The sequence below is a fragment of the Candoia aspera genome, chromosome 3 (assembly GCF_035149785.1).
Source record: "Candoia aspera isolate rCanAsp1 chromosome 3, rCanAsp1.hap2, whole genome shotgun sequence".
Classification (NCBI taxonomy): domain Eukaryota; kingdom Metazoa; phylum Chordata; class Lepidosauria; order Squamata; family Boidae; genus Candoia; species Candoia aspera.
The window spans coordinates 60,351,524-60,477,198 of record NC_086155.1 but is presented as its reverse complement, the minus strand read 5'-3'; the positions used below and the strand labels follow the sequence as shown (position 1 = coordinate 60,477,198).

General features: G+C 40.1%; 4 protein-coding genes across 5 annotated transcripts; 2 read left to right on the top strand and 2 right to left on the bottom strand.

Moving 5' to 3' along the window:
- Window positions 1-13,397: 13,397 nt before the first annotated feature.
- FOXE3 (forkhead box E3) lies at window positions 13,398-15,032 on the bottom strand. The gene is made up of 2 exons (XM_063299846.1): window positions 14,850-15,032; window positions 13,398-14,657 (listed from the first exon to the last, which is right to left on the bottom strand). Exons 1-2 carry the CDS (start codon window positions 15,030-15,032, stop codon window positions 13,398-13,400), a joined length of 1,443 nt encoding a protein of 480 aa, XP_063155916.1.
- Window positions 15,033-44,500: 29,468 nt separating this feature from the next.
- On the bottom strand, window positions 44,501-55,674 carry CMPK1 (cytidine/uridine monophosphate kinase 1). The gene is made up of 6 exons (XM_063297898.1): window positions 55,363-55,674; window positions 50,947-51,093; window positions 48,850-49,002; window positions 47,781-47,857; window positions 47,593-47,689; window positions 44,501-45,780 (listed from the first exon to the last, which is right to left on the bottom strand). Exons 1-6 carry the CDS (start codon window positions 55,546-55,548, stop codon window positions 45,739-45,741), a joined length of 702 nt encoding a protein of 233 aa, XP_063153968.1. The 5' UTR covers window positions 55,549-55,674; the 3' UTR covers window positions 44,501-45,738.
- Window positions 55,675-57,760: 2,086 nt separating this feature from the next.
- STIL (STIL centriolar assembly protein) lies at window positions 57,761-81,777 on the top strand. Its single transcript, XM_063297897.1, has 17 exons — window positions 57,761-57,861; window positions 62,978-63,045; window positions 63,855-63,959; window positions 64,558-64,673; window positions 65,209-65,396; window positions 65,782-66,029; window positions 68,390-68,473; window positions 68,668-68,754; window positions 69,859-70,006; window positions 71,195-71,304; window positions 71,985-72,096; window positions 72,926-73,981; window positions 74,414-74,576; window positions 75,190-75,412; window positions 76,767-76,959; window positions 77,412-77,662; window positions 80,374-81,777. The coding sequence occupies exons 2-17, from the start codon at window positions 63,011-63,013 to the stop codon at window positions 81,176-81,178; spliced, it is 3,924 nt and encodes a 1,307-aa protein (XP_063153967.1). The 5' UTR covers window positions 57,761-57,861; window positions 62,978-63,010; the 3' UTR covers window positions 81,179-81,777.
- Window positions 81,778-87,595: 5,818 nt separating this feature from the next.
- Window positions 87,596-113,216, top strand: TAL1 (TAL bHLH transcription factor 1, erythroid differentiation factor). 2 transcript variants are annotated; one of them, XM_063300123.1, is made up of 4 exons: window positions 87,596-87,674; window positions 94,513-95,106; window positions 96,808-96,899; window positions 112,276-113,216. In XM_063300123.1, exons 2-4 carry the CDS (start codon window positions 94,514-94,516, stop codon window positions 112,692-112,694), a joined length of 1,104 nt encoding a protein of 367 aa, XP_063156193.1. In that variant the 5' UTR covers window positions 87,596-87,674; window position 94,513; the 3' UTR covers window positions 112,695-113,216. The 2 variants fall into 2 exon arrangements, with proteins under 2 accessions (XP_063156193.1, XP_063156192.1); XM_063300122.1 differs by lacking the exon at window positions 87,596-87,674 and having other exon boundaries at window positions 94,402-95,106.
- The last annotated feature ends 12,459 nt before the right edge of the window (window positions 113,217-125,675 follow it).

Here is a 125,675-nt window from a genome sequence, read left to right as displayed (position 1 = left end):
GACATTCTGTGGGGTAAAAAAATAGGTGAGATGAATGGGAATGTTTGAGCACAATGTATGGCACCACAGTTCTTCAGAATAAAGTGCCTAGAACAGCATTTTTCAGTTTGTCTAAAAAAAATTTTAAAATGTTTATTAAAATTGGCACGTTCCCCCAAATAACTCAAAAAGCATGACTTGATTATTGGTTAGGGACTCATAAAGAATATGTGATCACAATTTATTCTATCTCTGTCTCACGACAGTTTTTGATTCAGTCTGCAGAATATTTATATATGTGTGGAATGACTCTCTTACATTTATCAACCGCATCAACAAAAGTAACTTCCAACATAATATACATCCCCCCTCAAACATTTGTGTTCATCTGCCATCTAAAGCGTGTTATGTTTACTGTTAATGAAAAACATGAAATACTAAGGCTGAAAATCAAAAACTGTATTTGTATTAAAAACACAGTGAAACTGAGTAACTCTGGCCACTGTTACTCAAAATTATGATTTACGCAGACAGTGTCATACTTAGTTTCAGTTCTCTGTGCCTATGTGATGCCAAAAACATTCAGAACTACTTTTTTCAAGACTCATTTCTGATTGGGTCTTCTCTATAAAAAATAATATGGATTTCATGCACTGCATTCCTATATATGTTAAGCACCTATATAATTACAAATTTATGCAATGGAGACAGCCATTTGGCTGCCTTTCTGCTTAGTCAATTTCATTCAGATGATTAATTTCATAATCATTTGCATAGCTATTCTCCCCCTTCTCCCCTCAGCCACCACCTCCCCCCCTACCCCCGCATTTTTGGTGCCTACCAAATGATAACAATGCCATCTAGAGGTCTTTGTCTTAAATGCCAATGAAAGCCTTCAAAAATTCAAGCAGAAAATCAAATGCGTGAAAAAAAATAACATGTATGCTCATCCTAAGATGCACATACATGTACATTCTTATCTAGAAGCAATGGAATCCTCAACTAGACTATTGCATAACCATTTGGGGAAGATTTCATATTTACATATTCACTAGGGACAGAACGTATTGATAAGATTAGAATGGCGTAAAATAGGTGTTTATGTAATGATAAACAGAACTAGTAAATGCAAGTAAATTAGCAGCCGTGGGGAGGGTTAAGTGGCAGGATGTATTCTTGAAAAATCAAGGGGAAATGTAGCAATCTGTTTATATACTGATATAGGCTTACTGGGTGTCTTTGCTGCTCCAAGAACAGGGGCAGCCATTGAAAAGGCCTGCCTTCATGGACCCTGGTGATGGCAGCACCAGGAGAAGGAGCTCTGAATCTTCATTGCTGCTGAAGTAACCCTGGGATATAGAACTGTTTCTTAACATCCATCTCCAAAGCAGGATCAAGAGTACAGAAGACATATACTGTTCCTTGATTCCAGGCCTGTGGTCAGTCTAAGAACAAGGACAGGAGAAACAGAAGCAGGCAGAAACAATGCCAGGACTTAATAACACAACAACAACAACAAAACAACAGGAGAAAGGAAAATCATCCATTTTTGGCAACAGGTCCCAGCTGACATCTTACACTGTCTGACAGCTTGCACAAGAACAAGGACTATTCCTTCCCATTGCCCTGATAATTTTGCTGAGAATATAGTAAAGCAGAGTTTTTCTACCTAATCTTTTTCCCAGGGTGGATGTCATCTAAAAGTTGAGCTTGTTTCCCTTTCAAGTAAACACAGCAAAGCAGAAAAATACACCCAGAAAGATTTACACAGAAAATGACCAGAAATAAGATTTTGTCACGCTAATACAGGAAAAGTCAAATAGTGCCATTTTACACATGTTTTCTTAGAAGCAACTCTGACAAGGATTAGTGCTTCGAAACCTTACAAGACTTGCCTGGAAATCCCACTACACTTAACAGAGGAAAAAAGCATAGAGCTTGTATGATGAGTAAACACCGGTGAATGTATTAGTACTGAATTGTGCCTAACCACAAGTAGTCATAGAATGGTTCTATAACTGTTGAACCATGTATTAGTCTAACTAGGACTTAGAAAGATCTTTAAGAAATCTTAGTCATCATGACAAGCATTTTCTGACTTTCTCCCAGATGGGCATTAAAAATCCCGTCAATTGATCCTTTTTATAAATGTTGAATGAGATTACAAACCTGGATGAACTCCAGGAGTTCTCTCTGTGTGTTGATTCTTGCAAATCATAATATTGAAAGGAAGGGGGGGAAAAGAGGACCAGGAGTCTGCCTGGTAGATTAAACACAACAGATGTCTCATGAAAACCTTCACTGATAATTTTCAACACTATATATGAAAAGGCTATTTGAAACCAACTCACAAAGAGATAATCTATTTTGAAAAGTTTGAGACACACTGACATAGGGGAGCGAAGGCAGCGGTCTCCTTGCTTTGTGGGACTCATGGCAGTCTAGCCCACTGGCTCCCAAAGGCAGTCCTGTGCCCTTTCTTGACACTATTCCATAGGTGGAATAATTGTTAAACAAAGTTGAAAACTCCTTGAAAGAACAAACCCTCACATCAAGCTAAAGAAACAGTGGGATGATTAATCTGGATGGTCTCTACATGTGGAAGCCATTTATCATTCATATTTGCTCAGAACCCCAAACTGTTATGGCAGTGCATTTACTCCAGAGTTACCTAGTTCCTAAACTGGTCCTATGTACTTTATATATGGGGGTGGAAGCTTCAAATACATTTCAAAGTGAAGCAAAATACTAAATTGGTTTTTCTTAAGGCACGTGGTTAATTTCACTACAATTGATTTGATGTGGAAATTAACAGAAGGACAATTAGATAAAAAAAGATTTTGTGTGAAAATAGGGGCGTGTCTTAGACAATCTGTTTAGAAATTAGTGCACACACAATGTATGGCTCCGTTCTGCAGTTATATTGGAATGAAAACTCCAACCATGCTGAGTGGGAATTCTGGCAATATGATGCCCGCACATCTGGAATAACTAAACTGCTGGTGTATCAGTGTGGAGTATTGATTGAGGCACTGGAATAAGACTGGGAGATCCAAATTCCACATCAGCTATGGAAGCTTGAGCTTCTACATTCCGTCATAGAACTTGCAGGCTGATTATTTGGGCTTAAAACTGGAAGAGGAATATCATGTATATCACCTTGGATTTCTGGAGGAAATATGGGATATAATTATTTAATGATTGTCCCTTGATGTCTACAGATGGCAGTTCTAGGGAGTAAATGCGATACTTAATATTAATCCACATACCTTAGATGTATGTGTGTAGCTAACACAGAGTCAATGCCATGGCTGTTCCACTAGGTTTCACTTCTGGCCACCAGTGAACAAAACAAGAAACTTTCAGATATATTGAACACCACTTGGCAAAAGATACTATGAGGTTGGAGTCACAGGTAAACTCAGCTGGTTCACTTCAATAATCACTGAATGTCAGGAGTTAAAGACAGATAACTTATGTGAGAGTCTAAGCATCCAAGCATGGGAGGAAATTGGCAGCAGAATAAAAAGTTAACTTAAAATTGATTCAGAAGTATAGGGGAGATTACACCATGGAGATATGCATTGTTAGGCTACCACCTAGTGGTGATGTGGATCAGGTGTTAATTAGATGGAAGAACATAATTACCAGCTTGAATCAATTGCAGCTGACAATATCAACAAAAGGACAATCCCTATAGATGCATTTTAATAATCTAATGGAAAAACACTAGACATTTGCATGAGGTAAACATGTTATAGTCAATTAGTTAAAACATTTCTTGCACAGATGAACTCTGGGTTAAATAAACAGGCCTGTAATCTCCTGACGTGAGTGCAAAAGAAGGGTGAACAGAAAGTGGAAAGTGAGCAAGGAACTCTTCCAGAGAGAACCCTTCCAAAGGGTGATGTAACACAACATCAGGATGCTTTGGTACTACAGCTGTTATAGAGCATAGTCAAAATGCTGTAATCATGTACTAAATGGTGTCCCCTAATTTTCCATACCACAGAAAGCCAATGGTATGTAGGGTAGGTGGGACTGAATTTGATGGTCTCACCTTCCCATGAGTTTCCCAACCCTTTCCCTGATTCCTTGAAGGTTGGATGACATGATTAACTGGGTCAATGGCTGACTAAGGGTATCACATGGGAAATCAGCTGCAGTCAGTTTTAATGCAAAACAGCTGTGGAGTTGTTTGGGGCAAGCTTGCCCTCCCCTGTCACCTGTATTGTGCACACCTGGAGGAGAGGGTTATTGTGAAGTTAACCTTCTCTCAGTTGCCTGACCCAGAGATGAGAGCCTCAAATGGTCTCACAAAAATTGGTTTTCTTGGTCCTCCATCTCTGTTGCTTTGCTGCTGCTGCTTTCCCTTTTCACCACTTCCTGCTTCTTATTCTTAAAAAATCAGATTGAATAACCCAAAGGAAAAACAAAAACAGGATCAGTGAGTACAAGGGAGCCTGGAGATTGTCCACCGCACTGGCTTTGACTTTGCCTTACTATCTACTGCAGGATTACAAGGTTGGGAGTTTCTTGGGTGCAGCAACACTCTCAGCTACAGTGTGTCGTAGGAGTACAGGCTCTGCGCTGGTGGGACATGCATTTGATTCCAGAGCTTCCAGCCCAAGGTCTTGGAGCTGATTTGGTTCATTTCAATCAGCATATTTTGGAACTACTACACCTGTCAGTTGTCCTGGGTTTGAGTCTGAGATTCTAGATTTGATGGCAACCTAATTCAATTCTGTCTGATTTGAGATTAAAGATTGGATTTTTAAAAATATTTGTCCATAGGCTATAACAGGGACACTTCAAAACATATGAAATGCCTTGATTGATTGATTGATTGGTTGATTTGCAGAATGGAATGAAAACAACAGGGATGGTACACCCTTTGGAAGACATTAACCCACATTTCATCCAAATACTTCTAAGGGTTTCACTTCCTACACAAAATATTGAAAGATTCATCTCTCCCATACATTTCTTCAGGGAAAAGAGCAGAGCTGAGGATAGGATAAGACAAGTCTCCAAACTGACAAAAGTAGCTATAAACCCATACCCTGACCTACTCCAATTTAAAAATGCAAACTTTCCCAAAGTGCTTTAAAATCTAAACTTTCAATGCTGTTTTTTAAAAAAAAACAAAAAACTTTTCACTTGCATTTCTGGAGTGGCCTGAGCTTCTGATCGTGGCTTCTGACTTCGGTGTTTTCTAGGAATCCAGGGGGCTTGGCAAGTTGGCCTTTCCTAAGAAGATTACCTTCAATCACTGTCAAGATTTGGTTGCATCTTGCAGGCAATATAATGCAGAAATAGCAGTAGCAAGCCAGCAAACAAAGAGGCTGGCAGAGAATAACTACCATTCCATTAGCCCATGTTAAATTCTGGCTTGCTAGAACAAGGAAGCTGGGCACTTACACAAAAAGACACAAATACAGCACGTATTTCTCTCTCACCACCACCACCACCACCACCCGCATACACAGATACACCGACACAAAACCTTTCACAAATATAGAAGCAAACTATATATCTCAAACTGCTCCTCAATGTTTTCCCCAACCAACCCCCAACACTGGCCTTCTGTTGGTTTTCAGTCACTTCAGTCCCTTTCTAGATCACCTTATTGAGTCCTCAATGCCCCCATCACTTTCTACTGCTTGTTCAATCCAAGAGACTAATGAAGTTGTAGTATTAGTGAAGCTCCTTTTCCTTTCTCTGCCAGATGGAAATATGACAGAAAAAAACATAGCCTGCAGAATGCCACTCTCTTCATTTCCTAAGAATACCACGTGGAAGTGAAAAGCAATTGCAGCTATCCAGAAGAAAACTATTATTTAAAAAGGGCAGTATGCTTCCAGGGAGGGTACTCTAGTGTCCTGGGGTGCATCTTGTACTAATGCATTGCTCAATCTGATGCTGTCTGCAGACCCTCAACACTCTGCCTCCGTTTGATGAAAGCCAGTCCCAGCTTCAAGTCCATATTCATCCACAACGCTCACTGGATGATTTGGGGCTAAGTGTTCTCTTTTAGCCCGACCTGTATGGCAAGGTTTATATTATGGAGCTAACATTATGGGAGATCCTTGTGCAAGTTGTTTTGAACTCCCAAAGGAAAGGACAGAACTAAATGCAATAAATACCAGTTCAGTTAAGCTCACCTTAAAGCAGGAGCGTGTAACTTCTCAGCTGCAGGACTATAGTATAAGAAAGCCATAATAAAAAATGGCCCTTCCCATTTTTTTATTTTTATTTTTTAAAATAGTTTATTTTCTCCAATATGCCTACAAACAGACCCCGAACATCTCCTTAAAGCCTATAAGTAAACCTGTGAGTAAATGATTTGGGGTAAAGGGGAAGATCATCCTAAGATACAGTACTGGAGAAAATATCATATTAGCATCTCTTTTACAGAAGTCTATTCACATGAAAGTTGAGAAATAATTTGGATTTCTCTTCCATATTCTGGCAAACAGGTGAATTAAAGCAAAGCTGCATTCAGTTGCTATTCCACTTTACAACACTAGAGGTTGTACTCGAGCTAAGCTGTCTCAATTACCATTTTTAGCAGTTAACATATTCTTTTTTCTGGTTTTCTTAAGAGTGGAAAGGGAGAAATTGGGGTGAAAGCGGGGCAGAGGTTTCCTGCAGATCTTTCACTTTCAGAAAGCAAACAGCATTCCCTCATCATTGGCAGGTGATGAATTCAGGAATATATATGGTCTACATATATTGCACCGGATCCAAATCTGACTCAGACTTAGTATAAACCCACAGAAATCACTGGATTCCATATTATTATCATTATCACCATCACCAAGTCTCTTTGATTTCAGTGGACCTAAGTATCTGGATCCAGCACATTAGTAGAAAATCAAGAGCCATGCACACTAAGAAATGACTACTGTATAAAATTATTGAACTGCAAATGATTGTACCACGAACAAGTAAATTACAGAGTAACATCTTAGTAATAAGTTGATGAAAGTAAAGGACACGATTTTGGCTCACATAATTAGTTAGCCACAGAATCTTGAATATCTTAGACACTTAAACAATTAATTACTTCAATAATGCAGCTTTCTTAAAGAGGAGAATGTTTTCCATTCTTCATCATAAGCCACTGAACATTTCCTTTCCATATCTATTCCTGAAACTTCAGCCCTTCCCTGCAAAAAACAAAATTTTGAGAATTTCTAAAACATCTTTAACTAAGCTGCAAGCTTTCTCTGGTAATCTCGGGTGACACATGTTTTTGCTCAAGATTATGACTAGTGAAAGAACTGAGAAAAACAAAACAAAACAAAAACCCTCATAGTGGCATGCTTGGAGAATGAACTACCCAAATACAGACAAGTTTTGCGCAGAAGAAACCTGCTGAAAAACCTACACATGCATCCTCCAGTACAAAATCACAATCCATATTCACTGATATTCTGGTCAATCCATGTTCTAAAGGAGCAAACTGATTTTCAAAAAATCATTATGAACAAAAGCAAGGCAAAAAATCCAGCCCAACTGGGAATAGGGGTAGGTTGGCAATGTATACAAAAAGCTGGGATGTATAAATTAACTGTAGGTTTGTAACCACCCTTTCTGCGTCTTCATTCAGAGGAAGATCACTTGTTTGCTTGAAGAGATTGCCAATTCAATAGGGTAAAAACCACTCATTACTTTTGATAAGATAATTCTTCCAAAATTAGAGTTGAGTTATAAACTGTTAGAGATGGCATCAGACGCAACTCTGCCTCCCTTTCTGTTTTTATACCTTTCATTCCTCTAAGTCACATTTAACATCTATATTTCCACAAATTAAAAGGGTTGCTAGGGCAACTAGTAACAATGCAGTTCCCCATAATTATTAAATTAATTTAAATAAACTGTATTGTCCACATACGATTAAGGAAGGAGAAACTGTTTATAATTTGTTATTCTTTTTTAGTAAGAATTATTTCTGTTGGAGTTTCACCTATCTAAAACAGCAGAGTTTTATGCCATCAGCAGGGCACTCATAAACTTTTTTGTCTCAACCTAAATCCGTCTTGGCCCTGCTAGGCTTATGCCCTTCATGACACTTTAATCCAACTCATTTGCTTGATTCATCCCTGCTATAAACAAGCTTTTGAAATGAAAGCTTAAAAGGTTAGTTGTGATACATTAAGATAATCAGGATGGCACTCCTTATATTTGTTTAAAAGCCACCCATTGCCATTTTGTTTATTTTCTAAGTTAAGGAAAAATTATAAATTTATCACCTACAGCTTTTACCTGAGTAACCTGATCCCAAAGTTCATCCAAAGTCAGCAAGATATATATTTATTCATGTTAACTAATGGGGATAAACTTTATTTCAGGTGGACATGCAGGTATCTTTCTAAAAGATCCCAAAATGTGAACATGTACATATGAAGGACATCTCATATATTCAAGGCCCAGATTCCAAGCTTGATTATGATCAAGCTGAATGTCAAAGGTGAGAGTCCTCAGTGACAAAACACTTAACTTTAGAGCAGAATAATTCCATTAATTAAATACAAACATGATGCTTTCAGTGCTTTGTGTACTTCAGTCATAGGCTATTGATCTCTTGGGAAAGTAGCAAGTTTTTAAAAAGTTTGTTAAAACAACATAATATGTCCTGTTTAAAACACACTCACACACAAAACACTAAAATGAATGGGCTAGATGTAGCGTCAGAAAATAAATACTGCAACAGTCCATATTGGGCTAAGTTGGAAAAAGTTGAGAGTCTACAAGACAACTTCAAGGGTACAAAAATGGAGTCAGGTAAAAGACGTAAGAGCAGTAATGCAGCTCTTCAGACAATTAGAGCCCAGCTGGCTCCAGCCATACTTCAGAGACTAAAAGCCAAAGCCTGCTAAGATCTTCAAGAGCTTTCGGAGAAGCTTCCCAGACAGATTCAGCTTTCAAACTTCCTTCTGGTTTGCACAAAGGTGAGATTGGCTTTTAATAACTCAACTGCCATTAATCAAAGACAAGTCAACCAAATTTAAGAATTTTTTCTGACAAGAACCATGCCAAGGACATCTCTGCCCTACATAGATATTGAGTTGGAGGTGGTATACATGTATTATTCAGCTGGAGGGATATGTGAAAGGATGGTTTGTTCCTTCAGACAACTGTTGTTTTATGGATGTTCGTTATTCTTTTAATGGAATTACTTTCTTTTAATTTTGTAAAGCTGCCCAGTATCGTTTGGAGGTGGGCAGCCTAGAGATTAAATAAATAAATATTTTTAAATGTTTATTTGAACCCAACGTGACCCACCTAAAAACTGAATCCATATTTACTAATGGACGTCACCTTTAGAACTTTATCCTCAGGTGAAGCATTTCTCTCACCTGCTCAAAATTATATTTAGATACAAAAAAAAAAAACATTTCTCTGCCTTGTTTCCTTCTCATAATGCTTAGGCAACATAACGGTGGTGCAGACCTACTTGTGATACCTTGGATTGGTTATCCACAAAAGTTTGTACATTACAAGCTCTTTACTTCACTGGAATGAATGGCTATTAATGGCTGCCTTTTTTCCTTTTTGACCTTCATTCATGCTTTCAGCAATATCCAGAAAAGACGAAGCAATAAAAATATATCTGACCAAGATGTACCGTCTGGATCTGTATCCAGAAAAACAGTCACACTAAGCCTGGTTCTAAAAAGAGAATCGCCTTCAAAAGGGTCACAGACTCACACGTACCCACAGAATGGCTTCAAGATCACAGAAAGTTTCAACTTTTTCTTCTTTTGCTCTTTCTTTAGCTCTCATCTGGCCATTTCTTTGACCATTCTTCAATGTGTAGAATGGACAGATTGTCACATTCTAAATCCACCCTGTCCTGCTATCAGGTCATGCAATCTGCAATCTAATAGCGTTATACTTGTACTTCAGAATTTTGTTCCACTAGCACTGACAGAGGTAAAACTTTTCTCAGACGGCTCTATGTTCATTGACGCTACATTTGCCTAGAAGTAAGTTCAGCCACACTCAAAGGAACTTATTTCTCAGTATGGCGCAAGACCAAACAGCATTCCGTTCTGTTATACATAGGCTCACCATGAGTCGTAAATGACTCGGCGGCAACTAACGACAACTAACAACATGTATAAAATTATCACGTCATTTATTTACAGTTTCCACCAAAACATTTTAATGAATTTCTGTATAGAACATTAAGTGACAAAATCAAATTAAGGAAAAATATATGATGGTCTTCTGAACTGGGCAAATAAAGTAAACCTTCTTTAATGCAGGTTTTTGTCAGGAGTATGTTTGGTTAGATTTAGTTGTAAATTGTCACTGCTCACTTACTAGAGGCCATCTTACTGAATACATGAAAGGCTGATTGCCAAATTAAAACTCTCTCTAAAACAGAGCCCAGGGTTGAATGTAGAGACGGGGCTCTCGCTGCCAAGCCTCTTATATTTCATGGATGAATCTCAAACATAATGTCAGAACAACATTCCTGTTTCGTAATTGTACACTGCTGGACGTAGCTGCCTTTAGAAACCTCCACACTGGAAAACAGTCAACCCTGTTTAACCATTCTGGATAGGATAAAGCCCTAAGAAGACAAAACACCTCTACACCCACATTTAAGGATCAACGAGTCAAAATTTGAGAAGCTGTGTTTGGATCAAACAAATTATGTGCCACAAAGAACATTTAAATAAGGGTATTTCTTCACTTGTTTTATATGTTCCATTTTAATGATAAAGTACTATATATTCACATTTTAATAATAAAGTATACATTCAAGGTATATATTCAATAGGAAAAACAGAAACAGCACACTGAAGCCTGTCCCAAAGGAACATTTCGTTTTCCTGTTTGTTTTTTTAAATCTCAGTTAAGCAAAAATGCATTCTTACAGTACTAAGTAAGGCTTGTTCTTGTAGAAGTAATAAACCTGTGTTTAAACTCACTAAATACTGAAGGTGGGATTCGTATGATTAAATGTTCCCGCAAGCACACAGATAAATTAATAAGAACAGTCATAATAATAATCACCCCAATGAGGAAAGGAGAGTTCTACCCTGGTCTTAGCCCTAGCAGGCTAGCACTGTATATGCAGAGATTTTATTTATTGTATTTTTAGTAATCCTGACAAAGTGCAGTTCAGATATAGGCTCGCTACTCCAATCAGAACTAGGTTTGAAGCAGATTAAATATTAATACTGAAAATTCTGGTACTCCTTATTTTCTAACTATCATTGACTAATCCATAATCAATTAACATAAAGTATTTAGCTTTAAGAAAGCAAAAACTCTGATCCCAAAACTCTGTCTAATGTTTTGCCTGAAAAAAAAATTGAATCCTACTGTTGTAGATTAAAACTGGTGTTGAGGCAAGGCTCAGGACTGCCACTAAATCATTTAAATCAAAGAACTTTGGTTTAACAAAGGAGTGGACTGAGATTTTATTTGGTTACAGGTTTTCAGTCCAATAAAGAATTCTAAGATATTTACATGCACTATATATATAAAGTACTAATGTGCATTATTTAGAAGGCACTACTGTTCAAAATACAATATGTACAATTAACTATTCTGGTACCATATATGCCATAAGTACTATATGCACTGTAAAATTCAGATGTAATTCTGCTGTTACATCCAGCAATCCAGTAAATAAAACTGTCCAATACAGGTATACTGAAGCTTGATCATGGTGCATCGTGGAAAGCAAATCATTTCCATACCTTAACTTTGTGTGTATGACACAGTAAATAATGTGGTAGATCCAAAATGGTCACACAGTGGGAGTTTTCAAGAGCTGTATACTGCACAAAACAAATCTGTGGTTGACCCAATCAAATACAATATATAAAAGTTGCCAGCACTGAAAAGTTAGTGTGCTCTTCCCCAAGCATACAACTCTAGAACCAAAATGAAGATGTCATAGAACAAATGTGACATGCCCATGTGTTATCACTGGTGTTCCAGACACCTTCCAAAGAATATGTTTTGTAGAAGATAACGTTTTGGACTTGGCTCAGGAACAGTGTAATTACATTCCTACAAAGCCATTAAGTTAACTGAGTGGCATTCTGACAGTCACCGTCTCTTAGCCTAACCTGCCTAACAAGAATGTTGTGAGGATAAAAAGACATAATCCCACCTAAGCTTTGCCAAATCTATAAGCTGTGCTTAGCCACAAAACCAGCTTGCCTGGAGATCTTGGATCAGTTGCTATTTCTCAGTCTAACCAATGATAGTGAGAAATCATGTCGATAAGGGTCTGTTGTCCCCACCTCCTTGGAGCAAAGGCAAGACTGAAATGAAAATGCATTCAAAGTCAAAACAAGTCTGGTAAGTTTCACTGGCTTTCAGCCTAGAAAGGTTTCCCCAGCTTGGCCTGGCGCCTTCCAGATATGATGATCCAAGCAACCCCTGTGATCCTCCAGCCATGTTGATGATCAAAACTGTAGTTCAACACCTCTGCAGCCCAACTGGGAGGTTGCTGTAGACAGGGTAGACCCCACCTTTGCGAGACCTTTATTGTTTCCTTCTAGCAGTTTTTCATGGGTGCAGCGTCTGCCTCTCGGATTAACTGACTGTTGATCCATTTGTGGGACTTAATGGCTTTTTAAAATAGTTGGGTGTCTGCCTGCCCCTTGTAGCATTTTCATTCATTCGGATCAGCCTGCTGCAAAGATACCACTCAGGATCTTGAGAGAAGCCCTACTCAGGAATCAACCTCTTTTCTTCTAGAGCAGCTTTCCTGACCTCTGCAAGCAGCAGCGCATTCAAGCTGATCAGAGCCTGATACTCAGAGGAGTGCTTTTACAAAGACAGCCACTTTCATTCCAGTACTTCTCCCTGAAAAACTTTCAGGAAGAAGATTGGAGCCTAAATTACCCCTTCTCTGAATTAGCTAGCTTGTCTTTCTCTTCCTTCCCACTCTGGTTGCAACAGGTTGAATTTATGCTCAAGTCACCAATGGCACTGATTTCCAAATATTGCTGTATCTAAATGGAACTTGAGACAAGGCTTTAAGCCTGCTTTGACCTTAGCTGCCATCCCCAAAACTTGTTCCACCCACACAAAAAGACCTACTTTTAAAACAACTCCTTGGGCCAATTGAACATATGGAAAGGTTGTGCATCACATAAATGACAAGATTCTGCTCTTTAAAGCCCCAAGCCCAGGGTTTAAACTATGGCCCACTGCCCAGCACACAAGACAAATGTACCATAGGGACAGTGGTTGAAGGCACAGAAGATAGAATACTGCCACAGAAGTGGCAATCCTAAGTATCCAAGATGCTACCTTACACATACAGAAAAAGTTATCTTTCTTTGCATCCTATTATGGAATGATTGCTATTCATGTAATTAAGAAAAGCGTTCCAATAGATGTTGGGCCTATTTTTGGCTTTGGCTTCCTCCTCTTTACAAATATTTCTCCAGGCCGGAGGAGAAATTTGACTGCCTCAGGTAGGAACTGCCGGCGCCGGCTCCAAACTGGCCGAGCCCATTGAGCTGAGAGGCTGCGAGGCCCACCAGATGTTCCGCGTGTTCGGTGCAGGAAGAGGCAGGGCGCCCGGGTTGCACAGCCAACCTGCTGGGGGCTCCGTACAGCTGCGAGTGGGGAGGGGAATAGGCGCCGGGCGGCACCGCTAGGTGGCCTGATGGAGAGGCGGCATAGGGGTAGGTCGTGGCTGGGGGCTGCCGACCCATTAAGCCGGGACTCACTTGCTGCGCCTGGAAATAGGCCTCCGCCGGGTTGCCCACAGGGCAACTGCCCAGATCGCCGACGCCGTTCAGGCCCAAGGAATAAGGCCCCAGGTCCATCCCCATCGCAGAGGAGGCCTGCAGAGCAGCTGCCTGGTGCTGCTGCTGCTGCTGCTGCTGCTGCTGCTTGGAACTGATCAGGCTGTCGATGCTGAACATTCGCGACGGCAGCGCAGGAGGCGCCCCCGGGTACTGGGGAAGGGCGGAGAGCTGCGGGCTGTAGGCGCGGACGGGCGAATAGACGGGGTCGCCGCTGCCCGGATAAGCTAAGGCTCCGGAGCCACTGCAAGGGCCGGGCCGCGCTACCGAGGCCGCGTTGGGCGTAAACGCGCTGGCGCTGGGCATGTAGCCTGGGTAGGTGGTGAGGTCGGTGCGCTTGAAGCGCTTCCTGCGGCGCAAGAAGCTGCCGTTGTCGAACATGTCCTCGGCGGCCGGGTCCAGGGTCCAGTAGTTGCCCTTGCCCGGGTGGCCCGGTTCGCGGGGGATCTTGACGAAGCAGTCGTTGAGCGTCAAGTTGTGGCGGATGGAGTTCTGCCATTTCTTGGGGTTCTCGCGGTAGAAGGGGAAGCGCTCGGTGATGAATTTGTAGATGCCGCCCAGCGTCAGCCTGCGCTCTGGCGCGTTGGCGATGGCCATGGCGATCAGCGCGATGTAGGAATACGGGGGCTTGCCCCGCTGCACCGGCCGCTTCCTCCGACGGCCGCCGCCGCCGCCGCCTGCACTGGCCGCGGCGCCGGGACAAGGCGGCTGTTCGTCCGCGGGCTGCTCGGCTCGTCTCTCCGCCGGGCTCCCTCTGGGCTCTGACTTGATTAAGAGCGGCTCTACTTTGCAGCCCGATGGGGAGGCCCGATGCAGAGTGGGGGAATCCGGGCTTGTCCCCTGGCTGGGCGAGTGGAAGGCGTCGGCTGTCATGGTGCACTTACCCGAAAAGAAGGAAAAACCGGCTAGATTCATATACAAAAAAGCCCGGGATGGAAGGGAGCAACGGGGCGAATGAAATGGAGCAGCTCCCGCGGGGACCAGGTTTGAGGTCGGCAGGCCGCTTTATATAGCTCAGCCCTGGCGCCATCCTGGGGCTACCCCCGAACGGGGCGGTTGCTGCCCACCCACCTGCGCGATCCCCGCTCCCGCGCCCCTTGTGCATTCGCCCGGACGGACAAAGCGAGAGGCTTTCAGAGCCAGGCAGGCGGCTGGCGTTTCTGTGCAGCGCGCGAAAACCCGAGGCAGGTGCCTTTCGCTACCTGCGCCAGGTGGAGGGGCAGCTTTCGTTGCCAGTTGCAAGAGCAGCCCCATCTTCAAGCGGGTTTCTCGACAACCCGTCCCAGGCCTTTCAGTGGCGCTTACGGCAAGCCAGTGTTCGTAGGATCGCTTGGCTCCCACTTTTTTTGCAATAAATCGTTAATAAATGCCTCTTGAGAACAGTCGGGGGCTTCTCCAGAGCGTTAACCGGCTGCTAAGCGGCTTTCTTTTTCAGGAGAGACTTCTTTGGCTTTGAAATAGGCCGCTGAGGGCACTGCTTCAAAGCCAAACTGCTTTGGGGGTTTGGAAAGACCGAATGGCACAATTTGCCGGGAGAGGCGGTTCGCCTGGAAGGGCGGTTCCGTGAGAGCAGGATTAGTGGGGTTGTGCAGGAGGCCATCCCATTGTGTAGAAATTTGCCGCGGATGAAATTTGGTTGAAAGGCACCGAAATCGTTAAGGCGTAGAAAGAATGCCTTGCAGTGACTGCAAGAAAGACGGGAGGATTGTTGGAAGGAACGTAAACGTTTCCCGAGTGAATTGGCCAATTGCAGAGACAACTTGATCACGTGCTCCCAAATCACTTAGCAATATCAAAGGGTGTTTCTTTTTCCTCCCAAGAATTTTAAAGCATGTCCTCCACACATCTTAGTTCCTGTTTTCCCCATTGGATGGAAATGCCATTCCCACTGCATTTCTCTTGTGTCCACGCAAAATAACGCCACCCTAAACTTTTCTCTTCCCATTGCCGAGCCTTCTCCTATCTTTGTGGGCTCTCTACTGGTTCTGTCCTAAACCATTGCTGGATGGCTTCCCCCTGATTGGTGTGAAACAAGGATTGGTTTCCCTTCTGGCTTTCTGGCTTTTCCCTTTTTCACCACCTTAGCAATGGGTGGGAAAACATCCCCCAATAAGGGGGCTGCAGCAGGAGGAAGATGGGTCTCACTTCGGATTTTGCCTCCCCGCCTTCTCTAGATTGGATTGTGTAACTCGGTGTTTCCTAATCTTGGCAACTTTAAGATGTGCGGGCTTCAGCTCCCAGAATTCCCCAGCCTATGTCTCAGCTTTAAAAAATGAGAAACAAAGAAGTGGGAAAATACCAGGGTAGAAATAGCCTTAGAGAGAAAGAAGGCAGTCCCTGTCGTAAATGCACAACTAACTAGATACTTTAGAGCAGTGTTTCTCGACCTTGGCAACTTTAGGCTGTGTGGACTTCAACTTCCAGAATTCTGGGAGTTGAAGTCCACACAGCTTAAAGTTGCCAAGGTTGAGAAACACCACTTTAAAACCCACAGACTGAAACTGCTGTAGGACAGTTACCCTGATTTCAGGAGGCTGTGGAGAAAATGATTGAAACTGACAAATGCAGGGAAACTGGCAAGAGAGCCACAAAAGTCCATGTCAGCATCCCTCATTATTTTCTGAATAGGGCAACAGGGGAAGTAGGGATGCTGCATCTTAAAGATATACAGTATTTCAGAATACTGCTAAAATGAAATAATGAAAAACACCCCTGTTTTTTCCCCAATAAAATAGTGGTGTTCTCCTCTCTTCTATCCTGTTGGTATCTTGGAAAGAAATTGGTTTTGAAAAATGAGGTAGGAAGCTGAGGGGTGTGAAAAGAACTCAGGACATAATGTGCTAATGGAGAAGGAAAATGCTAGGAAAGAAGAAAAGAAAGAAAAAAGGGAGGGAGGGAGGGAGGGAAGGGAAGGGAGAGAGAGACAAAGGGAAAAACTGGTGTTGTGGTTAAGTGCAAGGGGGGACAGGAGAATTGGTGATGCAGACCATCCCCAGTGAATGGGCAGGCTCAAAAACAGCAGGGTCTTGCTGCATTTTCAACAGGAGAGTTTTTACAATGTGAACTTACACACATACACACACACACACACTATACTGAATTGATAACAAACCCCAAACAAGTTGCACTCATGTAAATGTGTATAGGATTGCAGCCTGCTGCCACAAAGCTATTCACACTTAGGAATGTCCCATTGAACATAGTGCAATTTACTTTTGACAAGGTTGGCACAAACATTTGTTTTTTATCCTTTGCAACTCAATGAATTGTACAGAAGACATTATGCAGGATAAATCTCCCAAAGCTGAACAGAACAGAACCAGATTTGATGTGGGAGAAGCTTTTCCACAGCAGAGACAGCCTCTCATTATGTTGATAACTATTCCATTCTAAGCCCCTCCTCCCCTCTGTCTTGGTCATGTGACCAAGAGTAGAGGGACTGGAAAGCATTTTCAAATCCATGTTCCATATGCTTTCCCTATCTTGTTTTTATTGAAAGCTTTCATGAAGTAGAGATTGGGTTATCTGATGCATCAAGCCTTTCTACAGCTGGCATTTATTATTATTTGGGTATAAAGAATTCAGTGCCTATTACAGAGTTGCTGCAAGAGGTGACTATGTATGTTTCCGATGGAGACTGGCAATAGGAAATAGTTGTACTTTTACCTCCCAAAACTGGGCCTTCTTGATTATGTATGTATTCAGTTTATACACTTTTCCATCCATCAGGATATTCTAGGAAGAACAGAAATAAACAGTTAAGCATAATTAAAATACAGCACGCACATATGCTTATATTAAAATGCATTTCTATATCACGGCAGATTGGGAGAGCAAAAAGCACTCCAAATGGACTGTTCACTCCTCCCTGGTGAATACTATCCTGTCTGCTGAAGAGATCTGCAGTTTTCAAAAGCCAGCTAACTCCTTTGTGGCACTTTTAACTACTCTGAAGAAGGAGCATAAGACAAATATTGATAATGTACAACTTTGGTGTTGGAGAGGACTCCTAAGAATACTATGGATAGCCAAGGAAACAAAAGACATGGATAATAGAACAAATCAATCCAGAGTTCCCACTTGAGACACAAATGACCAGACTCAAATTATCATATTTTGGACACAAAGGCCATGTTCCCTTGAGAACTCCATAGTGCTGGGAAAAATGGAACAGAAAGAGAAGAGGAGGATGACCAGCAGCCAGGTGAATCAACTCAATTATAGCAGCGATGGGTGCACTGTTGGGAGACCTGAAGGCCAGGCTGGGGACCGATCCTCCTGGAGATGCCCTATGTGGCTGCTAGAAGTCAACACCAACCTGATGGCATATTATTTATTTATTTTATATATTTATTTTTCAAATTTCTATCGGCGCCCATCTCTCCCAAAAAGGGGACTCTGGGCGGTTATTATCAATCAGAATTACAGAAATTACATTATTGAAGATCTTTCCCTCCCCCATAGTCCAACAAACATTCCTACAGAGATTTGTTCTTCATCATTTTTGACTGCAGATTGATTCTAATTTTGGTTTTATAGCTTGGTAAACATTACCTAGTTCCAAACTGAATCACACAAAACTAACTTAGTTTTGGAGCTTAACTCATCCCAGTTTGTACCTTTGATAAGAACAACATATCCAAAGGCTCTTTCAAAACTCTCTTCCACCTGCAGTGTGAATCAGTATCGTTATATCATTATATCAAGCAGTCTTGATCACCCAGTGTTGGCCTTACCACTTCCTAGCTTCAAATGTAGGTAGTCTTCTGTTGCTGTTTCATGTTTCAGTTTGAAATTGTTTCCTGGTTAAACCAATAAGGATACAACACAACAAAAAGATGTATAAAATCTATGCTCCTTCACAACCCTTTTTCAGAGCAATTACATCTGATGTCCTTCCTCTGGGGGTTTCCATAAATGTGAGCCTTTTCAGAGGTATGGTGGCACCCATGTCTCTGCAAGCTATCTACACCTGAGCAGATCCCACTGATTTCAAGGATGGGTGGCCTCAAAAGACTGCAATTCTATGGACAGCGACTTAGGAGAAAATCTCTGGATGTTAGGATGAACTCTGTATGGTACTTCTGTTGTGTACATACTTAGGCTCAGAATACATGAGATTGGTGAATTGCAGTTATAATCCTGGGAAGAAGGACAAGCCATCAAACTGGCAGATAATGGGGATGTTGTTTATAACAAGATGCTGAACAAAAGCCCTGCAATTTACAGGGTTTCAGTAAAGTCACCTGAAGATGCTGCGCACATGATCAATAACATTAGATTATGGCCAGACACTGGCAGGGCTGGAACCTGCCATCTTTTAAAGGTTTTTCCACTGGATCCAATGCACCAAATAAATGAAACCCACATTAAATGATTGTATGAATTTTAGTAGATTAATCATAGATAAAACTGTCTGTGAACCTTTCCTTTACTTTTCTAGAGCTTGTACTAAGCCATTAGACTTAGTCATTGTTTACTTAAGCATGGGTCCTTCCTGCACACTCCCAGCTTTGCTCTTCCAGTGCTTGGGGTTCCTCTTGTAAGACAGGCACCCAATGATTGTTGCAGTAAACATGGTTCTTCTCAGTGTTGTGCTCTATACTTCTGAATTTTCCATGACACATGGTTTAGTGAATATGCTACATGTAGGGCTCATCTATACTGCTGCTTTTACCATGATTTCCTCCTGTCCTGGAGCTGGGACTTCCGTCACCCTAAATCTAGCTGCTTCTCCCCTTCCTGCACATCCAAAATGAGAAGATGTCCTAGAAAACTGATTGTGTGTGGCAAGTCCTCCTTCCATCAGCTGTAATTATATGCTCGCTTGCCTGTGGGCCTTTTTTTTGGGGTACATCTAACTGCAGCACAAAGATTCTCCAGCATTTGCCATCTTTTTCTGCTGGGTCCTCATGACACCACCATCATCGTCTTAAGCTGTCTTCAGTAGAAGTTCCCTCCTGCTTTACCCATGCCTGTAACCTGTGGGTTGGACCAAGAGGTGGGTGGTGAAGGAGGACAGAACAATCAAGAACAAACAAGCTCTGTCCTTGACTGGTGCTGCAACAGCATGGTAGTGCTGGCAGTGTGTAGCCACTGGAAATAGTTCCAGGACCTCTTTTGCACCTACACCCCCAATAAAAAAGTCTTAAAATGTATGCCAGGTAAAGCCATGCAGAAGCAACTGAAAATCTATAATGCATTCACTGGTGACAAAAGCAGCAGCGCACAGAATCCAGCTCTTTTTGCCAGTTAAAACTGACTTTCTTGCAGCACAAAACTAGAGACTTTCAAGAGAGGGCTAATCCTGCCCCAGCAAAACACCCTAAGTAGATCTAGTGCTCTTTCAAAGCACTAAGCCTGTGTATATGAGGAGCTTATGTAACACCTGACAAGTGTCCCAGACTGCATCAGCAAGAACACTGTTGGTGAAGCATGCTAGACTGTAACTACAACAAGAATTGTGTTTGGAGAAAAGGAAAAATGCTAATACTGGAAAAGCTAAGGATGACTTTAAGTTGACTTTGGGCTGGGGATATGATGAAGGCAATATCATAAAGTCACGTCATATTAAAACAGCTAACATGACATCCTTGTTCCACTGTTGAGGAGACCTGAGGATGAATATCTACCATCTGTCATTGCAGTGGACCATTTGGAAAGGGCTGATCTCTGATGTTAGGAAATGTGAGGTTAACAGATTTGGAGAACTGAGGGATCATGCAACCACCAAATCGTACCAAGATAGGATTTATCCGGTTGGTAGCAGTAAGTAGTATCTTTAGGAAAAATAAATCCTACAGTCTGAGTACCTAGTCTCTTCTTCCTACTGCTTCCTACTGCCCACATTTTGTCCCCATTTATAAATTGAATGGAGTTAGGATGGTGTCTCCAGATGCTATGATGCTATTTTTACATATGTAATTCCTCCAAAGAAACTAAGTAGGAAATTATATATTCAAAGGAGGATATATTACAACAATAACCTTGCAGAATAGATCACTCACTGTGTTTTACATATGGAAAACTGGGGCTGGGTGATATCGATTATCACAAGAAAAAGCCATAATTGCATGCAAAATCTTCCAATATCAGTCCTTGTCATTTCCAAGTAGGACCCAAAAGATTACTGTCAGAAATTGCACAGATCTGATCCTCTCCAATGGATCTAAACTGTATAAAGTTTTCATGTGGAAAAAAACTTCCAAGTGTGGCAATATCAGGTATGAAACTCAGGTTTCTGATAACTGCCTTGGTTGACCTCCATTTCTACTGGCCCAATTGATGACCAGTAACCTATCTATGCCAGTGTTACAGTTTCTGGGCTGCACATCACAATGTCTTCCGTTGTAGTTTTGCACCTGCCTGTTTCATTTCTCCATCTAATTTTCTTGACAGTAGCAAGAGAGTTCATTTGTAACAAGATGGGCTCTTCCTGCCCTCAAGGCTTCAAAAATCTGTGTGTCAGGGTGCATTTCCTTCCTTGTCTCAAAGTTTGCATGTTCTAAGCCTGCAGCTCTATTTTGAGGCTCTTAAAAAATTGCTCAATGGCTTAGAAACCAAGATCCCAAAGCCTCCCTATCTCACTCAATGTCTCTGTTGCTGTGTTTCCAACTGTAGACAAGACTGATAGAAAATTCATCTCCTTTAAATAAAATGGCAAAAAAAAAAAAGATTTAGATTTGCTTTGTACTTCATAGTAGATGAAGGAGTATGCTAAAATAATCTTGAGATGATAGTATGACTCCAAATTTAGTGATTGCTCTCCAAAACTAAGATTGCTCTCATGGAGTTTGGCAGGTCATAATATAGAACTTCATAGATTTTTATTGAGCTATCTGGGAAAATGCCTTTCAGAAGTTGGATGAAATTTCAGACAGAATCAAAATCTGATGAAGTTCAACATTTCAATTTTGTTTTGATCCCCAATTTTGAACTCAACATTTAATGTGTGAATTTTGGAATTAAGTTTTGGCATCAAAGCCCACTCTGACCAGTTAAATTTACTAAATTATAAACCAGTCATATATTGTATTGGGTGTTGTCAAATATTGATGGGTTAGAGTTGTCAGCTGTTAACACTGACTGCTAGCTTCCTAATCTGATAAAGTCCAGTATTCACTGTTACAAGTCACAAATAGGTTGTCAGATACTGTAAAATATTGGCTGCTACCTTCTAGACATTGTCTAATACTGACTACTGCTGCGTATTACCTTCAAATCTTATTGACTATTCTTTAGTACCTATGAGATAGGGCTGGTGTTTAAATATTTACCCACATGTGTTAATGGAACATATGTGGGCATAACATTGTGCCTTAGAATTATGGCTCTTGCACCTGACACAGTTATCAGCCACCCTTCCATTGGCTGCGTATTTAGCAGGAAAGGGTCTCAGTGGCTTTTCTGCTTCTGTGAGGAGATCTCCATTTACATATCCACCTCACTACAGGGCCTTTCATGTGTCTAGTAATGTGCAGCCTGGGAGCACGATTCTGATCCCTTGACTCATGTTTATTAAGCATGAGAAGCAGGGGAGAGAAGGTTGCCTGAAGATGGCTACAGAATGACAAATGTCAAATGTGAGTCAACTGCTTAGAGTCTGAAAATATTTGAGGAATGCCTATACCCAGAATTTAAATGCAGATTACTTATAATACTCATGAAAACAAGCAATAGTTTTGAACAGGCATGATTCCCAAGTGCTGCAAACTAAATGTTAAGGAATCAAGCAGGGTGTGATGGTATGTGGGAAAGACCTTGGGAGACTGGGCTAAGAGACACTGCCAAGGGAATGGTCAGAGAAGAGACAGCATAGCCCACAACTGGATAGTGGGCGGGGCAAGAGGCTCAGAAGGGACCTTCCCTAGTTTCTTGGGCTGTAAAGGAGACAGGGGGGAGGATTGTACTTTCAGACTTGCAAGATTGATGTCGGCCTTACAGAGTAAACCATATCAGAATCACAACCAGATGAACTAATTCTTTTTTATTGTAAAGCTACATTGACAGAATCTTGCAAGTCTGAAAGTACAATCCTCCCCCCACCCCACCTCCTTTACCGCCACTATCCAGTTGCGGGCTGTGCTGTCTCTTTTCTGACCGTTCCCTTGGCAGCGTCCTTTGGCCCAGTCTCCCAAGGTCTTTCCCACACACCATCACACAGGGAGAGATTCTGTCTGTGTTTTCATGACACACTGAATCCACCAACAATCCGTATTGGCTGGGTTTGCCCAATGCATTAGACTAAAATGTGTTGAGAAGTTTGTGGCTCTCCCTCGTTTCCCCCTACCCGTGGCTTGAACATGCCCCAGTAACTGCTTTTTCCTGCCCTCATGACATTGCCTTTCTTTCATCCCCAGCCTATAGCTGAGCTAGTTTAAAGTTAGCTTAGCTCTCCTAACTGTAAGATGCTTCCTGGATGGTGTGATTAATGAAGCAATTTGGGGCTGAGATCTGCCCAGCTCCTATTGGCTGTCTCCCTCCAATTACTGTGTGCTGCTCTCCACAGCCATTTTGGCTTGGGCTGTAGGTATCTGCCTGTGTAATTTCTCTCTGGAGTTTTCCTTAAAGCTTGTAATGTGGGCTTCTTATAATCATAGGCATGGCACTCTTTTGAGATTAACCACAGGTCACTTCAAATTGGAAAAGAGAGCTATGTCTTTCTTGTTTTGTCACCACCTGTGATTGGCTGTGAGAATAACCTTAAGGAACTGGAGGAAGAGCTGCAACAAGACAGCAGTCAGATAAAAGAAATCTGAGTCCAAAGCAGAAATGTAATTTGAGAAATCATCTCAGATTGGACCCTCCCTAGTTCTCTTGTAGATAAAAGGAGGATGCAGGGAGGCGCTTTCAGGCTTGCAAGATTCTGTTACTGTAACCCTATAATAAAAAGGGTTTACTATTCATAACTTTGGTTTCCAAGTCTGGTCTACCTTGAAGGGCTGACACCATCATGTATACTACCGGTAGTCCTTGTTTAGCAACCATTTTGCAGTTACAACAGTGATGAAAAAGTAACTTTAAGACCAATCCTCACACTTATGACCTTCGCAGGTCTGTAAAGCAAAGGAGAGCTGAAGTGAGATCATACGCACAGTTGCAGTTTCACCTAGCGACCGCCTTGCTCAATGACCAAGGTGCTGGTCCCAATTGTGGTCACTAAATAAAGACTACCTGTATAGCTTTTCCACTGCTTCTGCTGACATGCTTTGGCATGTTTTTTTTTAGCCATGAAAACCATTTCACGGTCTTAACTCTGAACTGTTGAGTTGGTTGAGTTTCATTCCTCGAACAAGATGAATCCATCAGTTAAGGGTGTTCTGTTAGGACTGAAGTCTAATGAAATAGACTGTTTTTAGAGAGAACCTGGCTTCTTGAGTGGTGGTGGGCTTGTATGGGTCAAGTGACAACAGAAATGGGGAGAAAAAGAAAAGGTCTGATTAAAAATGGGGAAAGGTTTACTATATTAACAGTGAAGGAGGAGAAATGAGGCAGTAGGTATCTCTCGCTAAAGCCAGGAGGCTGTGAGTGCTAGTCCCGCCTGAGGGACGAAAGCCGGCTGGGGGACCTTGGGCCAGTCACCTTCTCTCAGCCCAACTCCCCTCGCAGGGTGGTTGTGGGGAAAAACAGGAGGAGGGAGGAGTATTAGGCATGTTCGCTGCCTTGAGTTATTTGTAAAAAAAATAAAAAGGCGAGATAGATAGATAGATAGATAGATAGATAGATAGATAGATAGATAGATAGATAGATAGATAGATGGATAGATGAGAAACAGGGCTTTGCCATTCTGGATTTGCTGCCTGGGACAAGCCCTTCCCTTTTCTTAAAGGAATAATGCTACTCAAAAAGAACTTTTCAATGGGTTTTTAGAAATGAAAGGAAGAGAAAAATGAGGGGAAAAAATAAAGTTGGAAACTGTCTCTGTGATGTCTTGTTTAGGTGCAGGATAAGTCAAAGCTCAATAGAAGGAGAATCTTCTTCCAAAAACCTTCTCCTGAACAATGAAGAAAAAACACATAAGATTTTTAGATAGGTAGAGGTAGAGGTAGAGGCAGAGATGATAGAGATAGATGATAGATGTCACTAATTTTGACATAAGAAAAAAAGTGAAGACGTCATTATTGCTAAAGCTCTCCTACATGTCTGTAATGAAAGTGCAGTCTTTCCCTGGACCCCTGGCACAAGCATGCCCCGGCAACTTCTTTTTTTGGCCATGTCCCCATAACATTGTTTTCATCTGATCCCCAGCCCATGAGTGAAACAGGCTTAAGTCCTCTTTAATTGCCCTGATGTTCAAAGTAGTATTTTCTTCCTTATTCCAGTATTATCCAAAAGGGCAACCTAATGGTGAATAACTTCAGTTAGGCTTTGTCAGCCAATAATGTGGAGGGAATTAGGTGAGTGCAGTGATTTTAAACAAAGGCAATAGAGGCAGGACAGGGATTGGCTATGGGGACAGCAAAATTCCTACCAGTATAGTTTTCTGCCTGCTCCAGAATGGGTGGAAAGACTTCAACTCAGCAGTGGGGAAAAGCCCTAAAAATCTATAATTGGCAAAGGATTGGCATTCTATGGCACAGAATGCTGAAACAGCTTTAAAATTCTGTTCCATTCTCTCTTTCATTTCTTTCCTTAAACAACTTTAAGAACTAGAAATATAATCTTATTTTAAATGGGAGATAATTTATATGATTCCTTGTAAGCAGCCTATTCTCTAGGTGAAGCTGCTTGCACTCTCTCTCTCTCTCACACACACACACACTCACACACTCACACACACACAAAATTGGCATTCTATTCCAGTTTAGAAATGAGAAGAGAGATATACCAGGCCATAGGAAATAATATATAGAAATTTAAGGGAAGCCAAGAATATTATCTGCCCAAGATAATGGCAGGTAGATGAGAAAAGAATGAGCTGGCAAGACAGAGAGCTGTTGCTAAGGAAAAACCTGGATGCTAGGACTGCAGTGAAGCTTGCTGTGGATGGCTTGCACTGCTCCAGAAAGAGCAGGTTAATGGTTTGGGAGTACTCATGGACCCCCTGCTTTCACCAGCTGTGGTATAAAGTGCTTTTGCACGGTCACAGCTAGTGCAGCAACTGCAAGCCTTTCTGAACATTTGGATGTAGCAACAGTTATCCCCCCTTTGGCTGCAACACAATACAGTTAATATGGGGTTATCTGTCAAAACTGTTCAGAAGTTGCAGCTACTGGAAAAAATGTGGCAGCAAAGCTGCTGAAACTTACCAAGAGACAACTATTATTTCTCTCTCTACCTGCTCCTTTTTTGCTATTAATTTGGCTTTAATTGTTCTAATAAACATTTTGGGAAGCATTGTTTAAGCAGTGATGGGTCTTTTTCAGTGATGCCTGTACTGTAGATCTGCACTGGCTATCAATTGCCTACCAGGCACAATTTAAGGTGCTGTTTTTGATCTTTAGGGCCATAAATAATTTAGGGTCAGGTTATCTGCAGGTCTGTTGCTTCCACTATGAACGTGCCCAGTTACTTAGATCAGTAGGAGAAGCCCTTCTGAAGATGACCCTGTTGCCAGAAGCTGTGTGGCTCCCAGGCTATAGAATGTGTCGCCTAAGGAGCCGTGCTTGTTTCCAGCATATAGGAAAATGGTAAAAACATGTCTTTTGCTGAGTTGTTAATTCATTTAATTGCTAAGTTTAGTTTTTATTTTGATATTGATTTTTATTGTATTAATTTTGTTTTACTTCATACCCTGTAGACCTTGAATGTGGGAATAAACCAAGAAGCGGGGTATCAATTCATTAACAAATATAAGTGAGATTTCCCAACTTTATTCCGAATTTTATGGGTTATTGACTGACTCAGCTGTTCATGGTACACCAACCTTTCCACGCCTCTGCAAAATAATGCCGTTGATTAAGCTGCCTCTGCCAAGAGAAAATCATAAAGGGGGCAGTGAATATGACTGGCTGACCTTCAAGTCAGATGTTAACAGCTTTAGACAAGTGTGGGAGTTTTACACCCCTATCTGCAGAAAAATCTGATGTTTAGTGCCCTAACTGTGAACAGGTCATCCTTAAAGCTCTGAACATCCTAGGCAGAAAGGCAAAAAAGCAAAAAAAAAAAAAAAAAAAAGGTGGGGGGGAGGAGGGCCTGGGGGAATTGTACAGGTCTTAATCCTTCTGCCATTCTGCATATTCATGGAACATTGTCATAACACATCAGGCAGTTCAGTGGGACAAAAGATCTGTCGGCACCCCCCTCCCCATTCCTCTGATGAGCCACGAGACAAATGCTGAGTAAACACTTGGAAACCATTCACTGAGCCATTCTCATCTGGATGAGAAAGACCTGGGTCTTTCTTGCAGACCCAGAGCTGCTCAACTTAATAAAGTACGGCCCATGGCTTGTGAAAAGAGTGGCCTATGAATGATGAAAACATGGATTATCTCGTTGCACTCTCCTTGTAGCCAGCAGGGCTTGCATTTGAAGTGCACTTGGTCTGACATGCAATTACACACACACACACACACAAAGGAGGGGCGGCTGGCTGGGACGGTAGTAGTGACAGGGTGGGACGGCATTTGGAGAATGTAGCAATTGTGCCTGCAGTTTCTCCCCTGAAACTTAGCCACTCCTTTGTGGCAGAAAATTGCTATAATGGTTATAGTAAATGTTTTGGGAAGCATTGATCAAACACATCTTTCTCAGTAAGTAAGGAACAACAAATGGTAGTACTACTAGCTAACAATAAGTTGCAGGGTGTCTTACAATGTTTTACTGAGTTTTACTCCTAATTTACAAAGGAGAAACCAAAGATGAATGGTAGTGTCCCCAAGCTACTTAGCACATTTTCAGCATTTAAACCCAGGTCATTTCAATCCAAACCAAATTCTCTTATTATTACCCTGAATGTGCCTACACTTCAGATATAGTTCTCCTTTGCATTTCTTTCTTCCGATAAGTCTTTGGAGCAAAATGTGCAAGCACATTATACTCAAGTATATAATTAGGTCTACCTATGCTCTGTGTTTGTGGGTATGTGGGTGCTTGCTTCCTAAAATGCAGCTTAAGGAGAGCAAAGAATTCATATGAAACATCTTGCTGCTCTTCTGAAACCATTTTTCATTATAAAGAACTCCATCACTGGATTTGTATATGAAATAAGGCCAGCTATTTAAAAGCCACTTGGCCAGGATCAAAAAGGATACTTTGCACATGCCCGACAGCAGTAATATTTTTTGTCTCCCTTTCATAAAGCATCTTCTTGCCATATCAGAAAAAAAGCAGGTCAGGAAATAAGCAAAACCTATTCAGGCTTTGTAAAATACTAAAATTGCAGCTCCCAGTTATCAGAGCTATCAGTTGTATTGGCAGCCATTGTTGTTTGCTCAAGAGAACCAAAGTTTTCTTAAATTCAATTGTTTGACAGTGAAGGAAAATAACATTCAAGTGGAGGAAGCAGCATTAAATACACAGTTCTTAGATCATGCTGTATTCTCTAAGACTACCCTGAGCTGACAGAATAATATTTATTTTACTTAAATAAATATTGAAGTGGTGCACTTCTTAATTAACTGGCATGATAAAAGACAAAGAAAGCAATGATCTGCTAGAGAAAGAAGAGGTAGCTCAAATATACAGAAGAACTGTATAAAAAAAGTTTCCCCAAATCAGTGATACGTATGAAGGTTTGATTATGGAACTAGAGCTAGACGTTCAGGGAAATAGTTAAACGGGCCCTAAAAAATATGGTTTACAACTATGTTGCAGGAGTTGATGAAATACCAGTTAAATTGTTCAAAATTTATTTTAAAGCCTGGAGCTATGGCTGGCTCCCTTTATCGGATGCAGTCTCAGCGGCTGTGATCACAATGGCCATCACTGTTGCTTGACCTATCCGGAGTACATCTGGGTCTTAAGATGAAGCCTGTCCCATCCAACGCTTGCTGCTAAGACTTGGTATCTCTTGCAATCCTCCCTGGCACTCTGCTCATGGGACAGTTATAGCCTTGCTCTTGGTGAGTAGGTTCCAAATTGGTCCTTCTTCATCCCACTGCTGACAACAGTGTGGTAGGGGAGAGGCATGGAGCAATCAACAGTTGCAAGCATAGGAAGGCAAACAAAGGACCCCCAACGCAGTAGAGAGGAAGATGAATTTCTTTACACCTCTCTCTTTAAACTTTCAGAGGCAGAGCTTCAAAACAAATACAGCCTCCAGCGGAAGCTTCAGATTGTGAAACTACACATCAAGCTATAATTTCAGCTAAAAAGGTAGACTGTCTGCAGCAATCAAACACAATGTGTTTCTGGTCTCCTCCTCCGCTACAGTCAAGTCTCAATGCCCACCTCAGCTAAGGAGGTTTAGGCAGCCCTTTTACCTTCCAGCTGACATTCTTTTGAAGGAATGGCACAGAGCCTAGTTGGGGGATGAATTCTTCCAAGACCAGGGCTCCTTGAAGGCTTGGAGGAGTTTTACAGGCCTGAGCAGAAAGTCCAGTAGCAGAATTACTCTGACATTTGGCTCCCTCCCTTTATCTTCTTACTCTCACTCATATCTTCCCTCTCTGCCAGAAAACCTCCCTTCCTCTCAGGGCTTTTAAACTTTTCGGCATTCTTAAAACTTTTTGCTCACCTAAACTCTGAGCTTGTCATTTGCAAGGTATGCAGCCCTCTCTACCTGTAAGTCCCCAGAATTGCCTTCTAGAATTGGCTATTCACGTAAGAATGGACTCCCTGCCAGTGCCGGATTTAGGCATAAGCTAAACAAGCTACAGCTTAGGGCCTCACAAAATTTCAGATTTTTTTTTTGGCTTTTAGAATTTTGTGTGGCTTTTTATGTGTACTGTAATCTATGAGAGAAATTATAATCTATGAGAGAGATCAAGACAGCCAAATGATAAATCTGTAATCAGTAAATGCATTCATTTGAAAATAATTTGTATTTTTCACTTTAAATACCTTGCTATTAAATAATTAAAAGGCATGTATACATTCTCATTTTTTTTGTGACAACCCAAGGTCCTGTTTTTGTATGCACCTTTGTGAAATCTTCTGGTGTAACTTTTTTAACAAGGGGCCTCCAAGCTTTATATAACTTAGGGCCCCGCCAAGTCTAAATCCAGCACTGCCTGCACCACAGTGCCTTTAACTGCTGCTGGAGCCAACCTATGCAGAAGTACAGTGCGGGTGGTGATTTGAAAAGATACTGAGAGTTGAAGAAATCAAATTTGTTCTCCTTCAGATATTGCTGGTTATAGCTTCCAGCACCTTTTGCCATTGGCTTATGAGAATCAATAGGATCACACTCCTCTGCCTCAACAATGCTGTGAGGGTTTCTTCATTTTATCCGATGGGCTCGAGTGCAAAAATCTCTGAACTGCACAGAGAAGATTTCTGGATGCTACTGTGAGGACTATCGAACAGTGGCACTCATTTCACATGCCAGTAAGGTAATGCTCAAGATCCTGCAAGGTAGACTTCAGCAGTTCATGGAGCGAGAATTGCCAGATGTACAAGCTGGGTTTAGAAAAGGGAGAGGAACTAGAGACCAAATTGCCAATATCCGCTGGATAATGGAAAAAGCCAGGGAGTTTCAGAAAAACATCTATTTCTGTTTTATTGACTATTCTAAAGCCTTTGACTGTGTGGACCATAACAAATTGTGGCAAGTTCTTAGTGGTATGGGGATACCAAGTCATTTTGTATGCCTCCTGAGAAATCTGTATAACGACCAAGTAGCAACAGTAAGAACAGACCACGGAACAACAGACTGGTTTAAGATTGGGAAAGGAGTACGGCAGGGCTGTATCCTCTCACCCTACCTATTCAACTTGTACGCAGAACACATCATGCGACAAGCTGGCCTTGAGGAATCCAAGGCTGGAGTTAAAATCTCTGGAAGAAACATTAACAATCTCAGATATGCAGATGATACCACTTTGATGGCTGAAAGCGAAGAGGAACTGAGGAGCCTTATGATGAAGGTGAAAGAAGAAAGTGCAAAAGCTGGTTTGCAGCTAAACCTCAAAAAAACCAAGATTATGGCAACCAGCTTGATTGATAACTGGCAAATAGAGGGAGAAAATGTAGAAGCAGTGAAAGACTTTGTATTCCTAGGTGCGAAGATTACTGCAGATGCTGACTGCAGTCAGGAAATCAGAAGACGCTTAATCCTTGGAAGAAGAGCAATGACAAATCTCGATAAAATAGTTAAGAGCAGAGACATCACACTGACAACAAAGGTCCGCATAGTTAAAGCAATGGTGTTCCCCGTAGTAACATATGGTTGCGAGAGCTGGACCATAAGGAAGGCTGAGCGAAGGAAGATCGATGCTTTTGAACTGTGGTGTTGGAGGAAAATTCTGAGAGTGCCTTGGACTGCAAGAAGATCAAACCAGTCCATCCTCCAGGAAATAAAGCCAGACTGCTCACTTGAGGGAATGATATTAAAGGCCAAACTGAAATACTTTGGCCACATAATGAGAAGACAGGACACCCTGGAGAAGATGCTGATGCTAGGGAGAGTGGAGGGCAAAAGGAAGAGGGGCCGACCAAGGGCAAGATGGATGGATGATATTCTAGAGGTGACGGACTCGTCCTTGGGGGAGCTGGGGGTGTTGACGACCGACAGGAAGCTCTGGCGTGGGCTGTTCCATGAAGTCACGAAGAGTCGGAAGCGACTAAACGAATAAACAACAACAACAACTGTGAGGACACAGTGTTAGCAGAAAGTAATTGCTTCCCGGCTGATATCTCAGCTGATGAGTAAGCTCTATCATAAATAAGTTCTGAATAACATCCAATATATGCACAGTTAGTCCTCCATGTGCACTTTAGTCATCTTCTTATGGCCTTCAGCATAAGAACTTGTGATCAAGTTGCTAGCTAGTTGTATTTTAGAGTGGCCAAAGCATTGGTTGCTGAAATCTAGCCATACTAACTCTAATAGGGAATTCAAAGATTTGTTGAAAACCTGTGAATTCCAGGATGGTTTCTTTTAAATGGTCCCCCATTCAAGAACAGGGGAATATCTACTGTGAGTTTAAATGTCAGTAGGAATTCTTGTAAAAGTAGTATTTGCAGTTCCTCAACAGTTAATCTGAAAACAGCTCAGGCAGGATAATATGTTTCAAAATCTCTGTTAATATTTTTCAACCAAAGTGTAATTGGAATTAACTTCATCAATTTAGTACTGCTACTTTTAATGCCCCATTAGTCTGTGGCAGCTGTGAGTCAATCTGAGCAATGTTCTCAAGGACCCATAACTGAGACCCAATGGATATTATTATCCCTCAACTCAACGTGGATTCTGATACCTCAGTAAACATTTGCAGCATGAGATTTAATAGCCATAGGCATGCCTGCTGTTTCTCAGGTGGCTCTTAGATAAACAAGGTCAGCTAATCTCAAACGCTGAAATTTAAAAACTGTCAGTCAACCCAGGAGGTCTTATTACAGGGTCAACTATGTTCTAAAAACTTTCAAGGTTGAGTTTGACATGTCAGTCTTTTGACATACAACAAAGCATTGTTTTTCATGTCAGTGTCAGATATCTAACATTAGGGATTAGTAGCCAGAAACCATAATATGTTTGTTTTTTTGTTATTCTTTACATTTTAGCATAAAATAAATAAGAAGACATGATATAATTCATCTTATTATTACATAGTAATGCAAAGGGTTATAACTTTGGTTATAAATTCTGTTCAGCAATGTATAAACAAATTCTAGCTAGAAGCAAATGTGTACAGGACAATTCTATAAAATTCTACACAAACATAACTCTTACTGAATTCAGCAGTATTTATTTGTTCATAATAGAAGTGTATCTTCAGCAAAGGATCGTTACCTTGTCGTGGTGCTGGAGCTTGAGCACCTCAATGATGCCATGAGCTAAACCATGAAGGGCCACCCAAGACGGGAAGGTCATGACAGAGAGGTCAGACTAAATGTGATCCCTGGGGAAGGTAATGGCAACCCACCCCAGTATTCTTGCCATGAAAACTAAATGGATCAGTACAACCAGAGATATGTCGGTATACCATCGGAAGATGAGACCCCCAGGTCGGAAGATGGTCAAAATGCTACTGGGGAAGAACAGAGGATGAGCTCAACTAGCCCCAGATGTGATGACGCAGCTAGCTCAAAGCCGAAAGGACGGCTAGCGGCCGACGGTGCTGGTGGTGAACGGCGAATCCGATGTTCTAAGGATCAACACACCATTGGAACCTGGAATGTAAGATCTATGAGCCAGGGCAAATTGGATGTGGTTATTGGTGAGATGTCAAGATTAAAGATAGACATTTTGGGCATCAGCGAACTGAAATGGACTGGAATGGGCCACTTCACATCAAATGACCACCAGATCTACTACTGTGGACAAGAGGACCACAGAAGAAATGGAGTAGCCTTCATAATTAATAGTCAAGTGGCTAAAGCAGTGCTTGGATATAATCCAAAAAACGATAGAATGATCTCAATTCGAATTCAGGGCAAGCCATCTAACATCACAGTGATCCAAATATACACCCCAACCACAGATGCTGAAGAAGCTGAAGTAGAGCAGTTCTATGAGGATCTGCAGCACCTACTGGACAACACGCCTAAAAGAGATGTTATTTTCATCACGGGAGACTGGAATGCTAAGGTGGGCAGTCAAATGACACCTGGAATTACAGGTAAGCATGGCCTGGGAGAACAAAATGAAGCAGGACATAGGCTGATAGAATTTTGCCAAGACAACTCACTCTGCATAACGAACACTCTCTTCCAACAACCTAAGAGACAGCTTTATACATGGACTTCACCAGATGGACAACACCGAAATCAGATTGACTACATCCTTTGCAGCCAAAGGTGGCGGTCATCTATACAGTCGGTAAAAACAAGACCTGGAGCTGACTGTAGTTCTGATCACGAACCTCTTCTTGCACAATTGAGGATCAGACTAAAGAGATTAGGGAAGACCCACAGATCAGCTAGATATGAGCTCACTAATATCCCTCAGGAATATGCAGTGGAGGTGAAGAATAGATGGAAGGGACTGGACTTAGTAGATAGGGTCCCGGAAGAACTCTGGACAGAGGTTCGCAACATTGTTCAGGAGGCGGCAACAAAATACATCCCAAAGAAAGAGAAAACCAAGAAGGCAAAGTGGCTGTCTGCTGAGACACTAGAAGTAGCCCAAGAAAGAAGGAAAGCAAAAGGCAACAGTGATAGGGGGAGATATGCCCAATTAAATGCAAAATTCCAGAGGTTACCAGAAGAGATAAGGAATTATTTTTAAACAAGCAATGCGCGGAAGTGGAAGAAGACAATAGAATAGGAAGGACAAGAGACCTCTTCCAGAAAATTAGAAACATTGGAGGTAAATTCCAGGCCAAAATGGGTATGATCAAAAACAAAGATGGCAAGGACCTAACAGAAGAAGAAGGGATCAAGAAAAGGTGGCAAGAATATACGGAAGATCTGTATAGGAAGGATAACAATATCGGGGATAGCTTTGACGGTGTGGTCAGTGAGCTACAGCCAGACATCCTGAAGAGTGAGGTTGAATGGGCCTTAAGAAGCATTGCTAATAACAAGGCAGCAGGAGATGACAGCATCCCAGCTGAACTGTTCAAAATCTTGCGAGATGATGCTGTCAAGGTAATGCATGCTATATGCCAGCAAATTTGGAAAACACAGGAATGGCCATCAGATTGGAAAAAATCAACTTATATCCCCATACCAAAAAAGGGAAACACTAAAGAATGTTCAAACTATCGAACAGTGGCACTCATTTCACATGCCAGTAAGGTAATGCTCAAGGTCCTGCAAGGTAGACTTCAGCAATTCATGGAGCGAGAATTGCCAGATGTACAAGCTGGGTTTAGAAAAGGCAGAGGAACTAGGGACCAAATTGCCAATATCCGCTGGATAATGGAAAAAGCCAGGGAGTTTCAGAAAAACATCTATTTCTGTTTTATTGACTATTCTAAAGCCTTTGACTGTGTGGACCATAACAAATTGTGGCAAGTTCTTAGCGGTATGGGGATACCAAGTCATCTTGTCTGCCTCCTGAAGAATCTGTATAACGACCAAGTAGCAACAGTAAGAACAGACCACGGAACAACGGACTGGTTTAAGATTGGGAAAGGAGTACGGCAGGGCTGTATACTCTCACCCTACCTATTCAACTTGTACGCAAAACACATCATGCGACATGCTGGGCTTGAGGAATCCAAGGCTGGAGTTAAAATCGCTGGAAGAAACATTAACAATCTCAGATATGCAGATGATACCACTTTGATGGCTGAAAGCGAAGAGGAACTGAGGAGCCTTATGATGAAGGTGAAAGAAGGAAGTGCAAAAGCTGGCTTGCAACTAAACCTCAAAAAAACCAAGATTATGGCAACCAGCTTGATCGATAACTGGCAAATAGAGGGAGAAAATGTAGAAGCAGTGAAAGACTTTGTATTTCTAGGTGCATAGATTACTGCAGATGCTGACTGCAGTCAGGAAATCAGAAGACGCTTAATCCTTGGGAGAAGAGCAATGACAAATCTCGATAAAATAGTTAAGAGCAGAGACATCACACTGACAACAAAGGTCCGCATTGTTAAAGCAATGGTGTTCCCCGTAGTAACATATGGCTGCGAGAGCTGGACCATAAGGAAGGCTGAGAGAAGGAAGATCGATGCTTTTGAACTGTGGTGTTGGAGGAAAATTCTGAGAGTGCCTTGGACTGCCAGAAGATCAAACCAGTCCATCCTCCAGGAAATAAAGCCAGACTGCTCACTTGAGGGAATGATATTCAAGGCAAAACTGAAATACTTTGGCCACACAATGAGAAGACAGGACACCCTGGAGAAGATGCTGATGCTAGGAAGAGTGGAGGGCAAAAGGAAGAGGGGCCGACCAAGGGCAAGGTGGATGGATGATATTCTAGAGGTGACGGACTCGTCCCTGGGGGAGCTGGGGGTGTTGACGACCGACAGGAAGCTCTGGCGTGGGCTGGTCCATGAAGTCACGAAGAGTTGGAGGTGACTGAACGAATAAACAACAACAAAAAAGAAGTGTATAGAATTGGAATCTTAATATTCTTGACTCCTCTCTCTCTTAATTATAGGCATTTTGGGGCCGTCTGAAGATTCAAAAGGGGTTGATTTGAAGGCAATTTAATCGAAACACCTCTTTCAACTGAATCTTCAGATTTATTTAATGTGTCAAATTGAAACAGAGGGCTCAATGGCAATTTGCAATCTCATTTTTAATTTTTTTTCAGAGTCTCACATATTGCTGCATCTTTGTTTCCATATATAGACAGGGTTGGGGGTGGTGTGGTTCAATTATGTGATATTCTGACAATTTAAATGAGTACCTGGCCAATTCATCCAAAAAACCTATTAGAGGTTTTGGAGGAGTGCTGCTCTGCTATTTGTGCCTCACTCTTCTACTAAAATTTGTTTAGGCAGGTTCAAAGAGGAACACATACCCACACAGTGAAGGAGATTCCATTGTTGCTCTTTTCTTGTGTGATCCTCTGGTGACCCCAAATCCATATAATCTTTTGCCCTTATATACTTCCTTAGCTATTTATCTGACCTATAGTATAGTCCCTGTTAATCTTTGTGTCCAGTCTGTCTGCAGTTCAGCTCTTCCAAAATTTCCTTTCATTCTCCCCATTCCTACAGATCTTACCTTACTATTATTCTTCTGGTGATACTGAGTGCATCCGAAATTTTAATGGCAGTTTATGGGAAAGAGTATAACTTGTAATATTTAAAAACTGGTAAATCTCTGGACATGTGTAAGTAATTTGCATTACTAGCATTGTTTCTCCAATAGGAATATGGAAGGCTTATCCTCTTTCCCATGTATATGCCAAATTCATGCAGTACATGAAGTACATGGAGGCAGACTCCAACAGTCCATTTCCATCAATGGAATGTTTTCCATCACAAAACTGGAAAATGAGAAAAGGAGTAATTCTGCCTCCAGTCATCCATGCACCCTCAAAATCTGCTCTGGAAATGTTCCAGAGCAGCTGCCTAGGTAGACAGTGAGGATGAGTATTGCCAAGATAAAGTATTTCTACTTGTTAAATGAAAGACAACCAATGGTCCTACCTTTGTCCCCTAATTCCTGTGAAAATGTACTTGCCATTTTAAAATTCCCTACATTTTGCTCTTTAAAATCAGAAATAGTTTTTTGCAAATATTTTAAATTATTTTAAAATGGCTTCTAAAATAATTAAATCATTCCTTTAATTTTGTGTCCAGTACATTGAAAATTTTCTGAAGGGCTAGCTTTCTAATATACCATAATTATTATTCTAAATATCCTAAAAACACTTACCCCAAATGACATGGTCCATCTGTATCAGGGTTTCCCAAGCTGTGAGGTGCACCTCCCTTGGGAGGTGCAGGCAGAGCCCAGGGGGAGGTGTTTTGTTGTTGTTTATTCGTTTAGTCGCTTCCGACTCTTCGTGACTTCATGGACCAGCCCACGCCAGAGCTTCCTGTCGGTCGTCAACACCCCCAGCTCCCCCAGGGACGAGTCCGTCACCTCTAGAATATCATCCATCCATCTTGCCCTTGGTCGGCCCCTCTTCCTTTTGCCTTCCACTCTCCCTAGCATCAGCATCTTCTCCAGGGTGTCCTGTCTTCTCATTATGTGGCCAAAGTATTTCAGTTTTGCCTTTAATATCATTCCCTCAAGTGAGCAGTCTGGCTTTATTTCCTGGAGGATGGACTGGTTCGATCTTCTTGCAGTCCAAGGCACTCTCAGAATTTTCCTCCAACACCACAGTTCAAAAGCATCGATCTTCCTTCGCTCAGCCTTCCTTATGGTCCAGCTCTCGCAGCCATATGTTACTACAGGGAACACCATTGCTTTAACTATGCGGGCCTTTGTTGTCAGTGTGATGTCTCTGCTCTTAACTATTTTATCGAGATTTGTCATTGCTCTTCTTCCAAGGATTAAGCATCTTCTGATTTCCTGACTGCAGTCAGCATCTGCAGTAATCTTTGCACCTAGGAATACAAAGTCTTTCACTGCTTCTACATTTTCTCCCTCTATTTGCCAGTTATCAATCAAGCTGGTTGCCATAATCTTGGTTTTTTTGAGGTTTAGCTGCAAACCAGCTTTTGCACTTTCTTCTTTCACCTTCATCATAAGGCTCCTCAGTTCCTCTTCACTTTCAGCCATCAAAGTGGTATCATCTGCATATCTGAGATTGTTAATGTTTCTTCCAGAGATTTTAACTCCAGCCTTGGATTCTTCAAGGCCAGCTTGTCGCATGATGTGTTCTGCATACAAGTTGAATAGGTAGGGTGAGAGTATACAGCCCTGCCGTACTCCTTTCCCAATCTTAAACCAGTCTGTTGTTCCGTGGTCTGTTCTTACTGTTGCTACTTGGTCGTTATACAGATTCTTCAGGAGGCATACAAGATGACTTGGTATCCCCATACCACTAAGAACTTGCCACAATTTGTTATGGTCCACACAGTCAAAGGCTTTAGAATAGTCAATAAAACAGAAATAGATGTTTTTCTGAAACTCCCTGCCTTTTTCCATTATCCAGCGGATATTGGCAATTTGGTCTCTAGTTCCTCTGCCTTTTCTAAACCCAGCTTGTACGTCTGGCAATTCTCGCTCCATGAACTGCTGAAGTCTACCTTGCAGGATCTTGAGCATTACCTTACTGGCATGTGAAATGAGTGCCACTGTTCGATAGTTTGAACATTCTTTAGTGTTTCCCTTTTTTGGTATGGGGATATAAGTTGATTTTTTCCAGTCTGATGGCCATTCTTGTGTTTTCCAAATTTGCTGGCATATAGCATGCATTACCTTGACAGCATCATCTTGCAAGATTTTGAACAGTTCAGCTGGGATGCCGTCGTCTCCTGTTGCCTTGTTATTAGCAATGCTTCTTAAGGCCCACTCAACCTCACTCTTCAGGATGTCTGGCTCTAGCTCACCGACCACACTGTCAAAGCTATCCCCGATATTGTTATCCTTCCTATACAGGTTTTCTGTATATTCTTGCCACCTTTTCTTGATCTCTTCTTCTTCTGTTAGGTCCTTGCCATCTTTGTTTTTGATCATACCCATTTTTGCCTGGAATTTACCTCCAATGTTTCTAATTTTCTGGAAGAGGTCTCTTGTCCTTCCTATTCTATTGTCTTCTTCCACTTCCGCGCATTGCTTGTTTAAAAATAATTCCTTATCTCTTCTGGCTAACCTCTGGAATTTTGCATTTAATTGGGCATATCTCCCCCTATCACTGTTGCCTTTTGCTTTCCTTCTTTCTTGGGCTACTTCTAGTGTCTCAGCAGACAGCCATTTTGCCTTCTTGGTTTTCTCTTTCTTTGGGATGTATTTTGTTGCCGCCTCCTGAACAATGCTGCCAACTTCTGTCCAGAGTTCTTCCGGGACCCTATCTACTAAGTCCAGTCCCTTAAATCTATTCTTCACCTCCACTGCATATTCCTTAGGAATATTAGTGAGCTCATATCTAGCTGATCTGTGGGTCTTCCCTAATCTCTTTAGTCTGATCCTAAATTGTGCAAGAAGAAGTTCGTGATCTGAACTACAGTCAGCTCCAGGCCTTGTTTTTACCGACTGTACAGATGTCCGCCACCTTTGGCTGCAAAGGATGTAATCAATCTGATTTCGGTGTTGTCCATCTGGTGAAGTCCATGTATAAAGCCGTCTCTTAGGTTGTTGGAAGAGAGTGTTTGTTATGCAGAGTGAATTGTCTTGGCAAAATTCTATCAGCCTGTGTCCTGCTTCGTTTTGTTCTCCCAGGCCATACTTACCTGTAATTCGAGGTGTCATTTGACTGCCCACCTTAGCATTCCAGTCTCCTGTGATGAAAATAACATCTCTTTTAGGCGTGTTGTCCAGTAGGTGCTGCAGATCCTCATAGAACTGCTCTACTTCAGCTTCTTCAGCATTTGTGGTTGGGGCGTATATTTGGATCACTGTGATGTTAGATGGCTTGCCCTGAATTCGAATTGAGATCATTCTATCATTTTTTGGGTTGTATCCAAGCACTGCTTTAGCCACTTTACTATTAATTATGAAGGCTACTCCATTTCTTCTGTGGTCCTCTTGTCCGCAGTAGTAGATCTGGTGGTCATTTGATGTGAAGTGGCCCATTCCAGTCCATTTCAGTTCACTGACGCCCAGAATGTCTATCTTTAATCTTGACATCTCACCAATAACCACATCCAATTTGCCCTGGCTCATAGATCTTACATTCCAGGTTCCGATGGTGTGTTGATCCTTAGAACATCGGATTCGCCGTTCACCACCAGCACCGTCGGCCGCTAGCCGTCCTTTCGGCTTTGAGCTAGCTGCGTCATCACGTCTGGGGCTAGTTGAGCTCATCCTCTGTTCCTCCCCAGTAGCATTTTGACCATCTTCCGACCTGGGGGTCTCATCTTCCGATGGTATACCGACATATCTCTGGTTGTACTGATCCATTTAGTTTTCACGGCAAGAATACTGAGGTGGGTTGCCATTACCTTCCCCAGGGATCGCATTTAGTCTGACCTCTCTGTCATGACCTTCCCGTCTTGGGTGGCCCTTCACGGTTTAGCTCATGGCATCATTGAGGTGCTCAAGCTCCAGCACCACGACAAGGTAATGATCCTTTGCTGAAGGGGGGAGGTGTAAAGAACCTTTTAGTTACATCATTACAATAAATCCACATTTCCCAAAGTTTCATTGTATTGTTTTCATTGTTCATTTGTGTTCATTTTAGTTTTTGGATTTTTAGGGGAGGTGTGTACATTAGGCAGGTGTGATGGCAAAAAGTTTAGGAACCCCTGACCTACATGGAATAATGCAATGTACTGTACTTAGACACCAACAGTGCAGCTGGAATGCAAACCACTGGGTATTCCCCAGATGATATATCTGCAGATGAGGAATATTCACAGAGATATACAGTACATACATAACACTTTAAATGACTTCTGTGGAACTCAGTTTGATCTCCACATCACATTTTGAATACCCCATTTCCACTGAAGATGAGAAACAGCAGTCACGAACTTATGTGCCCTTCTACAATTGAACAATGGGCCTGTTAATTCATTATTGGCTCTGGTATTAGAGCTTTTTAAAAGGAGCAGGGTCATGCACATACAAACTATGATTTAAATGGATTGGGACCGCCCAATTTCCACCATTTTCACAGCTGAACAGAACTTTGTTGAGGCTCCACTCCAAGAGTACCCAAGGCTCAAAAACAGCAGCTGGTGTCTTTAAAAAGTTTGTTCTTAACCCCCTCAATTAAAAATGCAAAAATAGGCTGAAATGATTGGCTTCAGCCTTAGGGTGGGTACTGGAAGTTGCAAAAAGAATGTCAGCAGGCTATATGTGGCTTCCAGGCCATACTTTTTGCACCCCTAAATTAGATTTTATCCATCCTATCCTCAAGGCCCAGAGAACTATATAGGATTATATGGCTAAGTTGAAGACAGATGATTCTGAAGAGAATCTATATGGCCACTGAGAGTTGACACCAATTTGATGGCACTCAATCAATCAGAACCCAATAGAACAGAACTAGGCTCTGTCTACATATGAAACAGATCTTTTCTCAGATTTGGTTAAACAAAGAGGACAGCAAAAACAAAACAAAATACATCCATACTGAGAGATTCTTCCAATGGCTCCAATTTAAACAGTGCTGGAGTCCTGGCCTCTATTAAATTCAGCTTCAGGTTTCACATTTTGAACATTAGACATTGAATAGATTATCTAAGTTCAGCCTATTTATATACTGTACCAAATTGTTACATAATGTTGAAATAACCTGATCCTTTGGTGGTATGTTCTAAACAAAATTTGCAAATGTTCAGTTTTATAGACTTGTATCATGAGCAATAAATTACCAGATTAAACTTTCTGGGTGGTGTGGAAGTACCATAGCATTTTTCCCCAAGTAGTCATGGGTTATGGTTATAAGAAATTGCAAGTTTTAACTATATGAAATTTAATAATAGGATATTGCTAGGAGAGACTAAAAATTAAAGATATATATCTCCCATTGTGTAACCTCCTCAGATAACCTGAGATAAGGTGGGGTTGGAAAGAATATGTCCTTCTTTGTAGAAGATAGGTTCTTATTGACGTGCTATCAAAGGACAGACTTTACCTGGAAAGTATCCATGTTCTGAAGAGCTATGCAATGCAACTTTGGCTTCAAGGTAACTACAGAATGAGAGAGTAGGAATCTTCCTGTGGCTCACCTGTTGTTAGTACCAGGTTTGTACACCTACAAAGGTGAGAGGTCAACTGGTTACAATCTTTCCTCTCCTGTTACATACTGCATTTTTATTTAGATTATAGCAATGCCTCTAAAACCTGTGCTTACACATAAATTAACAGAGATATATTTTATGCAAATCCATGTTCTCTTTTTTTCTTTTCATTCTTTTGGATGTGTGTGATGCATTCTCTCCCTTTTGGTGAAATTTCAATAACTAACTTATTTACTTTCTTTTCTTACTTGCCATTTGCCATCCCCCTCCCCCCAAAATTCAAGTTTCTGATTTTCAAAGCATAGACTAATGGGTTAAGTGAAATAAAATGTCTTTATTAAGGACAATAGAATGTTCAGTTACTCCTCTTCCATCTACTATTTTGTAACTACTGTGGCAAAATATACTATAATATATAGTACATACATTACATTAAGCTACTACTACTGTAAAAGACTATAATATATAACCAAATATATGAAAATACTGTAACAGAAGATATTTTATAGCACAGAAATGTATCTCCTGTATGGTATCTTCTGTTATTGTGTGCATTTTTGCTACAGGGGGCAGTCTATCACTTGCTAAATTGATGTACTGTCTTCGGAGATCTCCTTTCAATGCAGGCTTACAATATGATTTTAGTATAAAGCTGAACAATATCAGAGGAGGTTAAAATTAAAAATTAAAGCAGAAATACGTAAAGCAGAAAAGCAAATAAAATAGTCCCAGCAAATCCACGGAAAGACTCACACAGATACAGCTTCATTATCTAACCTATTCTGAAACACAGGAGGCTCACTTTGTTTTGTTCTGCTTTGTCTCTCCTCAAAGAAGCTTTTCTTCAGAAATTTGGTTTGACGCACTCATAGCAAGCAGCAGTCCTGGGCTAACAGTGAAAGAACAAGAAATCCGGCAGAGAATGATGACCTAATGCACAGACTCGTCCCCCTCAGCCGTCTTTTACTAAGCAAGAGAGACAACAAGAATTGAGGCAGACTTAAAAGATTCTGGGATGTGATGACAGCTTTCATTCTGGAGAAGAAAGAAGCAAGGTGATGGGATTTGGGCCCAGACTAAATCTTTAGGGCAGATAAGTCTTCAGTATGTACTGAAAGGCCAGAAGCAGAGAGTAGCTGATTTTAGAATAATAAAAAGCTTTTGACTTTATTAGGCTTTGATGGCATCTTTCTTCCCAGAGACCTGACGAGAGCGCTTGGATTTCTTCTTTTATGGAGTTTGGCTTGCAGCAGCTTGTGACACCACACTTGAGACACAGCATCAGTTCTGCACACTAAGGACACATTTTTGGTTCTGCACTGTCCACCTGGCCACACCCAAACTTTAAACATGCACTCTTTAAATCACTCCAAGGTAGAGCACTGCTTTACTCCTAGTCCAGTGTTTCTCAACCTCAGCAGCTTTAAGATGTGTGGACTTCAACTCCCAGAATTCCCCAGCCAGCCATTAAAATGTATTGATTATAAGTACCATTAGGTTCAGCCAACAGGGCCATAATCGGGAGATTACAACTATTACAATTCATCACATCCGGATGCAGCCAAGTTGGGGAAAGCTGTTCTGCAATTTACATTAAAGCATCTCATTTTATCATAGAAGCATCCAATCATGGAAGCATAACATATTTCTTGCTACTGCCATTCATGTTTTAAATTACATTACTTCTATGGTATAGAGAACACTAAAATGTTATTTCCATGGGACATGAATACTGAGAACATAAGGTTTTTCTCTTGCCAGCTCAGTCCGTTCAATACAACCCAATTACTCCTCCTTGTGGCCAACTGCAGCAAGTGCAGAGCACATATGCCTCATTTCGGTCAAGTTCAAGTTTGCAATATTCATGTGTTTTAATGTGTTTTAAATCAGAGCATGCTGCTCTACAAACTAATATTCTTCTGCTATATGGCTACCATACAGGAAAAGGGGTGATTTCTCTCCCTGGAAACTATTTTAGTGTATTTTACAGGGCCATGAGTTTTTATTTTTAGGTTTTCTAGGTAAACAAAGCAATGGATCACTGAACAACTCAACCCACAGTTTTTGCTCAAGGCACGAATGACCAGATTCAAATTATCCTACTTCAGACACATTATGCAAAGACCCAGCTCTCTGGAGAAGGCTCTAATGCTGGGAAAGGTGGAAGGAAAGAGAAGAAGAGGACGACCAGCAGCAAGGTGGGTGGACTCAGTTATGTGGCAATGAATGCACCATTGGGAGACCTGAAAAAACAAATTAGGGATAGATGGAGAAAGTCTATTAATGTGGTCACTAGCAGTTGAAAACAACTTGATGGTCCATAATCAATCAGTCAGTCAATCAATCAATTTCTAGGTATTACTCAATGGACATTTTAAGGAAAAAAATGTCCCCCCAAAATATTTAGTTCTGTGTCTTATGCACAAATGTTAAACTTTAAAGATATAATCACAACAAATGTGGAAACAGAAAAAAACGTATGTTTTATATCCAATTATTTATTTAAAATGTATTTCTCCTACTAATATGGCATTAAATTTAAACACATATATTGAATTAAAAAATAAAAGGTATCATTTACATTGGTCAAATTATATCAAAAGTATAATTGAACAAAATCTTCAAGTTATGCAGAATTATCAGGATAAACAGTCATAAGAATATTTCCCCCAGCCAATCCCAAACACTTCAATTTACAGAATAAATAAGCAATTTTGTTACAAAATTTCTCATCATTTACCATGCAACGAAATAAGTGACAGAAGAATGTTGATGTAATAGCTGCCCCCAAAAGTCAGACTGCAAAATTCTACTTTGTCTTTGAGTATCACAAATACTCAATGCCTATATAACTGGTAAACACACATGCAAATAAATGGCACCTACATAATCTGAAAATTGTCCTAAACACACCTAAACACACTGGTTTGCAGTAGCCCATCTCAGACAGTCACATGCACACCCCACTGAAATAATAAGATTTCAAATACCTGTGTCTCACTGTGATCTGTATGAACAGTTTGCATCAAACCCAACCCAAGTGTTGGGTTTGGGGCTATTTATTAGTCCCTATGATCCTCATATTGCAGCACCCCAATCTGTTCGGCAAATGAGTCACTCCCCAAACACATAGGCAGTTCCCATTCTGTGGGTTGAATGACCCCTTTTCAGAGGTCTTAAGCTACTTCGTAATTCTTTTTCTTTTCCTAGCAATCATTGAAGCAAAAAGTTTGAAATCAGAAAGCTATGTTTCAACTGAAACTACCTTATTGAAAACAGCAAGTATGTATTTTTTAAGCAGTACAAAATAAAACTTCCTCATACAACTTCCTATATTTGGTACAAAACTGTCAAGAAACTAAATGGGCCCTCTCATTCATATTTACAATTTCAGTTTGTGGGACTCTAAAAAACAACATGGCTTTTGGCAATAAGGAAAAAAGCATGCTTTCCAGAAATAATATGTTTACTATTTGATTAGTAGTTTTGTTCTAAAATTAAGATACTTTCCTAACTTCAAGTCAGTTTCAATGTCGACCTTTTAACAAGCCACTTCCAAGTCTTATTTTAAATGCTGTTTGAAATAATTTTTAAAACTATTTTAAACACACAAATGTTTTAAAAGGCATATTTCATTACTATTATAAAACAGACTATAGTAGCAGCTCTTAAAGCAAGATATTCAAGCATTTTTAAAAGAGTGTTCAAGGAAAGAACTAGCCTTCTTTTTCAAAGATGTTCACCACTTTTCCAAAAACCTGAAAGAGATATTACAAAACAGTATTTGTATATAATACCAGTAAGATCACGCAATACATTCTGAAAAATGAGAAGCATACAGCGAGTTTAGAAGTGATTCTGGAATTCAATTCTTAGATTCTTCTAATCACTCTGGACATTAGACTTTGTCTTCTTTTATGCAGTGGACTGGCAGAACACCCAGCATAAGATAACTGGGGACAACTTTCAGAGCAAACTTTAGAGCAATGTTGGGTTCAGTCTGGAAGTCCCATCCCAACTTGTTCAAATAAGGAGAAATTGACTGTGGATGTTATACTTTATTTATTTATTTACTATCCCTTTAGTTTTTTTTATAAACGACTCAAGGCAGCGAACATACCTAATACTCCTTCCTCCTCCTCCTATTTTCCCCCCAACATCAACCCTGTGAGGTGGTTTGGGCTGAGAGAGAAAGCGACTGGCCCAAGGTCACCCAGCTGGCTTGCAGGCCTAAGGTGGGACTAAAACTCTCAGTATATTGTACAATGGCTGAAGAAATGCATTTTATGAGGTGTTTATTAAAATAAATTAATGGCATTTTATTGGCACCTCTGATGTCAACAAAACAACTGGCACACAACTTCCAGAGCAGTTTTGTATTTTTTTTAAAAAGCCTTTTCTTTTAAAAAAAAAACATCATTAGGGTGAAGGATAGACATCTTATAGAAGTGTGTTTTTCATTTACCATGTTTTTGTAAGTCAGTAACAGAAACTCTCTGGTCAGATTACAAAAATACATATACATTGCAATGTTTCTAAAACATGTTAAAAACTAGAAAAGCAGACAACAGCAGCAGACAAACACCACTAGTGTGCTTAAGATAGCCAGTTGGGTGTAGTGGTTAAAGGAATCCGGAGACCATGAATTCTAGTCCTGCCTTAGACACAAAGCCAGCTGGGCGGCCTTGAGCGAGTCACTCTCTCTCCACCCTAGAAAGCAGGCAGCGGAAAACCACTTCTGAAAATGTTGCCAAGAAAACTGCATGGACTTGATCAAGACTGACTCAAAAACATACAAAAATGTGCGCTTTAACATTTTCAAAAAGATCTAAACATGGGTGAAACAAAACTTACTGGTAAATTAGCCCTTTATTCACCAGTATAGGTATCTATCAATCACTTAGAGACAGACTCTGTCTTCACCCTTATTGTCTTCTCTACTAATAATTTGTTGACAATTCTGGATTTGCTGTTGTAAAAAGCTGTGAGTTTGGAATCAGACTGTGTGAATGATTTCTGACTGATAGTTACTGAGTAGCATACCAAAGTTCTTTGATTAGGTATCAGGAGCAATGTGTCCTTTTCCTGTATAGCACCCTTTATAGTGAGCCCAGCATTTTCAGTAGTGGTGGTGAATTCCACACATCTGGGGGCTACCCGGGTTGGGGAACATACTATACATACTATTACTCTTTTGCCATATTTGTGTGCTTAATGAGGATTTCAACACCTGTGTTTTATATCAAAACACACTTTCTGCTGCTTTGATGAAAAAATGATGGTTCCCACTAAGAATAAATTATCCTGAGCATGTATGAAAGCCTCAAGAAATAATTCTTTGCTTTATTGTACAATATAACATACTGAATTTTCAATGTTATGCCATTTTAAATCAATGATCTTGAAACAGAATATATTATTTGACTAATATCTTTTTAAGACTGACACAAAATTAACTGGATTTTCCTTCGAATACAAGAGAAGCAGATATTTGAAATATACGAAACTTCAGGAGCAATTATATGTAAAACATTAAGCAATTTAATCCCAAGCGTTTCTTTGCAACTTACTTCATCAACAGATTTGGAGGCATCCACTTTCCTAACTTTGCCCATTTTCTCATAGAGGTCTATTATGGGCTTAGTAGACTCTAGATACGTATGAATTCTAAGGTTAAAAACAAATAAAATAAGAAGAAATAATTTAATTGAAAAACATCAGAAAACCAAAACAGTAAAATTCTGTATGCACATTGTACCTTTTCTCCAAACTGTCCCTGTTGTCATCACTTCTGCCACTGCTCTTTCCTCTTTCAAGACAACGATTAATACATACCTTTTTAAAAAATGAAAAATAGAAATTAAAAGTTCTACATTAAACATTTTACATGCAGAAACTTAAATCTGATGTATATAAGTATATATGACTCATTGCCTAATGGTTTAGACAGACTATTTATCCTATCTGTCTCCTTTAAAAACTTTCACTGAGATAAAAACTGAGGCATTATCTGTTTTTTTTTAAGTGATGTGTATTTACTTTGGACAAAGCCAAACCAAACCTGTTTGGAGCTTCAAACCTTCACTGAAACAGTATGAGCTGAGTTATCTCCTCTCAAAGCTTTCGTGTATTTTGAATGATATAGTCAGATAGTTTGCAGTAAATAAATATGGACATACTCATCATAAATAGAAATGCCAATTGGAAAGAAGGAGAAAGACAAAATGCATACACAAATAACGAATCTTGTTTTGTGATTTAAGCTTGTCTGAGAGAGATGAACTGGGTATCTTGGTTTGTGAACCACATATCAAACTGCCTCTGGTTTGTTTATTAATTCTTCCAGGGAGAAGAGTAAAAATGAGCAAATTGTCTGCATATACCAGCTGGAAGCTCATTTACAGACAGCCAGGAGTGAATTATGTGCAAGTGTGGTCATTATACATATGTAAGATTCAGACAAAGAATAAAGGAAATTGCAAAGAATGAAATGAAGCAATCAAAGCAAAAGGTGAAATGGAATGTTACTACAAACATTGATTTCTTTTTGCCTGAACACCACAGTATTTCAAATCTAGCAAAGACTTCTTTAAACTATTGTTTGATGCAAAAAGACAGTATCTCCCAGCTTTTACAACTCAGATCTGGTACAGTAATTACTCCAGGACAAAGTATTTTCCAGCTTGCCAAGCAATTACATAGACATCCTGGGGGAAAATATCAAGACATTTAAATATTAACTAACTTAAATCCTGATATACAAAATGTAGGAGAGAAACCTAATAGTCTTTATTTGTTCTGTATAAGAGGAAATGTATTAGTATTACCTCATTATCACAGTCAAAAAAGAGAACAAAAGATACATCCACTTTTCCATCCATTGTTTTATTCCAGCCCTGAAGATTATCTTCATTTCTGGGAAATCCATCAATTAGGAATTTATTCCTCTGTGAGTTAACTGCCATAGTTTCATCCATAGCCTACACAGCAACAGCTCAGATTAAAACATGACAGGAGACAATCATGTATGCAATCAATAAAACCATTATAATTAAAAACCTTATGTTGTTTTTGACACAGCTATATAAAATACAATGTTCTTGCAGTTATAATGTTTTCATATCATCTGAACATCTATATATATACTGGAACCTGTGAAAAAAAACTGTACACATTTCTATTATTTAACCACAGTCAAAAGAATCGGAAGAGTCTGTTCATAAACTATCACACCGAGGTGAAATACCCCACTTGGCACTGCACCCAGTGTCACATGAACAGACTTCTTCTCAGATAACAGATCGTGTGTTCATTCAGTTCCGTTCATCCATGCCCCTGTGTAGGTCCTAACTCTTCTCAAGAGGGTTTGGGAAGTGCATGGGAGGAAGGGAGAATCCATTTCACTGTGGACAATGTGACATCAACAGACTGTCATATTTGGATTCAGTCTTTTCTATTTCATTATTACTATAACAAATGGAGAGAGGTAGAAATAGAAAAAAGTTTAGAACCAGTTTTAGTGTTTTAAAAGGAGGCAACTTGAGTTCAGAACCAATGATCTGCAGCAGGTAGTTACTAACATTAGCCTTCTGTTCATATTTAAATTAATTCTTTTTCATCAGAGGGTCAAGGAGGACTTTTGATCAAATTGGTTTAATTTCCTTCAAGTGTTTTGTTAACTATATACACTTCCAAGCATTTTTTCCCTTTTCAAAATTGTATACTGTGTACACTGTATTTGTTAATTTAAGCTATTTGCTTTGACTATACTTGAACAATATAAAATCCAAATTATCATCGTCATCATCATCTGGGATGGGTTTTTTAAGTAGTGATATTAATTTAAAAAACAGTTCAGCGCCTCTGACTAATATTATATTTTAGTTCAATTCCATGGTGCAGCTTCAATTCATACAGTTTTTCAAAGATCTGGAGGTCTCTGATTCACCCTGACAGGGAAATGAACAAATGGCTACAAGTTGTGTGGGTTTGGGGCTTGTTCTGGTCAAACTGAATGTGGATAGGTAATTAGCTACTTCTGGGGCAGCTGAATCATATTGGCCAAGTTTCCAAAGATTTAGAAAATGTTGTGGGGTGAGGTCAAATATGGTTTCCAAATCTGGGTGGCAAAAACCTGGACAACCAATATAGGGCAATAAAGGGATAACACTGTGATGCATTTGTGGCTGTCCATACTTTCTAAGTCCAGATCTGGTAGTCCTAGACTTAAAAAGATGCCATTCTCTGCCACTCTCTGAGGAACTTTGTTGACTATGATGAACAGTACAGAAATGTATCTTTGCATATTCCCAGAAAAAAAATCAGTCAAGAAGTACAGGGATTAAGGAGCTATGTTGAATTGCAAACAAAATTTTGAATATATTTTTTTATGCTCAGTTACCACCAAAGCCGTTGAAGTACAAAACCTATTCAACAGTTTCTGACATATTACTTTACTATCTCTCTCAAACGTATTGTTGATTATGTCTTTATTTGGTTAGAAGATAAACCTGTCCCTGACAAAACTACAGCCTCCTCTGCCTCCTCTATGGTTTGGCATTTTCTTTATTTGAAGAACTTGGGAAGATTCAAAGGAACATCAACTGAGTTTACAAAACTTAGCAGGCTTCAGGTCCACTTTAGGTCAAATTATATCAGAGAAGGTGCACATGTCACTGAAGTAGACTGCTTCAACCCAAAATTTTGTCTTTATCATAAAAACAGATGTAGCACATACCTAATGAAATTATTTTGAATTATCTGTTCATGGCTCTATCTATGCTCATAAAAAGAAAAGCATGATTTCATGAAAAGTGTAATCCATCTGCCATATATGTTACTTTACTAATAAAAATCAAATTAAAGTACATAAAATACCTTAATATTTTGTTCAAGATTTATATGGGAAATTGGATGAAACTTACTCTCTTTAACAAACTGATTGTTATCTCAACAGGTACTATCTTGCCATCCTTAATATAATTTTCAATAAGTTCTCCATACTGAGAGCCTGGTCTTTTTCTCTCATCTCGAAGGAGGTCACCTGCAGAAAGGTGGGTGTAACCATATTTCTAAAGGAAAGAAACAAAATTTAAGTTAAATCCACATAAAGTGTTGATTAAGTAAGTGTAACTCTAACTACCTTTACCTGATATTAAAAATGTCCTGGCTGTTCCCTCAGATATTTGGGCCAGAAAGCTAAGTGAGCTCTGCTGATTGGTTTTATTACTGTTCTTCTCAGTTACAGGTTGGGAATGATTTCTTTGACCTCAGACATCTGTTATCTGGATAGCTGATTTAATTTTACTGCTTGGTTTTAACTTTTGTATGCCACCCAGATTCATTTCTATGAGATGGGTGGCCATATAAATTATATGAATAAATCAATCACTGTGAACAACCAACAGCATGTCAGTGTTTTTGTTCATGCTTCATATCAATGTTACAATGTTCGTACTAGTACTGTCATTGCCAGGTTGCTCACATCTGATGTTTAAACCTCTTCCATTTTCTTCTTAACTTATATGTAATAATAATAGTAATAGTAATAGTAATAATATATTAAACTTGTATGCCGCCCAACTCTCAATGACTCTGGGTGCCTCGCAACAATCAAAGAAATTACAATAAGATCAATAAAACATACAAGATAAAAAGATGGCAAGCATGATGTTTGCCATTTTTTCAACTCTTTCAAATAATAAAAAAAACATTTTGAAGAACATTATCAGAGGTACAGGAACAGAAGAAACACAGTCCAGAGTTAACACCATGAGAGTTCAGGTGTTTTTAATTTATATATTTTAAGTGAGAAAAGAATAGAAGTAGACTGGGTTTATAACATAGCTTTCCAGTGATTAGCAGGTCAGGCAGACATCCCTCCTCTCTCAATCATTTTTAAAATAACAAAATGTTTTCTCCTATCAAAACAGGATGCTGAAACTGAGCAAAGTAGATCTGGAAAAACAGTTGTAGATTTGTGAGAGAAAGAAAGCAAGGTCTGTTTCAGTACTAAAAAGAAACTCCAGAATAGAGTAGATTAAGTCATTTCTTTGCTCAGTTTTATCCCACATTCCATAATCATTATTTTGTGCCTGGCCCTGATCGATGGATCAAAAAACCATGCAAAAAAAAACAAAACTAAGGTTTGTTCTAACAAAAAAAGCACGCAGGACAATTGTTTATTTATAATATTACAGTAGGAAATCCATAAATGGTCAAATACTTTAAAAATATAATGTAAATTAATAAAACATCATTGGACAACTGAATCACTGGGGAAAAAACCTAAATTACTCCAAAACAAATCCAGCTCCAGAATTATCTGAATGGCTAATGAGAGAGAGAGAGACAGAGAGAGAGAAAGATTGCAATTCTATGAACATGCATATAAAGTAACTTTGAATGTATTGACACTCTTCTTCCAAATACCATGTATAAGATTATGCTATTATTTTACTTATGTATTTGTTTAATTAGATTTAGGCACTTCCTGACTCCAAAATGACTCTGGGCAGCTCACAATATGAAATAAACAAGATTAAAAAAATACATTATAAATAAATAAGATGACCTCCTTCCAATCAATACATGGTTTATACTCACTTATTTGTATAACTATTATCTTTTACTCTCAAACTGGAATTTTAGAGCTTGACTAGCACAAAGACTGAATATTTTACCAACAAACGAGATAATGAATAATTCGGTTATATTTCTATTCCACTGAAAGTGAATTTAAAACAAGCTTATGCCAATATAGGAAAATATATTCTCCTAAATGATTAGAAAACGTATGCAGCTTGATAACTGCAAGATTTTGCAATGATTTTGTTAAGATAATAGACAAAAATAATCCTTGCTGAATGTTCACAGCCTTATCATATTTTATGTTTAACATTTAAGTACAAATGTTACTTACAGAGGATATAAAATAAATCCAAAGCTTTCATAAACTATTCTGAGAATACTTACACTAGCATGCAGTATTTCAACCTTCAGCTGAAGATTATGTTTGAAAACATTTTGGGTAGAACATAATTTTTTTTTAAAAGGGGGGGGTATGTCATTGCCATAACTTACTCTTTTTAAAACAATCATATTAAAATAAATAATTCTGAACTTTTGCTTTGTAATTAAAGCAAAGAACTTACATATTTAATATATATGTGTGTGTACATGTATATATATCGTCATAAGCTATTTTATCTCAAATGAATGATTTATTAGCTATGTGGCAGCACCTAGCTAATCCAACATCAAGGCAGTGCTAAAGCACACCTATTCTGCTACCAAGACAATTGCACAAGCATGTCCATGATGTCACTGAATGCTGCGCTCAAATTGGAGACTTTAACTTAATTATTGCTAGTGCTTTCTTTGAGGAAAAGTAAAGCAGTGCAAATGATATTGCTGTGTTAAGCGCAAAATAAGTCTATCATTGGCCCTGAATGGCAAAGTCCTGCCTGGGAGAATACTTTGGAGAAAGCTGAATTATATTCTCGTCTTTATAAAACAAGCCTTTCCTACTCCCTCCATCCATACTCATTGTGAAAAAATATTCAATTCAATATGTTTTATTACAGCCAGTGACTTAACTTTTGTACAGCTTCATAACCAAAGTTTCAAGATTCAAAGAAAAATAGGAAAAAAAAATAAGAGAAGGAAATAAACTAAAATCCAATACAAGTGCAAATACTAAAAGGCTAAGACAACAAAAACAACCCTGAAAGGCTTAAAGCTGAATTACTAAATTACCAGATGAGTAAAATCCTAGAAAACTAAAATATGAATGTACTAAAATGCTACTCTACCAAAATACTATAACAGTACATAATGTTAGACCAGTGTCAGAGATCCATGATATTGCTTCAGATAATGGAAGAAACCAATATAAAGTTAAATAAAAGGGAGGACCACAGATTTTTAAAATCTTCCTACACTTTGTAAGAAGGCACCATATTAATAGGATATGGCACCATGTTCTTTTTTACCATGGTGCCATAATCTGCCAAGAAATATTAAAACGGAGAGCTACAGCTATTGTGATATGACTCATTTTTATTTCCCAGATTTTATCTTAATATGTTGCACTCATAACTATATGTCTGATAATGCTATAAACACATTTTACTTTTCTAGTCAGGTTTTTTATAATATAAATGATGCAGTCTATTGTTTAACTTTTATAAAGCAAAGCAATGTAAAACATAAGAAACTGTTTAAAAACCCTGAAAGCCAGCCCAGAATGGTTCCTGGCTCCACCCATTTTAAAAGAATGGTGTTGATATGCTACACAAAGCCTACTGCAACCCTCAAGATGATGGAAGACATATACTCCTGGTCTAGGTACATCAAGGCTTTGAAGCTAATCTTGCATTTTGCATCATACTATGCTTTTTATTATTTAACAATTTGTAGAAAAATCTCAATTGGCTGCATTTACGTCACAAAGCCAAAAGCCATTCCATTATTTGATTTATATGTTGTGCTTCCTCTAACTCAAGGCAGCATGCATAGAAGTCCCTCCTCCAATTTTTTTCCACAACGAGCTTCAGAGGTAGGTTCAGCTGAGAGTAATTGGCCCAAAATCACCCACTAAGTTCCTCTAATGGAAGGTGGACTTTATGGCTTAAAGCAATGTGTGAATGAATCCAGCCTTGCTATATCTCTTGCAGCAATCATCAAAGACCTTTTCCCAAGCTTCTTTCAAATTATGTAGATGATACAAAGCATTGGGCCTTTCCTGAAGCTATGCCACCTTCATACCTCCAACAGTCCAGGAAATATTTCTTTCCCTTTTAGTTGAAATGTATTCAGTTATTTATTTACAAAATAACATTTGTTGACTACCTCAATCCCAAAGGATCTTACCCTATGTACGAATTAAAGGCTATTTTCATGTGCCTTAGAAAACATTCAGATTTTCTTAGCTATTTGTCTATAATCTTCGGGTTTCAAACTTTAATCTAGGTAAAACTATCAGTCCAAATTTCCCCAAAAGCGGAGTCTTCTCTGTGTGTTGGATTATATTTCCTGTGTAATCACCAAGCCATAACGGGCATTGACTGATCTCCTGTGAATTGTAGTCTAACAGGTCTGGAACACCCGGTTGTAGCAGCGTAGCTGAACCCGCCAGATCCGGCACCAAATCAGTTGGAATACTCTGAGAATCTTCCAGACCGCAAGCCATTAAGAACTTCAGTCCCCATCATTCTTTGCGCTCCGCCTATGCAACTCGCCGGCACCCTTAAGGTACACCGCTTGCTAGAAACTGTAGTTCCGTCCCGGCAGCAAGGAACAGAAATGCAGGAAAAGCGAAATGCTGTCACGTCCCTTACCTCCACAATGCGGGCACACTGGGTTCCCTTTCCGGCACCAGGGCCGCCGAGAACGAATACAACCACCGGCTTCATGAGGAGCAGCAAGCGAGGTGAAAGGGATGAAGCAGCCGCAAAAGTGTGGAGGCGAAAAATCGGAGCGGTTACACGACCAGCAGTTGCCCAGAAGAGGCAGTGACAAAACATACGCCGCAGAAAAGAGAAAGGGAAATGAGGAAAAGAATCCGGCCACGACTAGTTAGCCGCCGACTCCTCCGGCTGAGGTGGCTTGTGAAGTGTCACCAGGAAGCGAAAGCGCTTCCGGGTTCCCGCCCTCCCCGTCGCGGCTCTCGTTAATGCGGGAGGGAGAGAGGGCAGGAGAAAGGCCTGGCGGGGGTGGACCCGGATTGGCGGTCGGAAGGCAGGCGGTGGGCGGGTTGCTTTGGAAGAAGAGCTTCAATTCACTCGATGAAATCTAAAGGTTGTTGGCTAGTCTCGGTTTCATTAAGAAACCATGTGTTGTAATAATTTTAATAAGTAGTGTGTTCATTAAAAACCTAAACGGTACATTTCTGCATGCTGCAATTTGGCCTCCCCCCCCCCCAATTTTAGTTCTGCTTATTTATTGGCAAAACAGCCCAATCCTATCTACTGTATGGTGATTACGAAGAAAATGCTTCTCACTTTAATGGAATTAATGGTTTAATTCTATTTGGCTTACTTGAGGGGAAGCAAAGTATATCCATAACACCACATGTAAATAGCCGACTGATCATTTAGCTGGTATCTGGTACTATTCTAGAAAACTCATTTATTAATTGGGGTTCTATCTTCAAAATGCTGAAATTTAAAACTATCATGGAGAGGTGAGTTGATTTCAGAGAAGTTACTAAATTGAGAGATGTAGATCTGTATAGCTCATAAATCTTGGGAAATATTCTAGTGCTGAATTCTTAAAGGTATTTGTTTATTTTAAAAGATGAAACAATAAGCCAGATAAAGAAAATTGTAGTTGACAAAACTTACATATCAGCTAAGGTGCCACAAGGCTCTTCATAGCCTAAGACTAGTAGCTAGTAATTATCTAAGAATTTCTTTGCCCAGCATGGAGAGAAAATTCTTTTTCTCAAAGTCAAAGCAATGACTATTTTTAGTTTCACAATGTGTTTTGTAAAAGGACATCATAATTGCCTATTCAAGCTAAAGATATCTTTTGCCATTCATAGCAATAGATTGTGGGGAAAATAATTTCCTCCCTGCCTTGCCTGTGAAAACCTATTGGGGACGCTGCAAGCTGTAGAATTAGAGCAGTCTTCCTCAACTTGATGTTCTTCAGATGTATGGTACTTTCACATGATCCCCTGAAATGGTTTTGGTTGCATTGGCTGAGATAATTTTGGAACCTAGTCTAATGCCTCTGGATAACAAGAAAGGCAGGTTAGAGTCTCTTTGCTGTTTTCTAGTGGTAACCCATTGGTTTGTAACCCAAATATAATAAGCTTTAGAGCAGTGTTTCTCAACCTCAGCAACTTTAAGAGGTGTGGACTTCAGCTCCCATGCTGGCTGTGTGAATTCTGGGAGCTGAAGTCCACACCTCTTAAAGTTGCTGAGGTTGAGAAACACTGCTTCAGAGAGAAGGAAAATCTTAAAATGTCAGCAGTGACATCGCCTGACTGATTCTCAGTTTTGGGTAGTGTTTCAATCAGGCACCTCATTCTCCCACTGCTGCACAGTGTTACAAACCACATATTCCTTCTGCCCTTAGTTATCTGACGTAGATGCAGAGAAAGTATCATTTGAGCACCTGAACAGCAGATCATCTATTATCAAATTACTTCCTGTTGGTATTTACGGTACTGGTTTTGCAGCAACAGAGAGGCCGCAATTCTATACTCACTTACCTGGATTAAGCCCCATTGAACTCGAAGGGCTTGAGTATGATGCTCCTAAGCCGGTGAATGTACGTGAGCTTTACTTCTGAGTCAATATCTAGAATTGGGCTGTAAGATCATTAACAGTCTTATGTTTGCTCAAAGGTGTTTGTGATTATAGCCGCTGTCTTCGCTGGGAGCTTTAGCAGCGATTACTATGGCAACAAAAAGAACCACACCCCTTACCCGTTTGTTAACCTCGACGCTTGCGCAGTAGCTCTGTTTCTGAGGCCGTTTAAAAGAATCCCATTGTTTTTAAAATCCCACCCATAAAAGATATACGCGCGCGGAAGCTTGAAAGGCGGTTTTATTTCACCAGAAGCTTGGTCATTGGTACCACAAACCGTTAGGCGGGCGCTATGGTCTTGATTGACGCTAAATGAACGATTCAAAAAGGGTGGTAGGCGGACGAAAGCGCTTGTTAGGAGCTTTGATTGGCTAGATCGAGTTGCCCTAGGGGGCTTCGGATTGGCTGATTGTGCCGCCATTGGAGCCGCCAGAACAGGAGGGGAGTAAGAATTCGGTTACTTTGGTAGATAGTTCTGTTCGGCTCTGGGAATAAAAACGGAGTCTGAATGAGAGTTGCGAGGTAAGCGAGGCGATATTGCTCTTGATGCGGGTATTTTTTTTGTACAGCGGATTCTCTTCATCTATGTCGTTTCGATTCTTATGTACGTTTAAGGAGTTTCTCCCTCCCCTTTTGTAATGATTCTAAGTCTCCCTTTTTATACAAGCCTGGGTTGAGGCTGGTATAGTAGCGTTCATTCGCGTTAAGAAGTGCCCGGGAAAACCGTACTCATTCCTTACTCTGCGTGGACCTCGTTGTGGGATTGCCTTGGGAAAGGCCTTGGCTGCTCTTTTTCTTCTTGCTGGTTAGTCGGTGTTGCCGTGCTGGCAGAGAAATAAATGAGAGACTAATTATTGCTGTCAGCAGTGGTTTGTATCCGTCTTCCCAAAGTAATTCTCCAGCGTGTCGGTTGTTCGTATCTCAGCTGTGTAAATTGAACACGAACTATTTTGTTAATGATCAGCTTTTCCCCAACAAATAGTTCGGGTAAAAACACACGGAGCTATGAATGAGGTTATGTAAATGAAGGTGTTCAGAGTATGCTTCAGAGATAATTCGAAATAATTGCAGTAATAAAGTTCTGGGGTTTGGGGACATGAATTTTCATCGACATTTCTTATTTGGTTAGATGTCATCCTTTACAGCCTCTTAACTTGTCACTTAGCAGGTACTCTGCGACTTGTGGGTAACTGGGAAGCTTCTTTGTTGTCATTTCAGTGTGTGGCATTTATGTCACTGAATCCAATCCCTTGCTCAGTGTAGGAATCTGAACGAAAGCACTGTTGATAGATGGATGTCCAATCTCCATCTGAACCTATCCAAGGGAGAGCTTGCTGCTTTTCTAAAAATTGCTTTCACTATCCAGTTGCTCCTTCTGCTGAAGAATTTTTTCCCTAAACAGTGAACCAAAAGATGGCTTCCTGTAATTTAAGCTTCTTGTTCTATAACCTGCTTCTGGGAAGACAGATAATAGAACTTTACCTGTGAGACAACTTAAAGCTCTTGAAAAATGCTATTGAAATCCTCCTGCTCCTTTTTCTCAAGTTCTCCAGGTCTCTCCTCATATAACTTAATTGGTCCTCTGTGCATTAGTGATGCTCAGAACTAGATGCAATACTGTACTCATTGTTTAACAAATGTTGAGAAGTTAATTAAGTACCCCTCCCAATCTAGTATTGGAAAAGGAGTTAGGTGACCTCCCTGGGATCTAGAAGAAGCTCAGGACATAAACTTAAGGAAACAAGTGGAAGATATGAAATGGCGAACACTACGAAAATCAGGATTTTTAATCAAATGCTGTGTAAGAGTTGCAGTGAAAGTTAATACGTCACTGTCTATCTCCAATAAGAGTGGTGCAGATATCTCACATTTACTCAGCTAGATGTAATACTCCAGATGGAGTCTGACCGATTGAAAATACAGTTATTTTTCTTTATCTAAGAATCAGTACCTGAATCAAATATCACTGTAGCTAGAAACCGTATTTCCCTTTTTAATACTCATGGCACATTATTGTTGTTGTTAGTTGCTGTCCAGTCATTTACGACTCATGGCGACCCTATGTATAACAGAACGAAAGGCTGTTCAGTCTTGCGCCATATGCCTGACTGTTCCAATGTTTGTGTCCATTGTTGCTGTAATTGTATCAATCCATTGCATTGAAGGTCTTCCTCTTTTCTGCTGGCCCTCGACTTTACCAAACATGATGTCTTTTTCCTTCAAGTGATCGGTCTTTCCTGATGATGTGCCCAAAGCATGAGAGTCTAAGCCTAGTTATCTTCGCCTCTAGGGAACATTCTGGTTGTATTCCTGGTTCTTCTGGAAGTCCATGGTATTTTCAGTAATCTTCGCCAACACCCCAATTTGAATGCATCAGTTCTTCTATCTTCCTTTTTTAATGTCCAACTTTCACAGGCATATGGCAATCGAGAAGACCATGGCATGAGTCAGACGCGCCTTTGTTTTTAAACTGACATCTTCTGAAAACTTTAGATAGGTCTTTGATGGCAGATTTTCCCAGCACGATACATCATTTGATTTCTTGATTACTACTTCCCTTGGCATTGATCGTTGATCAGAGTAGAATGAAATCATTGACAACTTCAATTTCTTCTCCATTTATTGTGACATTGTTTATTGGTCCATTTGTGAGGATCTTCGTCTTCACATTTAGGTGTAGTCCATGTTGCTGACTACAATCTTTGATTTTCATCAGCAAGTACTTCAAGTCTTCCTCATTTCCAGCAAGTCAAGTTATATCATCTGCATATCGCAGGTTGTTAATGACTCTTCCACCAATTTTGATACCCCATTCCTCTTCGTACATTCCTGCTTCTCGAATTATTTGTTCAGTGTACATATTGAATAAGTAGGGTGAAAGTATACAACCTTGCTGCACACCTTTTCCAATTTTGAATCACTCGGTGTCACCATTTTCTGTTCTAACGACTGCCTCTTGATCTGTGTACAGGTTCCGCATGAGTACAATTAAGTGCTCTGGAATTCCCATTCTTCGTAATATTAGCCATAACTTGTTATGGTCCACACAGTCAAGCGCCTTTGCATAAATGAAACAGAAGTAAACATCTTTCTGGTGTTCTTTACATTCAGCCAAGATCCATCTGACATCAGCAACGATATCTCTTGTACCATGTCCTCTTCTAAATCCAGCCTGGACTTCTGGTAGTTTGCTATCGATGTAAGGCTGCAAATGTTGTTGAATTATTTTCAGCAAAATGTTGCTAGCCTGTGAAATCAACGAAATGGTTCAATGATTTCCACATTCTGTTTGATCTCCTTTCTTTGGAATGGGTATGAATATGGATCTCTTCCAGTCAGTTGGCCAGGTCATTGTCTTCCAAACTTCTTGACATAGAAGGGTAAGTGCTTCCACTGCTGCATCTGATTGTTGAAATATCTCAATTGGTAATCTATCAATTCCTGGAGCTTTGTTTTTCGCCAACGCCCTCAGTGCAGCTTGAACCTCTTCCTTCAGTACCAATGATTCTTGATCATACTCTATCTCCTGAAATAGTTGAACATTGACTCTTTTTTATACAGTGATTCTATATATTCCCTCCATCTTAATACTACCCGCATCATTTAATGTATTGGATAGCAACTCGGGGCTTGAATTGTCTTTTCAGCTCTTTCAGTTTGAGAAAGGCTGTTCTTCCTCTTTGATTTTCTAGCTCTAGGTCTTTGCATATTTCATCATAGTATTTTTCCTTATCTTTCTGAGTTGCCCTTTGAAATTTTCTATTTAGCTCTCTTTCTTCATTCTTTCTTCCATTAGTTTTAGCTACTTGGTATTTAAGAGCAAGTTCCAGAGTCTCATCTGACATCCATTTGGATCTTTTCCTTCTTTCTTGCCTTTTTAATGATCTTTCTTGGCACATTACTGACCCATATTCTGCTCATCCTTAAACACAATTCCAAGTTCATTTCCATGTAGACTGTTCCTATCCTATATGAGTATTTCCTCCAATAGGTATTCCCATCTTACCTATTTTTCCTAGGTGAAGAACTTTGCATTTGTATCTCCCTAACTTTACTTCATTTTGAGTTTTGTTTCTGTCTTTGAGTGTTAGCTCCATCATTTGAAAGAGAAACCTGATATGGAAGGACCATGCAGAGTCTGTTTGCAATAAATGATGGAGTAATTTAAGTCTACCTTCAGTACTGCTTCATGCCTCCTAGAAAGATCTACAGTTTACATAAGACAAACTTTGTATTTTTTTCTGGTCTAATAGCGAACGCAAACAGTGATGATACTTTTATTCTTTGCTTCAGTTATTTAACCTGGCTTGGTAAGTTAAAATGGGTCTGTTTTCTCATTTCACAAGTTTAAAAGCCTTTTTTTTGATCCAGAAGTCTTTTATACTCATACTAATCTACTTCTACTAAGCCTTACATGGCTTGGGACCTGGGTATGTTGGAGACTGTCTGCTTCCAGTCAAACTGCCTACCCAGTAAGATTGGTGGGGATGCTTTTTCCAGATCCTGCTCCTCCAGAAAGTTACTTTCAGGGGCCTAAAAAATGGGCCATCTCTCCTATATGCTTGGCTTAGAGCAGCTCCAACATTTTGGAATTTACGAAGGCCATGGTTGTCCAGGGGACTGAAGGGAATATGTTATACCCGCCTCCCTCCAAGATTCTGATTGTCTATATTGGAAAGTGTTTTCTTTGTGCAATAGGTTTAATGTTGATTACATAACATTATTGCATTGTTTTAACTCTTGTTAATATGCTTGAGTAATTAGAAAACAAAATAATTCCTGAAAGTCTCTGAAGAAATATGAAGTTTTTTAAGAAATCAGGAAATCACCCGACAGTCTTTCACAATGAATCCTGCTCTTGGCTTATTGTTCATATTTTCTAAGCATATATATTGCTGCAATATAACAAATCTAACTGTAATTTACAGGAATGTCTTACCACAAAACACTGGAACTAAAGTACATCTTTCTTTGGATTGGTGATACTTAAAAATAGAAATTGCTTATGCTGAAAAATTAAGGCCAAGAAACAGTATAGAAAAACACTTCCAGTAAAGATGAACTGATTTTAAACTTGTCACCATTCTATAAATGTGTGTATTAATACTGTTTTTCTTTATCATTTTTGTATGTTGGTAGAAATAATATAGATAGTTAAAATATTTTTCATTAAAACTGCACATATATGTTCCGAGTTTGTTTTTTTCTTTGCTTGCCTTTGTATTCTTCATTAATTTTCTAATCTGTTATTTTAAAATTTTTTATTTATGCTTTTTATAAACTAAAGGCTAATGCTAAAATTATTGTTCCTAATATTTGGGGAAAAGTGGTAGAATATGCCAGGGGGACAATGCTAGTCTTGATTTACTGTTTTAAATGTTCTGTGAGAAAACAAAGAAACCTATTACAAAATAATAACAATCCTTGGTTCAAGTATATATGAATTTTTGGTTGCCTTTTGGGGGAAAAAGGTAGATTAGCTACAGATGATAAATTACAAATTTATATATTTACTATTATAATAATTATGTGGTTAATACTTTCCTTCAGTATATTAGAATGTTAAATGTGAGATGTGAATATAATGTTGATAGTTAAAATCTATGTCTTGATGTTCCTCTGTCACATTTTCTTGCAGAGTGGAGTACTGGGATTTCATACATTCAGACTCATGGAAATAATTTCCCCTGAATCTCAAAACCAAAGGTATTACTGATATTTTGTTCAGATGCAATGATTTTACAGCCTGCTCACATGGAGAATGAATATGTTTGCTCTAAAGATAATTTGTTTCTTTTCTGTAATACTGTGATGATTTAGGGCTTAGTAGTTATGTAGGCTAGCTGGAACTAAACTAGTTCCTTATGTACAGTGTATAATTATTGACACTAAGAATGAAATATCTGAAATTTTTCAGTCAGAAGTCAGCTGCACATGCTACTGGCTGTCTAAGGACTCTTGTTCATTCTTAAATGGGAATCATTCCAACCTGAACTCTGGAAAAGGGAGTAACTCTCTGGCAAACACAAATGACTTTAGAATAATTTTGACGGTTTAGTAAGAACAGGATTAGAGATCTGCAACATTTAATAAAATATACCAATTCCCCTATAAATAGCCATTTGCTAAGCATATGTATTATACTTTAAAATGATATCTGAAGCATGGATTCTTAAATGTTGCATGAAAAATAGAGCATTTAATATTTATAGAATTTATTGAGACGAAGCAATATGAATGTCACATGTACATACATGAACAGTTGAACTTAAAATGTACTATTTAAAGTAGACTCATGTTTGGGATAAAAATGCTATATTTAACATTTATATATCTAAAGGGTATATGAAGAATTCATGACACTTTCTGGTGAAATTGAAAAAGGACTATTGTCTGAATTTTACATCTTAAACTGTTTGTTTTTTTGAAAGGATTTGTCACACTGAAAAATTGGTCATCTCCTCCAACTATACCCAAATCAAATGTAGTAAATCTAAAATTGTTTTATCTTTCAGAGGGGTCTCGGGAAAGATGCTACCCTTTAGTTTTCCTCCATCAAAATTTGCACTTTGGAATCCAGCTCCTATTGGAGAAAGCACTGTTTCTCACCTAAATTATAGGTAGGATTTGTAATCTGTAACCTGTTGAAGGAGGCAAGATTTTACGACTTTGTCCATGCACAAGTTTTGGGCCCTATGAACCTCGGGGAATGTTGTTCCACAGGACAGGTGTAGCTGCAGAGAAGGTGCATTTCCTATATCCCACAAGATTATAGTGCGAATGTGCCAACAATGCCAAACCTTACCAGTTGGGCAGAAACAAGAGGAGAAAGACTAATAACCAGACTGTAAGCCATGAAATGTTCTATAGATGACAACCAACACCTTGAATTGTACTTGGCATCTTACCAGTAGCCAGTGCAGCTCAGTGAGTAAAGATCTTACATAGGGTGCCTGCTACTACTACCTCCACAGCCACTTTCTTGACCAATTGTAGCTTCCAAGTGATTTTCAGGGTAGTCCGATGTAGAGTGCATTGTGGCAGTCCAGATGGGAAGTGACTGAGATAGGACAGTCTGCGAAATTGCTTCTTCAACTTTCTGTCCCACTGTTTTTTTTGGTACCATTTTTGCGTGTAATTAGTAGTTTTGTGGGGTAGATGAATGTCTTAGTCTTGGTATATTCAGAAATAGTAAATTCTGTTACCGTTATCTCTTAGAAATCCTAAATTAATAATTGCTGAAAAAACACTGAGGCTTGCCCATCGTCATGCTATGCAATGTAGAAAGAAGCCATTCACCTGTTTTTTAGTTGGCACTCTTGCAATAGATGAAGGTAAGAGTACAATTTTATTTTTGATTGAGTAAGCCTTACAATGTTGTTTCTTCTTAACATGATTGTTTTGTGTATAATACCATGGGATAGCAGACATTGCACTGAACTTAGAATCTATTATTTTCAGCTCTGCTTCACCGCTAAGCTGATTCTGCTCGGTAGTGAATGTACATCTTGAATTTCTCAGTCCCTTGAGTATACAAATGATTCAGTGATGCTTCTCTACAGCACAGATTTATTTCAAAGCTATATTATTCTCTTCTTACATGGAAAGGAATTGAAGTTGTATCTGCTTTAATGATTTGGAGACAAGTCTTCATTTGTGTTTCCTGCCTGTTGTGAAGTACACAGTTTTTTCAGTCAGAATTGGACCTTTTGTTTTTTACAATATTTTGAGTGCATTCTGGCTGCAGAGTCACAGTCATTTACTGCTTTGGAGCAAAATGTCTAAACTCTGACATTGGTAAACTTTTAGGGCTAGTAAATATGTAATAAAAATGGAAAGCATATTAATCATCCTAAATTTCTGGCACAGATGGTGAACGTGTATTGCTAACAGTAGACCGTTTTGATCCGGGTCGTGAAGAACCAAGTGGTTTGGGAAAAATTCCCACAGCACCTCTACCAGGAGACTTTTTCATCCCATGCAGAGTTGATGCTTGGGGATGTTCATCAAATGATACTGTAGTACACACCTTTGAGGATTTTAGCTTAGCTTTTAAGGTAAGAATTTTGGGAACGTTCTTTTTATTCTGAAGTGGTACCTTATGGTGATATCCTGTCTTGACTATGTAGTATTTCAGTTTTTGTTTATAATCCTATATTATAAAAATGGTTGCATACTTGAAAATGAAAAATCTGTCCTCATAGATTCCCAATATCCTATCCCTATCATTCATATTTTCTGGTATTCTCCTTGGTAGCAAAAGCTGAGATAAGAACAACTGGAGGATCATGGCTGCTGTTTTGGGTGTTCTTTCCAACTGTGCTGAGACATATGGAAGCATGGCTAAGAAATAATGCCACTGCTGATGCCTCTCCCTGCTTTGAACAAGTCCTGCTATTGATATGTCTATCTGAGATTCACTTTGATACCTTCTTACTATAGATATTGCATCAGAATCTGAACAGCCAAGATTCTTTGGAACTTTCCAAACTGCTGACTTTAAGAGTTCACATCTCTTCAATGGAGAATATGGACAACCTAAATTTTGACTTTCACTGGGCAGCAGTTACAGTGGCCAATGCTTTAAAATACACTCCTGTGAAGCCTGTTCCAATAATTCCTACAGCCCTTGCTAGAAACCTAAGTAGCAGTATGAGTATTGCGCATGTCCAAGGAACTTACAAATGTGGGTAAGTTAATCTGAGTTTTGAAATGTCCGTTATTCATGATTCATTTAAGAGTACAGTATTTCACTGAATGCTTTCTAAGGAAACTTGGAAAGCATTTTCCAGTTCTTAAAGAGCCAGTTTGGTGTAGTAGTTAAGGCACTGGGCTAGAAACTGAGAAACCATGAGTTCTACTCCTGCCTTAGGCACAAAGCCATCTAGGTGACCTTGGGCCAGTCACTCTCTCTCTCAGCCCTAGGGTGTTTATTGTAGGATGCTGGAGAGGAATACTCACAAAATGCTCCAAAACAATATTGCAAGTTTTAATACTTTTAGGGTAGGCTCTAGAAGTTAATGCTAATCTCCAAGAATTTTAAACTGAAAATACTTAGCATGCTGAAAGATTCTATAATAACTTGTTAAGAAAAATCTGAAACTCAGCCATGAGGGAACACACACTGTCCCTTATACAAGTGCCTAGTAACAGACAGCAGTAAAAATGGATAGATGGCAGGCAAGAGTGGAGAAGGATAAATGTCACAGTGCTTTCCTCCAGTCCTTGAGCCAGCATATCAGCATCAATTGAGCTGCCCTTGGTGCTGATCCCTGTTCCTCCTGTCATCCCTTTGAGGTAGACCAGATCAGGAAACAGACACAAGAAATACTCCATTGATATAGGCTACAATAACACAAGCTTGACAGCATTTCCCCTTCCTTCATCTTATACCAAAGAGAGTCAGGGTGGGGCAGTCTTGAGTTTCTTCTTCACCCCTTCCTATTTCCCAGACTGAGTTTATAGTTTCCCAATGATTCCCACATATCTCTCCTCTGCACTGCCACAGAAAGGAGGCAAGCCATTGCACTGTCCTTACTGATTCAACGGATAAGTTTAAAAAATAGACCCAGTTTGGTATAGTGAGGTGTAGAGTTAGGGGGGAGCTTGGGCCAGTCACACACACTCAGCCCTAGGAAGGAGGCAATAGCAAACCACTTCTGAAAGCCTTGCCAAGGAAACTGCAGGGACTAGTCCAGGCAATCCCCAGGAGTCAAAATCTGACTTAAAGGCACATACATACATACATACATACATACAGAAAGAAAGAAATAAAGGATTGGGGGATTTCAGCTTCATCTCCCCTCCTTCCAGTGTCACCAGCCAGTGAAAACACGACCACCAGTCCACTTTCCTAACATAGAATGGAGCAGGCTGGGCATAAGACCTGACAGGTGCAATGGAAGGTGATGGTCAGGCATTAAATGAGCAGATGCTCTTGCCAAAGCCAGCCGTCCAGTATCTCCAACAGACCAAGTCAAAATGGCCATGAAGGGCAATTCCCAGCAACCAGAGCAGAGGATAGGGGAGATCCCAACTCAGGACTCCATCAGAGACAACATTATGAGTAAAGCAGGCCAGATTGTGACCATGAGAAAAACTGTGCCAGGATAGCAGAGAAAAGAGTGTTTCGAAGCTGCAATTCCTCAGAACAGCTTAAAGCTGCCTCATCTAAAGGCTGGGGATGAGATGAAGGCAACATCATGAGGGCAGGGCAGAAAAAAAATGTTTGTGCCATGATTAGGGGGACATGACAGTTTGGAAGGAGGCAATGGCAAACCACGTCTGAGATCTTGCCAAGAAAACTGCAAAGGGACTTGTCCAGGCAATTGCCAGAAATCAAAAGGCACCCCCCCAAAAAAAAAAAATTAATGCAAGGTTAGTCTTTTCTGAGTTTCTGTATAGTAAGTGATAGTAGATATTTTCTATTAATGGAATGAACTGGTGACAGTATATTGTCATTGTTACCTTTATCAGCTCCAGTTTATCTAGCTGTACATATTACACTGCTTATCTCCTAGGTCTACATTACTGTGGCAGCTATTCAGATAATTTAAATGTTTGGTCTTCAGGCAGAAAAGGTGTTTTGGTGGTGGGTTTTTGTTTTGTCATTTGTTTTTGTCATCTTTTTGACTATTTGAAAGCTGCTGGAAATGTTTCCATAGGATGCCAGTAATATTAAATGCGTTGACTAATGTGTAAATCTGCCAGTTGCCTGATTTCTCCATCTTCTGAGAGTCACTTTCAACAATGCCTTCAACACTGGAGTAATTAATACATAGTTCTATTCCTTTTGGGTAAAGTATATACATTGAACGTTTATGTTTCAGAAGGGTACTGAAAAGAATACTATGCAAAATCTTCACTTAACCTTGTATGCACTGTCAGTTGTATGAAGCTCATGCATTTCTCTTCATTGTGTATGTAAAACGTGAAAAATCCTTTCATGTTTGCTACTTCTCTGGCAATAGCTTTTTGCTAGTTTGGAAATCTCTGTTTCTTTAAAATCATTTTTCTTTATTAGAAAAAAAGTCATTTCTCTTTCTTGCAGTTATATTTCAATGGATCGAACAAGGAAACTTCTTCTAATTCTGGAATCGGACCCTAAAGTATATACATTGCCACTGATTGGCATGTAAGTATTTGGGTAGTGGATTTTTAAAAAAAAGTTTCTTGATCTGAACTTGTATTATGAGCAAAGGCAATTCTATTCTCAATATATTTGCAGATTATCTCAGATATGCAGTTCAGATTATTTCTTATTCCTATACGATATGCAAGTGTTACGATGTGAGTGTTCAGAAGTATCTTTTCCCCCCTTTCCTCTAGCTGGCTGAGTGGAATATTCCATATCCACAATCCACAGGTTTGGGCTTTTTGTCTGCGATACTTATACAGCTCATCAATCCAAGAGAGGTGATTATAATTAAAATTTGCTCTTCTCAATAGTAATAGGGATTTTTTTCTTACTATTAATTTATTGGCATTTTTATTACATTATTCAATATTTTATTGCTAAAGTATCTACAATGTATAATCGTAAAGGTCATTAAAAATAAGTAGTTAAAACAAGTAGTGAACAAATCAGAACTGGTAGACAACATAAAATACTATTAAACATTTCAGGTAGTTAAGGAAAAGATCCTCAGAAAGAACAAGATCCTCAAATAATGTAGAAATATTATGCAGGAAGAAGTAACATATTTCTAGGCCAGGGAAATCTACATCTTTGCATTTTACTGTTTTAGAAGGTGTGGTGGAACCTTTTACAAACCCAGCCAGATACCCACAGCCAGCAGAGTCTTATAGGAGAGGTCCTCTAAAACATGATCTAAACTAAACTTTTAAAGATGGTTAAAAGTATTAGTATTTTGAATTGTAAGTAGAGATGGGGCCAAAGATACTGTCCAGTTTTGCTCTCCAAAACCAAATGAAATATGAAATGATCCAGGCTCAACAGTAGTTCTTAATTAATAAAATGATTTAAGCAGCAGGAATTCTCACCTAGCCTGCCTATAGCCAATCAGCCTTTATGCAAATAGCTGGAGCTGTGTTGCTTGCAAACCACCTTCAGCACTAGGTCAAAGAGTTAAGTATTTTATCTGAACAGAGCAATGCCTCACCTGCCCTGTTGCAAAGCACTGAGTATCTATAACGCAAATAACAGTATTATATACTGTTTGGAGTAAGTTCATTTGGGATGAAGTAGCGTCATCCTGCATTCCACTTGCATGCATTTATTGCTTTGCAAACCATAGGAGAAGTAACAGTTTTGCAGAGTACTCTGGGAAGGTAATGTGAGCTTACTGTTTAATCATTTTATGATAAATAATGTTGTGCTGTACAGACAGTGATTCAGACTCCAGAGTGGCTAGCTAAATATTTTACTATTTTTTTAAAAAAAAAACATACTGAATTCTGTTCAACATTTATAGTTACTTGGTGTATGTTGCTGCACAGAATTTTTGAATTAGTGATTTTTGCATTGCTTTGTCTACATAATATTTCTCTTCTCTTTAGGGTACTTTCTGAATCAGGAAGCTTTCTTGTAGTTCTTTTTGCTCTGAATCATAAAGATCCAAAGTTTTATGAATGCTTTCCTTATGATGGGCATACTGAACTAGACTTCCAGCTACTTACATGCAAAGAAACATTACATCTGTTCAAAGTAAGTTGCTTGATTTCCTGTTGTTGCTGGATATGTAATAGCAGCATGGCCATACTTCGTTTAGAAGAACAAAATATTCAAGAACTGGAATACCTATATATGCAAATTGTGAAATGGTTTTCTATACAGCTTCAAATGTCTTAACACTTCAGTAAGCATACTCTCTTTAGAAAATTTAAATGAACGTTTCTTCTAAAAGTAGCAGCTGCTTTTGAAATTTCGCAATGAAGGAACAGCTTTAGGATTAAGACTGGAGATCTAGATTTAAATTCTTACTCAGCCTGAGATATGTAGGTACTCTTGGGCTAGTCATTCATTCTATCCTAATCTATCTTGTAGTTTAAAATGAGAAGTATATGGGTGGAGAATCTTGTCAACTGCCTGATTTTTTTGTGGAGAAAGGAAAAGAAAAAGTATGAGAACTGAAAAGGGTAATTTAGCTTTTTGATTTCAAGACTGATCATAAAAGATATTGGGCCAACCATATCTTAGAAAAGTTACATTTTGAATAATTTACATATTCTAAAAGGTTTAACCATTGCTTCTGCTGAGCTAAACCAGAGAATAGATTCGTGGGATGCTTGCTGTTGTTGATGAAAGAGATAAACTATGTAATCCTTTAATTTTCTCAATTTGGAAAGATTAATAAATGATTATTTTAACTATCTTCTTTTGCATCATTTTTCTGAGTACCAGTGTAGTAATTATAACTCCTGAAGAGAACAATTTCACAAGATTGAGAAGCAAATAGAAGTATTCAAGTAGAACTTCTCTCCATGTTTTTTTATTATTATTATTTAGGTTTGTTAATTTGAAAGCATCTTTTCTTGGGCCAATTCAAAATGGAAAGTCTGCTGAAACTGTTTCATATGTGCCTGAGTATTTCTGTACTATACCTAATATTGTTAGAGAATTAAAGCAGTAACAATTTTCCAATTTTTACCTCTATACTACAGTATATCTAATATTATTGTTAGAAAATTGCAGCAATAATGATTTTCAAATTTTTTCTTCTATTGAGCTCCTCATCACTTTATGGCATTCTCTGTAGCAATCATGAGTCACCCTACATACATAAAATCTTTCAGGCAGTGAGCAGTCAGCACCACCTATTGTCTGATGCTGAGGATGCAGTTTTGTAGTGATTATAGACTATCAGGCTTAGTATCTACATCTGTTTCATTTCAGGATGTAGAACCTTCAGATAAATACCCTATCCAGTTTGAATTGAACTCAGAAAATAAAAATGCAGAAACAGAGTTCTTCAGCAAAATTTCAAAAAATGTTTCCATAAACAGGTGGGTCACTTTTTCAATTCTCCATGTAAATAATCTGTACTATTTGTTTGCTGGCATACAATTTTATAACTTCCAAAGTTTTTACAATATCTTGCAATAAATAAGGATTTTCAGCAGGAATAATTAGTAGCAACCAGGTAGGTGTTCCTATCTGCTCCCATGTGAAATGTATCGCTATAGAAAATAGGAGGTAAGACAATAGGATTGCTTAGGTTGTTCATCTCATTAACATAGTAAGTTGTAATTTATTACCCTAAAGAAGAAATACCCAAGGGATATCAGACAATATGTGGGTATTGACATTTTGTAGATCTTGTTTTCAAATCTCACAGCATAATTCACTTTAATGAAGAGACTGTTTTAGGAGAAACACTTTCCCTTTAACCAGTGAAACAAACATAACACGGCTGAAAGACACAATAAGATTTATATGCTTTATCTAACTTGTTTACAAACAGTTGTCAGCTTTCTCCTGTTTAATAATCATAAAAATGTGTAAATTACCATGACATGTCAATGAGTTGCAGACGCTATTTAAGTTTACTATATTATAGAATGAGATATTGTATATAGAATTTAGAATCTGTGTAATTCCTGGGATTATTTGTAGTGTGTTACAGGAGTATAAAATAGATATCAGTTATATTTTACTAGTAATATAAAATTCCATTTTTTTATAGTTTATCCCAAGATTGCTCACCCAATAAACTTTCTGTCAGTGATCATGACTCTGGTGTGGAAGATGATGCATCTCCAAGACCATTTCCCCGTCCTCATCCAATCAATCAACAGGTATTTTCTACATTTCTTGCCGGGAACTGTGCAAAGAAAATTAGCTTCTCACTATATATCTGAGTAACTAATACTTAGGTTCAGTGTTCTTAAAGATTAGTGTTATGTCATAATCTTGCCACTAGGTTGTACTACAGTACTCTTAACCCTTTATTGCTGCAGCTAAATCTTCAAATTAAGTTTGAAGAAGACCCATTTTTAGGAGTCTGCATAATTATGCTGCCAGAATATGCAAAAAAGAAGTAAACTAGCTGAACCATGGCAAAATTACTTGGCTTAATTTAATAGGGAGGCATTCTCACAGCATACCGACACAAGAGCCAGCAAAAGTGTGAACTATACTGATATGCTTATTGAGAACTTAAATGAATGCCTACTGAGTTGGAATTGATTGGTTTTGTCTCTTATTTCTAAACTAAAAATGAATCAGTGACAGAAAGGCAATAGCTGCAAGCATTATGTTTTACAGTATTACGTTGGTACATTAACACAAATGAGGTACAGCATTTTCTACAGTGTCTTTTCCTTCTTGTTCTCCTCATGTTAGGCACTTGCACTTAACTTATCTTCCCAAAATATATATGAAACTGATATGTGAGACTATGCTAGCGTAGCACAAAAATCCCTCATTGGGGGACTTGGGAGGGTGTCATATTTTAGGCCTCCTGGAGGAGATATATTTCTTTATGTTACAGTGTATACATTATCATATTTTTCTTTGCACTAACTTCTATTTATAGTGTAGATGAGAGGAGAAAAATACTTCAGATTGATTTGGTAAACTAAGAATGCATAAATATTTTTATTTTTAAACTGTCTTGGTTTCCAGATGACTGAGATCCATCCTTCAGTTCCTGAACTGTCTATTGTACTTGAAGGCGTCTCCACAGAATCTGTATCAACATCTAAATATGCTGTGTTTAAAAATCAACCTTCATTTGGGCATCAACCTGCTAAGATGGCCTATTCTGTACCACATACACCCCAGCTCTCTCAGAGCTCTGATACTGGGAGGCAGATCTTTGCTTCAGGTGCCGGAGAGCCTTCTCCAAAGCAAATATCAAGTCATTTGAAACACAGGACTACATCTTTAAAACTTTGCAAGGGAATGCAGTCTCCAGTACAACTGCAGTCCAGTACAGTTGGCTCTCAAGCAAGAAAGGGCTCTGTATCTACTTCTGCTTCTCCTTCAGTATCCTGTAAAGACCTTTCACAGAATACATCCCTGCATCAACGTGGAATTCCTTCTGAAAGACACTTGGCAAGTAGTGATGATGTTCAACAGAAAGGAGAACTTCCTATTAATGGTTTTTCAGTGCAAAAGTCTAACCAACCTCCTGTGGTTTCCCAGTATCCATGGCATACTTGTGCATTATCACCATCTTATCTGAGAAGACCACTGGGAGTTCGGATACCAGTTCAAGGTCCATCTTGCTGTTCACCTTGTATCTGCAACTGTCAGCAGTATGGCCATATACAATACAATCCAGCAAATGTTTGGCAAGGGTTATGTAATGTGGGTTCCAATGAAACCCCTGAAAATCATTCAAGTCCTACTCAGGAGAGTACAAAATTAACGTTTCATCAGAATCAAGAATGTGTAAATGGTGGCTGCAATCCAGTATGTGCCACAAGTAGCCCTATGAGCTTAGGCCATTGTGGAATAATAGGGAATTGTTCTCCCATTAATGATAACACATCAGCTGCAGTAAGAATTTCATCTCCAGTAGATCCTGGCAATGCACAGGCTCACACAACACACTTAGCTTGTATGCACCTTCCTGCTGCAAATGCAGTATCAGATAATGAAATGATGGAATTATCTTCAGATGTTTACAGAATTCTTGCTGAACAGCATAAGCAAATCAAGCTGCTACAGGCTCAGGTTGGTTGGGTTACTTCAATGATTTATTTGGCTTCATTATTGGAAGTGTAATTGCTCTTTGACATGGTAGGTATGATATTATTAAGCTAGAACTCAGAGTTTCTATTTCAATCCCCTCTAAGGCAAGTAGAGGTATTATATCTGGATAATACTGTGTTTTTATTGTTAGCATTTCTTATGCCGGAAAGTCAGTATAGGACAGAAGCCAGCTAAATTAATGACTTGCAGTTTTACTACCTATTTCTTTGTGCTGTGGTATGATGCCCTACTTTATGTTCTTACATAAAAAGGGCATTAAAACACTGCCTTGTATAGTTGATAGAAAAAAATAGTCTTAAATATATGTAGGACAAATTGTTGGCAAGTAATCTATACTAATTGGTTCTCCTACTTTTATCCGGGCTGTTCAGTTAACACAGATCTTGTTTACAGATCCAGCAGCTTTTAGAGGCACAAGCTCTTCAGTCCTGTGCTTCCAGATCCATAGGAAACAATAGCCTACAGTCTGAGAAGCAAGTAGAATTTGTTGCTATGGAAACCCAGTCTTCCCCAGGGTTACACATGAAGAAAAGTGTCAGCATTGCAGTGAGTACAGGTAATGCTTTATTGTACATTTTCTTGAGGTGATGCTAAACTCAGGGGAAAATGCTAAATATTGGAGCCATTTTGTTCTGGTTGTTCATAGCTTATGATGCCCCTTAGTCTTTGCAGAAAACTGCTTAGTGCCCCACACTGTGTAGCCCTAACATTAACGTTTCAGATTCATAATTTTATAAAATAACTGGAGTGTTTAACTGAGATTGCTCATGACTAACACAAAGCAAATGTCAACATGTTTTTTAAAAATCCTTGAAGCTATAACATTTTCCAGTTAACATACTGGGCGCTGCCTTGCTAAAGAGGTATTTTCTAATTGAATCATAAAATCCTCAGTCTTCCACTTTTGCTTGGAATTGTTTATGCCAGTTTTAGGACTGAAAACCAGCACTGCATACAAACTGCTGATGAATTGCCATTTGTCAGTTGTTTAACAAATGTTCCATGTACAGTAAGAATTTGCTAATACAATAATTGGATTAGTTTGTATCAGTAATGAATCAAGTGCATTAAGAAATGGTACAGAGTTGTGTCATGGTGTACATCACATACAGTGTATGGTGCAGCAGCCTTGTTCAAGTTGCACAGTGTTTTTACTTGACTTCATATAGGTGCTAGCTTGTTTTGGAATCCCCCTTTGGAAAAGAAGAAAGAGTCTGTGAAAGAAGATGAAGTTGAAATTTCCAATGAAGACATTACTATTTCTATGAACACAGAAAAGGATAGTAGTCAAACAAGCATTGCCTCTTCATTAAAAGCTGTTGATATACCCAGCTTTGTTGATAGTGTCCATATTGTTGAAGGAGGAGCTAATCAATCTTCTACAGGCCTGTGGTAATTTTTTTTAATTGAAATATTTTTCTGACTTCTTTTAAACTTTGCATAAATCTTCTGTTATGTTCGTCACCTGTGGGGTATTTTATTTTTCAGAATTAACCTAGTATTTTAACTGACTTGTAGTATAAAATACCAGATTTATTTGGTTCATTTCTCTTCTTGTGCCTTCAGTAATATGCTGTATTATTATATCCTACTGTATATTCTAGGATGTATTTATTATAGCTGGTAGCCTGGATTGACTGAATTGAACTGTTCTGCACAATGACATCTCATGCATTTAAACCTCAGAATAAGTTGCCTATATATTTTCTACATATGTCACCTATTGAAAACAACATTTTAATCCTAAGAATAGAAGGAGCTTGATTCAAAAATACTGTTTTAATTTTCTTTAAGCAAGTGAAAAGTCAAGTGTCCAGATAACTATTTTCTTCATAGTTGTTGTTTTAAATGAACTATATAGCAACTAATATTCTGATTCTAGCCCCACTTCAGACAGTTTCCCAACTTGTTTTTATGGGCTCTGTTCTATTTGTGAAGATCAGTTGATTTGCTCCTGTGTTGCCAGCCTCAGTAGGCCTCAAAAATTATGATAGCATTAAACATGAAAAATGTGAGGGGACACAATTTAAGCAGTTCATCTCATGCATGCCAGCACATCTTTGGTACCATGATCTCTTCATAATGAGTGGGTTTACTCACTTTAATCCTTTGTGTGATTGTGAATGCTCTGGTTTCGGGTCTCTGTTTCTTGGAAGCTTCAACTTGTACTCAGGGAAACTCTAATAGGTGCAATCTGTAGATGCCTGTTCACTATACGGCATTGAGAATGGAGCTGGTATGCGAGGAACTGTCCGTCCATGTACCTGGTGCTGGTCAGGAATAATACACAAAATAGAATTATCTGTAATATGAGAGTAATTAAAATACATTTTTCATGCACAGATAATCAAAATGAACCCTTGATGCACCCCAGAAGGAAACTTAGATTTAAACAATTGATTGTTGGAATGACACATGCAGGTCCTCATAGAGCATTCAACAGAAAATATTATTAAATCCATATTTATTTTGGCAATGGGCAAATCTTTCATACATTCAAGTAATATCATACTGAAGAGGATACTACTTGTTACCTTCTTGTCCTGACTGTGAATATATTACTTGCAGTAAATGAAGATAAACACCTAAGTCATTTCCAACCTAAAAACAAAATAAACATCCTGAAACCTGAGAGTCTGATGATAAAGAATTAGGAAAATATGAGGCCTAGTTTAAGATGTAAATTCTGTGACAATGATAAATGTACTGATAGTTTAATTCAAATCATGTCTGTTTTTGCTAATAGCAATGGACCACTTGCCACAGGAATGGACCGGGCTTCATTGCAGAATGAAAATGGTAACCAGTGTTTGCAAGCCAGGCCTTCAGAAGGAACTGACAATAATTTGGATCCAACTGATGAACAGAATTTTGAGTGTATCATTACTAGCCCACCAAATGTGTTGCCAGATGATCAAAAAATTTATCAGGATATATTAGTAAGTTTTCACATTTGTTTTTTCCATATAACTTTAATTCAAGTGTCTTAACAGTATTGGTCCTGTAAATCAATTTGTTTCTGAATTTTTTAAAAAAGTACTTAGCAGCAAAGCCTTTACTATCCATGCATCTTGAATTTCCATGCTTTCCTTAAATAGCTCAATAGGATATGTCCACTTTATTTTTAATATTCCAGGACTTAAACAAAATTATGCTATTTCAAATGTAAACCTGAACAGATTATTTTTCCTAACTTTCTAAAGGCTGATACTAAAATCTGTTTAGCTGTAAACTAATGACATTAGTTGTGCATCTATGATTTGAGAGCTAGAAATAAATTACTTACAGGATGGTGACTTGAATACATTGTCAGCATGCTGTGAATTCCTATGGAGGTGGCATCTTGTAATTTTCATCACCTAATTTTATGTTCTTTCTAATATTTCTATAGGGTCAAGTAAATCGATTTTTGAAGGAATCTTCTGATGAAAGTGGTCCCTCTCTGAAAGAAGATCTGATTAGAGATGAACATACTACATCCTTAAAAATAAACAAAGCACAAAAAAGAGGCTCCACATCAGACATGATCCCAAGAGATAAAGATAGTGTTCTGAATGCAACCTTGAAGCAATTAAGAAACCTTGGAGTAACTTTTGATTCTCCTGAGAAGATGAACAATGTACATAAAGTGGAGAATGCCGGGTAATGGAAATTTATTGATTTTTTTTTATTGCTAGGTTTTACATAGTACCTCAGTCAGTGCAACTCTGAGCTGCATACAACCACAATTCAGTAAGTGACGTTTTGACCACATCCTGCTGTCACTCCTGCTTCCATGCATTATGATCCTTCAGCTATACTGCAAATGGTCTTCCTTGTAATTTAGATCAGATTCTGTAGCATTAAGGAGTGTTTTAAGCTTCTCTAGTGAAGAATGAGTAGTCAATAATTTATGTTACATGGGAACATAATCTTGTCATTTTTTCCAGAACACTGGAGAAAAAATATGAGTAGTCCATATTTCATTTACATTTCAAAATATACATTGGGATTTATTTTCTGAACTATGAAACGAATTAAATTTTTAAGTTTCTAGAACTATTAATGTCTGAAGTTTGTGTCAGCTACCTTCTAAATCAATGCTTACAGTTTAGTATAAAAATGATTACTTTGTGTTAACAGCATGAGTTAGAGTACAAGTCAAGGGTAAAGGTAAAGGTTTCCCTTGACATTAAGTCCAGTCGTGTCCGACTCTAGGGGGCGGTGCTCATCTCCATTTCAAAGCCGAAGAGCCGGCGTTTGTCCGTAGACACTTCCGTGGTCATGTGGCCAGCATGACTACACGGAACGCCGTTACCTGCCCGCTGAAGTGGTGCCTATTAATCTACTCACATTTGCATGTTTTCAAACGGCTAGGTTGGCAGGAGCTGGGACTAGCAATGGGAGCTCACCCCGTCACGCGGATTCGAACCGCCGACCTTCCGATCGGCAAGCTCAGCAGCTCAGCGGTTTAACCTGCAGCGTACAAGTCAAACTCATACATTATTACTTATTTTCCTTCATGGCAGCAAGGAAGAATTCAGAAGCTTTCGCCAATATTTTCAGGCAATGCCACATAGTTAGCCCTCTTGCCTTCACCACCAGCCTTGAATATCCTTCTCACTGCCAAGGGACTCCCTCCATGGGAGGTGGGGGGGAAGCATTCAAGCCAGGCTGTGCTTGATTACTATCACACCACCATTTCCTCTCCACTTTGACATGTTGCTCTGTGTGTTTTGGTAGTTGGCGACCACAGAGGGGGATCAGCAGCATAAAAATCATGGGCGCAACTAGAAAGGTAGCCCCACCCCTTTTATGTGCAGTGTGTGCTATGCACATTAAAAGGGGGCAGGTCTTCAATTGTCCAGTTGCACCCACCATTTTGACATAGTTGATGCCCCTGCCCCTGTCCCTGCAGACACTTTTGCTTATGGTAAAGGTAAAATAACAGAATTTGCCACTGTACTATGGAGCAGGACTGAGGGTGGGGGAAAGATGTGGTGTCTTGTCATCTAGAAGGAAAGGGGAAATCTCGGCATGGGGTGAGGTAGAACTTCTTGTTCCTCTCTGTTTGTTAACATTTTTTCAGAAATATTTTTGCAGTGTTTTTTTGTTGAGCAGAAGTTTGTGATATCCGAACCGGAACAAACTCTGGATAAGCCTTGACTTTTAGTAGAAATTTTGAATCATTGTTATTTATTGTCCTCAACCTTCATTGATTGAAATTTGGTTTGCACTAACCAACATTAAAATTATTTCCACTTCAGGATTTGGATGGAATATTAAATCATTGTTAATTAGAAATGAAAATGAAAACTAATTAATTTAATTCTCATTTCTTCCCTACAGCCTTGTCTGTGCAAATCTGGCCTACATATATGAAAAACTAAACTTATCTCCATCACAAATTTGCAATAATTTAATACTAAATCCACAAATGACTGGCTATTCATGTATCTACAGTATGCCTGCCTAAAAATCTGAAATACCTTTAACAGTCATCTTTTGCAGATAGCTATCTAGAAATCAGAGTTACTATTCAGCAGATAATAAATTCTCCTTTTGCGCAGATGAGCAGGATGTACAGAACTGCTTAAACTGATTTTTGGACTTACAAGGCCAAGTGTCTGTGCTACCTATCTTGGTAGCATGAGATAAACTTCTGGAGAAATACCTTCTTATTCCAATCATGTCTTGCATGGAATATAGTACTTTATTTACTTTTTTCCTACATAACAAATCAAAATGGTTTTCTTATAGACAGGAAGGCATATTGGACAGAAATAAAAGGCTGCTCCCACAGATGTAGATCAGCCCATCTATATATAAATTCCCCTAAGAGAGAGACAAACAGCCCCACTAAGGTTAACCACTTTGTAAATTTCTCTCTCTCTCTCTCTCTAATCATATGGCATAGCAGTTTGGTGTTCATGCTGCTTTTTCTTGCTGGGAAATCCTTGTGAGGTCCAGCAGCCAGATGTGTAGACTATTTAGCCATGACAAGTCACGTTGCCCGGGGTGCACTGCAAGGAGGCTAGTCTACATTGCACCAAGTTGGGCTGAGAGAGAGTGACTGGCCCAAGGTCACCCAGCTGGCTTTCATGCCTAAGGCGGGACTAGAACTCACAGCCTCCTGGCTTCTAGCCCAGCGCCTTAGCCACTAGACCAAACTGGCTCTCATGTAAATTTCTCTGACAGTATGACAGTGACAATGTATAAGTCATATTAAAGCAGACAAATTAGGAGACTACATGAATACCAAAGCAGATGACAGTTTTGTATTATATTCACATTCTATGATCAGCTGGTTATTAATTCAAATAAATTGGCCTTATGTTCAGAATTCTTTAAAGTTTTTTTCTTTTCTTTTCTAGTGTATTGGCTTATATTAACCCTGAAGCAATAGTCCCAGGACTAAACTACATCTCTTTTGCTAATGTTGGTATGAGTGGCTTAACTCCCACTGGAGCAGATCTGAGCATGGAGGCAAATGCTATTGCTCTCAAGTACCTGAATGAAAATCAACTGTCACAGCTTTCTTTAAATCACTCAAGCGACAATAGTTCTGTGACTTCATCTTTACAGACTCTCCTGCACACAAACACAGAGAAGTCTTTGATGGGCCTTGGGTTAATTTCCCCTGGCAATATGTCTTTTGCAACCAAGAGGTATATGAGGAAGTATGGCCTCTTACACAGCAGTGATGATGAAGAGGAGCAACCAACTGAGAACTACAGGAGAAACGAGCCTGTTCTGCACTTGGATTTCAACCCTGTTTTAGGGGGCTTTGCTTCCTGGAAAGGCTCTTCCGAAAGACCCGGTGAGAAGCAGATTGCTTTTGATCCCATACACTGTGAAACTGAATTGTCTTGTCGCCCGTTGCATTCAGAAGGGCCCATCTTAAGAAATGTTACAAATGCTGTTTTTCCACCCAGAATCCCACACCAATCTCATGGAAGTCCACAGCCTTTTTTAAAGGATTTAAAGCCAAAAATGAAACTTTTACCTGGAGATGTAGAATTTACACAGCATCCGGACAAAGAAAATCTTAATGTTCACATTGTGACTGAAACTCCACAAGCTCCCGCTGTTGATAATTTAAACCAAGCAGACAATGTTAATTCAGTGGGCACTTTTCTGGATATAAAACAGCTCAGACAGCTACCAAAGTTATTCTGACCTATATTTGACTTACTAGCATCCAGTTCCTCCTCTTTTCTTTACTAATTTTCTCATGGTTCAGTAAAAGTGAGAGATGCCACTGGCTAAATATCAATCTTTTTCTTGGCAATAAATAAATAAATGGGTGAATGGCTTCTAATTTCCTTTTGAGAAATACAGTGGCTTGGCTCTCACAATAAATTGTTTAGATCTTTATGCATACATAGACTACATTTACATTCCAAAAGGTCATTTAATATAATCAAGATATAATGTGTGGGGTATTTTTAAGAATGTTGATTTTGTGCTTATTAAGTGCAACAGAAATGATCCATGGTGAAGCAGACAATGGGTTTAAAGCAAGTTTGATTTAAAGTGTTTACCAGTTTTAACTCTTATTTTATTAATTTGAAATAAAATTTCATATGGTTATTTGTAACAAATGCAGTTAGGAAACAAAACTAGGTTGACGAATGTTAGCCATCTTATGTGTTTGACTTGCCATAAACATAAACATTATATATAGTTCCTGATCTGTTTAACACTTTGTGGGTCTAAATAAAATGTGCTGGACTATTTTTATAATGTGCCAACTTTTAGAAAACTCGGTTACAAAAACTTAAATCTAACCTGGTTTACTTCATGTCTCTTTATAAACCATTCTGTTAGGCTTCACAGTTATATTAAATACGCTTAAGGAAGATGAGTGAGCAAGGGATTTGAATAACCAAAGATAAGCTCTCATCGTTGCCTTTCCTTACTCCTGAAGAGGGGAAAATTTCAGGATTATAAACCAAACTGAATAAAATCTCCCTGGTTTGGGAAAGCAGCCTGCTTTACATTCACATCTCCTTAGGAGCAGATACCTTAAATTCAGGGTACACTTAACATCCTGTCAAATTATAAAATGGTAACATAATGCAAGGAGGAATAGATTGGCACATGCTAAAGAGATCATGCATACTAGCATTATGCATATGTTATCACAGTCTATGGCTCCCACTATGCTATCACTAGCATATGCTGCTTACTCATGTGTAGAGGCATTTGCATGGTTGATAGTTAAATATAGTGATCAGCCTAAAATATTCTCATGTGATTCCAATCATAATACTTATGAAAGTGACAGAAGGAGGGAGTGCTCTCTTCATCCTATGTGGCTTTAGTCTGCCCACGTCCATTTTGCTGGAATTTATGAGGCTTTTGACATGTCTTGGTATGCATTTGTACTAGAAGTTTAAGTATGTTCAAGTGTTTTGGGAGGGAGGACATGTTCTTTTCCCTCTAGACAATAGGCAGCTTCTGTTGCAGCCAAATTATTTCCCAGCAATTGGCTTCTCCATTAGTTCTGTTTCTTGATTCCTTTCATGCATTTATCACATACACAGAGACAGTCACACACTTTTTTTGAAATCAACTCTAGGCTTCGAACCAGAGTTGGAAGAGAGGAGACCTCCAATCTTTTATTTTGGAAACAAATTGTATTTATACAACTTTGTCTTTGCACAACTCTGGAATGGAATCAGTGGAGAGACTTTAACTTTAGACACAACAGTAGCACTTTCCTATATTGCAGTGGCAAGAACATAATATGGAATAACGACTTTCACTGATGCTTTGCCAGTTTTCTTGTATTTGTTGATTTCAAACACTCCCTCTCCCTGCAAGAGCGTTTAAATGGTTTCAGTGTGGCAACTATAAGAGGACCTGTGTAACTGCACTTTTGGGGCAAGGTCTGTCTCCCTCCTTTCTGAGATTATTTCTGGGTGTTTCCCATGTGTATCTCTACTGTCCGCATTAGAATCTGATGTTGTTCAGTGTTTGTTTTTTCCCCAGACACAATGTTTTTATCAAGAGCCGTCTTCCTGTATGTTTCACATTATTTTGACACTATCAGATGCCCAAGGGGTGTGGAGGAGGGGCAGACTGCCAGAAGAGCAGAGTCCTAGAATTCCATAATGGCACGAAACCCACCCCATTAGTGCTCCTGTGCCTCAGTCACGGAATGTTTTTCTTGCTGGCTGATGATATGCTGACGTGGGTTGGCAGCAAAGCCAGAGGAGAAAACCAATTAATTGCATATTATAAGTGGCACACACAAATCACGACAAGATGATTTAGTTGGGAACCACATCCTATGCGACGGAGCCAATTCTGTGATGATACTGTTTGGTGCAAAAATGAGATGGATAACATTTTAACTAAAAAATGGGAGAATGGCCTCTGCCCTCTTGCTCCATTCCATGTTTCCTGCCATGCATCAAGAAATACAAGGAAATGGTCTTCACACAAAGCTTTCAGGACCCGAAACCCCCTCTTGTGCAAAATACGGTGTGTGGCTCAAGGCTATTACGTCCTACTGGAGTCTGCAAAGTCTTGATCCAGGATTAGGCAACTTGGTGTCCTTCAGATGTTTAAAGTTCCCTTCAGACCAAACAATAGAGCCAATTGTAGAGGTCTGTAGTCCAAAACATCTAGAACAGTGTTTCTCAATCTTAGCAACTTTAAAGTGTGTGGACTTCAACTCCTCTCCCAGGTTGTCCTATCCTGCCTTGACTCCAGGTATATGATCCCTGGCTGGGACTGCTCAGTGACCAGACTGGGGAACTCTGCCCATGATTTCAGCATAACTCCTTCCACAGCTAAATGCGATCCTGACCCTCGCTCGGAGAGAGGTCTGTTTATCAGGCGAAGGGCAGGATGGAAGAGACGGGAGGAGACGGACGAGAAGCGTGATCCCCGTTACTCTCGCCCGCCCGGGCAGACGAGTTCTGTCTTTCCCATTTCCTGCCTCTGGTAGCTAAAGGAAGTGGCGCTCGTGTTTCCTGAATCTGGCTTAAAGCACAGCCCCCCAGACAGTCGTGACTGCCCGGGAACTGATACTTCCAGCCGCTTCCCTCCGGCGTCGTGAGAAGCTCCTCTAGGGAAAATCCTCACCCCCCAGATCTTGGCACCTGGGCAAAGGGGGGCGGTGGATATTTAACCCCGCCACTCATCATTTCTTCTGCCCTGGCATTTGGATCGGGAGGGCCAGCAAGCCCTACCGTTTCCTTGCCGTTTGTTCCTTGCATTGCATTCCCCGGCTGATCGCTCCCTCTCTTAGGCTGAGGGATCGCCGCGGGCGCGCACGGGCACCGGAACTCTCTCTCCAGGCTTGTCTCTGCACCTTTTGGACGCTCAATGTACTGCTGTTGGAAGGTTAACTTCGGGTTCCCATGCCCACCGAAACTTTATTCCCCATACATGGAATAAACCCCCCTTGCTTTCCGTCGTCTAAGCATATTCCGCCCCCACGTACCCAAACAGGCCCCGGAGACTCTTTTATTAAACTGTTTTAATCGATTGCAAGGGTGCTGGAAGTAACTGAGGATCGCACGTGTTAGCTGGGAATTCTGGAACAAATCTCTCCAATCAATTGCATTCTGTGGGAAGTTTCCAAAGGTTCATCAGATCTGGAGGAAACTTTGGGAAACTCGGGTTAGGATCAAAGAGACAATGAATTCAAGTCTTATTCGTTGGCGGCGTATCTGGAGAATTGGGTGTAACCTACAAGGTCTGTAAACCAGGAGGAGTCTTACCTCAAGAGAAAGGCAGGAGACATCGTTGTTGCGATTAATCAGTTATTGTTTTGTTATTTATTTATAAAATCTTACATTATATTTCGTTTTATTCTAGCAGAGTGAGTCAGCATGTTATGAGATCAAATGCTTAATGGATTGGTATTTATTTATGCACCCCATTCAAGCCTCACTCTCATAACCAGGCTGCACAAGGACTCCTGTCCTCCTTCCCTCCGATTAGAGGCAAGAGGAGAATCCAGTCCTTCCGGGTGTAAAACTACAATGAAGAAACAGGAAGCCTGTTTGGGGGTGATCTAAACATCCCCCCCCCAGGGCCTTTTGAAACCAGCAGGCTGCCCTTCCAACAACCTCAGCAAGCAGGCTCAGATGATGGGGGGACTGGCTTTCCATACCACTTGAGGCTATGATATAAATTATGTGATTATGGTTTCACATGAACATAGCCATAGTGGTTTGGAAATTTATAGTATGCTAAGATTTGTAGCTGGGAAATGTCTGGACCAGTAGGTTACTCAATCTATCATGATTAACTGAGCCATGACTTCCCATGACATGTGAACGAGGACAATATTTAATATGTTTGGAGTCAAAATCTCTTCATCAGAACTGTTTGGTGCTATTATTTATCATTATCACACCATAAAGATTTTGTTTGGAAAGGGGGGAAAAAAATCCCACCCCCCAATTTCCTTACTCACCATCCTCCCCAGGCAAGTGAAAGGGATGCCTAGCAGTCACTGAGCTGATCAAGAAAGTATCCTGGCATGAGCTGGGCTGCCCCCATTGACAACCTGAATTCTACCACAAAAGGGCCAATGAATGGTGATGCCCTTTCTGATTTAATGGAGCCAAGTTACAGAAGGGATAAGTGGAAGGATCCCCAAGCTTCATCAGTCAGTGGGGAGACAAGCAGCAAGCTCTTTCACTAAGGTGGGGTGCAGTGGGGTGGGATACATCTGAACAGCGTGGAATGGTGGGATTAGCCACCTCTCAAGTTTCTGTTCTGCTTTAATTGTTTATTACCTTATAAGCTGCCTGGAGTTGTTCAGGGCCAGTTCAGTGGTGAAATGAATTGATTGATTAAAGTTAAGAGGGAATTGGGTGAAGCAGGAGGGAGTGCTCCGAAGCTGCCTCTCAGTGCAACTCCTCCTTTGCACTGGTGATCCATCAGGCAATGTAGGAATATCGTGCAGAGGTTGAAAATCAGCCCAGCTCTCAGTTGAGAAGCACAGAAGAGATCTGGGATGAAGTGAGAGGGAATCATTAGTAATCATTTCTGACCTCAAAACTGGAATGAGCATGGAAAATACAGATGCTAGACCAAACATCTGGAATCATGCAATTGTGATTGGTCTGCCTGTAATAACAGTGATCACCGTGGCATCTAGTGGCACCCAAGCTGGAATGGAGAATGCCAAGTATTGCTGCTGTCCCCCTTTGGAGAAACTTCAACCGCAGGAAAGTTGTTGCTTAGTTAGAATGATATTTGTAGCACTCTTGCACAAGTCCTCAGAAATATTAAAGTTAAATAATAAAAATAGTAAAAAGGATAGCCAGGCCAAACCCCTGTCAGCAGAAGCCGATGATGTACCTGCTGGTGGCACAATTAGCAGCACACAGTTGTCAGAACCTGGTTTTTCTGTCTAGGTCAACCTGGACAGCACAGACCTAGAGCTCTTCCACAGAGTGCTAAACCTGCGTTTACAAGGGAATCTTATAAAACCTTATAAAACCTAACACGTTCTACCGAAACGGCCAGTCAGGCATTCAGTGGCAGGCACCTCTATGGTGACCAGCTGCCTGGTCCTTCCTTCAGCCTAAGTTAAATAGCCGTGGAGGGCAGTGCCCGGGGACCCAAAGGGAGAGTGTGTGCCAGCAGCAACCTAAAGTGACCCCTGGGAACTGGATAGAGCCCAGCCCCCCCATCACCTCAGCACTCAAATGGGCAACCGGGGTGCCAGATCAGATCTGTGGCAAGAGTGATATCCAGATAAGAGGGGAAACCATGGCTTCAAATCTGGAGCAGCTAAGAGGGATTTAGGGGATGAAAGAATGTCACAAGAACGGCAGAAAAGAGGTGGCCAGGCTTCATTCGTCTCATGATAAGGAGAGGAAGTTCAAACTGTACTAGCCCATCTTGTCAGGTTCTTCTTATGTCAGGTGCTTGTCAGGTTATTCTTATGTCGAATACTTTTATGCTAAAGTTTAAAATAACAGTTTCTTTCGTTGACAAATTGTCCCAGACAAGCTGCTCCCTTCAGCCATTTACTTTCAAGCGGGCGTGTGCTCTCGTGTCCCATCCCCACCCGTCCCCCCTTTTCGGTGCCGCACCTGTTTTATTTTGGCTCATTAAATTTAATTAAGCACGGGGTAGATGTTCCGTATTTAAGTGGGCGGTGGTGTGGCGGTGGGGATGGATAATCACCTCCAAGGAAGCCAAAAGAAAGGATCTTTATTCAAAAGTGGGCCGTCGTGGTGAGCATTTGATTATTCTCACCCCCACCTCTCCGCTGTCTCTTTTTAAAGTGCATCTGAGCGCGCAAACAGACACGTCTCGAAAGCTATAAGGCGTGCGTTCCAAAATTCTTCTCTCTCTCTGCATATCCCTGGAATAATTTTCCACTTTCCCTCGATAAAATTGCCAAATAATAATGAATCATTTCATAAATAATGGGTTTAGGGGCTTATCAGGGCAGGCGGGCCAGTGCCAGCGGCTTATCTCGCTTGGCCACGTTGCTCCAGCGATCCGCTCTCCATACTAAATAGGAAACTGGACGTGATGTGGGAATGAGTTCCCGGCGCTGCGAAGCCGCCCAACACTCCTCCTCCTCTTTTTTTTTTTTTATATACTACTGGAGGAAGGGGGGCCCATCCAGCCTCCATGAATAGGCCGCAAAATGGCTCCAGTCATTTTCACCTACGAAAAACAAGTGGTGAGTAAAGAGGTCGTTTTTCTCGCTTTTTGTTTATTTGTTTGTTAAAAGAAGAAAATCGCTTCTTCGGTTACCTCCCCCGCAAACATCACATATAGCAGGGGAGGGCACACTCTCCTTTAACTATTTTATTTCAAAAAGGGAGAGTGCAAACCATATTGGAAAGGCGGAGGGAACAGTCCCCTTTCCTTCTCAAGCCACTCACCTCCTTCCCTCATTCTCTCGCTCCCTCGCTCTCTGTGTATTTTTACACACAGATACTCCGTAGTAAAGAAAGGCAGGAGGAAGGAGGGAAGGGAAGGGAAGGACGACCAAGTCCTGGGTTGAGTTGTTGATCTATTTCTTGCTTTGCTCGCTGGCAGTCGGGCTGCTTGTAGGGGACCCTTCAAGGTGAACCAGCCTGTCCTGGAAGAGAACCCGGGCTCGCTGGAGCCGGGGAAATGGCCGTCGAGTGGGCAGCGCTCCCAAACGCCTTCCCTGGGCACAGTGCCCCGTGAGGCCCGCGCGCGGACTTCAGAGTAACCCCCCCACAACCTCCAGTTTCGCACCAGACAAGCAAACATTTGGGGGCGCCGGAAATGCGGCCGAGCCGGTCACCCCCTAAAACTCGATGGCTTTGGGGAAGATTAAGATTAATCCGATTCAGCGGTCTTGACTCCCTCGCTCTCCTCCTCCCCGCCCCGTCTCCTTCCCCGCCCCCCTCAATAATTCAGCGTGCAGGGGTGGAAATGAAGTACAATTTTCAATTGTGAAGTTCAAGATATTAGCGGGGCAAGGAGGGAAGCACCAGGAAAGAGATGTGCAAAATTCGGATGTGAGGCCGCTCCATTTCTCTGTGGAAACCTAGCAGGCCGCAAAAAGAGGGCTGCGCCTGCTCTCTTTGTATGCTTCCTTGAAGAGCATTTCAAAGGAGGAGAGAAGAAAAGGAAAAGCAGGAAGAGTAGCTTGGCAAAGGGCATGGACTTCTTGTCAAATTAAAAAAAAAAAAGGGAGCTGTGCAAAATATTGTTTTTCTGATTTAAAAGAGAGTGTGCTCGCCGAGGGCTAATATAGGACTGGATGAAATGGAAGCATCTACCAGCACAGCAAAATTATATGAATTAGGACATCCACAACAAACTGGACGAAGAAAGTGGTACTAGTGGTGGAAAACTAACTTCAAACGAATCTGTTTAATACTGATTAATGATATAATTAAATAATATTATTGCCGCACTAGCCTCGTTAGGACTTCAAATACAAAACAGTTTTTTATGTATTGGGTGGTTATTCCCTCTCCTTTTCTTCTAATTTTCATGACATATTATTTATGTTGATAATTTAAGAAAATCAGGGTAGTAAATGAAGCCTGAAGTCTTTATCATCTATCTGGCAAGTAAAAAAAAAAATCATACTAGATTGATAGGCAAAATTAAATTTCCTATAGCCATCATGCTAGTTCCCAAAGTCATCTAATTCTTAATTGTGGTAACTATACGTATCATGTAAATAAAATGTAAATAATCTGGCTATTAATATAGAGAGTGGCATATCTTAATTGCACAAAAGGACAATATCAATATTAAATAGACACTCACATTGATATGTGTAATAAAAGCAAACGCTTGGTGTCTGTGACTTTATGAGTTGAAAGAAGAAACTGAAAATTGCATAAATCAGTAAGATTCAGCATAGGCAGTCCTCAAACTGTTTGGGAATAGAGAGAAGTCTCAGGAATGAAATTCAGGCTTATTCCTATTTTGAGCAGACCGATTGCAATGAATGCGACTTGTCAGTCACAGCTAACTTGGGTCCCATTCATTTCACTGGGACTATTTGAAGTATGGCTACTTCTGGACGGGGAAACGCACACTTCATGGATGCCAAGGTAAAGGTGGTGCTCTGCGTTCCTGGTGCCTTCGTCTTTTTCAGTCACGTTTTAAAAGGCTCATCCCATTCAGCCATCTGTCCCAGTGACTAGGACCACCAGGTGGCTGCCCCAGGGGATCTCAGGGGACCTCACCTTTTAAAATGATTGTATGGATGTCCATACTGTAAGGTCACTGGCATTCTATGACATGTTTATTAAACCCAATTCGTCTTATTACAGACCTTTTTAACAGCCTTTTTTTTTTTTTAACCCTGCTGCATATCAGTATAAAAAGAAGCAAGGCAAGAAAGCTTTTGTTTAGTTTTGGTGTCCGAGTCAGACCTCCGCTAAATGTGGAGGCGCCGTGGCCAATAGCCTGGGGGAGTGGGATCTTCCTCTACGACTTCGCCTGCCACGAAAACGCTCAGCAAATCTAGTAGAACGAACCTCCTTGCTTTTAGGCATAGAAGCCTGGAGTGCTGTTTCTGAAAGCCACTGTTGGCTGCATAAGCCACAATGACTGACTTCACACATTGCACAAAAACATAGTTTGTTCAACTGTGATTTATTGAGTAAACCATACGTTCTGCTTAGTTCCATCTACGAAGCTGGGCCATCCAATTGATAGAACATCCATCGCCTGGTCCTCCAGATGTGCTGGCCTATACGCCTCCCCCTGGGAACTCTGGGAGTTGTAGTACAATCTATCCGGAGCATCAGCTTGGAGAAGGTGAATTCTCTCGTACAACCTCGCTTTTCCCAGCACGAACGAAGATCTCTGACTTGCTCTGCCCCTCTTCCGCCGCAAGTAGGCTGCCGCCTCATCCAATTCCCCGCTGACGGACTGCAGGATCCGAACGATCCAGCGGTGGTTTCGGAAGCCACTCGAGGATTGCGGATGTCCTCTTTCTTAAAATCAAAACTCTTCCAAATGGGAAAAAGCCTTTCGCGATACAAGAAAGGGTCCTTCTTTTGTACCGGTAAAGGATACAAGAGGAGGACGCCATTATTTTTGAGCTGCGCAAGAATCCTCCTCTAACGAGAAGTCTAGACTGTAGAAGACTCTGAGACGCGCCTCATTCCTCGGCTAAGCCATGGTTCGCATCACTGTGGTTTGTTGGATAAATCACAGTTGGAGAGGCTGGCGCTACACGCTAAGCCAACATCGCAACCCAAAACTAAGCAGCTCCCCTCCCACCATGGCTTAGAGTACTTCACGGTCCCAGCTTACAAGGGGCTGTGAGTGTTTCTATCATTAACCCAGACGGAGAGGGGGGGGGCGCTTCTCTAGGCTGCCTAAAACGAAACGGATTTTGCTTTCAGCGGGTTGCTGGGATCGCGCAGCACTCTTCCCTGTGGTCTCCGGCTTCTTTGGCGGTGTTCGTTGTTTCTGCTTCCCAGCCCCCGAGGTGAATCGCTCTCCCTTGCCCCCGTTTCCTCGGCCCCACCCGTCGGCACTGCTGCTCGGCCCTGGGAGCTCCAGCGCTCCCCAGAAGGCCTTGGCTGGAACGCTCTCGTTCGGCGCCTTAGGCGGCTGGAAGAGAAGCAGGCGGCCTTGACAGCGGGAAGCGCTTGGCCGAACCGGCAGCCAAGGCGGTTGCTTCTTCAGCCTGACAGGTGTGAATGTTTCCCCTGCTAGGTGGGAAATTCCTTTTTTTTAAGGGGAGGGGGCAGGAGACGCCCCGCCAGGCAGAGACTGATGAGCGACGTCCTTTTTACGAAGATTTTCTGATTCACCCACTACCAGCGAAATGTCTTGCCTTTCCGAGACCAGAGAAATCGACGCGATCGCCTCGGGTCTAAAGACAAATCTTCAAAGAGAGACCTTTGGAGTCAAGAGCCGGGGCAGATATGGGGGGCGAGAAACATGTTTCCCTGAGAGGAGGGAGTTGCTGGATCGAAGTTGATTTCGGGTCCGGTGACGTTTAAATAGCGGGCTCCTAATATCGAACCGTAGTTGTTGAATTCGGGAATTCCAGATCTCGGTTGCAAAACTGCGGATGACCCCTGGATGGTAACAAGGTGTTCCAGAATTTCTGTATCTTTGCTCCCATCTAGCGGATATCCGCAGATTTGCAGCCCAGGATAGGGAAGCACTAAATGAATTATTTCAGGATTGATGGCGTTCTCCGCTGAAAAACTCAAGCTAAGCCAAAAGTGTGTGCTTGGTTTGGACTTCATATTTCATGAATACCCAGCCATTATAGTCTGCAAAGCATGGGGTGTGCCAGCCCAGATACCTCTGATTTATTCAGTAAACCATGGTCAAAGAATGGCATAGTGCTAAACTCAGGCCCGTGCTGCTGACCTTCCATTTGAGTCTGAAGACTGCAGCTTCATAGATAGCCGAGTTACAGCGCAATCATATTTTCTTGCTTCGGCCATACAACCAGTGAAGCCATAATGTAGTTTGTTTGGCATTGGCTTACCGTGTACCGGGAACACAGCACATGGGACTAAATAGGATGGTTAAAACTATGGTTAATTAATCATAGTGGTGGACTCACAGAAGACAAAGGAAAAAAAAGCCCCTTAATGTTATACATGAATGTACAAGGAGGATATTTGCTTACCTTGGTAAAGAGTGAATTCTTACTTTGGGCCGCTTATTTTATTTTATTTATTTGCGGAAACAACCTTTGTGGGCTGATAAAACCTATCCTGTCTTTGCTTCACCTCCAGTTCATCAGAAACCAAATTTTGCGTCCATTTTTTTCCCCTACACATGAGAACTAGACGCCGCTTGGATTTATATCTGAGGCGTGAAATTAACCCGGAGCTCAGTAGAGAAAGCCGAATGAAAACAATTTGATTGCATTTAAGCAATTTCAAATATGGGTTTCTTTAGGCCACATCACTAGTCAGTTGGAATATAAATTTGTTTCAAATGCCCTTGTTTCCCCTCTGCAATAAGAATAAATGTAATCACAGTAATTCAGCGCTCTTAAACTGAAACACCAAGACGGAAGATTAAGGCTGCAGTCCTAAGTACATTTTGGGGAAGGTTTGCTAGCAATTAAGTCCTACTGATTTCTTGCCCAGAAAATGTGTTTGGGGTTGTAGCTGATAGGACGAAACCCGAGAAAGTGGTTTTGGGATTGCATTCACAGATTTGGTGTGGGGTTTGGCGTTTCTAGACAGACACAGAAAGGCTTTTTCCCTCTTACCTCCAAAACCAGCTCGAGCTGCTCTTCCAGAATCCCAGGCCTCAACACTTCCCATTTAGTGCTCCTTCTCTGAAACATTTCTTTATCTCCCTGCCTAGCAGGAAGCCGAGCATCCGTCTGCCCTGGCGTCGAAGGAAAGTGTAGCCCAGGCGGGTTTGGCCGTTATTTTCTTCCGCCGATCAATATCCCGAGGGCAAGCCTTCCGGGGGCTAAGATCGTTTCTGCACATGGGACAACTCGGTTTAACGTTGGGGACTGGGGGGACTGGCCACAATAAAGGATTTGATTTGAAATGTAATAGATTCAGCACTTGATTCAGCCCGGAGCACAAACGGACACCAAGAGGGACGCTGGAGCACAAGTGATTTCCGGGCATCATTTGGCAGGGGAGGCGTCTGTGTGCGTGTGTGTGTGGATGTAGGTGTGTATGTGAATTCCGAGCCGAAATTCGGGAAGGAAAGTGCGGGGGCAGCGCACTAAGAACCTGGAGTCAAGCGCCGGCCTCAGAAACGCTTTCGGCCAAGAGTCACCTTTATAGTGAGATGGACAATGTATACATTTAATAAAGAAACAAACAAGGTGCGCCGGTCTCCAGGTAGCGGACGGGGCGAGTTACCCCACCGCTTATTTCGACGCAGCGTAAATTGGGAGGCGGAACGCGCAGTTCTCTACGGGGACCTCAGCGGGGCACGTGGGACTTGATTCTTAGAGTGCCCAAGCTGAGGTCTCTGCGAGTATTTCTCGCCTTCGTTTTCCTTGCAATGCCGGGAGAATAAATTAGAATTCAGTCACGCCTCTGTATCTAGATATCTCTCTATCTAGACCGGTACAGCTATCCTACGTCAGTTTATTTGTTTCTCTTCCCTTCTGCCTTGATATGATTTCTGATTACACGTTGCCTTGCCTATTATTAATAGAAGTTAAGGTGATCTCGCTTCTGTTCCCCGAAGGGTTGAATCGAAAAACAAAAGCGCCCCGTTTCCACCACTCCCCTCCAATCTACGGGCTGAACTGTTGAGGTGGCTATCTTGAAGGTTAACCCCACGGAGCGTTTTGATTTTCGGGTTCGGCCCCACCTCTCCCAGGCCTTGGGAGTCCGCCAGGCAAGGCACCACCAGGCCAGGCCAAGGAAGGGCTGAGGAATTGGGGACTGAAAGGAGGAGCTCCCCATAAGGCCTGTTGCTCTTGTGGATGGGGTGGGGGGAGTGTCTCAGAGCCCCTGGAGGAAGGTGTCCTTGCGCCCTCCTTCGGGCCACGTGGGTATGTCCCGGATTGGGGGCTCGACTCTTCGTCGGAAGCGCAAAATCCTCCGAGCCAAGCGCAGCGCCTCTCTCCGGGTGTCCCGCGCTGCTGTCCAACAGCGAGCAGCGCCCGCCGCCTCCGCCGCCCAGGACCAGCGGGCCTTGCTGCCCTCCGCTGGGGCTGTTTGGCAATTCGGGGCATTTCTCTTCCAGGGTTTAACGTTCCTCGGATGCCTCCCCCCGTTTCCTTCTCGGCGTTTGTTGTTTGAGCCCCCCTCTCTTTTCCTTCCTCTCTGCCCCCCTCTTCACCTTCTGTGGCATTCCTGGCTTTTCCGCTGCCCTCCTTCCTCCGCCTTCCCCTCCCTCCCTCCTCCCCGCTCTCCTTTCCCTTTCCCTGTTCTTCTGCGCTCTTTGCGGCTTCTCCTCCGCTCCCCTGTCTTTCTCCCCCCCGCCCCGCTTTCCTTTTCTTCTTCTCTCCCTTCCCAATTTTCTCTCCTCCTTTTCCTCCTCTCCCCCCCCCCCCACCCCGATGTCTTGCCGCGCCCCTCCTTCACCGCTCTCCTCTTCTCCTTTTTCCCCAGGATGCTGATGGAGAGGTCCCCCAGTGACCCGCCGCGGGATGCGGCGCACGGAACCGGAGCTGGAGCGGAAGGCGTCGGCGAGCCGGACTTGGGGCTGGGTTCCGGCAGCAGCAGCGGCGGCGGCGGCAACGGCGATCGGAGGCGCAGGGGAATGGCCCTCCCGGGGGAGCCGGCCTTGCTCGATGGGGTTGCCAAGGAAACGGGTCGGCCGCCCCCCTCCCCCGGCCCGGGGCCCCCTGCTGCGCCGGTGCCAGTGATCGAGCTGGTGCGCAACGGCCGCCCTATAAAAGCGAGGGACGCGCCGGCCGGGGCCCTGCAGAGCCAGAGAGAGCGAGACGCCAGCAGCAGCAGCAGCAGCAGCACCAGCAGCAGCAGCAGCAGCAGAGTGCCGCGCTCCGAGCCGGCCACCGCCACCGCCCTCGCCCTCGCCACTACCGTGGGCGCCGGAGCGGGCACGCCCCCGGCCGGTGGTGGCAGCGGCGGCAGCAGCGACGTCCGCATGGTGCACCTCAGTCCTACGGCAGCCCCCGCGCTCCCGCCGCCGGCCAGAGCCATGCTCTACGGCCTCGGGGCCCCGCTCAGCGCCTCCAGCAGGTCCGTCGCACAGCCCGGCGGGGCCTCGGCTCGTCGGGAGTTTCGGGGATGGGGTGCAACCGGGGGTGGGGAGTTTCCCGTTAGCTTTTGCTTGATTTTTTTCCCCAGAGTAAGGAATTTTTTTTTCTTTTGCCACGCAGCCGTTTTCTTAGCTTTTTCTTCTTTTAGACACTGCCGTTGGTTTCGCTTTCTGATGTTTCCTTTCTGATTTTATGCTTTCTCTTTGTCCCCCATTTTTCCTTCTCCCGGTGGGAAGGTTGGCCTGTGAAGCAGAGTTTTTTTTTTTAATCCCTTCAGTCGTGTCCGATTCCTGGAGACTGCCTGGACAAGTCCCTGCAGTTTTCTTGGCAAGGTTTTTCGGAAGTGGTTTGCCATTGCCTCCTTCCTAGGGCCGAGAGAAAGTGACTGGCCCATGGTCACCCAGCTGGCTTCGTGCTAAGGAGGGACTAGAATTCAAAATCTACCTTTAATGGACTCTGTTAAATAGGTAGATGTGGGTTTTTATGTGTGCGTGTGTGTGCCCACGCGTGTGTTTATGTCCTGGTGTGCAATGAAGTAAATACAGTTTTCATTTCTGAGCCAATAATCAGTAAAAAGGATGGACCTTCGGAGCAAACCAGTCTTCTCTTCTTCTTGCTATCAGTCTATATTAAAGGCGCAACAATGTTTTCTACTGAAAGCAGGACAGAGAAGACTGGGTTAAATGCCAGCACTAAGTGGCCCATTACAATCTATATGCATCAGCCCATAACCTGAGGCCCTCTAGATGTGTGGGACTACTTCTCCCATCACACCCAGCCAATGGGCACATTGGTTGGATGATAAAAGGCATTGTGATCCATGCAGCTTGCAAGCATCACGTTGGGAAAGGTTGGTCTAGGTCATTTATCAAAATGTGGCAGATTTGCAGCAAGATTGCCCCATTTTATGTTCTTCTTGGCAAAAGAACAATTAAACACAAAACGGTTACTTGTAAGAGATGTAGTAGTTGTAATAACATAATGCATAAAAATATGGGGGGAAATGCCTGGGTTCTGAACTTAGTTTTCCTAACTAAGTGTAATTGTAGCAGAATGTCAGAATCAAGAGAAAAAGAATCATTCTAGAAATTATGCTTAGTGTTAATGAATGTCTGTTCATGTGTTGTCATTATTATTTACATCAGGCAATTGTTCTTTTCCGCTATCTGCAGAAATGCAGTGCAGCTTAATGTACACATGTTGGGAATGAACACTGAAAAAACAGCCAAGCTTGGTTAGGAAAGGCTTGGACAATATTTATGGAAGCCAAATACTGTAGTCCTGGTAATTATCTGACAGACTAAAATAAGGTGCTACAAAATGTATTTTAATTCTTCTGTTGCCTAAGTCAGAAGTCAGACATGCTAGGCATCTGGATCTGAAAAGCATTTATTCAGATTTCTGTCAAGTTTACAAAGTGAATATATTTTATTTAAAAATTTTCCATGCTAAGAGTGTGATGAACATTGCCCACACATTGGGTACAAACTGCAACTACAGGTAACATACTTATGGGAACTGTGCCTAATTACTGGTGACTTACCACCACCTAATTCAATAGGACTAACTTTTGAGTTCGGATGTTTGATTGCAGTTGGATGACTGATTTCAGCAGACCTCTGCAGAGCTAATTCCTCCCTCCCCCACCCCACCCCCCGCTTTTCTGCTTTTTCCTTTGCAGTGGGTTTTTTGGTGAACCCGAAAACTTTTCCATGTATAACAACAACCGAGTCAAAAGAAGACCATCCCCCTATGAAGTGGAGCTCTCTGATGGTGAGTCAATTTCCCCCCTAACTGCTACCTGCCCCACCCCCGCCCCTGCATGCTTCTTTGTGGGTAGTATGGGTCTAAAGACCTGCAATTGCTTTTTCATTCCTTGTATTGCTGGGTGGGTGATGGCGGAGGTGGGGGTACAAGTGGGTGGAGGCAAGGCATTCTTGGGTAGCATAATTTATAGCCTACAGCTTGGACCTCCAACAAAATGTTGTAGCACTGTGTACTCTGGTTTGGCTTTCTAGCCAGTCATTCCCTCCCCTTGGATAACCAGAAGCCAGAATTCCGTGGTTAGAGAGCAGTTATTGTTTTCCCTGAGCTGTTTTGAATTTTGAATTTTGGATGGATGGATGGATGGATGATTTCCCCAAGCCTGCTGATATTTTCTTGTGTTTGGCTATCTTTATCTATTACCCCTAGGCTAGGAGGTGAAAACAATAAGTAGTGGTGGCAGCAAGAAGAATAATGAGACCTTTCAGGTTAAACACAACATGTTCAGAAGGAAGGAGATTATTTTATCCCTTTGTGGCTTTATGGTGGCTCCTTCAGAGCTGTAGTCCTGTAGTCCATAACAATTATGAACCAAGAAATAAAGAAAACCATACCTGATAATGTTGAGTAGAGATTGAAGGAAGGGCAGTGCTTTCAAGCTGCAGGTTGCAACTCAAATATTTCCTTATTATTTTCAAATCAGTTGCTTAATTGGGATTAATTCCCTCTCCTATCATCTATCCATGCCTCCGCTAGCCTACTGTGGGAGAGGAATGGATTGCAATAAAGCACCAGGTTTTGTGTTTGCATTTTGCAATTTCCAGAGCAGTCTGGCAATCCCAGAGAATCAAAGGGTGGATTGATGAATGGTTTTGAATTGTAGATGGGAAGAAAATAGAAGGAAAATGGACAGCCCCTCTTCTCAATCCAAATAGCAGAAGGAATCTGGTAGCACCTTTTGAGATGAACACATGGAATTAAAAGGCACACAAGCTACAACTCACTTCAAAAGATGCATGGGGCTGCTAAAATGATAGAGGGTGTCTTCCCCTCCCTTCCCTCCCCATCTCATCCCAATTTAAACCCTACACCAGTTTAGCCATCTCATGCATCTGATAAAGTGAGCTGTAGTTCACGAAAGTTTATACCTTGCTAGTCTGAAAAGCTGCTACCAAAGTCCTGATTTTTTCACTGCCACAGACTAACACAGTGCTTCTTGTATCCTTCTCAGATTGGCAGCAAATAGAGGTAAAGGTTGGGGAGGGGTGGCATCTGTGTTTTAAAGTCTTTCTGCAACTCGCAAACAATGTATGTATCTAGCCTCTGTTTCTTAGAGTTTGTTTCTTAGTTCTGGAACTCACCAAGATGTAAGTGCAAATACAGAATACATCTCATTTTATGCTATGCATTTATTTGATGACGTCAATTGCCTAGGGAGCCTTTGAAAGTGAAAAAGCAGAGGGAAAATGGTGACCTTGAGCCAGTCACTCTCTCTCAGCCCAACTCACCTCACAGGGTTGTTGTGGGGAAATAGGAGGAGGAGGAAGGAATATTAGGGATGTTCGCCGCCTTGAGTTATTTATAAAAAAATAATAATAAAAGTGGGATAAAAATAAATAAATAAATAAATAAATAATATTACACAGGACCGCGTAGAATGGCTTCCAAGGTTTCAAAAACAAAGCAAAAAATGAAGTGGGGCCAAGGCCAGGGAAGATTTTGTTTGAAGGCATTTTAGATCGTATATAGGTAGGGTTGTTACTGTTGCTCTTGTCTCATTTGCTGCCTTCAAACCTTTACCTTAGGAGTAGGTTAGGGACCAAAATAAATGCACGTGACAACCACATAATGTCACAAATTTCCTGACGCTGTCTTATGACTTTTCAAAATATGATCGCACAGGGAAATCCAGCTCCTGGACCATCCTAGTCCCAGGTGATAAAAATGATAACTGACAAACAGACAGAGAGACAAACGAACAGAAAAGCTTTCTTCTCCCCCCTACCCTGTTCTTGGCAGGATTGCTTTGCCTTTGTCTTCCACTAGGGGACTTCCTCCATGCACCCTCCCTTCAAGCTCATTTTAGACAGATGTAGCAGCGAGCTGCTTTTTTGCAGCCACTTAAGAGCAAGGGCAACTTGACAGCGATCAGTTAACAACTTTAGCTAGGGTTGACCCTTCCTTTTGAATTTAGGACTGCGGGAATGCACTTGAGCAACGGTTAGAAGCGGAATGGAAGGATTTGTAAGTGTGATTTGTGTGGTAGTCTCCCATTGCCCTGCTATGGTGCAACAGTAATGTGATTTGCTTCCTGAAGAAGTTACCGTCTCTGGCATATCCAGTAGCTGCACAGGCACAGCAACTTCTTCCAACTGTTAAATGTGCCAGAGAAGGCCTCAGAGCTGGTACAAAACTTCATTTTGCTTTTTTAGAAGCAGAGGAAGGGCTGTGTTGCTCTGCAAAGCTTTACACAGGTCTAGTTGTTGGGAGACCTCGGCAACAGGAAGCACAATATAGAGAGGTGCTTCTCTTGATGGTAGCTTGCTTATGTATGATAAACCAATGGCCAACAGGAGTGGGAAGGTGAAGGAATTTTTATTTATTTATTTATTAAATTTATATCACCGCCCATCTCCCCCAATGGGGGACTCTTTTTTGTCTTGTTTTCAGAAGCTGCTCTAAAGTGGCAAATATAATCTGGTTCTGCTTGTGTTGTTTATTCTGTTTAAGAAGGCTGCAACTCTACTACTCTCTGTCTTAGGGTTAAGCCTCACTGAACTCAGTTGGACTTGGATCTGAATAGGCACATATAAGATTGCATTGTGCAGATATCAAAATTTCCAAACATTTTACAGAAAGAGTGCTTCTAAAGATGGTTTTGTATAGGCTAGAAAAAAGGGAGATTGTTGGAAGATCGTACCAGTGTTATTTATCCAGCAAGCTTATTGTCTGCATCTCCTTATGGAGAATTAACCTTATAGATGCTTTCCTAGTAATAAGCTACTCCATAGGTGTCTTGGGGGGGGGCTGGTAACCCTTCCCAGAATTGGGGTGTAAAAGATCCTTTGCCCTTCATGTAAACCATAATGAAGTAAACATCATTTAAATGATGTATGTGGGGGTTGGACCTAGAGGAAGACTAATTTCTTTAGAGTTTGAGAGACAGAATATGTGTAGGAAGGCTACAGAGCAAAAATGTACAACAGGAGATACATTGAAATAATTATGTATCTCTTTTTGGTACTGAAATATTGATAGTATTCTGGCATAGCAATCTATGAAATAAATTAAATAATTTTAACCCTGCTGTAGAGTAAATGACCAACTGTAGATTTGTTTTCACATCAGCTGTTTGAAATATCAGTGGCAGATGTATGACCACAGGTTTCCTGGGGGGAACGGCTAAGGGGGAGCAAATAATGAAAGCAATGTTGCACCCTTGACATCACATGCACATATGAAAGAGGCAGAGCTTGGGTTGTGATGGTGCAATGCTGTTTGCGCCCTTTTGATGAAGGCATCAGATCCTGCAAATGGGTCTAGATATATAACTAGAAATTTGTATTCGTCTTAAGTTATATATTAGGTTTATATGAATGTTTAATGCTCTGAATCCATTTGGACTGATTCACAGGATCAGATCAATGGATCCATTGGTTCAAACTGAACCATGGATACCTAGAGGGGGTCACAAAAGTAAAGAAGGCAGAGGCAATTGAAGCCCCACCCCCTTTTTATGACACATGTAAAAAAGGGGCAGGGCTTCAATCACATGGTCATAGCTGCCAGCTTTACTTTTTTGACCCCCTCCCTACAAACACTCTTCAACTGAACACATTTGAATCAAATCAGACCAATGTAGACATTTTCCACACATGGACATATACATTTAATGGTCTAAATTAGTCCAAATTGAATCTCATTGGATTCTGCTCAGAGATTTGGTCTGAACTGATTCAGTGTTCATGTTTGCACATCCTTGTTCCATATACTCAATACTTTATTATTTATTTATTTATATTTTATATCCTGCTTTATTATTTTTATAAATAACTCAAGGCAGCCAACATACCTAATACTCCTTCCTCCTCCTGATTTCTCCACAACAGCAACCCTGTGAGGGGAGTTGGGCTGAGCAAAAGTGACTGGCTCAAAGTCACCCAGCCGGCTTTCGTGCCTAAGGCGGTTATGTTACATTATGTTATGTAATGTTATTACAGACCACAAGGTCACAGCGACCCAGTTTCTGTAGAGGTTAAGTCTATGCAGTTAGGGCCTACACAGACCACCCAAGATATATTCTGGACTGATAACATCTCTGTATTTGTGGTCTCAGGCAGCAACTCAAGAGATGTAGGTAGGCTCTGGGAGGTTATAAGGAAGGTTGGACAATGTGTGAGGTGTTGAGCTTGATGGGTCAGAAATTGTACAGGCCTGGAGTAAACAAAGCCAAAATAAGGATGAGATTTTACGAATGTGGAGTTATAACTTTGGTCACAGCTCTAGCAACTGTTATGAATAAGCCCTCACTGTCATATATTGCTCATTTGCTCAAGAGCTGCTAAGAAAAGATTCAATTATTATGATGAGGCCGACTTAGCTATCCCAGAGCAGCCGTGCTGAACCTAGTGCTCTTCAGATACTGTGGATTCAGCTCTCATAATTCCCTGCAAAAATTGCCCTAGGATAATTAATTGGCTCAATGCCATGCAATGGTCAAGACTTTTTCCCAGTATAAGATTGTTTAAGAAGATGGGCAGGAATTTTAATAGATTTTAAAGCAGTACAAATGCCTAATTTATTTGCTCATGATTTTACTGTTTTTCCATATATGATAATTGATGTTTAAGCTACAGAGTTAAACTTGAAAACCTCCAATTCAATTGTATTCATTTTTCTAATTTTGTATTATCAAAATTGGGTTTCAGATTTTGCTCATCTGATTTTTGGCATATATTGGCAATGTTTTTCTTTTAACATATATGCAAGTCCTTCACGTTTCCTTCATATTCATTTATTAACCACTGATACTTAAATAAATAGTTCTTAATTGTTCCACTTCTAGATATCTCTACATTTGTGCTGCAACATTTATTAATAAGTACAGCATTTAAATATTTCATGGCACTTTTTAGGAGCTCATTTAATAATTGAAATTTCTATAACATTTATCTAAATTGGATTTTGCATGGATAGTCCATTTAAAATAGCTATGTTCAGTGCTAAGCTATTGGAGCAGAAATAATGTTTAATTGAAAACTTCTGCCATTTGATAATTGATAATCATTTCCTGTAGATTATCAATGAGACATTGCCTTTTAGACAGGCATCATCAACAGGGATGGAAAACTAATATTTATATTACTCTAAACAGGCTCACCGAAAACAAATGCCCCATGTTCACTACAGCAAATCCCAGGTCAAACAAGACCTGTCCTTTGTATCTCAGAAGTGAGGTCATGAGATAATGATTTTAAGAAACAGGAAAGCAGATTTTAATTAAACGTTAGAATTATTTAACAGTGGAACCAATTATCAGTAAAGATGCTTAGTTTCCTTTGATGGGTAGGTTTAGTAGAGGTTGGACAGGCATCTCTTGAGGATGAATCACATTGGATTCCTGTGCTGAATAGAGATGTGTGCTTGATAATCTAAATGGCCACTTCCAACTTTATTATTCTAATTGAAGGTGTATTGTAACAATGAAGTGCTTAGCCATGGTTTTTTGAGAAAATGTACAAAGGGGAGACGTGTACCTTTAAAACACTTGGGAGTGGGGAGTTTCAATTTGTAAATATTTATTTATTTAATTATTTTTTATCCCACCTTTATTATTTTTGTAAATAACTCTAGGTGGCGAAAATATGCTTTCTGCATGTTTCTGGATTTTATAGTTATCAGCACTAGCTTTCAAAAACCAGCATGTAAAAATGTAAAGGGGCCTTTTGGTAGCAGAGCAGGGAACTTGTCCTTCAGTGCATTGCTGGGCAATCCAGAACTCCATTTTCTCTCTAATGTGGATGGAGTTTTTGTGAAAGTGCTTTTCCCCATTGCACAGCTTGTGCAAAGAGTCCATAAATGAGAAGAATTTGAAAATAATTCCATTGGAATGCTTTGGGAAGACCATGCATTGGTCATAGGGAGTGGATTTAGATAGATAGATATAGAGAGAGAGAGAAAGAGAGAAAGAGAGAAAGAGAGAGAGATTATGTGTCATCAGGTTGGTGTCAACTCTTAGCAATCACATAGATAGATTGTCCCCATGACGACCTATCCCTAACCTGGTCTTTCAGGTCTCCCAATGGTGTACTCATCGCCACTGTAACTGAGTTTGTCCACCTTGCTGCTGGTCCTCCTCTTCTGCTCTTTCCTTCCCCCTTTCCCAGCATTGGGGCCTTTTCTAGACAGCTGGGTCTTCGCAGAATGGGTCCAAAGTAGGATAATTTGAGCCTGGTGATTTGTGCCTCTAGTGAGGACTCTTGGTTTATTTTGTTTGGTGATCCATTTGTTTGTTTTCTTGGCTGTCCATGGTATTCTCAGGAGTCTTCTCCAAAGATAGTGGATTTGCAGGAGGTTTATTGTAGTTTTAATGATAACTGTTTCATCTGCCTTCTAATATATTTCTGATTTGGTGCAGAAACCTACATCCATGGATTTGTCAACTTGGCTGGAAATAGTGAAATTTCAGATTTTTGGTGTCTACTTTTTTTCCCTCTAGCTCCTCAAACATCACAAAAATGCACTTAGAATAATAATAATAATAATTTTAAAAAGCTAAGGGATTTTTTAAAATTGAGTGCAGCAAACAATTATTTCAAATAAAATTTATTCCTGGTTCTCAACTTCTACCCAATTCTCACCTTTCTTGATTTCAGCAGTAGAATTTAGAAGGCAGAAGACTGATTCTATTGCTGCTATAGTTAAAAAAAAGAAAAGAAAAATCCTTGCCCATCAATTGCTTTTTAATTTTTTTTTAAAGAACGTTATTAATTTTCAGAATATAGTTAAAATACAACGTATAGAATATAGAAAAGATAGAGCACAGGACTAAAGAAAAAAGAAAAACGATAAAAGTGCAGAACAAGCAGAGAACAGAAACAGAAAGTGACTTCCAACCTTCTCCAATACAGATATGAATGTGTTTACAAATATAATCTCTTACGATTAGTTAAACCTTAGTACCGTTATTTCTATCAAATCAAACCATTTAATCATTAAAGCTCAAAATCAAATTTTTTCATTTTTTTCTGACGCAAGCAAGTATTCTAAAAGTGGTTGCCAATTGGAAAGAAATCCAGAAGCAGTATTTTCTCTTATCAGCGCTGTTAACTTGGCCATTTGGGCCAGCTCCACCAGTTTAATAATCCAGTCCTCCACTGTAGGTATCTGTGGATCTTTCCATCTCTGTGCATATAAAAGACTTGCTGCTGTAATCATGCATAAAAGCAAAGTCCCATGTTGTATCTTGAGCTGCTTCTCCGTCAGACCCAAGAGAAACAGTTCCGGGGTTTTTTTGGAAGTCCACTTTAAGGATCTTTTGAATATTAGCACATATTTGATCCCAAATTTTTCTGGCCTTCTCACAAGTCCACCAAAGATGATAAAAAGTTCCTTCACCAACTTGCCCATCTCCTGTACTGCTGATCACCACAATTCTTAACCATAGTCCCAGTCTACTTTCTGATCATCTGAAAATACCACTAAGGTTTGTGATGTTGGGATTTATAGATAAAAGTCTTAGGGCCATTTCATCACTAGTACCTTTCTAGCATCATTCAGCAACATCCAGACACTGTTGAGGTGAAATAAAGACTGTCCTCATTACTGTTATACTGGAACAGCCATAGTTGATGGTGCTAGAAGATAGAATATACTATAAATTTATAGCATACATAAATTTAAAATAAGGAAATGGCCAAGGAATTGCAGGTGTGGCTAGTCATAACGTTAGGGCCCATGTCCACCGTAAGTTCCTTTTGCTTCTGATTGGCAACCGAATTAGGAACACATGTGCCAGTATTTGCATTGCCTACTGAATGCTGAAATCAGTGAAACTTCTTTATAAGGCTTGAATACGAACATATTAAATTTCAAATGGCCTAATTTACCTATTTTTCAGTCTATAAATTAGATATTTAGATGAAAAATGTAAAATATTGTCCAAGTTAGAAAATTTGTTAATTTTGCATTATTGAATGAAAAATTTTAAAAGCATCTAACTGTGGCATGGTGAGTACAGAATAGAAGGCATACAGTATATCTGAACCACTCTAGGATTCAGGACTTCTCATAGCATTTCTTGGGAAGCATTTAGAGTGGACTTTAAAATATGAAGTTTGAGAGGGGTTGAGGAGCTACGTAAATGTCTAGTCAATTAACCTAAGATTTTGGAACAATGGAATGGCCACAATCAAATAAAGGCAACATTAAGATATACTGTGAAATGTTCATTTTGGAGAAGAGGCATGGGAGTTTCCTTCTGCTCTCCAGTGTCTCTCCTCCTCAAAATAAGCATGTGTACTTAACAGCATCAAATGCTTAAATGAAGGTTCTGAACAAAGGTTCTTCTATCTCTGCTAATTAATACAAAATAGGCAGTAGCGCTGGAACTTCAAGAGGGAGGAAGATACAATACATAATTATAGGAGAGGATGTTGGACAATGAGAAATCTAAACCAGACTTGGTTGTCACTGCAATGGTGATGCTCCCTCAGAAATGAAGTTGCTGAGAAATGGAAGAAGCAAAGGCTACTAATATAGTGGACAACACCTAAAAAGAAAAATGCTGATGCTTTACAGGAAACATAATTTTTAAAATCCATTTATTTGACAATGCAAGAATCTCTTCTGCTTAGACCTATATCCTAGAAGGATGAGTATTAAGCATGAAGAAGAAGGGATGATGTGTGATGTTGTTCTACTAGAATAAATACTTTGACAAAGTTAACCATGAAATCCTTATAAAACCAGAGGGATTAGCTAAAACCTATTGTAGAGTAGATAGAATAATCACATAAGCAAGTGATGAGCAAGTGAAGTAAAGATTGATTTTCTCGGTTCATTAAAAATCAGTGGACTACGTCCACATCAACTCAAGTGAATAAAGACTATGGTTATAACACATTTAAGTTAGAACACTAGATTAATGAAGGGAATGTTATAGAATATTGAAGTACTGAACACACACAATACCGAATAACATTCCAAGTAATTATAGTTTCAGTATTGGATAAAGGTTTCTTTTCCAGAAATTTCATTTCTTTTCAAAATTTACAGGCAATAATTTCCTATAAAGTTAGCATTTGAAATGGCAATTAATCAAATGAAGAACCAGCCCTAAATAGTATTTGATTTTGTCATATCTGCAAGAATCTGTTCTTTCATATGGGCAATTATACATAAGAATGTCTAGGCTTGGATCATTTAAAAACTTGAAAATGCCACAGCTACATGAAAAATATTTACTGGAAAGAAAGAATATGGACAAGTTAAACATCTGAAGGAATAGTGAACATTCCAATATTCTCTGAAAACTTCTGTAACTCCTTTTTCTTGACGTTCCAATGCTTCAAAGCATCACCATTGGTCTATGCTTATTTTTGGATAAATCACTTATTGAACACTCTACGTCATACCTTCATGCTGCCCATCAATGTCCTGTTCTGTCCCTAATCCATCAATAACACACAGGATGTTTCAGATTTGATGTAACATATTTTTTGCATGTGAGTGACTCATAAGAATGATAAAATTGACCCACCTTAAAAAGTCTTTGCAAGAAATGTTGAGATAAAACAGCTTTCCTTAATAGCAGTCAGTCGCCCAGCAAAATGCTTATTGCACAGCACTTACTTTATGGTTCTTGCATACTTGGTAGATTGATCTGAGATGGTCCTGCCCTTTCTCAAGCAGTTTTTTGTTTCTACCAACTGAGTGATCCCATTCAAAATTTTGATTCAAAGGCAACTTGATCAAATCAACTCTTCAGATAAATTCTTTGAATTGAACCATTAATGGATGACATCAAATTAGGTGCCTTTGAATTGATGTTAAGAGTCAGTTGGACAGGCACACAGACTTCTAATAAATCAATCACTGGAATCAGATTAATTAGTTTTGCTAATCTGAATCATGAATTTGAATTGAAACAATTTGGCTTTTCACACCAACTGCAATCTTTGCTGATTCCCAGATGCCTATAATCAAATTCCAGATCAGCAAATCAGTTGGGATAATAATATTTTAAAGTTTTGCTTGAAATATATTGTATGAGTAACTTTCTTCAGAGAGATACTCCAACACAATTGACTTTTAATTTCCATACATCTGGGCAGTAAAATATAAATTTCATTTTGAGCATTTGAATGGATTCAGGTATATTTTGTATTTTCTCAGTTGTGATATAGTCTTAAAAAAAGCAGTCAACATTTCTAAGATGTGCCCAAATGATTCCAGAAGGTAGCTACACTTTTCAGAATTTACTGTCATTCTAGTTATTATTGGACAGATGAACTGCTTCTGTTAAATGTCTAGCAATGACAGATCCCTGATTTGGTATTTGCTCAGGTGTGCAATAACCGCAAACTCAGATAGTCCTGAAACTAAACTAAGCTTCTGCATTATCCCAAAAGTGGACCTGGCACCTGTGGGAAAATGCTAGGAAGAAAAAAAAACAACCCAAGATACTAGTATAATTTTGCTTCTATTAAGGATCTCTATTCCTAATAAAAATGGAATTTAGAATATGAAGGTGGTACAAGCAGGATGTTTCTTCACCCAAACATATCAGTTATTTGTTTTTCCCCCTAAAGTATATATGCCCAGCCTTTCTAATAGCAGTACACTAGACAGAATGTGTCTTATAACCATTTAAAGCCACAAAGAAATACAGTTAGTGCTACAAAGATATCAAGGCGATAAATATACAGAGGCAAAGATAATAGATAAACAGCTTTTAAGCAAAACATAACTTGTTAGGCAAAAGCCAGAATAGAAATATCCTTACCAGCCTGTGAAAAACATCTGGAGGGAGAATACCCATTCTTCAGAGGACAGAATTCCACAATGTTGGTGGAATCACCAAGGAAGGTCCTATTGCTTATCATCAACTATGCCTCCATCTCAGAGGAACCCTTCTGATACTAGAAAGCCAGCAGTTGGCATGGAAGAAAGCAATTGTTCTTGTATATGGGCCCCAAATTATTCTGGTCTTAAAATCATGAAACTTGCAGGAGAGGTCTAACATGATCCCCTGTGCTTGCCAAATCATTTTTGACCAATTCTGGTGAATGATTCCAAACCAGCTTGAACTTTGAAAAGCTGTTCAAATAATCACCAAGAAGCCAGCTCTTGCTGTAACTGTCTAAGAAGAATCTGTGAGCATATGAGGAATTATTTTACTTAAACATTTATTTATTTATTTATTTCTGTCCAGGCCCAGGCCAGCTTCTGACATCATTGGGAAGCTACTGGTGTTCCAGTGTGTCCCACTGGCACTAATGTCTAGACCTGCCATTTTAAACTTTCACCAATGTCCCCATTTTCATTAAGGATCATTTAGACTTATTATTTAACTTTCTTGAAGGGCCCCAGAACAGTGCAGTTTTGGGGCCCTTGAATAAAATTCAAAATGGCAGCTTATTATTACTGCTACCAGGTATGCCTGCAGCTGGAGGCTCACTGATGTAGAAGGGGGACCAGAGGATACTGTCATAGGACAGATACCATGGGAAAGTAGAGTAGTCTTAGCTACTATTAGTGCCTATACATCTGAAAATAAGACTTCTAGAGAAAAGACAAGAGCATATAACAGGTGCAGATTGAAACCTAAGCTGAATTTAAACTTGAATTCCTTCTGCTTTCTTTTAAAGCAACAGTCAATAGCGTTAGGTCTAATTGTTGCAACAGCTGAACCAATAGAACCTAAATACTTATTTACTGCTCCTACTGGCTTTGAAAAATGCCTGTCTCTCATGCTCAGAACAATTAAGTTAACTGTGTGTAGTCTCCCCAGTTTACCCAAAGTTAATATCAATTACAGGTAAACGTTGCTTAAGGAAAGAAGGGGGGGGGATGCCCTTTACTTCTGCCCTCTGCTTTAACCTATAGCGATTCTTACTCTTATGCACAGGGTTGAACTGGTTGCCCAGGTCGGCATCGGGAAGGAAACTTTCCCCATGGCACATAGGCAGACACCGGGGCTTTTTCGCCTTCTTCTGGAGCATTGAGCAGGATCATCTGTTAGGATCAGGTGGGCGTATCCCACACGATCAACTTCCTGCTTTGATTTGCAGGTGGGCTAGCTGGTGGGACAGTGGTTGATCTTAGGCCTTTACTTCTTTGTGTCTGACAGAGGGTGAGATAACTGCATCCTTTAACTGTAGTCCACTCAGCTTTGATATCTGCATTTGAATTGTACTAAAAGCAAATTATGATTTGTAAGTTATCATTACAGGCCTGTGTTTGATGGGTTTTTTTTTTTTTGCAATAGTGAGAAGCTTGTGTGCTTCCTCAGGGTGAGGTATCCTCCTACTTTTATGATCATCTAAGTTTGCAGTCTCCTAGGGCCCAAATGAGTGGCTTCTGAAAATTGGTGGGTAGCTTCCAAATTGGTTTGGCACTTTCAGATCACCCCCATTTTTATCCCCCAAACTTTCAGAAGCAGTTTGAAGGTGATCCATGGTCATCTTAGTTCTGTCACCTGGAAATGTTGAGAATAAAGAGTATAAAGCACTGCCTTGTACTGAATCTCCACTTCTACTTCACACAAAATGATAAGAAAAAAACTGTAGTCTAGTATTTTGAAGGCCAGTTTCTCCTGTTCTGAAGAGAAGGAGAAAACTGACAAAACAGCTGTCAAATTCATTCCTGCTTTTTTTCCCCTGGTCTATTGAGAGGAGCAGAGCAGTCAAGCTAATATTTCTTTTACAACACCTGAAACTAAGGAGCTTAGATGAGAGATGATAAAGAGTTCCCTCTAAGAGGGGAATGGAATCAAGCATCCAATAAACAAGGAAGGAAGGAAGCAAGCAAGCAAGCAAGCAAGCAAGCAAGCCACTTTATAGCTAAACCAGAAATTAATTAGCTCATTTCTGCAAAGCTGATGACATCATGAGGACACAGTAGTCTGGAGCTACCCTAGTGCAGGACTCTCATATGGAAGGGTGTGTAAGTAGGAGATTAGCAAAAGTCAAGTTTCCTGCCTTTCACAAGTGGAAATGCTTTCCAGGACATTTAGCCCACCATTGGATAGACCTTGTAGTCTGCGAGCTTTCTTGTCCTGGGGCTCAAGTTTTTTTTATCTCAGGGACCTGCCATTCAGAAGGAATGTGTCTCAGCAGAAACATCAGACTGTTCAATTGGATGGGCCAAGTACCAAAAGATGGACTGATTCACAGTCTAAACAATAAGCCATATATTTTGGTTGGGATATAAGGATCTTAGTTATAAGGTGGGAAAAGTATGTATATGAGTATCCTGTTTCCCACTATTTAACCCTCTCTTTTCTGTGATACGCAGCTTCCCTGGCTTCCCATGCTTTAATTACATTAAACAAAAACCTCATGTAGAACTACTTCCTTGAGGTTATTTCAGATGAGAAAGTAAAGCTGCCAGGAGGGCAAAGACATTCAGTGCCAGCAACCCCTTCTGCCCAATTGCAGTGATGAAGCAACTTAGAAACACTACTAAAAGGGATTTTAAATATGGTGAAAAAACAACCCAAATGACTTTCATACTGGGGGGTGGGGGGAGGAAAAAAAAACTTTGGGGACATTGTGCAGATTTCAGCACAGCATTATCTCTTAAATGTTAATTCATCTTGGTATTCCTTAGAAGAGCTTTTAAAAATATATTATGTTCTAATGCTGTTTATAATAGTATATAATTCCTATTCATTTTTGTTTAATAATAGGAATTTGCAGACTATTTGGGTTATATAGCCTTCAATTCCAGTTCTGCCTTTTTTGCTTGATAAAGTTAGGACCACATTATCCCCAACATCCATATTTTTAATGTAGTAAGAAGTTGATGAAGATTCTCAGTCACCCCGGTGGAATTGTCTGTAGGTTGAGTCATGGCAAGTGGATTTCTTTCTTTTTGGCAGAAACATTTCACTGCTTGTCCAAGAAGCTTCTTCAGTCCGGGCAAAGGTTGGTGAGGGGACCCCATATATGTCTATGGGGTCCCCTCACCAACCTTTGCCCAGACTGAAGAAGCTGCTTGGACAAGCAGCGAAACGTTTCTACCAAAAAGAAAGAAATCCACTTGCCATGACTCAACCTACAGACAATGTAGTAAGAACTTAGAAATCAGATGATTGGTACATTAAGCCCAGTATTTTGATCCAGTCTGACAATGTGTGTCCAGGATTTCAGGAGCAGTTGCTAGCCCTCCCTGAAAATTCTGGAGATTGGACCTAGGATCTTTGGCATGGGAAATGTATGCTTGATAATTTCACTAAGGCCTGTCTCAGTTTATATCTGTTGGCAAATATAGTATCAAACTATTAGACTAAACAAATAGCTGATTAAATAATTGGTTTCACAGAACATTGGTCTCTAGTGTAGCCTCTGAATGTCATAATTACAGTAACAATAACAATAGGCTATTTCACACCTAATTCTGGGAAATGGATAGAGATTGGTCTGCCTGGAACAATATAACTTGCCAGGAACTCATTATGGGTTGGATGAGGAGAAGCACGAGTAGAGTTGTGTTCACATGTCAGAGCTTTCCTGCTTCATCTTCTCCACTGTAACTCTTTACCTCTCCTGAAAATCAGTACTAAGGTTGACGGGACCTTCTGAAATGGCACAGGATTAGATGCTGTGGGAAGAGAGAACTGACAGAATTGGAAAGGGACATCTTATGTGAGTGGAAATGTTTTTCTGGTTGCATTAGGCACTTTTGGAGTTTAACCCACTATTTTAAAGGTTGATATCACATCTCTTAAATGGCCCAAGGATATAGATATCTATTACTGCAAGACAAAATGAAATATCTTTATCATAGTTGGCAATCCTCCTAACACTCAAATGTCTTGTTATTTTGTTTCTGCAAAGCTTTAATGTTCAAGTTATTTTTACAGAACAAAATAACAATGAAGCAGCTTTGTTTTCATATTTGTGTTCTATATGTACCAGATGATCTGATTCCCCCAGCCATCTTCCATTGTGGGGGATCCTTGTGCTCCATCAGAAGGGATAGCCTAGAATTGGACTGCACATTAAACTAAATATAGTTTTCATCCAGAATTTATGGACCAAAAAACCCCGGTACATTTATTTAACTTTAACTCCAATTTTGTTACTAATAGATGTAGGCGTGCTAGCTGATACACAAGCTGTTTTTCTGTAACTAACCTTGTATTTCTTGTCTTCTTTAGGCCCTCACACAAAAGTGGTCCGTCGAATATTCACAAATAGCCGTGAGAGGTGGAGGCAGCAGAACGTCAATGGAGCTTTTGCTGAGCTTCGCAAGCTCATCCCAACTCACCCACCTGACAAAAAGCTCAGCAAGAATGAAATATTACGCCTGGCTATGAAATACATCAATTTCTTGGCCAAACTGCTCAATGACCAAGAAGAGGAAGGGAACCAGCGGGGTAAAGTAAACAAAGAGACTGGCATAGTGCAAGAAGACCTTCTTCAGGACATGTTGTCCCCAAATTCAAGCTGTGAAAGCTCATTAGATGGAGCAGGAAGCCCAGACAGTTTCACGGAGGAGCATGAAACATTAGATCCTAAGCACACAAGAGGCCTCCATCATTCCCTTCTTCCCATCGAGAACAATGCCCAGCGATGATGAACCAGCACAGGGCATCCCAGAATACCCGGTATCTGGAATGTATGCATGTCCTCCCTTCCTTCTTCCTTCTTTATTTAAGACAGAACAAATAATGGGTCCTTCCCAAGTTTCTTTTTAACTTGAACAAGTTGATGAAGATAAAGAATGAGTAACCAGGTGTACAGAACAGTGCATCTTTCCTGCTTTTCTCACCAGTGAATCATAGGCCTTGCTAGTTGTGTTTTTGAAAAGTTTAACACAGAAGGGCTGAAATATGCAGGCAGCTCATTTTGTGTTTGTTCATGGTTTACAAAAGGATTGAACTGAGACTCCATCCTTCTGCTGTGATGCTCTTATTTTGCCTTGCCTCTCAGCTGTTTGGACCCAAGGATCTTCAGTTTTGTGTGGCTGTTGACATTGAAAGTCCTTAGAAATTCTTCATGTTGTATGGTGGTTTTTTTCCAGGTGTCTTGAGGAAATGTATGCCACTTGTCTACCTTCACACAAGAGCTTTGATGAAGTACTATTTGTGAGCAACAAATAACTGCATTCTGGCTTTATTTTGTTCTCCTCTCCTCTCCTCTCCTCTTCTTAAAAAAAAACCATGTCATACATTTTACCTAGGTTTGAATTGCTTGAAGTCTTGTATTTATGATGTGGATTTTTCAAAAAAATTCTGATATACAGTATTTGCTGAACTATAAAGGTACACCATTTGACACTTCATCAGAGGGATGTTTCCTTCAGGCATGCATGAGCAACAGGCTCCTTGGAGTTGTCACCTTCAGTTTCCCTGGCTTTATTTTCTCTGAAAAAAGTGTGATGAGAAATGTTGTTTGCGTGTATTTATATATAAGGCTGGTATAAACAATGTTTCAGTAATGCACTTTGACTTGCTTAGATTTACATATATTGAGGGGATGAGGCACAATCCAACTGGAGCTTCTTCTTTACAAGATCCATGGAAATGAATGGGAAATTTCCATGGAAAACCCATGGAAATTTGCCTGTTACATGGCGGTTCAGTAAATTTGGGTACATGCTGATTCCCCAAACTGTCCAACTGTACTATGCTCCATATATAGGAGTTTTTGCAGAAGAAGCTCCTAAAGGACAATGCTCAAGTGGTACTTTTTCCCCCAGAAGTTGTTTGGGTTCAGAACTAATTTGCATTGTAGTTCTATGACCAGTGGTATATGAAGCATACCATGATGAAGCCAAAACAACATGAACGTAGTGATGCATCATGCAGATGTGTCATTATGTACTTGTGTCCCAATGTCCAATACAAGTATGTAAGCCACGGCATTTGTGTGATGACATTGTCACACTGTTTTGCCATTTTCCCCTCCTTGCTCCTCCGCAGATCCCTAAGTCTGTTACTGTTTTCTATGCCATGTACTCTCTCTCCAGCCATTCCCCCAAGCTGGTGCAGCTAATGGATCTGAAGCACCTGATCCACCTTGTTTTCCCCCTTTTTCCATTAAAAAATTGTACCATTAAAAATAAACAAAAACTTTATCTAGGAAGGGCTGCTGAAGATCGTGAGATTAGTTCGTAATTGGTTTTGATATAATCTTTGTGGGTTACAGTCAACCTTTGATTCTGTGGAGTTTGTGAAATCAAGGTGATTAATTCTCAGATAATTTAATGGAAACATTACATTCAGATGTGCACCTGAGATCTGTTAAATATATAAGCACAGATAAAAAAGTGGAATGTGAATTTGCTAAGCAAAGTGTCTGCAAATGCAGGTATGATTCAAGTATGTGTTCTGGGGAATTACATTTTGTTGAGGTTTTTAGGTTTGACTTTGTGTTTTATAGAGCTTCAGCAGTTTTACAGGTTCAAGGCACGATTCAGAAGTTTATATGTTCATCCATTGTTGACTATGAAGGATGTAGCACTAAAAATTCAAGGAAAACTTTTTCTTTCCTAGTTGTAGTGTTTGCCTTGTTAATAAAAAATAATAGCTGCTTGGGCATTCAAACAGATGTATACAAGGTTTTTTCCCCTACCCTAGATTGTTTATGAATTCTCTGATATGTGTATATGTGTTTGTTAAAGTATTTTTCTATTGAGCAAACAGTTTTGAAAAAAGAAATACCATCTTTTGTTGTCTGTATGGGAGGGAATGAAAGACACAATGCTTTACTTCATTAGCTGCATGTTGTCCCATAAAGATTCAAAGGTATTCTTAATAATGTAAAGGTTATTGCTGAGGAATAAATGGCTTGTTAACTGTTGCTTTAAAGCCTTTCCCTTCAAAATCTAGAAGCAGCAACAATAATAGGAAGGAAACTGAAATCTGGAAATGGAACTTGAAAGTCAAATTAAAACAGTTGGAAAGCATTTAATTATGATTTTTAGGCTACAGACCTGATTTATTTACACTTATTTGGAAGGGCGTGTCTAGCCAGTGATGTTCACTGGGATATGTGTGTGTGTATGTGTTAGAAGAAAGAAGATGGCAGCTACAGCAGTGTGATCAAACTCCTGCCCTTTTCTATGTGACAAACAATACAAAGGGGCAGGGCTTTGATTGTACTGCCATGGCTGCCATCTTGGCCTTTTTTTTTTTGTACAGGTCCCATGGACACCATTGAGTCAAGCCCTGTCAGTTTTCTTCTAAGTAAATGTACAAAGGATTGCTCTGCTAAGAGGTTTCATACATGATCTTTTATAGTCGACCCATTGCAGTTAGAGTGAGCCTTAAGATGTTTTCACCTTATTCAGGCTTTTTTTTCTATATAATATTTCTATATTATTTTTTGCTTTAATTTTCAGTTTTTATAGCAGGGATAAGCAAACTATAGCTACGGGCTACCTCCATCCCCCCCACTGCAGTTCCTTGAGCCCCTCTTTTATGTATAAAAATACAATTTTTATATAATGAGGGTCTGTTTTCCTTTACCTCCTCCTTTTGTCTTAATCTAGAAAGTACTTCTTTAAGCAACTCCATACTTGACCAATCTGTACAATGTTTCTAGTGTACTTCAGTTATTTGGGTTACAATGCCAATTCAATTATGCCACTGAATTTTGGTGGCAAACTGCTACAAAACATTGCCACAGTTTCTCAATCTTCATCAGTAGGAAAATGATAAACAATAATGGTTTAAGCCTTTGTTTAGGCTTGATAAGCATTTGCCAGAAAACACTAACCCTCTGAAATGGAATTGCCTGGAAGTTCCAGACCCACCACATTGCTGGTACTGACTACGGTCTTGGCCAGCAACAGATTGCTTACCCTCCTTCCAGGGTGATTTTAGATGCTTATCAATGTAAGGAGATAAATGCAGCTTCTTCTGGTCTTTTGGCCAAGGGAAATTGAAGGATAGGTTACAAATGGCAGGACTGGGTTTTCTAGAATGGTTAATGCTGTGGGAAGAATTCCTGAAAAAAAGTTTAATTTTTTTAAATATGTATTTTAAAAATACAATTTTTATATAATGCTGAAGGTCTGTTCTCCTTTACCTCCTCCTTTTGTCTTAATCTAGAAAGTACTTCTTTAAGCAACTCCATACTTGACCAATCTGTACAATGTTTCTAGTTTACTTCAGTTATTTGGGTTACAATGTTAGTAGACCACAGCTAAAGCTAGAATAAATAAGATTATTATGGAGATGAAATGGTACTCAGATCAGAAATGGGAAACCTAAGGCCCATGGCTGCATACAGGCAGGCCCCAAAGCCTTTCTGAATCTCTCCACCCCCCGCCCCCAGAAATTAGGCCATTGAAAATTGGCAACCAATTACAAAACATAGATGCACAATTTCCTGATGATTTGGATGTTAAAAAAAAAAGTAAGCCACTTTAATGCATCTAAACAGTCCTCCCCCACCCCCAGTATCCTCAAAAATGGAAATGCCTGGCTCATTCACAAGTGTGACATTATTACATTGCAGCTCTCAATCAATCCCTCTCCTCAAATATATTAAATTAAGAAGTGCAACACCCTATCTGCCAAAAGGTGCCTGCCTCTGCTTTAGGTGCTATTCTCTGTAGAGTGAATGATGTTTTAACTTGTTAGTCGTGAGAATAATTGTGATAAACTGTACAGAGCTGTGAGGGGAAGATAGGGAGACCTGGAACAACCAATTTTGGCCTTCTATGGTTCAACAGATGCAAATATCAGCCCTGAATGCATCTCCTTCCCCCTCCCCCCAGCTGCTAAAATCTCTGGTTTTAAAATCTGTATTGCAGATATAGACTATAGTTTCATGTGCAGATCATCTCAATGAAGTTTTGTGAAATGTGTGCAGTGCTGACTTGCCCTGGACTGTCATTATTCTTTTGCCACGCTTAGGAGAAACAAAATAAATCTTGTAATTCTGAAGTCTGCCTGTGCCTAAAAACTAGATTATTAACTTGGAAGGCCACTGTCACTTTAATGATAATTAAAGGGCTATTTCACACATTCATTTTTGGGAAGAAGTAATATTCACACAACAGACCTAGGATGGTCAGCTGAATGTATGTGGCTAGTGGCAGAACTGTCTATTTATTTGCTATGATCCCTGTCTGCTTTTTGTAACCAGGGCTGCAACTGGGGGGGGCAAGTGGGGCATGTGCCCTGGGCGCCATGCTGAGGGGGCGCCAAAATGACCACGGGGTGGGTGGCACCAAAATGGGCACGGAATCCATGTTTGCCCCGGGTGACACAGACCCTAGCTGCGAGCCTGTCTGTAACATCTTTTGTCAATTTAATTATGAGGCGGGCAGGACTGGAATCCTGAAATTACCAAATACTTTTGAAGAAGCATGTGTAGGATCTTGCTGAAGATCCTGATCTTTCATGCTTCCCCTCAACTAGCCCAAAATAATTAATTATGCTTGTAAGAAATAAAAAGCATCCATGTTTTGATTATCTTGGATCCGTTCTTTTTTCCAAATGCACTTTTTAAAACTAATATGGTAACTGAAATGGCACCTGCTTCTGACAGATGCTTCCTGATAGGAAAATTATATGCAGATTTAGATGAGAGTAAAAATTGAGTTGGCTCATATGTGTATAAATTATGCAAAGCTGATCTATTTGATGGATAACTTCATATTTCTCCCAATTAATTATCAACCAACTGGCAAAAAAATACACTCATTTCAGATTTTGTTTACTTACGTATTCATTTACTACCCCAGATGGACCAGCTTGCAATAAATCCCATCTCCTAATTTCCTTCTCATACTCACTAATGGTGGTGAATGTCACCATTCCACAGTTTGGTGGATTTCTTATAAGACAGTAGTTGCTGAACAATTCCAAAGCAGCTTGGGTGAGGTGTATGCATTTGCTAAATAATTTTTTAAATATGATCTGGAAAACAAGCATGGTATATTTTAACTGACTGCTCTAAATGTGAGCTCCTTAAGTCCTTTGGCTTTCACAGTGCAATCCTATGCCTGTTTACTTAGAAGGAAGTTCTAATAAGCTCAGAGGCGGTTGGTCTGAAGCATGAGTACGCTTAAGATTGCATCTTTAGTTAGCTTGCCTGCATCTCACCAGAGTTTCTGAACAGGGAAAAAACATGCCAGGATTGAAATCTCTACAAGTAAAAACCAAGGCACCCTTCTTTTTACTGTAGAAAGCAACATGTACATTTGCCCTGTTAAAATCTCTGTATGCCTGTGGAGCAGGATTATATGTAGGGACAGACAGGACTTGGTGTTTGCACGGGGGACCTTTCACCTTTTCACTTTTGCTAATGTATTGGCTTTCAAATGTTTTAGTCAGTTTGGTTCCCCTTTTAGAATTGACTTCCCCTTATGCATGTTGTTATATCTTGGGAAAGTTGAATCTAGGTTTTATGAACTGCACAAGATTCTTCCATCTCCAGTTTAGAATGAAATGCACCAATTGACAGTATTCCAGACTTTCAAATGCCTCCTAGTTGTTCTGAGACTCCAGCTCCCAGAATTCATTAGCTAAAATTCTGATAGGCACCAAGGTAGGAAACATCGTGTTATTCATTGATCAAATCCAGTGGCGATATTCTGATTTTGCAAAATAGGATAATGATTTTTTGAGACAAAAGAGGAATACTTTGGATGTGTCAGGAATCCTCTTAGGGTCTCAAGTTGTTTCAATACATTATAAGATCAGCCTATATTCTTGTCTAACAATGATCTGCTCCAGGCTATGTTATCAGTTCGGAGCAAGACAAAAAAGCAAAATAACTGGCAGGCATGATTCAAAGCAATCTTCTAGAAAAATGTGAAACCATTCTTCAGAACTATTTAAATAGTCTATATTGAAGAGATGTAGAGTTTCCACTCTACATTCTATAGTTATGCTGATTATTTCTATATTACTGAAATGAATCTTAACTGGTTCAGCTAGTCTCTCTCTGGTACATGCTGTAGGATTGCAACTTTAGTGTTTAATAATTCATATTATATCATGTCAACTGGACATGTCATATGTTCTGTTGATTTCAGTGGGAAGTAAAGTAGCTAATGTAGCCTAGGATCAAACCCTATATTTAATTTAGGTAATAACTACCTTGAATTGCCTTGTGTTGATAATTGAAGAAAATATCCTCATAATCTTCAAGAAATTACAAATTTAAGGGTGGGAATAAGGGTAAACTCAAGAACAAAATATAAGTGCAACAAGTTACAAATATAGCTAATGAATGGGAGTGGAGAGCAGATGGCAGAAAAACCACAATTATACCTCATTTTCAGTTTGAGAAGTTCAAAGTGTTCCAGAACTCCAACCTGGAATTATGCAACATAACTCTCATCTCCTTTGTCTTTTTTCCTTCCTCCCTTCCCCTCTTTACATTTCAGGATATTTGGGCATCCCGGTTCAGTATGGAGGATTTCTATGGATCAATTTAAGCTTTCCATACCTTTGTGTAGTCTAGATATATTAGGACTACTGGCTAATATATCCTCTCTGGAAGCCACCAAGTTGGCTAAGAGTAATGTTTTTTATATTTATTTCTAGGTAGGAGGCAAGAAGAATTAATTTTAAAAATGACTGCACACTATATACATACATACTTTTCCATGAAATATTACATCCATCTCTTTGTAATCTCCCTCATGGGAATATTGGGGATCTGTGACATCTTTTAAATTGTGGTTTGGATGGTACAGCTCTTGTTCTTCATGTCTCTTCTTTGCCTGCCCTGTGTCTTGTGTATATAACACTCTTTAACATTTTAGGTTCTGATTCTAAAGAAGCAGCACTTTTGGTCAGTGATGTACTGTGTGATGGATTCCTTTTAGACCCATTTGGTTTTCTGCATTTTGCAGCAGAAGTTAAGTAACCAGAATTGGTACCTTTTATTCTTATTAACTTTGTACAGTCCACAAGATGATTAGGTATTTGGAAAACACATTGGTTGTAATGTATATGTATATATATATAAATAAATACATAAATAAATATATATATATAATGACTATATTGAGGATATTTCTAAATAAAGATTTGCAAATCAACATGGGCTGTATCACTTCTTTGGTCTAAGGTTACAGTACTTCCCACGTTATTTAGATTAGTTTGATGGGTCAATCTTTGATCTGCTAAGTAATATAATGCATTTAGCAACATAGGGAGCTGCCTTTTACTGAATTCAATGACTGCCTATCTATCCCAGAACTAATAGTAACAGGCAGCAGAAATGATTACCTTCATGATTTCAAGCAGGAGTTTTTCTAGCCCCAATTGAGTGGGTTAAAAACAACACGGGAAGCAGAGAAAAAGGCTCCCTTTCCTTTGACTTTATGGTTATCTGACTGGCAGAGAAAACCACTGAAATCAATTTCAGTCAAAATTAGGAGAAATTCAAAGTATTTTATGGATGGTACTTAATACCGAGGAAACTCAGCATGATCAATTCTAGTATATGCCCCATATACTGGAGAAAATGTAAAGAAATAGGTTCACATTATCTAATATTGTGGTCTTGAAAAAGTTGTTTTGGAGCTGATTTTTTAATTAAAAAGGGCAAATCACAACTCAGGCCATTGTATTAGATCCTAAATTGGCCTTACTAGGGATTTTTTGGTTATCCAAGCAATACTTTGAAATGTAAAGAACTGATGGTTTTCTTATTGGTTCTTCCTCTTCTTAAGTAACCATAGTGCATATGTGGAAAGCTGCTCTTCCTTAACATCTGTTCTCATTTCAGAAGTATGTGTACCATACAGAGCTGGAGAATTATGCTGGTAAGAGCCCTGCATGGGAAATGGGAAAGACATAATCTCTGGTTGATACTGGACAAAATGTGTTGGGTAAAAGATGGGACTGATTCTTAGCATCACTGTTAAATTTGCCTCCCCCACTTTTTAAACTCTTATGGGATCTGTCTCATAAAGACCTTCCCACCCACCCTTTTTATGGCTACATTAAACTGCTGGGAAATGCCATCTAGGATTTTGAAGTGACGTAACCTCAAGTCATAATCTGAATTATTACTTGGACTCAGATCAATTTCTCTTTTCCACCTGAACCATGTGCAGGCTGTACAATGTATTTTGATCCAGGTTAGGAAAGGAAATGAAAATCTTCCTTCAATATATTTAATTTTTTTAAATGATATATATTGATGTAAAAGAGATGGATGAAAACTAATAAGATCAGATGGTGTGAGTTTCCCTTATCTGTTTCATTAACAGAGCTGCTATAGTCAATTAAGCATCTTGGCTCCAATCACTCCCGGTCACAGTGATAAAAAGTGCTTCATCTCATTAGTATACAGAAACTGCAGTGGGAACAAATTCTTGCTGCTTTCTGAGTCTGCTTCACACTTTTCTTGTGCCATATGCTAGACAGAGACCTGCCGGTCATGTGCTTGGCTTGGCTTATTCTCACAGTAGGACAAAAGCCTAAGTGAATTACCAGTCCCTGGAGAGAACAGAGAAATGATTTCTTAGCTGAGTCTAGCAGAGATGAAGAAACTGGCATTTTATACTACTTGTAATAAATGGCATCTCAATTTCAAGATAAATGCAACATAATTTTCCAGATAATAGATAAAGCAATGACATGGGAAACACTGGCAACATTGTGGGAAAGATGGCTTGTGCATGGAACATATCTGGGCATTCTGATTACCTGGAGCACACATGGAAAGGGCAGGTGGAAGATGATGTTCAGGGTGGGCTAAATTGCTGCTGAGAAGCTTGAGAGTTTTCTCACTATATTATCCGAACTTCTTGCCTTCTATGGGCTTTTCTTGTCTTCTATGGGTTTTTACTCATAGCCCATAAAGAGCATTCCTCCCATCCTTGGGTTGGCAGAAGAGTATAGCAACACAATTCAGGTGCCTTAATAGCCAAGCTGTCTTCTGCCAAGCTGATAAGGCTGGGTGCCGGTGCTGTACAGTTTTAATATAGGACAATTTAAGGACAGCAACTGTTTCACTTCCCACCCAGTGTCACCTGCTGGTAGGAATAACAACCAACAATCACTGTCTCTGCTGTATGACAGAGTGGGCTTGGGTGATTTGGGCAAGCCCCTGAGATGGGGGTTTTACCAGCCTTCCAACTTGCTCACACGTCACTTCATTGGTGTGGAAGTTATCTGCTGCAGTGGCCTGTCATGTGGGACTATTTCTAGCAATCTTCTGGAAGACCACTGGTTCTCTTTGTTTAAGCACATGTCTAGCAGTCTTCTGGAAGATGCTAAATCGATGGCCCCCAAATAGCCTGGCTCATTGGTGGTACATGCATGGAGAGAGACAGATTGAAGCCTGAAGGGTTTCCCTCTGGAGCTCTTGCCTTCTGCTCTACCTGAGACCTATCAGTTAGGGGTGAAGCAGGAGGAAGTGATCAGTAAACTGGTCAGGATGTGTAAGTGTTGGTCACAAATGGTTGTGACTAACAGCGCCCAATTCAGCCTCTGCCCCTTGGCTGCACGTGTGTCCTATCATTCAGGCTACAGGAGGAAACATGCAAAACTCTTGTCATCACAGTCCACATATATCCCAAGTACCTCAGTGTTACAAGGAAGTGGCAGTGGCTTGCAGTACCCCAAAGCAGCCCACGGAGTGCACAAAATGGCACTGGATTTTTCAAAATGGCACAGCCACCTCTGAAAATAATAAAACCAGTAGAAAGTAGGACCATGTATGAAACCTCTTGCTGACAGAAGCAAAGAGAAAAAGGGTAATGCTTTTGGAACAGAATCCAGTTCTCTTTCCCAAAGAGTACCAGTCCTTTTTTTTAAAAGACAGGGCTAGTGCTCTTTCAAAAGATAAATATGTATTTAAGAACAAGTCTAACACTCTTCCAAAAGAGTGCTAGATTCCCATGTGCTTCTGTGAGACCCAGGTGTCTAGTCTTTTTGACTGCCCAAACCAAATTGGCCATGGAGGGTGGTGTCCAATGGCTGAAAGGGAGAATTGAAGTCAATGACATGAGAATATGTCTTCTAAATACAGCTAATGAGACATCTTTATGCCTTCATGGTTAGCAGAATGTGAAGATGAGCCTCATGGCAGAATTTAAGACTAGTCTGAAAAGCTGAAAATAAAGGAGGCAGAAACTATCAAGGATATCTACAGTATCTAGTCCACCTCTTTAGAGCTTCTGCTTTAAATAAAACAACCTTAATCAGATCTATCCACATGAAACCTATGAGTGGGCATTGCTTGCAGCATGAAAATAAAGCAGTCATATTAAGGATTAAAAGGTTCATAACTGTCTAGGAGAATTAAGAAGGTGCTGAAATGACACCAATGTTGGTACCAAGTGAGCTTCCCACCAAGAGGCCAGCACTGCAATGACAATCCCCTTCACATTCAAAGCCAGCACTTCACTAGGCTTGGGGGAGAGGACTGAAGATAATATCAAAGTAGGATAGGCTTGTGTGGAAGTGGAATACCACTAGCCCTTTCAGTTATGCCAATAGTCAGTTTACAGTGCAACCCTATGGTTCCTAGGACACTTCCTAAGGCTGGGGCTTCCTGAGGCTGGCCAGCCCCAAGCTCAGAGAACTCTTAAGACATGTGCCTTGACAACTGGGGAGAAGATGCTCAACATCTGTCACTGGAATTTCCATCCATCCATCCATCCATCCATCCATCCATCCATCTGACAAGATATAGTCCTATCATGCTGACTCAGGGAGCAAACGAAATTGCAACTGAATAGGACATTCATTCATTTTAAAGCTGTCAGTGATAGTTTCATAAGCAACATATTATGGGAATCTAATCTAGAGGTTACCTGAGCATGGGTAAGCCATCTTAGTTTAGAAAGAGTTTCAGCCAATACACATGCCTCCATCAGGTAAAGGCATTTTGTCTGATATACATTAAAAAAAAAAAAAAAGAAACTGTATGAAATCTGAAAAGGGAATCTGGGTAAATGTTCCTTTCAAACAGTCCAGAAGCAACTGACAGCTTACCAGAGCTTTAGCCATGCTCTCAAAGAACTCTGAGTTGCCAGCCAACCCTGCAGAAACAATATAGACTTAGTTTAATTTAGCTATTTTGGGATTCTGTTTGTTAATTAGTCAATTTTGTTTATAGCCACCCTCATTGACCCTTGAGATACTACAAAATGTGGTTTGTTCCTTCAGAACATAATTCAAGGATAATTGCTATCTTGACCCAAACATTATTCCTTTTTAAAAAAAAATAGTTTTTATTAAAAGGTTTTTCATATATAATAAGAAATACATTCAAAGAAAAAATATAGTAAATGTGAAAAAGAAAAAAAGAAAGGAAAGGAAAAGAAGAGAAGAGAAGAGACAAAGAAAGAAGGAGACAGAAAAAAGAAAAAGAACAGAACAGAAAACATGAAAATATATATATAAAGAAGTGGCTTCTGATCTTCTTCTTGGCAGTTATATATACAATTCTAATCAAACCTCCCTCTGTGAGATTACATCATAATTCCCTTCTTTCTATAACCTATTCTTTCTAATTATCAAAACTATAAGTCACAATATCATTTTCTTTTTTATGCAAAAAGTCCATAAGGGGTTTCCAGTCATTGATGAATGTCAGTAATGACCTTTCTCTAATCAAAGAAGTCAGTTTTGCCATCTCAGCAAGTTCTGTCAATTTCACCAACCATTCCTCCATGCTGAGTAATGCCCAATCTTTCCATCTTTATGCATATAATAATCTTGCCACAGTAATCATATTCTGAAATAATCTTCTACAACTTTTTTCTAACTGTGTATCCATCTGTCCTAAAAGAAAAAGTTCTGGCTTCAATTTAATATTAATCTTTAAAATCCTCTGTATTAATGTGTGTATTTGAATCCAATTTTTTAAAGCTTTTTTACATGTCCACCAAGCATGATAGAATGCCCCTTTATATTCTTCACATTTCCAATGTACACTTGGAATGCCTTTATACATTCTAGATAATTTCTCTGGCGTCATTTATCAATGATACATCATTTTATAAAAATTCTTTTTACGATCATAACATAATGCAAATTTCAACCATTTTGACCACATATTTTCCCACTGATCCATCTGTATACTATAAACAAAATTCTTAGCCCACTTTATCATGCATTCTTTAACCCGTTCTTCTTCCATTTCAAATTTCAGCAAAAGTGTATACATTTTATCAATTACATGTTTATTGGTACACAATTGCACTTCAAATTCTGTCTTACTTTGCTCCATACCATAAGTCTTTTTATCCATTTAAAATCTTTCTGATAACTGTAAATAGGAAAACCTTTGACATTTATATCCTTCTGCCATTACTTGCTCTCTTGATTTAATTTTATATTCTCCTTGGTGATTCTCCAATACTTCCTGGTACATTAACCATTTGTCTTTGCCTGTTGTTTCTCTTCTGTAAAATGTTTCTTGTGCTGAGATCCATAGAGGTGTTTTCGGCATAGCTTGGGTTTATGTCAATTCCATATCATCAATATGGCACGTCTAATAAAATGGTTTTTAAAATACACATTAACTTTAACTTTATTGTACCATAAATATCCATGTCATCTAAACCTCGGGTCATGTCCTTCTAACTCTAAAAGACCCAAATATTATTCCTAAGGAGCTCAAA

Excerpts from the sequence above, each read along its gene's own strand:
- FOXE3 (XM_063299846.1), bottom strand. The coding sequence starts at position 15,032 with ATGGGGCTGCTCTTGCAACTGGCAACGAAAGCTGCCCCTCCACCTGGC. Across the intron at positions 14,658-14,849 it reads CGGGAGCGGGGATCGCGCAG|TGCACCATGACAGCCGACGC; the intron begins GTGGGTGGGCAG and ends TTTTCGGGTAAG.
- CMPK1 (XM_063297898.1), bottom strand. The coding sequence starts at position 55,548 with ATGTTTTGTCACTGCCTCTTCTGGGCAACTGCTGGTCGTGTAACCGCT. Across the intron at positions 51,094-55,362 it reads AGTGTGCCCGCATTGTGGAG|AAATATGGTTACACCCACCT; the intron begins GTAAGGGACGTG and ends TCTTTCCTTTAG. Across the intron at positions 47,858-48,849 it reads TTTTTGACTGTGATAATGAG|GTATGTATTAATCGTTGTCT; the intron begins GTAATACTAATA and ends TTTTTTAAAAAG.
- STIL (XM_063297897.1), top strand. The coding sequence starts at position 63,011 with ATGGAAATAATTTCCCCTGAATCTCAAAACCAAAG. Across the intron at positions 63,960-64,557 it reads GTTTCTCACCTAAATTATAG|AAATCCTAAATTAATAATTG; the intron begins GTAGGATTTGTA and ends GTTATCTCTTAG. Across the intron at positions 74,577-75,189 it reads CAGCATTGCAGTGAGTACAG|GTGCTAGCTTGTTTTGGAAT; the intron begins GTAATGCTTTAT and ends GACTTCATATAG.
- TAL1 (XM_063300123.1), top strand. The coding sequence starts at position 94,514 with ATGCTGATGGAGAGGTCCCCCAGTGACCCGCCGCGGGATGCGGCGCAC. Across the intron at positions 95,107-96,807 it reads CCGCTCAGCGCCTCCAGCAG|TGGGTTTTTTGGTGAACCCG; the intron begins GTCCGTCGCACA and ends TTTCCTTTGCAG. Across the intron at positions 96,900-112,275 it reads TGAAGTGGAGCTCTCTGATG|GCCCTCACACAAAAGTGGTC; the intron begins GTGAGTCAATTT and ends TGTCTTCTTTAG.